Source organism: Ixodes scapularis, unplaced genomic scaffold (assembly GCF_016920785.2).
Source record: "Ixodes scapularis isolate PalLabHiFi unplaced genomic scaffold, ASM1692078v2 PGA_scaffold0__279_contigs__length_252992795, whole genome shotgun sequence".
NCBI classification, from domain to species: Eukaryota; Metazoa; Arthropoda; class Arachnida; order Ixodida; family Ixodidae; genus Ixodes; species Ixodes scapularis.
In genome coordinates this window covers 50,651,783-50,795,626 of record NW_024609835.1, presented here as the reverse complement: position 1 = coordinate 50,795,626, position 143,844 = coordinate 50,651,783, and the positions used below count along the sequence as shown (strand labels likewise).

General features: G+C 44.8%; 5 protein-coding genes across 7 annotated transcripts; 4 read left to right on the top strand and 1 right to left on the bottom strand.

The window, feature by feature from the left end:
* The first annotated feature begins 10,199 nt into the window (after positions 1–10,199).
* On the top strand, positions 10,200–14,299 carry LOC120842021. The gene is made up of 8 exons (XM_042291822.1): positions 10,200–10,244; positions 10,804–11,000; positions 11,807–11,884; positions 12,608–12,685; positions 12,742–12,816; positions 12,886–12,975; positions 13,858–14,132; positions 14,210–14,299. The coding sequence occupies exons 2-8, from the start codon at positions 10,973–10,975 to the stop codon at positions 14,297–14,299; spliced, it is 714 nt and encodes a 237-aa protein (XP_042147756.1). The 5' UTR covers positions 10,200–10,244; positions 10,804–10,972.
* Positions 14,300–30,568: 16,269 nt separating this feature from the next.
* On the top strand, positions 30,569–41,945 carry LOC121833027. The gene is made up of 3 exons (XM_042286091.1): positions 30,569–30,882; positions 37,745–37,906; positions 41,566–41,945. The coding sequence occupies exons 1-3, from the start codon at positions 30,789–30,791 to the stop codon at positions 41,787–41,789; spliced, it is 480 nt and encodes a 159-aa protein (XP_042142025.1). The 5' UTR covers positions 30,569–30,788; the 3' UTR covers positions 41,790–41,945.
* A 22,888-nt stretch (positions 41,946–64,833) lies between these two features.
* LOC8025889 (pterin-4-alpha-carbinolamine dehydratase) lies at positions 64,834–69,516 on the top strand. Its single transcript, XM_029978690.3, has 3 exons — positions 64,834–65,003; positions 68,598–68,729; positions 69,150–69,516. Exons 1-3 carry the CDS (start codon positions 64,923–64,925, stop codon positions 69,330–69,332), a joined length of 396 nt encoding a protein of 131 aa, XP_029834550.2. The 5' UTR covers positions 64,834–64,922; the 3' UTR covers positions 69,333–69,516.
* A 2,603-nt stretch (positions 69,517–72,119) lies between these two features.
* On the bottom strand, positions 72,120–84,479 carry LOC8025890 (protein BTG1). 3 transcript variants are annotated; one of them, XM_029978683.2, is made up of 4 exons: positions 84,429–84,479; positions 83,560–84,011; positions 75,250–75,373; positions 72,120–74,760 (listed from the first exon to the last, which is right to left on the bottom strand). In XM_029978683.2, exons 2-4 carry the CDS (start codon positions 83,862–83,864, stop codon positions 74,530–74,532), a joined length of 660 nt encoding a protein of 219 aa, XP_029834543.1. In that variant the 5' UTR covers positions 83,865–84,011; positions 84,429–84,479; the 3' UTR covers positions 72,120–74,529. The 3 variants fall into 3 exon arrangements, with proteins under 3 accessions (XP_029834543.1, XP_029834544.1, XP_002399840.1); XM_029978684.3 differs by having other exon boundaries at positions 84,336–84,452; XM_002399797.4 differs by lacking the exon at positions 84,429–84,479 and having other exon boundaries at positions 83,560–84,265.
* Positions 84,480–84,654: 175 nt separating this feature from the next.
* Positions 84,655–141,524, top strand: LOC8025891 (integrator complex subunit 10). The gene is made up of 20 exons (XM_029978682.3): positions 84,655–84,848; positions 85,600–85,667; positions 85,739–85,842; positions 90,081–90,137; positions 92,783–92,865; positions 97,174–97,255; positions 97,369–97,516; positions 98,749–98,992; positions 106,328–106,406; positions 108,700–108,766; positions 109,489–109,522; positions 110,487–110,613; positions 115,333–115,415; positions 115,817–115,885; positions 121,554–121,607; positions 124,020–124,131; positions 133,699–133,778; positions 135,405–135,570; positions 138,672–138,768; positions 141,226–141,524. Exons 1-20 carry the CDS (start codon positions 84,681–84,683, stop codon positions 141,377–141,379), a joined length of 2,076 nt encoding a protein of 691 aa, XP_029834542.2. The 5' UTR covers positions 84,655–84,680; the 3' UTR covers positions 141,380–141,524.
* Positions 141,525–143,844: the final 2,320 nt, after the last annotated feature.

The following is a 143,844-nucleotide window of genomic DNA, read 5'->3' as shown; positions in this document are numbered from 1 at the left end:
ATCTTTCCAAACAATTGTTCATCTGTGCACTTTCATTCTTCTCTGAATCAGGTATATTCGTGTTAGCATGGTGACGTACGTTTTTTTTCCCATAAACTTGGTCGTAGAACATGAAACTTGCGATGGAAAAAAGTGAAGCATTTAAAAACAGTACAAGGTAATAAAAATTAGATTATTTCCTAAATTAATCCAATTACCTGTGTGGTCACTGCAAAAAAAGAAAGACGTAATTAAGCGGATACAAAATTCCTCGTAAACGTAATTGATTACAAGTAATTTAATGGCGTGTTTGCCTACCAATCTGACACTGATCAATCCACTGACTTTTGATTTATCGATGCGTGTATCTGGACCAGGGGTCGACAGCAGGAGGCCCTAGGGCAGGATCACATCACGACCCCGTGGTGCACACTAAAGACCCAGGTCGAGCAGCGGTACAGCGCTGGCTAGAGTTCTCATCTACAGCAGTCACCAGACACAAGTGCTGCAAAACTATCGACTATTGATACTACCGATAGTTTTTCAAAAACTATCGATTTTGGCGTTAACTATCAATAATCGTCTATCGATAGTACTATCGATAGTCTTTTTTGGTATCAATAGTCAGATTTCTTGCGACCATCGATGCTCTTGATAGTACAATCGATAGATTTGCACCACTACCAGACACTCACTCGCGCTCACTAACTTCCCCTCTTTATAAACGTGCACACAACACACAACACAACGCACAAAACGACTGCTAATACACTTACATGTTTTCCTCTAAACCCCGCCCCCCCCCCCCCCCCTCGTCTTTTTCTCCTGTATATATATATTAATAATGCAGAAATTGCCTGAGGGCAGCCCGACGCGAACAATATATTGGCCAAAGATTTCATTTTTTCTTTTGTTGTTGTTGCAGTTGTTGTTGCTATCTACAGAAGCAAGTTTATGTACACGCCTTTACTCAAGGAGTAGCCAAATATGATGCTTCCTCGCGTTTAAGCCCGAAGGCACCGCCGACTTCCCTATCGTGTGCAGTTAATTAACGGCACCCTTCCCTACGAGTGCCGTTAATCGGCGAAGATGAGAGCGGTCCCCAAATGAGCTACGCGTGACCGTTAGAATTTCGTAGACCACGTTGTCACACGAAGCAAGGCAATCCGAATAAAAAAAAAAAAAAAAACGCTCAATGTTGCAACACGCGACTAGTGCGCCTTGATTTTAGAGGGTTTCCAACTACTTGATCGAGCTCACGTGATTGGTAGGCCCTGCTTTCGATAGGCAATAATCATTTCGGTGGCCGCCGTCAAGATAATTTAAAGCGTTAGTTTGACATATCCGTAACGCCACTTCCTAACGATGTGAAAATGTTTGTAAATAATTTTGACCTCCGGCTACCGTTAAAATATTTACTGCGTTATTTACACCTCTCCCATCAAAATATATTTCTTTCTTTTTTTTTTGGAGCGTAGCATTTAGGCGCCCGTTTCAGTGTTGAGCGGCGTCGCCGTCGGCGTCTGCGTAACCGCGCGTGTTGCATTATGAAAATTTTCCCGCTAAATATAGCGGGAAATATTTTCCGCTACATTTAGCGGGTAAATTTTTAAGCTAAACTTAGCCGAAAAATGTCCTCGCTAAATTTAGCGGGGATATTTTCCCGCTAGATTTAGCAAAGAAATTTTCGCTAAATATAAAAAATTCGCTAAATTTCCCATTAAATTTAACAGAAAAATTTTCACTAAATTTAGCGGGAAATTTAGCGGAAATTTTCCCTCTAAATGGTAGGGCAGCAGGCGAGGAGGACGGGAGGGTACCGACGGGGAGGAGGGGCACACCCTCCCCTCCTCCTTCTCAAGAGCTGCGCTCTGATTCCGCATGACAAAAAAATGTAAACGTCTTTAATTTTTGTTTTCTTCTTTGCATTTTTTATTAACTTTTGGATTTCGAAAGTTTCGGGCTTGCATGTGATCGCTAGTGGCGTTCTAAGAATAGTCACCCTCTTGTTGTCGGCGTCGCGGTTCAACGAAATACGTGGATTTTCCGACCGCGAATGTCGTGCAGTCGGCTGCAGTTTTTACGACCATACTTATTAAGCAATTGGGTATACAATAAAACTTCCCAAACTTCTCGGTCATCAGGCCGAGCGTAACGGGCTTAATACCACTGTACAGTACTACTTAATAGTACTGAACACCGTAAAACGCTGCACCGGTGCTGTTCATAATTCATTTCACTTTATAAATAACAATCGAAAGCCTGTTCTGCATCTTAAAAAACCTAGTCATAAAAACTGCGGCTGATTGCACGACATTTGCTGTGTCGGAAAATGCGTGTAGTCCGTTGCACCGCGACGCAAGTTGTAAGGTAACTTTTGGCTCTTTGCGTCGGAAGCTTCGTTGTTAGTTTGCACCGGTAAAAATGCATTATGAAGACAATGACTACACGCGCAAAACTTCATTTATCGTTCCGATCGTTCTAGTAGCCATCCCAGACTCCCAGATACACAAACAAATGAAAATCCAAAACAAGCGAAGAACCAGATGCAAAAACAAGACGTTGCAATTGTTCAGCCGCGGACATAATACACGATACAAAAAGTCACACTCTGAAGCGTATTCCTTCCTTGTGCGACTGATATTGTCGCATTCGTCATATATATATATATATATATATAAACACTTCTGCAGACATATGTTCGAAGCATGCACACAGTGCTCAACGACACTAGATGAACCAGAGGAGCGCTTTATAGGCCTCGCGTACTTGCTGCGACAACTGCCGCAAGAAGCCTTGCAATCTCGTGTCGCGACTTGCACATACGGGTAGCAGAGCCAATCAGCGCCAGTGGCTGTTTCATGGGGCGCAACCCCCCGCGATAGGTGTTTACTGCGAAGCGCGAATCTCAAGCTTCACCGCATTTCCAATTACCGCGTACACTCGCAATTCTGATATGTCCTTCAAATTGTGAAGTTATATTGCCCGAAATATGTATATAAAAGAAAAACGGCGAAAAGGGAAGACATTTTATTTATTCGGTCTCCCAAAAAGGACACACGTGCAATGACATAACACATTTATTTAGTATATGAACAGTAAGATCACTGCGAGTGCTGGTCACTTCTTTACAACTTTAACCTTTGAAAACAGACACCTCTGTTTACGCTATTGCAGAGAAAGAAAAACAAAAACGCTATCTCGTTGCAACTCGTGGCCAGCCTGGATCAGCCATCAGGGGTTGTGCACCGAGCGCAAACAGCCGCTGAGTGATCGGCTCAGCTGTGCGCATACGCAACTCGCGAAACCAGAGAGACCGCTTCTCCCGGCAGATGGCGCCTTTTTTAGGAACGCGTACGAACACTGTCCACGCGACTTCGTCGACGCAACTCCGACAACATCGAGACCGATAAGGTCAAAATATTAGGGACTTTTAGCGAACCGTTACCGGGTTCCGCGTACCATACTCCCAGAGCCTTTTAAGCACGCTTTTAAGCACGCGCCTGAGTGACATCATGACCGCAAACCATTACCGCGCAGAACACGGTAACGGTTTGCTAAAAGTCCCTAATAGGGAATTGTAGTAGACCGTTTTTCTCCTCCGCTACGGTATCCCCGAAGAAAACGCCGCAGCTGCGCATGCGCGCCGCCAGCCTTCTCTGCATAGTTCAAAATCTTGTGGCGGATTACGGAGCGCTATCCGGGTGCTTAGCGGGCTGCGGGAACGGTCTACTACAATTCCCCAATAAGGCTACTCTTCGGACGAAAGACATCACAATACCATAGTCAATAGGGAGTTTTCGTAGACCGCGCTGCCTCCTCCGCTAAGCATTCCGCAACGAAGAAGTTGCTACTGCGCCTGCGCGCCGATAGCCTTCACTGTGGAGTTCCCGCTATCGTAGCGGGTTGCGGAGGGCCTTGCGGGGCGGCGAAAACGATCTACGAAAACTCCCTATTATTATGGCGGGGGGACGTCAAAATAATCTAAAACCTATTTTCACGGCTTACGCAAGTGACGTCCCGGATGATAAAATAATTTCGAATTCATCTTGACAACGGACATTGAAATAGTCACTGCCTCTGGAAAACGAGGTGCGAGGAGGTGACGAAAACGTTGATCGTTTCCAAGCGCTTCCCGTTCCTCCGCCCCCTATCGGTCGCGCGACGACGTCACGCATGCGCACTAATGACCAATCTGCGCAGAAGGCGTTCACCATTAGATTGCAGACGCTCTTCGTGGTTCGGAGTCGCTCCTTCTCTTAATTCTAGGCTCTCCACGCACGACCCCTTACGATTAATGAACGAGCTGGAGTAATGAGCCGAATACCCGGCGTCTCCGGTACACGCTTCGTGGACAAACAATTAGGGAAACGGAGGCCTCTCTATAAACCAGTGTAAATGGTTCCTCCTCTACCGCTTAAAGAGGGCACCATTAAATGGACACGCCTTAAGCAAGATGAGTAACCATTTCCAACTGCCAGTTGACCCCTATCTCGATGAACTCGAATGGACAAGCAGATACCGCAAAGACGATGTCGAGCGGCATGCGGCTGGCTTCCACACACAGCTCTGTTCTAAGTAAACTGCCATCCTGATTTAAAAAAAAATAAAAAGAAAAAAAAGTATCGCCTTGCTTATACAGGCTGTCCCAGGAACAAAATTACAATTTTATTTACCGGATATATATATACATATAAAAATAAGAAACTACGCATTTCCGATCCTTCATTATCTCCCCGAAATATAGGCTAATGGTCCGAACAAGGTACCAAAGTTTCAGAACTAGCCGTTATCTTATTTAAAAGTTATGTGATTTTTGTTTTGTTAAATATTCGTGGGGAAATTGGCGATCGACGGAGCTTTCGAATACCTGTTGCTGAACGACGCCAGTTCTGGTTCATCTGGTTCGTACCAGACTTGTACGCAGTGGCGTCACTAGGGTCAGCGACACCCGGGGTGGTGACCCGTCGCGACACTTCCCCGTAGCGCTGCACCCGGGAGTGTCCGCTCCCCCCCCCCCCCCCCCCCCCCCGCACACCCCTTGTGACGACACTACTTGGAAGTAACGCTTTCCAAGTAATAGATTACTTGTAATCGATTACATTTTACTGTAATTTAGTAACGCTTCAATTACTTCCCTTAAGGAGTAACGATCCTTGTAATTTAGCTACTTTTTTGCTGTAATCGATTACAAAATTATTTTTTTCTCCTTTTTTTTTTGGGGGGGGGGGGGGGGGGGGCGGAGCGGTTACATGTGCTGGAGTCACTCAGCTCCGGGCAATGGTCTTTTCTCTCTCTCTCTCTCTCTCTTGAAACCACTAAGCGACCGCGAGGATTAGTAGACCACTTCACTATGCTTCACTTCCTGGGTACATTTTTTATTTTTTTTTTTCATTTTGGTGCACCGGAGACTACGTTTGGGCAGGAAAAATGACCTTATCCAGCCTCTCGGGAGTAATGTATTTAAACAGTGCTCTTTTTATTTATTTATTTATTCAGGAGAGGGATTGGGTGTGTTGGCGTCACTCACTCAGCTCTAAACAAATGCGGTCAAGGCTTTTTTTTTTTTTTTAATAACTGAGCGCGGGACCCCAAGGAATATGCTACGTAATAAAAAAAAATTAAAGATGTTTACAACTCCCTGTAATGCCGAATTAGAGCGCAGCTCTTGAGGAGAAGGAAGAGGGGAAGGTACGGAGGAAACGGTATGCCCCTCCTCCTCATCCGTACTCTCTCCTCCTCCCTCCGCATCTGCTCCTCCCGTGCTCCTTGCCTCCTCCCCATCTTTCTCCTCCTCCTCACCTCCCCCTCCTCCTTCCTCCCGCGCGGTGCATTATGAAAAACGTCCCATAATGCAACGCGCGCGTCGCCGCGGTGCATTATGGGACGTTTCCTATAACGCACCGCGCGGTTACGCCAACGGCGACGGCGACGCCACTCAAGCCGGAAACGGGCGCGTAAGAGCTGGGCTCTAAAAAAGTTGGAGGAAAAGTAACATGGGAAGTAATCGATTACTTTAGAGTAATTTTTCGATTACTTTTTGAAGGCTGTAATTGTAATTGTAATTGGTTACTTTTTACAGTGAAATAATTGTAATTGTAATCGGTTACTTTTTTTCAGTAACTTGTACAGGTCTGGTTCGGACCCCTAGTTCTACATTTGCGCAGAGAAGGAGCGTCCGCCAATGCATGCACCGGATTTTTTTTTTTTTTTTTTGCAGTAAAGAAAAACATATGTCACGGTATTTTGGTTTCTGCGGTGTGGGTCAACGCTCACTTGCTTGTAAACAGCGTCTCAGTCTATGCATTGCGATGAAGGGGGTGCGATAGCACTAGTACGCTGTTCCTACTCCCCTACACGGAACCCTTTCGTTGGACACAACTGTTGCGCCACCGTTCGGCTTGAACTCGTGTCCTCGGCCGAACTGTGCCGCGCAACACTCGTGACCAGTCTGCCTTGACCTTGCTTAGGTGACGCCGAAAATTCTGCTATTTAGAAAGTGTTGGAGCGCCGCTTACCCCCTCCTTCAACTCCGCGCGCGCCATTGGTGACGCGCGCGCTATTGACGTCGATGCAGCAGCTGTTCTGCGTTGACGACACTCTATCGCCGTAGCTTTTGCTACGCTACCAACATTGGTAAGTGAGGCTCGTCGGGCTTCCCATTAGGGGTGTTGCGAACTTTTCGCCGAAATTGATTTTCGATGTCGAGGTTCGACTCGTTCGGCGAACCTTCGACCTCCGAGCAGAATTCAGCGGAGTTCGACTTATGGACAGTGTTGCCCGACTTCCACGCAAACATTCCGGATATTGGGAGACAGATTATACATAAAGTAGCGCCCGATTAGTCTCCACCCTTTAATCGATGAATGAATAGATTAATTGAACTCGTTCATTTCCCTGCAAAATATTTTTTTAAAGGTTACTATACAATTTTGATTATGAATCAATCTCGATGCGTTATTGAACAGGTTCGAAGAAACTCACACTCAAAGATTATAACTTCCGCAGCATGAGACAAAGAGGTTCGTTTATGTTCGCCGACGAGAGCGATCGCCTTTGATTGTTCACAATAGTCTCTTCTGCGTTAGACGGACACTCGCACGGCGTCGAAGTGGCCAGGATACCTGTAACCTTCTGCACTTGCCTAGAGTTACATGTCTTGCGCCTACAGTTTACTTTAGGTTGAAATAACTTCTCCCCTGCAGACAGGTGTCCTCGTCCACGTCTGCGTGGTGAAAGCGGTTAAGTTTTGCTTGCTTTCGGTCCTCAATATTTTACCGACTAACCGGTTAACAAAAATTAATCGGGTTTAAAGCGTTAATCGATTAATCGGTCGGTTCATCGACCCATTGCCCGGCCCTCTTTTGATACATTTATTAGGTTCATAATGTATAAAAATGACGCAATACATACCCAACAAATATTGCACTTTTCCTACGCCAGGAGGCGGCAACTTGTTTTTTCAGTTTTCGTGCATGCGCACATAAGTCGAACCACATTTGTCGAACTTCGCGTTAGAAATCACGAAAAGTCGAACCTTGTCGAACTTCTCGAACCTCGGCAGGTTCGCACTGCGGTGAGGCTGCTGCCGGTCCGGTGAGTTCGCAGACGGTTCACCCCTCTGCAAATCTGGTTTTTGCGCTCGCGCGGTGCGCACAGGTGGTGGAGGAAAACGCGGTCTCTTTCACAAACAGAGCGCTAAATCCATAAAGCTGTCGCCTTAAAAAAAGAAAAACGGATTTTCTCGAGGGCCGTTGTGACGTCATGGCTCTCGTCACGGAGTCGGCCTCCTACATTTCAGACAACGGGCAATTGTGCGGGCAAATATGCGCCGTCTCCCCGCGAGGAACAATCGAATGGACAAAACGTTCTCGTAACAAAGCGCGCGCGTCCTTTCCATTGACTCGGACGGTGCTGGAGGAGGACTATCTCCTCGGTCACGGCGTTCCGTCAGCTGCGCTATTGTCTTCCTTTGCAGGGTCGGTGCGGCATCACATTGATGCCGCTGTCGTCATCTGCGGACGTACGGCTCCGCGAGGGGCAACGTTGTTAGTGTGCGAGAAAGGGCCGAAAGAGCAACGCGAAATTAGGAAAGAGAGATTAGTCTGATGCCGCTTTGTCTGAGGACTGGTTCATTTCCGAGACCCTGTGGCTACTCTGAGCGCGCTATGGAAAACAGAAAGCGTGTCCTCAAACTCACGGCCTGCGAGCGTTTGTTAGTGGGCCATCTAAGACAAGCAGACGATGCCTTGAACCGATTCGTGACAAAGTGCTGCTCTACGCGCTCTATTCGCAGAGAGAAGTTTGGGTATCGCCGCCTGGTGGAAGTTTTTACAACCCAGAGTGAGGATACTTCAACTTCATCTGCTGGTAGAAGCACGTGCAATGCAAGATTTTACGCACTATAAAAATGCAAACATAACCGCGTGGGTATAGCACCTGCACCACCCACAAAAACAATAAGGTAGAGGGGCTTTACAGTAAGGAAAGCAGAAGCGCCCCTAGCGAGCTTCTGATACTCCCAGACAACGTTCTCTGGCTATGCAGTTGGAGCATAGAGTAATATAGTAAACGTAAAGAGAGGACACTGAAGCCGATTCGCGGCCCAGATAGTAGGATTCATACCCTCCGCTACGTGGCGCTTTTCCGTAATTTGGTTAATATTAATTACAGCTTTCTCTCTGAAAAGTATTTATTTTCTAAATTTTTATGCTTTAGAGTTTTTTAAAGTACTTAAAACGACTAAATAGTGTTAATCAAATACGTCACAAAAACCACGTGATGAATGGCGCCTGCCATGGCCTGTCTGCTTGCACGCCGTCACCTCTGCTCGTCCGTGCGGTCCGTGCTTCGTTCGTCCGTGCCGTCCGTGCCGTTCTTCTCCGTTTTATGCTACAGCGTGTTCGGTCGACTTTGCTTGAAACAAAGTGACGAATGACCGCCGCGTGCTCTCATGCTCGGCGTGAGTTTGTAGAGCTGAGCGGCTTGATATGGCTTGAGCTTCTCGTGTTTCCGTCGGGCTGCCTGGACCTAGATTTTTAAACAAAAGGTAAGTCGTTTTGCTCATTTGTCTCTCGACTGTGTTGTAAAGCTGGCTTTTGAATTTGCTGAGTCTGGGTTGCCGTCCGACGCCCCTCGGGCAGAGCTTTGTTCATGCGTGTTCAAGTGCCATCAGACATCTGTGGATTGCTGTTGAGAGGACTTATGCCGTCATAGATTGAAGTTAATTCACTGACTAAAGCTGGGTCGACAGTCGTTCGCAGTGTGACGAATTCGGGGCAAGGTGTCCATTGAGTCATATTGATATTTTGACATGCATTCTTTCAATGGCGCGTCGCTGCTTTGATTTATCACATAAAGTACGTGCAAAAGAAGCGAACCAGCGAACGTCGCTCAAGCGAGCTACATAACTTGTGTGTACCGCCATACGAGCTGCAGTATGCTGCAGTTACGACGACAAACACATGCATAGAATTTCGGGGGAAAAAACTGCGAGACGCAGTATCAAATTTAGATATTTAATAAAGTTCCCAAGCAGCATATATATCCTATGGACGTCCACGGGACATCCAGGATAGGACATCCATGGAACTTTCGGACACTCTGAGAAAGTACGGAGGACTATTCAAACATGGTTCCCACTACATCGCTACATCACCAAATGGAGCTCGAAATTTAGGTCTATGGTTCGCTGACATTATTTTCTATGTAAGAAAGCAAAATTCAAAATATTGACGGCCAATTTACCAGAAACAGTAGAGGTAGATTAGTCTTACTTATTTTGGCCGTACCGCTGTACTATGCTTAAATTCCTGTTTTACTCTTAAGGATGACATTCGAACGTTGGGTAAAACCAGTCAGACGTAACTTGAACACTTGGTTGGAGTGCTGTGGCATGGCACTCTAGACACTGCGTTCGATTATGATGCATGAAGATTGCGTAAACTTCACAAACTTCACAATATTTCTTTCACCCGTCTGTGTTAATACGTGTCATGGGTTTATTGTAACATTGCGTCATGGCAATATCTTGTGACATTGTTTAAATCTCCATCAGTTTATTTTTTCACCAGCCGCTATTGTGCTACCTTCCGTTGAACTAAAGGAACGCGCCATTGGCTAGGCTTCAGTAGATGTTAAACTCTCCCTCCCCCGCTGGCCCAGATTATGTCCTACGGAAGTTACTGCTGCGTGGTCTGGTGTGCCAACAATGTGAAAACAAAGAAGCCACATGTCAAGTTTTTTCGAATTCCACGTGACCCAAGGTACGTATAGATTCTAAGGCAGTCCTTACAACATTTGATCGAAGCATAACATTTTGAAATGAGAACTATGGTCCGTTGCAACCTAAGAACGAAGGGCGAGGGTAAGACGGGCCGGGGAGGAGGAAGCAGACGGAACACGAAACGCTAAGGAGAGAAGGAGGTTTCCCCTTTCTTCTCCAGCGTTCCGTCTGCTCCCTCCTCCCCGGCCCGTCTTACCCTCGCCCTTCGGTCTTAGGTTGCAACAAACTATAGCAAAAACGATTTCTTCCATGTCACTTTGGTTTATGGACACCAATATCTTTCAGCATTTTAAGGTTATCTTGCCTCGGGCCTAAATTGATTGCATACCCTGGTGGGTATGCAATCTGTTTGTTTAGCTGTATTGCACTGTACAGTAGCATGAAGAAGAAAAACAAACTCTTCAGAACGTGAACACTTTGCTGAGAGGTGCCATACCAAACGGCAGTGAAACATTAAAAACAATTGAGGCTCATATATTTGGAGTTTATTTGACCCTTACAGTATGTGTAACCTTGGTGGTATATACAATGTTCTGCAGGTCAAAAGCATGGCTACAGTACGCCAGACGTCCTGAGCTCCTAGGAAAGACAGCCAAGGAGCTCTATGAGGGGTATCGCCTGTGTAGTGAGCATTTCACAGCCAAGGACTTTTTGGATCCTGGGAAGACAAGGCTGACCAAAACGGCTATCCCTACGGTTCGGCCGCAAATGCTTAGGCCATCTGTAACAGCCCAAGGTAACATAATCTTTATTTGCAGTCTGTACGGAGTTCTGTTATATTTTGCTTTTAGGCAGCACCAACTCTACGTCACTGATGCCAGCTGCCAGCATGCTGTCAACGATGCTTGACAGTCTCAAAAGTTTTAATCTGATTTAATTAGTTTTTATTATTAGTTTGTGCTTAAATATTTTATCTAATTCATTTAGCATTTTTGTACATTATCCCTGTAATGTCCCTGCGCATACTGTTGCCCATAACCAATATCCGTCCCAGTTTGTTGGAAAATTGTTTTAAAGCACAAGGTCAGCTGCATTGAAATACAGTAATTTGTGTCCTGCAATCAAGAAGGGCAGTTCTGCCAGTGCAGTGTGACTTCTTACAGGGCATCCTAGGTTTGTAGCATACAATAGTGATATAAATGAAAGATAAGGCAGGTCAACGTTCCCCTGTTCATATCCAATTCGACAAGAGGACTCATGCCGTCTGAGTCATCTTCCTGACACTCATGTTTACAAGGTTAGCTTTAGTTGCCCATGCTGTTATGTTCTCATACATTAGCATACCGGGCCGTTAAAATTTAAGATATTCCGAGATTCCTAAGTGCCTTTTCAAGACCCGCCGGATCCTGTGTTTCGCCATTGATTAATATTGCTCAACATTAATTTTCATCACTAAGGGATTTCAATGCCCTTTCAGAGTGCTGAATATTTTCTGTTCCTTTGAAAGGTAACACTACTAACCTATCATTCGCCTGTAGCAGGAATTCTCCATCAGAAGCTTTATAAGCAGGTATTCATATCTGAGAAGCCAAAATTTTTCAGAAGAACCGGTGGCAACAACATGCCCCTGTGACGTTCCATTGGAGGGAAACAGAATGTCGCATCCCACAGCAGCTTATGGTGAGATTATTTATTTTTAATTGGCGGCTCATATCTGACAAGGAAGCCCTTTTCAGAAAAGCCAATAGCGGAACCAAGCCCCGGGGATGTTCGATTGGAGGGCAGCAGAACGTCGCCTTCAACAGCTGCTCATGGTGAGATCATTTATTTTAAAACAGGGGCTCATACCTGACAAGCAAACATCTTTCAGAAGGACCGATGGTGGCACCAAGCCCCGGGAATGTTCCATTGGAGGGTAGTGGAACGTCACCTTTGGCAGCTGCTCATAGTGAGATCATTTCTTTTAAAACTGCTGCTCATATCTGACAAGCAACCGTTTTTCAGAACAACCGCTGGCGGCACCAAGCCCCGGTAATGTTCCCTTGGAGGGCAGTGGAATGTCACCTTCAACAGCTGCTCGTGGTGAGATCATTTATTTTAAAACAGGGGCTCATACCTGACAAGCAAATGTCGTTCAGAAGGGCCGATGGCGGCACCAAGCCCAGGGAATGTTCCAATGGAAAGCAGCGGAACGTCACCCTTGGCAGCTGTTCATGGTGAGATCATTTCTTTTAAAACAGCTGCTCATAGCTGACAACCAAACATTTGTCAGAAGAACCGGTGGCGACATGTCCCTGTGACGTTCCATTGGAGGGAAGCAGAACGTCGCATCCCACAGCAGCTTCTGGTGAGATTATTTATTTTAAATGAGCGGCTCATATCTGACAAGGAAGCCCTTTTTAGAAAAGCCGATGGCGGAACCAAGCCCCGGGGATGTTCGAATGGAAGGCAGTGGAACGTCACCTTCGGCAGCTGCTCATGGTGAGATCATTTCTTTTAAAACAGCTGCTCATATCTGACAAGCAACCGTTTTTCAGAACAACCGATGGCGACAAGCCCCTGTGGTATTTCACTGGAGGGTACCAGCGCGTCACATTCCATAGCGGCCTGTGGTAAAATAAATCTCCTACACAAATTGGGTTTATGCAAACATTCGTATTTAACAGTGACACATTTTTCAGAGCAAATGGGGATGGCCAGCTCTCCTGGCCAGCTTTTGGACCACAGCACTCCATCTTCGTCTGTTGGCTATTCTGAATCATCTGGAACCTGTGAGTATAAATTGACTTCTCTACAGATTTAAGCACTGCAAAATTGTGTTAAGTACCTCTGCATTTAGTATGCACATTGCTTCAAATTAGGTGACATTATTTGTCACTTCATTTTTGTGCTGGCCTTAATAACTTGGAACATCACTACAGGGCTCTAGGTGACGGGGAACATAAGCTTTGAAGTGTGGCACCGTGAAATGCTCTGAAAAGGGGTGGTTTCCTAGTAATCTGTGCTTACTGTAGTAATTTGCCAATCCTGTTACATACAGTTCTCATTTTGGATGACCCTGTTGAATGTAGTGATTGACTACGCGATTATTCAATATTTGAAAGATTCATCAATTTATGTTAATACAGTTTTTGTGGTGAAATTATTGCAGCTGAAAGACTAAAAGCTAGTTTAATTTTTTTTTTTCTGATAGCAGCCATTTGTGTATAAACAGTGGTAACAGAACATGCGGAGCAAATGCCCACTCACAATTTGGAGATAATCATGAAAAACGCAGAGATGTATGCTTCTTATGCCCGAAAGCAAAATTGCAGAACAGCCAAAGGTTGGGGGGAAGGGGGGTCACCACTTTGGAGGCCCGTGCACGTGTCGAGCTTCACCTTTTACATTGGTGTGCTTGGAGAAGCAGCTGAAGCGGATGAGCATTTATGTTAGGTGGGTGGGTTTTTAAGTCTGGAGTTGGACATTGATACGTGCTTTGTTTATTTCGCAAACGTTTCGAAAGTGGCGGGGGGGGGGGGGGGGGGGGGGGAAGGGGGCACATATTGCAGCATGGGTAAGTGGTCGGTATTTGGCGGTATCGTTTCTGTTGGGTTCTACTTTTATCATTTTTGTGTAGCCTGACTTATGTGCTTTCGGTATTGTTTTGGCAGGCTCTGGTCGTTCAACACCTGCTTCCGCCAAGCTCTCAAGGAGGCCCAGGGACGTCATAAAACGCCTACAAGCAAAGGTTTCCAGTTACAGAAAGACAATATCAAGACTGCGCAAGCAACAGAAGCAAATGCCTCAAACAGCTGCCGAAGCACTTGAAATGGTGCGTCCGTTTGTGACAGACGAGGTTTTCGGACTTATCTCGTCACATGTAAAATTAGGGCGCAAGGGACGAGGAAAACGGTTTCCACTGTGGCTCAAGAAGTTTGCTTTGCATGTGAACTTTCATGGCCCACAGGCATACCGTTTTCTATCGTTACATTTAACGCTTCCCACTCAGCGTCCACTGCGTAGGTGGCTGTCGAACGTAAAAATGACTCCTGGTATTATACCTGGTGTCATGTCCTCCATCGAATCTCAAACGCGGTCTTGGAATGCACGTGATCGTGTCTGCACCTTGATTTTTGATGAGCTTGTTTTGAAGAAGAACTTGACATACGACCCTGCACACGACATTATCCATGGATTTACAGATGACGGTGTTGAACGAACCTCGACCATTGCAGATAGAGCCCTGGTTGTTGTGCTCTCTGGAATTTCCAGGAGGTGGGTTCAGCCCCTCGCATACACTGTTGGGCACACTTCAACACCGTCTTCTGTTATCCAGAGCCTCCTGATTTCTCTCATTCGAGAGCTTAAGACTGTTGACTTCACTGTGAAGGCCGTGGTCTGTGATCAGGGGGCTTCAAACGTAAGCTTAGCCAACCAACTTGGTGTATCTGCTGATAAGCCATTTTTTGAAGTCGACAACGAACGTGTTTACTTTATCTTTGATGTTCCGCACCTCATCAAAACAACAAGAAACAATCTCCAAGCCCACAAACTTTGCATTGGGGATGAGGTCATTGAATGGTCCCATATTGTTGAACTTTATCGTTCTACTCATGAGATCAGGTTGCGATTGGCTCCAAAACTTACTGAGAGGCACATTTTTCAAAAACCTTTCAGTAACATGAAAGTAAAGCGTGCCACACAGGTCCTGAGTGCCTCAGTCTGTCTTGCCATTCTATCCCTTGTTTATGCCAAGGAGCTTCCTGAGGCAGCCATGGCTACAGCCTATTTTTGTGATAGAATGGACAGACTTTTTGATTGTTTAAATAGCTCGCAATTCAAGAAGACGGGGCAGAAGTTGCGTCATGCAATTTTGAAAGGAGAATCTGAGATACTCGATTTCCTTCACCAACAACTCGCATGGATTTCAACATGGAAGTTCCAAAGTAGGAGGCAGCCAGAAACCACCATAGGGTGGCAAGTTACAATAAGGAGTGTCCTCATGCTCTGGGATGAGCTTTCAAACAGCTATGACTTTAAATTCTTACTTACTCGACGCCTGCAGCAAGACCCACTGGAGAACATTTTTGGGGCAATAAGACAAATGCTGGGCTGCAATACAAACCCAAATGTGAATCAGTTCACCTCGGGACTGAAACACATCGGGATAAAAAAACTGTTCAGACTCTCTAACAATGGAAATGTAGAGAATGAAAAGGCTGACCTCCTCAAGGAGTTGCCAATATTTTCGCACCATGAAAGTTCCATTGCAGACAATGTGGAATGTTTTCCAGTTGATAACTTCCCGCCACTAGAAGATATTTCTGAGCTGGCATCAGACATCAGGTCTAATATAATTGACGACTCGTGCACTTACTACGTTGGAGGCTATTTGATCAAACTTTTCCTTGAACAGACAACCCGCAGCTGTGGCTGTTCTAAGCTGCTAAAGGATGAGTCTGACAACTTGACCAGGCCTCACCAGTATTTTCTTATGCTTAAAGCATACCACGTGCCTGGGAAACTCTTTGGAAACCTAGTAGTACCATCACAGGCTGCCTTTAACTTTATTCAGAAACTAGAAAATCACTTTCTTGCCGTAATAGAGAGTGTAGCGCATGTTCGAGGAGTGTGTGCTGCCTTGTATCACACACTCTCAGAGCTGGGTGGTTTCAGCCTTTGCTCAGAGGAGTGTCACAAAAGGTTTTTAAAAATGTTTTGCCGAATACGCTTGTGTTGGCATGTTCGGTTCCTTAACCGGAACTTGGACAAAGTTCGGTTACACTCTTCGGTTGCTAGTAAGCAACTTGATAAGTTTAACTGTTAATAGCTTAATAGCGTATTAACAGAGGCGGTTGCCAAATCAAAAACAGAAATTGCTTATTAATTGGGCAGTGTAGCTTGCACTCCAAACATGTGTTTTCTTTATTTCCAGGAAATGTGTATCACGGCCCCCTTACACAAATATTTATCCACTTTCTGCAGAATTTCTATAGAAAATAGTTTATAGAGGCATAGATGTTTGGAAGAAAATGTGTCCACTTCTGTACCCGTCTATATTTTTTGGACGTTTTTTTTTTCTGAAGTAATACTCCTGTCCTGAACAAATGTATTTCGGGGAATGTTTAGGGACGTTGAATCATGGTTGAATATCTACGGTTGAATCTTGTCAGATTCCGAATAGAGTTCTCATTGTTTTTTTGTTTTTTTTTTGTAATGGCTCACCCGCAGCGAGTTTCAGGCTATGCCATTTCGTGTGTTTTATATTAGCCGGTAATTTGGAATTTGTACTATCCGGTGTGTGCTTCGCCTGGTAATGATAGCGATGTCTTGTTTATTTCTGCACTTACTTACCGTGCCCGAGTCGGCGTGAAGGTGAATGGATCATTCAGCATGTTCCCTGTGGAAAGCTTTTGTAAACTTGACTCCGCTAAAAATCTATTACGAAGTGTACGATATGCCGAACTCCTTCATACTCATTTATTTTTGTGATTATCTATTTCTTATAAAACATATACAGAGCTTCTGAAGTAAATAATGTACATATGAATGTGGTCCAATAAAATGTTTTCAAACCACTTACTGTTGTTGACCCCAAAACCTCCCAAAATGCTCCACCAGCCAGGAGTCAATGTGGCGATTATGTACTTCAATGTGTTCAATAAGTTGAACTTTTATTCGACACATTACACATTTTGCAAAACGTATATCGTATATTGCAAAACTTGTAACATAAAAACAACAACAAAAAAAAGAATCATCGGCTCCGGAGCCAAGGAGCTCCCGAGAGCCTAGCGAGGAGGGAGGCGAGAAGGAAAGAAAGAGAGAAAAAGAGAAGGAGAAGGGTACCAAAAAACCGAAACAAAAATGCCCAAACCGAAACCGAAACTAACTTGACCGGAACCGGAACCAGATTGTGTTTCATACCGTCCGCTAAGAGCGCTAGTTGTCACTGCTCTATCTGGGCCGCTGGGGCCTATGGCAGTGTCCGCTCTTTGCCTTGTGTATATTACTCTATGGTTGGAGCTCACGGGCACTCGCCCGCCTTGAGCGCCGAGCAGAGCTGTGAAAGCGCATTCTTCACTTTGTCCCAAGGGTCACAGAAAGTCGTCCGCGAGTATAGACGCCGATTCTCACGTGCAGCGAAGTGCTCATGTTGCGCTGCTCACGTGTAGTCAGCTACTTATCGTCTGCCATGTGATGCTCACTTGCAAACAGGTCTTTGCATTTATATAGCATGCTTCAGTGGCTGTTCCGAGGCCGTCATAGTTGAGGCACTCACTTTGAGCATGCACTGGATGCAAGTGCCGCGTCATCGTTCCGCGCGTACTCGGGTACCAATTTATATTGGAGACGAGTGGAGCGTCAGCACTCGGCATGAGGTCAGATCCGATCACATCCTTGGCGCAGGAAACGATGTCCGTCAGTGATATCTTCCGAAAAGAGTCTGCAACTGTATTAAATGGGTCATGAAACAATAACGGGTTGGAATGTTCATGGCTTTGCAAAGGCGTATTGTTATCTACTCAGCCCAAGTATACTCGCACAGACCACCACTGATTCGAAAGCTTCTTTGTCGCTGCGAAATTGCGAGGATAAGAGGGAACTACTTTTTTTTAGTCTTGTCGTCGCAAAGCTCGATGACGTAATTGTGGGACCAAAACCACCCGCCTGACGACAGTCGAACGCGGCTCATGGATCGGACACAAGAACTGCGTGAGCACTTGACTTCGGCTCGTAACAGTCAATTCCCTTGCGGACACTCAAGTAGAGGCTCGTGTCCAACCACTGCGGTGATGAGAATAACCGAACTCTAACAATGCCTGGGGCTCAGCACGCGTTCTCTATCTTTGCCGACCCCAGCGCGTTGCTATGATTAACGTCGGCGGCATAGGATAGGCACCAGGCCAAGTGGTCGCATGTTCTGTCTCCGAGTTGAGGGGATGAACGATGCTCATATTTATTGAATTATGTTATTGGCGACTGCCATTGCCTAGGAAGATAATCCAAGGCAAGTTTGTTTTGGTTATTAACGTCAGGGAGCGATTCTAAGTAGTGTTAAGCGAAAGTAGAAAAATTGTTTCATTGCTCCTTTAAGATTTCTTTTTCCTTCCGAGAACGACTGGAATAAGCGTACTAATATTATACATAGTTTTGTAGCCCTCGTTGATGGGGAAGGGGGGGGGTCATTATTTGCATCCCGCATTACATAATCATTCCCTCTCCAGTACAGTTGTCTGTTTGACACACCACACCGCGAGTTCAGTGTGCCGCCAAAACAACGCGGTCGTGCGTGCAGCACTGCAGACACATATTCGCTCAGCTGTAAAAAAACAGCGCCGCCCTAGCGGAATAATAAACCCCTGGAACCGCCTTAATCGCGTCGTGCGCCGTTGATCCGCGCCTGGCATCTGGGCATACAATCGGCAAACGCTTGGCATGTGTGCCGTTTCATTCGTTTTATCGTCGAGCCTTCGGTGTTGAAACGACTCCTCGTGGCAGTAAACGGAACCGTAATGAAACACGGACGGAGGGGGATTTAGTTGCCCGGTCGTATAGCGCGGCGTTGGCAGAAATCGAGCCGGTGAATCATAAAAGAAACCATCCGGCGTGCGCTGAGCACGCGACACACTCGAGGTAGCGTATATCGTTCCGCAAGAGGGTTACTGGCAGCTACCATTTTCCCCTGGCGATGGACGGCAGCGGACTGATCGAGTCGCACATTCGGAAAAAAAAAAAAAACTGTGAAGTGAAGGCTGGTTCACACAATTCCTTGAGTTCGACCAAGTGCGACTGCAATGGCTTGCCACCTTAATCTTTTTACGTGCCGCCATAGCAACCCGTAAAAGGATTAGCGCCGCAAGCCGCTGCAGTCGCGCTCGGTCGGGCTCGCGCAACTGTGTGAAAACGCCCTTAAAAAAACACGGCAAAAAAAGATAACTTTTTTTTAAAGGGCATAGATGGGAAATTTATTTTTTTCACGATTTTTCCAAGCAAAAAAGAAGTTTGCGTGTAATATTTACGCCGTTAGACGCAATTTAGGTGGAGGTCACAACCCGCTCTAAGCCCCGCCTAGAGATCAGTGGCCCCGCCCATTACTACTGGACTGACTCGCTGCTCGACCAAACAGGCTAACAAGCGTAGTGTCTCCCTTTCGCGTCATCCGGTGCTTCTAGTCTGGAATTCTACCACCACCTGTCCGTCATGGTAGCAGACGAGCGGCAGCCTCCGGCATCGTCTGCTATTTCACCGCCGTCTGTCGTCGTCTGCAATGCCGTGATACACGGACACAAAATCTGCGCGTCGGCGTCCGTTTTCGCCTCCGTCCGTCTGCTATTCCATCTCCGTTTAAAAACTTCTGCGACGCTCAGAAGACGCGATCATGAAAGCGGCGCTCTAGCTTTCCATCATGCACGAGCCACGGTCCAGGAGAAGCGTCTGTCAGCGTCTATCGATATGCGTAATAAGCGACCGAGAGAACTAACAAAATCAACTAAATAAATATGCTGTCTTTCTAGCTTTACAGTTCTTGTTATATTTTTCACGTCGTATTCGCGAGCAAGGTGGGTAAGTGTCATGACGCACAATTAAAACGCGACGTAAAAATATTCGCTTTGGTAGGCCAGGTGCACTGTAAAACTTTAAAGCTTGCCTTTCGAGGCGCAATAACGGGAACATACCTAGACAAACCTGATGTGAGCCGAACGCCCGATGGCCTTCAACCGAATGGCTCGGAAATTCTTACCTCTGAGGTATCTTCTCGGTATTGAAACCATGGTCGAAATCAGGACGGTTGCAGAATTCACAAAGCAGCGGGCCCGCTTTTGCGAGAACCAGCACTTTTGTTAAGCATGAACACGCGCACCAAAAAAAAATCAAGTCAGATCGATCAGAATAGTGAATGTAGGACTCTAGGCTCAGGCCAGTCCGCTACAAAAACAAGCACAGCTCTTCAGAAGGCTCGTTCAGTACTCCGCAGATGCCGGCAGCTATGTTTGTTAACATTTCAAACCAAATTGCGGGGGACGCGATCTCAGAATACAATTGTAACCAACAACGACTGTATCTTGATTATTTACTTTTCAAACATAAAAAAATAGTCGGTTAAAATACTGCTTTACGGCACGGAGATACAAATTTATAACCAACCTTTCACGCGTCAATCATCTCTCCAGCTAATGAGATGTAAGCACCTTGTAAGCACTCGGCGGGGCTTAGCGGGCTGCGACCTCCACCTTCTGCACCTGGAAGCACGTGGAAGATCACTTTTTCGGTCGCGCACCAGTCACCTAGCTGGGTTTGGAGATTTGTGTTTGTCCTTTGTCCCTCTTGTTTCCCTTCTCCAGGGATTATTTTCGTCATCCTTGTCTAGCTGGCTTGCACCTTTGCATTTAATTCCATTATAATCATGAACATCATAAATATTTCGCCACTTTTTTTGTGCAAAAATTATTTTTAAAACTTCGTGTTGCCTTTATCCTTTTCGAATTATTTTTTTTTCCTTGCAGTGTCTTTTTAAGGCGGCGGTTCCACGGCCCCAACCATAATACCGGTGGCAGCTGTGCTTACGCTCCGGTTTGCGGTGCAATTGACGTCGCGTCTGTGCGCGTGCCACGTATTTCGTTATTTTTGAAAATAAAGGGTTAATTCATCATCAGTGTCTTAGTTCGGAACGTGACATGCGTTTGTTTAAACTTAACGCAACCCACAATTAAAAAGAAGGGTTGTGTGTATGTTTATACAGCCTAGAACTTGACCTGCCTCAACCGGCGACGAACCTCCCAGCTGCAGATGAGCACTTTAGCCAGTGCAGTACAACCGCTAGCCTAGGGTCTTTGACGTGCACCACGCAGTAGTGATACACGACCGCACGCCGGTACGATGCTCATCCAGATCGAAACGGGCAAGGGTAGGGATTGAACCCAGGGTCCTGGGTTCTGCAGCGCGAGCTTTCGCTCGACGTGCTCCGAGCTGGTGTGCGCTAGGCTAGACCACTCGGCCACCGATCCCCCTGGCTAGCTTGTTTCGCTGAGCAGCCGAGCAAATTAGGCAGCGCTGGCACCTCGTGACGCGGGCGAGAGCACGCGCTGAAAGTGCAACGTGCACAGTTGTGCACGTCCACCGCGTGTTGAACATCGGTGCCACGGGCGGTACTGTAGTTTCTCGGCCACACGGATCGGTGTCGCCATCTAGGGGTCACAGTTTAAGCTTCTTAAAATGGCCGCCGCGGGGTTCACACACTTGCATTGAGCCCGACCGAGTGCGACTGCAACGGCTTGCAACGTTAGTCCTTTTACAGGTTGCTATGACGACGGGCTTTTTAAGCCGCTTACAACCGCCCCGTTGCCATAGCAATCAGTAAAAAGATTAACGTCGCAAGCCCTTGCGTGGCGCAGTCGGTCGGACTCAAGAAAGTGTGTGAAGCAGCCTTCAGTCAACAGGCCAATTTCGGCACATATGATTCGCGCGTTTTCATGGATGTTGAACCACCTGGTTTACATGGGGGAGAGAGAGGATGGGGCGAGGCTTAGATGAACTCGCCTCTGTGACTCACGTGCTAGCCTTTAGCCGACTTCTAGATACGCTTATGGGGTAAGCAAATCTGAAAGCCGGCTAAACTCTAGCGCGTAAATCAGCAGGCCATGTGAAACCAAAGCCACCGGACTTTAGCCACATGACGGGCGCTATAACCGTTATACATTGCCGGATGTGACTGGGAATTGCCACATGCACAAAATCCGCAAATTCAACACCAAAACCAAAACTCGGCAGACACTTTTTTTTTTTTTAGAACAGTTAGGTATTGGATTCAGTTTAACGATGTGACGATTTGCGTGTGCCGCAAATTACGACAAATTATTTTTATTGCTGTTCACCTCCTGCGATAATGCCGTACCGGCGCTTGGGGAGAAAAAGGTATAAAAATAAAGAAAACATTGATTAGCAAAAAAAAAAAATACACACAGACGTGCGCGCGAAGGGTGTCTGTCAAGCGCTGAGGTCTTTCCCTGGGGGACCATCTTAAATGAAGCTCTTCTTCCGGTGATTACCGGGCACACACAGCCAATGGACCGATCTCATCAGCCAGTTTGACTACGCCACCGCTCCCGCAATGCATCGATGGAACTAGTGCCACTAAATAAGCTACGCTTCAGAGTAACGACACTTGGCCATATTGTGTCTTAAAATCGGGGTTGACAGTTATCTGAAGCCTTATCTGAAATCACAGGAAACGCTCCTCCGCCCTCCACAAATGTTTAAACAGTTCGCGACGGAGCAAAGCAATATTACATGAGCTTCCTAACACCGAATCTAATGCTGAGGAAGTCGCACTTTTGAATCATGACGATCGGCAGTTGCGTCTGCTCTGCATACGAGCCAAAATGGCGGCGCCCACAACAATGTCGGGGTACGGAGCGCCGATACTCTAAGCGCAGCTCATTTAGTGGCTCTAGATGGAACTTTCTCCTTCTGCACGTGCCACAAACTCGCTAGAGCTCTGCGCGCGCATAGCACGAGCCGGCACTAACTGTCTTGTAATCTGCTGCCTTTGTAATCTGCTGCCTCTCGGTTTTCTGCGGTGAAGACAATCCTCTTAGCGCTCTCCTCTCTCAAGCTGCGAGGTTAGCCAAGCATGAGCAGGACAAAAAGTAAAGAGGATATATACCATTCCAATATTTTTACACGTCCTCGATCAGCCTAGCGTGCGATCTCCTCTTACCGGTATGGCGCATGTTCCTCGCTTCGGAAAGCGAGCAAATCACGCGCCATACGCGCGAGCACTGAAAATGGAACCTGCCAGGAGCCCGTTTCCGGAGAGATCTATAGGAAAGGAGAAGTCGCGGGCAAAAGTGAAACGCGCGAACTGCACGTCGGCCTTTAACTAAAGCTAGGGCGGCCTCGCGAATGCGCCGAACGCTCGGTGAGATCGGTCAATTGGCTTTCAGCGGGTGGCTCTGAAAGATACACGCTTTCAAAACGCGCCCAGCTATCCGTTTCATTTCTTTGTTGTTGTTGTTGTTGTTCATCATCTTCGTCGAGACAAGGAGGCAGAAGCAGGAAGGGACGGGACCAGGCATCCACGCCCATCGGCCGCTTGGAAGACAAAGGCAACCCAACCACTCATTCAAGCAGAGAATGGAACGCGCCACCGCGCCCGAAAGCCTTCTATCCAAAACAAAGCAAAACAAAGACATTAGGACGGCTAGGCCCCGTTTCGCTTGACGATGGACCGCAATGGACGCTACGAGCCACCCCAGTCAATCCAGCTCGACGAAGAACGTTTCACGGGAGTACGCAACGCACCCCAAGCGTCGTGGCTGCCCCCCACCCCCCTTTTTTCTCCCCCTAAAGGTCACGTGACACAGATACGACGCGGGATTGGTTGGGATGGTTCATAGGGTACGTTGCTGTTCATCCTAAGGTGAAACGGAGGATCACTCGTGTGTATACGTTTCATTCTAAGGTCGTTACTCTTGACGGCTCTTTTATCGTTCGTTGCATTTTCCAGCACCTGCGGCTTCTTCTTCTTCTTTTTTTTTTTTAATGGAAGCATTTTAAACCTTCTTTTGCAGGTTTTGTTTCTTTTCTTATTTTGTATTATTGTTTTATTTTTTGCTCATATTTCGGTTCTTTTTTTATTTATTTTTTTCATCACCACTGCTTTTTAGTTTCGAAGCACGACCAGTTGTAGTCGAACCCGGATTTTCTTGCAAAGCTGAAGGGGGTGAAAACTACACCACCTCGTTGAACCAACCATACGTCGACCTTTTTCCACGTGATCACGCTCCCGTCCATACCGAAACGCGAAGGGAGAGTGGTCTTTCCCGTCAATTTACGCAAGAATAATAATAATAAAAAAAAAAGCAATACAATTAAAGTTTGGTAGAGCTTCGAGACAATGCTTTTCCCGAACGAAGGTACCATGAAACGGAAGACTGAAACGCAATCTGGTCGCGTGTACTGCGTGTTGCTGGCGCACGCGCGCACCAGAAAATCAAAGCGCACGACACACAAATCGTATAGCACAGTCCACAAACGCGCCGACGCATGTATTCGCGCAGAGCACGTCGTCTGCTTCCTGCGCAGGAGTTGCGATGACGTCAGAACGACGACGAATTCTGATTCGCTTTGACTAAAAGGATGATAGTGGGTAGGCCTTAATGCTAGATGCCTTCAGGTCTACCCACTATTTCTTCTTTCAATCAGCCAATAAGAAATCGCCGTTCTGACATCACCGTAACCCCTGTACAAGAAGCAGACGACTGGCTCTCCGCATTGGCAGCATGCGCAGAAGCTTCAGTTTACTCAAATTCGGTTTCTGCGCATGCGCAGTGCCCACACCTGGTGTGGGCAAACGCGGGCTTGTTTGTAAACAGCGTGTCGGTCTATAAGATACCATAACAAACATACGGTTGCAAAATATAAATATGTAAAGCCTAAGTCACACTGATAACACATCGTACAAAAGACAGTCTGCAAACACTGTCTGAGGCGTATTAGGCTAGGTGGCGCAAGCTACCGCCCGTTACAAAGGGTATAGCCATCAACATCCATCCATGTATGGCGGTTATTATTATAAATATGTAAAACCTTAGTCACACTGATAACACCATCGTACAAAAGACAGTCAGCAAACACTGTCTGAGACGTGTTAGGCTAGGTGGCGCAAGCTACTGCCCGTTACAAAGTTATAGCCATCAACATCCATCCATGTATGGCGGTTATTATTATAAATATGTAAAACCTTAGTCACACTGATAACACCATCGTACAAAAGACAGTCTGCAAACACTGTCTGAGACGTGTTAGGCTAGGTGGCGCAAGCTACCGCCCGTTACGAAGGGTATAGCCATCAACATCCATCCATGTATGGCGGTCCTGTCAGATTGGTCGTAGAAAACACTGCATGTTCGAAGCACACACATGTATGATGCAAACGTGCTTCGAATGTGCACGAGTCTTGTCCGCAGTAATTTCGTCATAGCGTCTGCAGCGAACAAAGTGTCCTTTGTATTACGTACTTTCTCGGTAACAAATGCTGTACTCAATAAGGACGCAACCCTTTTTTTGTGGCGTGACAAAATGATAGACCGCGAAACATATGCGTTTCTCTATCCGCCTTGAGTCACTTTAGATAGACACATATATATCTCACCAGCCAGTTTGGCTGCGCCATCGCTGCCGCAATGCATTGAGGGAACTTTGTTTTCCCCCGCAAGTTGGAAAACTTTGTTGGAGACCTATGCAAGTGCAGCGGAGCACGGCACTGCACAAGCCGTCTTGGGCCCTGCCGCGCCTCAACTCCCGTAAACTAAATTTACCACGGCTTCACGCATGATCCGAACGCTCGGTGAGATTGGTCTAAATAAAATGAAAATATGAATGTTGTTTGTACAAATATGATTTATTACACTCACTAATTACATAGCCGATATGGCGGCAGACGAATTTTGCGTCCCCTCCGGCCGCTGGTCTTAGATCGTCTCTTCTCTCTGGCTCTTCGGCGGGTGACATCTCGGGGGTTGTCGCCGGGTGTCCTCGGTGAGACCCGTCATACAAGCAAGAAAACACCTCGGACTGTGTTAGGAGACTGTCTTTTGTATGATGTATTAGCGGGGTGTTACAGCCGCTTAAAAAAAGCGCCGCCTCAACTTTTTTTTTTTTTTTTTTCAGATGCTGTATTTTATTAGTAAGAACTTGTACACTTTCTGGTCTGACAGAATGATAGGCCGCGAAACATGCGTTTCTGTAATAGTTGCTTTAAATCTAAACCATATATGATCTATGAAATAATCAGCCCGATTATATTTGGCATAGTTACTTGTCAGAAGACGGTCACTGGGAACTTTCTTCAATTGACTGAGCTTTTGCCCAGCAACCTTTTCTTCTTCTTCTTTTTTATGAGCGGAGCTTTATTTTGTTGTGGGTGGAGCTTCCTTAACAAATGTTATTCTGCAACGGACTACAGAATTACGAACTCCAACTTTCGATGCAGATGCCGCGCAGGATCTATAGTGCGAAAGATATACCTTCCAAGACTCTGACCTCGGGCCTCTGGATCTCACTCTGCTTTAGTTATATGGTGCCTTAGTAACAGTTTACTGAACGACATGTGTGACACAAATTTCAAGGCCTATCGTTTTTGGATTATATTATCAATCTAAGCAATAATATGAACGTGAAGTAGGTGCAGGACAAAGGGAGAAGATAAAAGGGGATAACACAGACACAGGTCTCTGTGTTGTCCCCTTTTTTCTTCTCCTTTTGTTCTACGTCTCGGGTTTTACAATGTTGAAAGTTCACCAGCTCGCTTGCATCTTCTCTGTAATTCTGTGAAGTAGGTGTTCTTTGTTTTCCTAAAGTTTAACAGATTCTTGTGAGTTGAGCGTAAACATTTGGCAGAAATCTGTCGCTTTCGGGGGAATAAGAATTAAAAGAAGACTCCCAACCGAGCCCTAATGTTCAGAGACCCCGAGATGTATAGATTTGGTTGGAGCGTTCTTTTAGTTATGCTTATGAGAGCTGGGAACATGACGGAAAACAGCGCTCTCAAAATACTTTATCACTCCAGCTGAAGCAAGCATTCGTGCCGCATGATTCCGCCGTAGTATGCAGTTATTATCAGTATTTTTACTAGTAATACTTATTATTAACAGTAGCAATTTCATCGCTCGTATTATCAACGATGCTGAAACAGTCTCCAACTGAGTCTGTCTGTCTAATATCACATTGTATGTAAAATAAGTGTGTTGATTGAGAGTTCGTGAAATTCAAACTTGCACTGCTCTTGCCATCAAGAAATTCAGCCCCCATTCTTCCGTATTTTTTGTTTTGTTTTTGTTTTGTTTTGTTGACATCTTTAAAACCATGCCATCGCAAGAAATGACTGCTCCAGACAGTAATTTCTTAACGAAAAAAAAAAAGGACAGAAAACGCTACGCTTGCCACGCGCATGATAGTGGAACAATGGCTCTTCGTGTGGTTTTCTTCTTACAAAACCACGTGGTCCAGTTATCCATTGTCTTCGACGGCCTGTTGTCGCAACCTTAAAGCTCTTCCGGCATATTCGTCAGTTTTTTGTTTTTTACACTAGAAATTGAATGTAATTACATATGGCGCCCTTTTTGTTTGTAGCTTTCTTTGTAAGTGCCAGTAACGAAACCAGCTTTTTAGAACGAGCGGTCCAAGAGCATTTGCGTTCTTTTCCCTTTCTCTTTTTGCCCTGGTCTCTGGTCACAGAGAATAAGGGAAAGGCTTCTTTGTGCAAATCTGAAGGCGTAAAGATAAGTCAGGTTGACCAATGTTTTAGTGGAAAGGGGGGCCTATGGCAGCTGAAGTCGACAGATATCTTTGTCTCGCCTGGTATCAGAGATCGCGCACAGCAAAACCCTTGCAACTTGGCTGTTCTGCACGCTTGCACTGTCCAACTTCATTAAATGACTGAAAAAAAAAAGTTGATCATGGGAAACCTGTGGGGGACTTATTTGTCCCGATATAAGTACTTCAAGAGGTGTCCGAGTTATGGGGGTTGGACACCTCTGAGGCTTGGACAGCTCTACAATAAAGTCGGACAGACTCAGCGAGGACTCAGAGGTCATTAGTTCTCATAATGGACACCTCTACGATTTGGAGATCTCCGAAAGTTGTACAAGCTTGATGAGTGTCTCATTATGTAGACGTTAGTCTGACGGCCCAGTCAATCACCGCAAATGTACCAGCTGGCGATATCTCATTGTACACCAATTCGTACAGGTAGATGAAACATCAATTGTGATTAAGCTGTTGTTGCACTTCCATTGTCATTGTGTAATGAAAAGTGCAATCCACGACTCGTTAGAATATAAACTTTTTTTTTTTGATAACTGCCAAACTAAGGTATTTTAAGCCTTAGTGTGCAGTTATGGACATAAAGAAAAACACGCAAACTTAAAGTCGCCATCAACCTATTCCTTCAATTTTATATTTACTCTGTGACCTCAAAATAAGGTCACTCTAAAAGTGGTGCGAGCGCTATATACTCTCCTCAAACTCAAGATATAACGAAGACAAGCTAACAAAATTTAGAACAAAGATCGGTTCCACAGGTAGACCGGGAAAATATACACACATTTCAATCGATCTATCCTTAGATAGGACTGTCGCGGCTAAGACAAGCCGAGTGGTGCATCTAGCAGCACGGGATGTTCAGGTGTTAAAAGCTAAAGTTGCGACGATACGCGCCACGAAGACGTTTGGAAACTGCCAAGAAACAAAGTTACATCTCTGCGTTGAGGAAAAGCTACGTCGCCTGCGGTCGCTCCGGACAGCGGCGACCTTCCTCGCTCCATCTCATCAACGTGCACGGCTAAAAATATCACAGAACAAAAATAATGCGCCCGCGCTTCCTACTTCCGACGGCGGGAAACCGTGGCTACTCAGCAATCCCCCGAAATGCTAAAGGCCGTTTAATGTAGTTCAAGATCCATGCACGTCGAGAACAATATAAATTCCAAGGCTTTGGCCTCACGGCTCAAGTAAGGTTTATGGCTCACTATAGAGTTCAGACGGCTCGTGATATAACTTCCTGTTCACGAGAGCTGCATATTATTTGTTTTCTTTCTCTTCCTGCATTTTCTTTATGAGGATTTTTTTTTTTTTTTTTTGTATGAAACATCGGTCAGCGTTTAGTGTTTTGGCGCTACTAGCGCGGACTCTCATCGGGTAGGAGAAAGAAATATTGGTATCACTGCCAAATTTCTTGTTGCCCTCAAAACAGAAGGTCAAACTGCCACACGTAACAAATGTTCTGAGCACTGTACGAAATAAGCCTTGGTTCTGAAATGCCTAAGAAGAAAAGCTAAAAATTGGCACTCACTTTTCTTCTTCGTATATAAAGCAATGCAGCAAAACGCGACGGTTTTTCTTCCTTTTTTTCTTTTTTCTCTCTCTCAGTTTTCCTGTTTGAGTGTCGTACGGGTTTGCTCCGGCATTTGTATCATTGTATTTATTGCTGCGTGACATTTTGCTTGATACGTTGCATTTTTTTCAGCAGTTTGGCCAACACGTCTGAGAAAATTGTGTAATCAAATTGTACTGTTTTTTTCTTGTTAAAGTGCGAGTTATCGTTGTTGTTTTCTTTATAAAAACGTGTGTACAATATGCCCTCTCCTATTGTAATCCCGGATGAAACTGATAGTATTTTAAATAAAATAAAATAAGGAAATTGTGAACATATACATGTTCACGTGCTGAACCAGCACGTGTTCAAAACGTGCTAGTAAGGATAATTTTATGTTCTTCCCATTATTTATATTATTTTGCTCCGCCCGTTAATATTAACGATTTTTGCTTTCATTTGCGCTTTTCTTTTTCCTCGCACATTTTATTTCTATACCCTGTTGGAGGTTAAGAAAAGCATGGACAAGTCCTGCCACAAAGCCTTCCACTCTTTCCACTCAAACGGAGCAAACGCTGGAGAGGAGGCGAGAGAAAGTGAGAAGGGACTCGCCTCCTCTCCACTGTTCGCACTGCTAAATTGGAAAGAGTGAAGAACTTCGTGGGGGGAGCATCTCCTACTCTTCTTAACCTGTAACAAAGAATAGCAAAATGACCATTATCCACGTTGCCAGGTAAAAACAAGTTATAGCTGGAGTATCCGAATAAATAAATTCATTCATCATTCATGAATGACGTAAATTCTGCTGTTTCTCAACCAGCTGGCCTACACTCTTATCTCTTCACGAAGCTTAAATTTTCCACAGCGACAAGTGGCCTACTCTACCGAAAGCACGTAAACATTTTTTTCTCTTGACCCTACGTAGGGCCCAACGGATTACTAGTCGAACAGCTTGGGGACACAAACGTCTCTAGTGGTACCCAAAGTCCACGAGCGCTAAGCCTAGCCCCGGGAAGAGCGAAAGTAAAACCTCCGGGTACCTCTTTGTAAAACCTCCCCTGTCCACCTGCTCCCTGTGTCCTGCTCAAAAGACCAGGAAGACCTCAAGGACAAGGGTAGATACTTTCGCGAGCCGGGTTCATCGAGAAGCAACCTCCATTTACCCATAAACTGACAGGGCGCTGGAAGCTAAGGTGATCCTCGGACCAATCACACGACTATCTTTAACCCCGTGATCAGTCTCCCGCCCGTACCCACGCTTAGAGAGCGGAGTCCAGGTGACGAAAAGGGAGGCGGGTTGATTGTACCGGCGAGAGCGCGTAGCTCCCACCGCACTGCCAGCTTGCAGGTGAAAGGAGTGGAAGACCCGTGCAGGAACCAGCTGAGGAAAGAGGTCAACCACAGTCCGCTCGGACGGCCTCCTTGCCCGAAACCGGTCTCCAGCAGTCGACGACGTGGAGGCGCGCCTGCTCGAAGCAGACACCTCCTTGCCGCATTCCTGCTTAGGCCTAACGACCGCCACCGGGACCATCGGCAAGCCGGACTTTCGCTCGAAGTCGGCGCTCTACACCAGCGGATATTGGGCGACAACCATGACTTGAGATCTCTCGTTCCGAGTGTTCACTTTGTTGCTTCGGGAGGGAAGAGACGACAGCGAGGCCCGTGAGCAGGGCTCGAGGAGTTTTCCGTCGACGTGAACGAACGGGTCGCAGAACCACAACAAACATGTTTCAGCCGTCGACCCAGAGGCTAGGCCTACCGGCCCTGCTGTCAGTATTGATGCTTGCGGTCATCCTTCTTCCGACGATTGTACACGGACGTAAGTGGCCTTCCTTCCTCTTTATTTCTTTTTAGCGGGAAAGCATGTTTATTTGGTCGAACGATACCGCGAATATCTAGCTGGTTGTGTTATATGTTTATTTTCTTAATCCCATTTTAATTCTCATATTCATATATATTTCCCGCACCGTCTTGAACATTGACACTAAAGGTCTGTGGTTTTCGTTCTCCTATTATTGTTAGACTGCACTGAGCAAAGAGGGACGCTGTTTGCATATTCCAGCATGCCTAAAGAAACCGTTACGCGTTCGTATATCCTCGTGAGAATGACCTTCGGTAAAAAGTCCCGTTATCCGTTCACCGTGCGTCGCCGGAAGTAGGTCCTGTTGTGATTAGTCGTCATACCGGCGGAAGTACGAAGCTATAGCACTGATACGTCAATCGGTTAGTAACACTTTGTTATCTGTCCGCGTTAGAGTATCCCGCTAAATGTGTTTTATTAAATTTGCCCAGAGCAACTGAAGCATTTGTTTATAGTAAACATTCTTCGGGATTCGAATTTAACCCACTGGCGTAGTTAAAATTATCTTTGTAATTTTTTTTTTTTATTTTTTTTTTTTAATTAGAGACAGCTGTTAGTAAATGTTGTATGGTAGGCGAACTCGAATTTGTGTGACCAAGTTTTTTGCAATCTTTCTTTTTTATTTTGTAGTTCGGAAAGTCTCTTGATTCCTGAAGAAGTGGAAACGTGCAGTTCATGCGTCACAAGAGCGATAGAAATCCCAGCAGTTGTGTTCCTCAACATATAAAGTTATATTTACAACTTCGTACTTCTTTTATCAGACCCATTTGGATCAACATCAGACCAATTTATCGATTAATTTATCGACTACCTGTCACCAATTTTTAGTCGGCGCGTCCGGGACATACTTGTTTTGTATGAAGCGACGAACCGCAGACGTCAAGCTAACTCGCAATCGTATCTCAATGCAAGGCTTTGCAATGTATAGTAAACTTCTCCGTTTTCAAACGCTATTGCGTGAGCGGGCCTCTTCTTCGGTGGGAGATCGCGTCTACGATGTCAAGGTTCCACTTGCGTCTCCCTGCACCGCCGAACCTCGGATCTCCGGGCTTCGAACCGAAAGTGCGATGTACACGCTCACCCTACCAACCAAACGCCTGTTTTTATCGCCTGACCCCTCTCTCTCTCTCTCTCTTTGTCTCTCTGCGCGTGGTTGTGGGAGGGAGCGTGGTCATGTGACAAAAGATAGACGTGTGATTGGTCCAACGAATACGTAGCTTCCACCACACTGTCAGCTTAGGAGGGAACAGAGCATTGGCGCCCGCTCCATAACCAGTTATGCCAAAATGAATATCCGCGCGCGGAAGTTTTCGGCTGCTTTCGAAGGTTGTCGTGCACGCATGAAGCGGCTAGCGTCCGCTGGTCAACGCTATCAACTGTTTTTTAGGGGAAGACGACGTGTAGCCTAGGGCACCGAACTTTAACCTCTTGATGGCAATTCAGCACCTTTTGAATGTAAATGCAGCGTCACTTACCACCACTGATTCGCCGTTTACATTTCGCATACAACGTTTAGCATGTTTGTGTGTACAACCCTCGAGGAACGCGCTCCTAAAACCAATTCCTATTTATATAAAAAAAATATTTTGGAATCTACACGGACAGTTTGCCGTGTAGATTCCAAAACCGGCCGTTCATGTAGCGTATATTCTGCAAGCGTTCCCTCTGCCATGTTACTTTCGCAATGTAGGAGTGATATTAAGAAGCAAGCAATAACTCATTACTCGCTTACAAATTACTGTCGATTATTATAAATCTTTCCAGAAAGTTGCAACCACTGTCTCTAGCCTAAATGAAATTCATAACAGTCAATGGTGTTAAAAAAAAAAGGCACTCCTAAAGGCTGTGCCCTATATTGTGATTAAACATCTCCAGGAAAATATGTAGTATACTCATTTGGGCAGAACTTCTGGCGGAAAGTAGCGTGAACTAGCCACGAGTGTAAGGGTGAAACAGAAGCGTATGCACTAAAAACGCGGTAACGCCGGCACCTCAAAGGAATTCATATCACGCACTCCGCTATTCAATCATTCCCATGTACCAATGCATCCATGGCATGGATGCATTGAAATATGGCTGCTTCACCTACCCGGGTATGGTCACAAGCTCATGAAGGTGCCCGTGTTTGTTCGCGGTAGTTTCTCTGCAGCGACGTGAGAAACCGGCGGTGGCATCATCCTCGAAGTGCTCAATGTGCGTGGCTGCTCAAAGGCTTAGCGCGGCCGCCGCGCTCGACTCAACGCTGTTCGTTTCTCTTCGTCCGTTTTCGGCTAGCCCCTGCTTCATGTTACGTTAAAAAGCCGTGGTTGCGTCATCGTCGCAGTGTATTCCCCAAGGTCACGTAAAGATCAGAAACTCAACCGAAAAACAAAAACAAAAACAAAAGGTTTATAACTATAACGGCTATAGTTATGAAATCGCTTTTGTTTCGGTTTTTCTTGGGTTCCGGTTTTCGAATATCGGTTACCAATTTAGCGTTCCCCCAAAACCGGTTCATTTTCATTCGTGTGAAATGCGTAAAAAAAGGCCTTTCGAAAGTTGTCCAGCAGCAATCAAAGTTGTTCCTAAAAAAAAAAAAAAAAAAAATCAAAGCTGCATTTTTTTTTTTTTTTTGCACTTTCTATTTAGAGGTTAATGGCGTGTCTGAAATTGTAGCAAGACACTTCATTCTATCAATTCGCCGAAGGCCGAATGTTTCAATTCCCGCCTATGTTTATTCGTTTTTCCGTGGTCTATGGGGAGATTCCTTCCATCGTCCTGCCACAACACTGTAAAGGCTACACGCGCTACCCACCGCACGAGTTAAAACGAGGATTCAGACTCTTCCTGTGGGCCAAGGGTCTCGCGCTCTTGAGCTTCCCTGTAACCCCAAGCTAAGGTGTACTAGATCGGGGAGGTGTGCCGTCCGGCGGCCGTGAGAGTGTCGCAATGTGCAAACACGCCGCTGAGGGCGCTGGAGGGCAGAGCGCGGCCATCCGACAGCAGACAGAGGCCTGGCCGCCGCAGCAGCGACGCTTCCTTCAGCCTGAAAATAGTCGCATTCTTCGTTTGTTTTTGCCTGCTTGTGTGCGAGAAAGATTAAGTGCAACCCTATATCACACCCCCATGAAACAGCATGATTTGAGCGAGCGGCAGGACCATTCCAAAGCGTAAACGCCGTTTGGGAGAGGTTAGCGCCACTAAATAAGCTACGCTTCAGAGTAACGACACTTGGCCATATTGTGTCTTATAATCATGGTTGCCAGTTATCTGAACCTTTATCTGAAATCACAGTAAATGTTTTCCCGCCCTCCACAAATGTTTAAACCGTTCGCGACAGAGCAAAGCAATATTACACGAGCTTTCTACCACCGAATCTAATGCTGAGGAAGTCGCACTTTTGAATCATGACAATCGGCAGTTGCGTCTGCTCTGCATACGAGCCAAAATGGCGGCGCCCACAACAATGTCAGGGAACGAAGTGCCGATACTCTAAGCGCAGCTTATTTAGTGGCTCTAGGAGAGGTGTATAGTTACAATCTCGATTCTCTAATATTCTTTTTCTTCTTTTTTTCGTTTCGCTGTTAAAGGAGCTATGCAACAATTTTTGTACTTTGCGCAAATACCGCTTAAAACGGATCCCTAACGTTAATGACCTACGAAACACGCGTCCGTTTTTCAACCCACGCAATAGAAGTCCCAGAAAAAAATTTAAGAAAAACGAGCAGCGTTCACCCCCTCAACTCGCAGCCAGAACAAGTGGCCACGTGATCTGGAGCCGATTATATGCCGCCAGTGTTGATCATAGCCACGCGCTGGGGTTGGCAAAGCGCAGGACACGCGCTGAGTTCCAGACATTGTTATGGCTCGGCTGTTGTCGTCGTTGCAGCGATTGGACACGGGTCACAACCCGAATGCTTCTCGAGCTAGCAATTGTCACGAGCCCAAGTCGAGTGCTCACGCAATGCTCGGGTCCAATCTATGAACCGCATTCAAATATCGTCACTTGGGTGTACTGCGATCCCCGAGTTACGTCATCAAATTTTGCAAAGGAGAGATTGAATGAAAATGATCGCTTTTGTCCTTGAAATTACACCGCAACAAAGGAGTTTCTTGGCCAATGGCGTTGCGTGTGAGTATCCTTGAGTCCCAGCTGTGCCAGTAAGCTCGTGTAGAGAGAAAAACATTCCAATTGAATATCGTTGCACAGCTCCTTTAAAGAAGAAGAATCGTCTATCTCATCTTGCGTGAGCATTAAGAAAGCGAAGTTTAAGTATATGATATAATGTGCAATGCTTTCCTCTCGCTTTAGTATCAAGGCTTTTTTAATTCTATTTTCGGAAGCTGTACCTTTTGCAGACCTTTAAATACCTAGTTTTTTGTTCTGGTGTTAATACATATTTTTACATAGCATGAAATAATGAGAGCGATGTTTTCTTGACTTCTGCATTCTCAGTCCAACATTATAGGCCAGGATATGTCTGAATTCATTTTATCTATAGTCAGCATGCATCATATAAAAATAAACACGAAGACTGGCCAGATAAACGGAGCAACTACAACTGTTGTCTTTATTGAAGAGCAATCTGAAGAAATTTGCTCTCTCCGAGATGTCACACAGGTCACAGATTCTTCTTGGACGTTTTTTTGTTTTTTTTTCTCTTCATCCATTTTTGTTTTCTTCTTTTCTTGGAATCAGGCGACCCCACTCCTCAAACAGAAAGGCGTTGCTCGGCGTTCTAAACAAGGAGTGTTTCTCTTTGCATGTATTGAAACCCACCTTGCCCCCCGGCCACGGTGTAAGGTACACTCTTTAGGTGAGGACACGGCGGGGCTGAACGCGCGGCGCGAGGAATCAGATAGCGTTCGTTCGAAGGGCATCCGAAAGGCTGCATCATTCCGCGGCCACCGTGCCCGCGGCTGACAGTGTCGCCGGCGGCCAAACAGCGAAACTGTGTGAGAACGAAAAAAATTAGCTCGTTGCCCTGACACCCCGGTACACCGTGGTCTTTCTGCACGAGCGACAACCTCGCTGGAGCTCTGCGCGTGTGGAACATGAGGCGGCACGAGCCGTCTTTGCCGTGCCCACGGATCGACGAGTCATCTGCCGGCGCCGCTTGAAACCATAGTGAGAGAGAGAAAGAGAGAGAGGGAAAAACGAACTTTACCTGCACTGCGCGAGGTGCGCACTGTCCTCACCTGAAGAGTATTATCCTACACCGTGTCCCCGGCGCCAAACAGCGCCGCTCCGTCTTCCTCTTCACCGTATTTAACATCTTTGTGATCGAGTCCCTTGCCTCTTCGGCACAGAAAGCAGCCACAAAATATTGTACACCGCTTCATACACAACGCAAAACAAGAAGAAAGAGTCACACCAACACGCCCTACGCCAGCCTCGCTAAATGCTGCCTGACCGGGCTCCCGTCCCCGCTGTGACTGGCAACGCCACCCCAGGCCCCTGCGGCCAGGATTGGGCGACTCGACTCCCAGTTCCTATCGAGATGCCGATGCAGTTGGCACAGCTCCCAGTTCTAGTAGACCCTACCCAAGCTACGCTGAGACCTTGTAGAGTTAAGCCAATGTCACACTGCAGGTCATACGTACCTCATACAAAAGACAGTCTACAAACACGAGTCACCTCAATATCCGTGGTTCGAAGGCCGTGTGTCAAGTTTCTCCCCGAACTCATTGCCTTACGGCACTCGAAGCATGGATCTCGCGGTGACTCGCGTTCGAATCTGTATGCATGCCGCCTTTTGTCTGATGTATAGATGCTTTAAACACGCGCCAGATTGAGCCGTCATTGCCAACTTCCTCTTGACTCACCGAGGTGCCGAGCCACTGAACCGGGCGTTGACGAGTTTCACAAAGGCCTATGCTGGGGAGAGGGACAGAGTAACGCCTGAATTGGCAATAGCCTGTCCTGCTGTGGACATGATGAAGTGAAGCGAAAGCAATAAGAGCAAACAAAAAATTAAAATCAGTTATCACAGCTGCCTGAAAGCGTCTATATAACCGGTGTGACCTCGGCTTTACGCTCTCCACTGCAACACATCTAATCCTTGAGGCGAAGAGGTGATATTCACCTTACACCATAGACGAGGTCGTCGTTCACAGCGTATGCTCAGAGAAAACTCACACTTTCTGCCTGCCAAGAATGGGGATCTATAGCATAGCATGCACGATGCACCTTTGCGGAAGCTCGCGCTGTCAGCACACATTCATTATACCCTGTTTTACCCCTTAGGTTGTACTTATAGCGGACTGCTAGCCACCGCGGAGCCTATTCATAGCCCGGAGCGCGTCACGTGACCTTCCGGTTGGGTGGAGCCAACCAGAATATCACGTCCCTCCCCGATTGGCTCTACAAACCTTCATCTTCAAAAAAAAGTCCGCGACAGAGCAAAACGATATCCCCTCTGCTTGCCGAACAACGTGTCTATAGGGAGTATTCACTGGCGGCCATAGACGTATGCGCTGCTGCTGAGCGCGTGCTGACGGCGAGCTTCCGCAGTCCTTTTGGAGCGTGCATTTAGCACCATGAAGGTTGCCGGTCTTAGCAGGCTATTAATGTGTGCTCGTTCTGAGCATGCGCTCTAAACATCGCCCTCAAATATGGCGTCCAGTGAATACCTCCTATACTTCGTTCCAGCTTGAGTGCAGACGTAGCCGACACTACGAGCTAATGGGACCAATCAAGCAGCGCTAACAGCGCAAGTCACTAGGCCTCCCGATTCAATCACACAATATGGCAACCGCCAATGTTGTTTCGTGGCATTTTGAAAATAGACTTTGTATTGTGATCGGCATAGACCCGATGGTAAAGCTCTCCTTGTCGCAGGTCGGACATCGCACTGCTACACGTGTCGTTCGAGGGGCCAGCTGGGAGACTGTCGGGACCCGTTCCCCTACAACGAGACCACGGCCGACGGCGTCCGAGGTGTCGACGCCACGCCGTGCGCGTCCAAGTGGTGCGGCAAGCTCATCGAGGGAAGGGACGACGGTGAGGCATTCACTCGTGGGCCATATCGCTTTCCCAAAAGCTGCTCTCGGGGCAGCAGACCAATACCGCTTATTGCCACAGACAAAATGAGAACGGCAAGGAGGTCATCTAGCGCGAGCTTCGGCCTTCGATGACGCTTCGCCGTCTCGTGAGCCTCGATCGTGCACGCGCAGCTAAAGCTCGAAGGAAGTGAACGAGCGCGTGCTGGAGGTCGGGCATCGGTATAAAACGTCCTGCCGCTTTCCTTTTTTTCTTTTTTTGTCGAAGACTGCAAAAGACGATGAAGAGTTCTAGGGAACCGTTTTTGCACGTCCTTTACGGTACGATGGGCCCACGAAATGCGCATATACGAGTCTTCTGCGGTAGCAGATGCGCAGTCTGTACTGTGCATTCCGTCAACGTTCGTAAATCCTCGACCCGCCCTAAGTGGCAAACACAGCGAATTTCTACAAAAGTACGCACAATAAAGCGGCGGAGGCGCGCATCTTGGCGTCGCCCCGCGCTAACATTGAGCCCGTTGTGAGACGCTGCAAAGACGTGAACTAGGCGGTGTTGCGTGGATCTAGTAACGACTTTACAAGAAGAAAGTCAGCCGGTTCCGTTTTCGGCGTGGAACTTCAGAGACTCACCTTGTATGTCCCGCTACTGCAGTGCCACCAACAGGCGCCTGACGTCCTGCGATGGCGGTGGCGCTTTGCGGGGAGCAAGTCGTCTGCTTTTCGCGCAGGAGTTGCGGTGACGTCAGCAAGATGCCGAGCTCGATTGGCTCTAATTGAAGGATAAGTTGGTAGACCTCAAAGCAAGCTGCCTCGAGGTCTACCCGCTATCCTTCATTCAGAACCAATCAGAGCTCGGCGTTGACATCACCGCAGCTCCAACAAAAGAAGCAGACGAACTCTTGCACCGCATAGGAAGCTCGCGAGCCAACAGCGTCGTGCCGGTCGCCTATTGTTGCCTCCCCTAGCGGTAGCCGGCGCAGAATCATCGGGAAGCAATTGCGACGAACAGCACAGCGGACAGTGTCCCCGTCGTCATTACGACGGGGTGGCAGTACGAATCCAAAGCTCCTTCCGTGGTGTCAATATGACGAAGGGAAAACTCCTTCACGAATCTGGCCACGTGTACGACGTGAAGGAGGTCCGTTTCGACGGACGGACCCGTTTGCCGTTAGGTGCCCCCTGGTCGGGGCTCGAATTGGATCTACCCGGTTTCTATAGCTGTCCATGCATCGCAGAGGCTTTCTTTCTGGGAAACGGGTTTCGCCGCATACGCAATGCCCACAGCTTCAGAGGACAAACGTTCCTCTTCATAAACAACGACTCGATGTTGTTTGGACCGTCAGGCACCGGGACCCTGTTTACTGCCGTCGATAGAGGGGAAGGGATTGTTGTCAACTGTCGATCGGTTGCCCAGACCATGCCTGTCAGTCGGATTGGTTTGGACAAAGATCTTCCTCGAAAGAAATAATATAAATAAACCGTCACTCAATGAACCATCACCCGAATGCGGCTACGTAAAAGACTAAACGATTAGCTCCCTATACTCGCGACGATACACCACAAAGAGAAATTACATCACCGAGCTATTTGCAGAGCGATTTGATTCAATAAAGAGTATTGTACCGGAAAATAGAAACAATATTAATTTAAGTTTCAATATTCAAAAGCCACCACAATGCTTCACAACCAAAAAGCTTTTTAAAACAAAACGTATAGCCACCGAGAGAAAGAGAACAGCACTCTGAAGTTTCAGTTGTCCCGCTTCGGCGTCTCGCGCTCCACGCCTCGGCGTCTCGCGCTCCTCGTGGAGCGCATGCTCAAGGCCGGGTCTTCAAAAGACGCGCCCTGTCGTTCTGATTCTGCCAGTGACTATAGCATTTTCATATCATGACCACGGTGCACGGCCCAGCTATCACACCACACGCTATTGCCAACGTGTTTATTTTTTCTCTCTCTTCTTTTTTGCCAGCATAATTATTATGGTTACTGGGATGGACACGGCAGGGCGTCTCTTAGTCGCCCGGGCTCTCACCCCGCACTTGTTGCCTTTTATCGTACTTTGTCTGTGCGTGCACGGTCGAAGCTCACGAGACGTTCAAAAGTTATCGAAGCTAGGAAGATCGCGCTGGAGGTGAGACAACTGAAACCCCTCCCCGTCGTTCTCATCCTGCCAGTGAATATAGTACGAGGAAATGTGGTCACGCGAGTCACCAGCTCAAGGGGTCAACTCCGTGCTTCAATATGGCCTTGATGATAACAATGCCAAGAAGCCCACCTCTCGTGTCCGCGCTAACTGTATGGCGCAATTTACGTCGAAGAGATTTTTTTTCCTGCTCTGCACGAGGTCTGTTTACACGTACACCACAGCGCTATCTCTGCGCTATTAAGCCAGGGTCACACTATTCGTAGATCATACAAAAAGCAGCTTGTAAACACGAGTCACCGCAATGCCCGTGGTTCGAATGCCCGGTGCCAAGTTTCTCCGACAACCCACTGCCTCGCAGCATTCGAAGCACGGATCTCGCAGTGACTGGCGTTCGAATCTGTATGCAGATTGTCTCTTTTGTATGATGTATAAGCAGTGTGACCACGGCCTTAGACAATACTGGATATAGCGCTGACCTTGCCGATACAGCGTCACATCAGCGCTGAGTTACGTTGAAGTCAGCGCTGTACCAGCGTTGTTTCCATCGTTCGTTTCTTAGTCCAGACGCGGCCTACGTTACGAGCTGATGAGATCAATCGGACAGAATAAAAACTGCGCCATCATGGTGTTCGCCATATTTATGTAGGTGTTCCCAGCGTTATTAGAACCAACTCGGTTCTAGAACTCCGCTCCGGAGGGGGGGTCCCTTTGTGTGGCGCCTGTTAGAGGGTGCGCGCTCCGCATTAATACTCGCTATCATCACCATTTACGGCGCGCTTGTGGCCGTTGCATGCGGCCTACTGAGCTTACGGATGTTCGTGGCGCTTTTTCTAACAGTGACAGACGACTTTCAAATTGTGTCTGCTGCAGTTGGTAGTCATCGGCACATCTACTATTACAGTATGTAGAAACTTGCCCTGATTGTAGCGCCGACGAATTTGGGTTGTTCGAAACGCTTCGCGCTGTCAGCACAGCTAAGGCAGCAGCATTTTACAATAATGCAAAGCGTATGCCAAAACGGTCGTAGCGCTTTTCATGCTCAAATTGTAATTTTTACTGGCGAAAGGGCAAAAATTAACCAAAAACCATGCTAAACCTCGAGAGGAGTCAGGACTCGCAAGCAGCCGCGGAGCAGTAGCAGACGAAAACGCGTGGAATAATGCGCCGGCAGCGCCACCTAGCTGCAAAAAAATCGGACATGGTTTCGGACCACCTCCAATGTACAGCATCTATGGAAAGTTCCATAACTGAGTTGATCTAGTAATGGTGGGTGTTCCATCATCGCTGTACCAATCACGTACAGGGAAAGGCTTAATGACTTTCGCTTTTGACGCTGTTTGATCGGTCCCTTAACTCGTATACCGTCGGTTGCGTCTGGACTTAAGCTGAAACAAAGTATAGTGTTGGTCTATAGCACTACACTGTATGTTTGAACTGGCCCTTAAAGTGTTCAAGCTCCCTGGATCACGGACCCAACCAACACGCTTTTTTCGAAACTTTTTCGATCCTCGCAGACTTCGACCTGGCCACCGAGCGGATGTGCTTGCAGAGGCCTCCGGACGACCAGGAGGAACGCTGCGCCGAAACGCTCTACCAAAACAGACGAGTCTACATGTGCTTCTGTCGTGGCGACCTGTGCAACACCGCTCACACCACAACCGCCTCGGGACTCCTTACAACAGCCCTGACGGCTCTTCTATGCATCGCCTTCCACGCTGCCAAACTTCTCCAAGCTTAACGCCTGCAGGCACGATACAAAACGTTAGCGTCTCTTTCTGAAACAAGTTCGCCACGCTTACATGTCTATATACCCCGTTTGACACCAAGTTTGAGCGCAGCTGCGGTCGAACTATAGAGTGAAACGGAGTATATGCGCAAACGCGTCGCCACGACGAACCTCAAAAATCAGTCCGGCCCAGGGTGTAAGATAGGCAGGTGGGGAAACGGCCCATAGAAGCCTACCGCAGCGCCGTGACCGGATTGTGTACTCGTCTGCTTGCGGGTACCCTCGATTTGCGACAGATGGCGCTGCGGCGAGAGGAAAAAAATCGAAATCGGATTTGCATGGAACTTTGTGGGAGAGTGCGCAAAATAAACCGAGAGCACGACAGTCCTCTATTAAAAATCCACGAGAAACCATCTCCGCCAGGAGTCGTAGAAAGAATAAAAACACTTAGGGACAAGGACAGACAGCACAGTTCTTTCAACTAGCAACACACATTTACTGGTGTCTCCTTCAATAGTGCTATCTCCTTCCTAACGTTTGAGACTAAAGAGGAAGATGCGGAAATATATATATATATATATATATATATATATATATATATATATATTTCCGCATCTTCCTCTTTAGTCTCAAACGTTAGGAAGGAGATAGCACTATTGAAGGAGACACCAGTAAATGTGTGTTGCTAGTTGAAAGAACTGTGCTGTCTGTCCTTGTCCCTAAGTGTTTTTATTCTTTCTCTACTCCTGTATTTTCACCAACACGCTCTTTCATCTTCATCTCCGCCAGTTTAGCCGGTCGCCACCGGTCGCCCACCTGGAGTGAGTTCGCGGTACTCCACACAGATGGCGCCACAGAAAAAGAGAAAACCGAGGGGTACACAATCTGGTCGCTCATTTGGCTCTCGTTTCCCCACCCGTCTATCTTACACCCTGGTCCGGCCACTGTGCCCGGTTTCAACCCCTACGAGTTGAAGGAGCCAATTCATAGCGAAGCATGTGACCTTCCGATCGGACGGAGCGTGAAGTCACCTTGAACGCGTGGATGTGCCGGATTGGCGAACATATTTCCCGTGGCGTCCGTTGCGGCACGTCGGAATCCGAAACGGAGTAATAGAGACCATGCTCGATTGTTCTACCTCTCAATGTTGGTGTCTTTAGTAAATTATGTGTTTAGGCTGAGAGCTGTCACACTGCCACAGCAATAATTGGAAGCAATTGCGGTCATCTGGCATCATACAGACACGCGTACCTTCGAAAGCAACGCTGTGCAATATGCTTGGCTAGTCACAGCCAAGTTGGCGGAACGTGTACAAAACGACACTGAACAGAAAGTAAAATATATTGTTAGTTTACCAAGAATTGGTGTCATAGGTTTATTTAGAGACGAAGTGTTTTTCCTCCATTAAACTTCTACTGCGGCTCCACGAACGCTATTACGTCGAGAAAAAGCCATCGCATAATTTATAAACAAGCCCATGAACGGAGGCAAACAAAATATCTTTATAAAGTTGTCTTCATCCGGTGCCTCTGTCTTTATACTCAAGCTCTGTGGATGTAGGGTACAGGATGCAATAATAACGAGTTACTCCCATGCACAGGGCGAAAAAACACGCAAGTTTGAAGCCGACATTCAAAGTTGGCGCCATAGATGCTCGGATCTGCTTTGGAGGGTTCATCTCCAAGTTTTTGTATCAAACAGTCACACCTTTAGAACAGTTTCAGAAAGTTGCGCATTGTAAGTACTTCAAGTAAAATCAATAGTGATCTCTTTTCTTGAGGACACGGAAAGGAAATGTTTCGGGGATGACATTTGACAGGCATATGCAATGACATTTATTGCACACACACACACACAAAAGAAAAAGAAAAAAAAAAGAATCGATGTATGCGGAAACAATGTTCTACTCAAAATCAGACAGAAGCAAAATATCAATTCTTTCCACAAATATTTTATAAGGCACTGGGTAAGACCATCTACTGAATAGATGGTGTCATGAAAGATGGGAATATGTATTATCACGAGCCATTTTGGTGTAAAGAATGGTCTCACACAACTTCCTCGCACTAGAAACCCTACCTAGGACGAAGCAGTGAAATAAGCTGGCAAATAATAATTTGCATCAAATTTCGATGCAAATAATAATTTACATCGAATTTCGAATGATTGAATTTGTAGGTTTTCTCGAAAATTGCATAAATATAACCATTGTATGAGTTGAGATAGTCCCAGAAAGGGAAGGACTTTCTGCATCAATGCCGCAGAACTCCTCTTCAGTCATGATGTAATTAAGATAGAATAGCAAATACTCTCGACTAAATGTATTTGAAAGATACCAAAATACTATCAAAGGTATTTTAAATATAGTATCTTGAGTAGAGTATTTAAGATAGGCACAAGTCTGGTATATAGGTCACGCGACACCGAGATGGCTGACTGTCAGTTGGTGAGTTTCGTTAGAGGCATTCATTGTGTCGTGGAAAAATATTTTAACGTTCATCTTTCATAGACTGTAGCGCCACCTATCATTCCGTTCCGGACAGATAAAAACGCTTATATTAGAACCAGCCGTCTACATGCTCTCAGCCATCACTACATTTGGTGACATAAAACTTTAACTGCACTACGTTCACTCAGCATACCGATCCCCCCCCCCCCCCCCCTTCCCCCTTCTCAATCTTTCGTTTCCTTTTCCTTAAAAACAATTGCCAAATCTGGTTTCGTTTCGACTTCTTAATTAACATATAAAGGTAAAATAGAACGCTTCTTCTACCTTTCACCTTGGGAAAGACATCCACGGGCTACGTATAAGTTGAAAACCTCGGCCGAGTCCAACGGGGAAATAACTGGGTTCACCCTAGGTTCACCTCATCCACACCATCCGCCAGTTCTGCTTTCACGTCTCGTGCGCACGCAGGTAAGTGGTCTCAGACATGAAGGGTGACTTGCGGAAGATGGGCTCGTCGTCCATGTGCTCCACGAGAACGTCGGCCTTCACTTCCAGTGTCACCTTGTGGAACTCGCGAACGAAGGTGAAGAAGAAGAACACCAGGCACAGGCCGAGCAACCACTCGAACGTCGCTGACGCCACCAGCAGCGGGAATCCCTGCGCATGAGAAGGAAGAACCTCTAACAATCGACAAATCCCTTTCGAAAGTCGCGTGTCCATTGATGAAAGGTCCGAAGCACTGCACAATGCCGGAACAAGCGACAGCACAAAACGTGAGATACTAAAACTACGTAAGCTAGATGAAGCGGCAGTAGTAGAATTTCCAGGGTTCCAACATTGTCGGTGTCTTTCTGTGTCCGCAATTAGCCACTAAATGAACTGCGCTCAGAGTATCGGCACTCCGTTCCCCGACATTGTTGTGGGCGCCGCCATTTTGGTGCTTGTGCAGAGCAGACGCAACTGCCGATCGTCATGGATCAAAAGTGCAACTTCCACAGCATTAGATTCGGTGTTAGGAAGCTCATGTAATATTGCTTTGCTTTGTCGTGAACTGTTTAAACATTTGTGGAGGACAAAAAAGCGTTTCCTGTGATTTTAGACAAAGCTTCAGGTAACTGGCAACCATGATTTTAAGCCACGATATGGCCAAGTGTCGTTACTCTGAAGCGTAGCTTATTTAGCGGTTCTAGTTTATTGCACCCTCGACCCGGTGCTTTATTTAATTGCCCATTGACACTGGGTATGCAACCGCCAAGGGTATGAGAAAAAAGGCTTAGAAACGGACGTCGTGCGCGAGTTAGTTCCGAGCGTTACTTTATACCGTGTTACAATTTTTAAATATCTACGGTTGTCTCGCTGTCAGTGCGTCGTCGGAAAGTGCACACATTTCAATGAGCATAAGAACAATCGCGGAAAGTGTGCAAGGAACACAAGAAGCTGCTGCGCGAGTGTGGCTGCATGGAATGCTGTTGAACTTTGCATGTTCCCCAAGAATCTTCATTCATGAAGTCAGTCGATTGGGAGCGTGAATCGCGAGGGCTTTGTGTCAAACGCATGGTCACGTTTATGCTCAAGACGACTTCGTCTACGGCAAGCGGACCGATTCCAACCCAGTGCCGGTGCTTCGATGAATTACCACTGGAAGGTAATGGTATGCTATTACTCCATGGCGTGTTGAGGATATAATAAAGTCTACGTGCCACGGTCCACCACCCAAAAAGGTAGTTATCAAATGCCGAGAGCTTATCTGCATATAGACTACATTAAGCTGTTCATATATTCCTCAATTGTGGAAACTCGATTAAACCACCCCACCGTCTTCGTCCCCGTTCTTTCAAGGAGGCATGGTTGGCAAGGTGATGGCCTGTCATTAGCCCGCTGGATTCAACCGGCCAAGTTTTAGCCAAGTTATGTAGCCCACCAAAGCCAAGTTCCCTTCATATCCACACATAGAGTCACTAAATGTGCTACGCTTAAAGCATCGGCACTCTGTTCCCCGACATTGTTGTGGGCGCCGCCATCCTGGTGCTTGTGCAGAGCAGACGCAACTGCCGATCGTCATGATTCAAAAGTTCGACTTCTTCAGCATTACATTCAGTGTTAGGAAGCTCATGCAATCTTGCTTTGCTCTGTTGCAAACTGTGTAAACATTTCTGGAGGACGGAAAAGAGTTTCTGGTGATTTCAGTTAAAGCTTCAGATAATTGGCAACCATGATTTTAGGACACAAGATTGGCAAGTGTCGTTACTCTGAAGCGTAGCTTATTTAGTGGCACTAGTGGCACCCCTATACTGGGCTTAACGAGACATGTTGTTGGGCTAACTGGTGCATAATACGGAGGAAACGTGTATAAGCAAAACGGAGACGAGTACGAAAGAAGGGAGCACAAACAAGAGAAATTATTTTTTTTTTAACTTCACGTAACTAAGGTATTAACAAAGCATTTCGCTAGCAGGCCGTCCTGTGAGATTTATTTAAATCTGGCGCGCTTTCTTGAAAGCTCGAAAGACTAGACACACAAAGGCTACCTTGGCTGAAATGACACGACGGGATGTTTTTTTAACATGTCCTACAACTTTTGTATTGAATGTTTCGTACACAAATATTATTTAAAAAGTTAACTAATTAATTTTTTATTTACCCAGTTTCGTACATCGCAAAAAAAATAATATATTGACTTACTCAATAGGACTGAACCGCGTTAGATCCACATGCGTAGCGTGCCCCAGCATTTTGTTTTTTTAATACTGGCACAAGTTAGCTAAACACCCTGTATGACTCATGAATAGGAAACGGTAAATTTATTTAAAAGGAGAGTCATTGAAGTCACTCTGATAGAGTGACATTACTACGGTACAAATAAAATAACTTAAAGAGCAAATAAGACAGTTCTGGCAGCTGTCTCCCTGTCCTGCCCCAACAAGGTACTTTACCGACAGCATTTTTGTTACCGCGATGTCTCGGGCTGCTTAATTTGGCTAGAAAAAAATAAACATGCACAATCGAATTTGTGTATTTATTCGCAAGATCAGCATTGTGAAATGAAGTTAACCAGTGTCAATCTTTAACAATTCTAGCTAGAGTCATAACGGTGTCTTGCAACAAGAAATAAAGTCGTGCAAGTGTGCTTCTATTCACACAATCGGACCTCGACCGAGTAGCTATACTTCGTCTCACCTTAGCATGGACTAACCGCGAATGCTGTGCTAGCGCGAGCGACTGCCTTGACTGGAGCACTCACTGCATGAGCGCTCGTGCAGCCGCCGAGGCTTCATTAAAAAGCAACAATCTCGCGCTTTTAGCACGCGCGGCTAACAATAGTCCATACTAATGTGAGACGAAGTATAGGCATCACGCAGGTTAGGTCTGATATATCAATTCTCGACATGAACTACACATACCTCATCTGAAGGCTGCTTCTGCTTCAGGGGATGCGTGTAATTCTGGCTGTACCACTGTTGTTTTCCGATGGAAGAAAGAATAGCCACTGCAAAAGATAAATAATATGGCTAGATATAGCTTACTTATATTTCAAGAGCATGTATCACGCCTGCAAACAGGGGGATTGCCTTTATGCTAGCAACAACGTAACACTTGAAACAGTGTGAAAATATATATGTAAATATTTTTGTCAAAGCAGTAAATATTTAAAAAAAAACATTTGTAACACTATACACGGATGGATGGATGTTGGATGGGCGTTAATGACTATAACCCTTTGTAACGAGTGGTAGCTTGCGCCACCTAGCCTAAGTTTAAAAAAACAAACATCATTTTTCCCGCCTAAGCCAACTTTCTCCCCCTAACTATGGCCATGCAGGCATTCCACAAAATATTTATTCGATTTTCAACTCTGTTTAATATTCCATGTATTTTGATTAATAATTCTATTTGTAGTCACAACAAAATGTGAAAGGTGGTGTCACAAATATATAAAACAAATCATTTACCAGATTTGAAACCAATGAGTTTTAAACCACAATTTAATGGACCAACGCTGTTACATTATGCACAATTATATAAACACAGATTTACTGTGTATATGGCACTTCGTTGTAATTAAAGTACACGTATGAGTCCACCTCTTTTTCTGCAAGCTTATCGCAGTGCACATGCTTCCTAAATTCCCTTGGCAAGCCCATCAGAATTGCTTACACAAAATGTTAAAAATAAAATACGACTAAAATCATACATACTGATCAGAACAGCAAGACCAGACAAGGTTGTGATTGTCAATCGCACGAAAAAAATTCGCCTTCCATTGAAGGAGGGAAACATCCAAAATGTGATCACCGTTTGCATCACCTGCGGAAAAAAAAAAAAAAAGAAAACTTTCAGCCTTTCCACTCTGGTGAACGTGGAAGAGCAGCGGAGCTGTACTATGTGCCGCCATCTATAAGCAACGGCGGCAACCAGAAAACCAGAAAGCCGGTTATCTGGTTGCCACCGTCGCTCATAGATGCCGCTAGCTGTCCAGAGGGTTGTGTCGAGGTTTATTTGTCCACGGACACGAAACTGAAAAAAAACTAATCCTCACAGCTCCGCTAAAAAAAAAAACGCGAGTGAAGAAAAGATGCAATTAGATCCAATCTGTTGAAACAGTTCAGATATTCTTACCTGATAGGCGAACATCCCAAAGAAGAGCACATTAGCTGACACAGCATGCGCGGTTGGGACGGTGCCCAACTGAAAGAGATGTGGGAAAAGCAGCTCTAGTACATTATTTGGTCCGAACGTAACTAAAACAGTAACACTGGATCGAAAGGTACAGTGTTGTAAAGACATAATCAAGAGCAACTGTACTTTCGGATATAGACATCATAAATTTACCGAAAGATCAAAATAAAGCAAGATTATACTGTCATGCAAAATGACAGACAGAGTGGCGACCCATATCAGATGTTGATGGTGACGTACCAGGTGTTCATTCATTGATCCAGATTGCACTGACAGCTGAGGATATTATTGGGCGTCTGGCCTGTCACAGCACATCACCCATTCTCATTTCAGTGTGATGCGCGAACCTAACGTAGTAACCACATTAATATCAGTCCGCGTTGTTCGGGGTGCTTTTATCTGCACCATATCACGAATATTTGATTGTGTTTGTACGCAAAAGCGGTACACGCATGAAGATAATTTGTGGGCTTAGAATTTTAAAAGCACAAATATCGAGATATTTATAAAATGTCAACGTGCCCAAAACCCATTAGTGTACATATAATGACTACAAAAAAAACAAATTTTTAAAAAAGGTCTACTCGGCGTCTACATTCCAATATTATCTGCTGAAGACAAAAAGTGAAGTTATCCGAAATGAGGGGAGGGGGGCTGAAGACACCTACAGGAAAAGCCGCCACGGACGCCATGCCGAGACAGGAGACGACAGCGGTGAGTGCCGAAGCTCCGTTGAGAGCATCCAGCCGCTTGCTGTAGGCGGCGTTCAAGGCCTGCACAGTCTGGAACCTCACCAGGACACTCATGAGACCTGGAGAAGGTTCGGCAACAAGGATAGCGTCGTGAAAAGCCTGCCCCCGTCGAAAGGTAATGGCTTTCCGGAAACCCTTAAAAACCTATATCCGCATGTAAGCGCATTAAAACTATTAAACCATTAACTCGACACACAAATGCGTAATAAAAAAGATAAGTCATGATATACTTCTTCTTCTTCTTCTTTTTGTGAGGTCCAGAGAAGGAAAGGGAAAGCCGGGAGAGATGTTGGCCTCCTGTACGGGGCGAGTCGCTACCCGGCTTGGGGAAGGGGGAGGAGCCGTAGGTGGCTAAAAGAGATAGTGTGGAAATTTGGAAACCAGTCCAATAATGTGATGGGGCTTTGGCACAAGTGTGGGTTTCAATTTAACAACCTTGCTGTTTGCGGTGTGTGGTATTAGGTCATAGACGGTCTGCCAAACCAGTCTCACTCAAGAAATCCAAGAGGTCTTTGTAAGCCCTCTGGACTAGCCGACGTGGGGCTTCTGGGATGAGTTCCCGAGTGGTGGAGGAAGGAAGTCCATTGAAAGTGTAGCGTTGAAACAAGGTTTTACGCTCTTCTTCGTACTCTGTGCACACTAGTAGCACGTGTTCAATGTCCTCTAGGGCTCCACAGTGTAGACAATCAGGACTATTGACTAGTTGAAGTTTGTGCAGAGTTGATCTTGTGTTTGCGCAGTTTGCCCTCAGCCGATGTAACATTGACGCTTGTTCTCTTGACAGCTTGCGGGGGATTGCTGGAGGGGGCCGTCCTTCAGCCGTCTCTCGGTGTGGGTGGCGCTTTTGGTAGAAATTTCGTATAAATCGCCATGCTTCGTTGTACCGGCGAAGGGAAATGGTTGGGGTCTCAAGTCCATGGGCTTCAGTAGCGAGAGCATCCGCTTTCTCATTTCCCGCAATTCCAGTATGTGCAGGACACCACTGAAAAGCAAGTTGCCAACCCTTTCTTTCAGCTGACCTGGCAGATGCTACAGTTGTTGCAGTCAATGGAGTGCCAGTTTCGGGGTTCCGGAGAAGTTGAAGAATAGATTTCGAATCTGTGAGAATGACTGCTCTCCCTGGTGTTCCACTTCGCACTAGCAGCTCCAAAGCCCGCCAAATGGCCACCAGCTCCGCAGTAGTGGATGTTGTGGCGATGTTCAGTCTGTCTGCAATGCAGACGTTGTGAGTTGGGATGAAGACTGCTGTCGTAGTAGTTCCTGTCGCCGGACTAGTGGAGCCGTCGGTGTATACTTGCAGCCATTCAATATACTCTGTGTAGAGTAGTTCCTGAGTCAAAAGGCGAGAAATTGTCCCAGAAACACTCGCCTTGCTATGCATGTAAGGGAGGGTTTCACTTATCGTCAGTGGTACTTCTAGATGAGGCTGTGGGGGTGGAGGGATATGTCCGGGTGGTCCTATAAGATCTGCGAACTGTCTCGCCAAGTAGCCAAAGCGGGAGTTCGGGCGATCAAGGACGTGTGAGAGTAGTAAACTCCCAGAGGACACACCATGAATTCGTGCAAGGTGACGGCAGGCGCGCTCATCAGCCCGGAGAAAAACAGGCCATTCTTCAGCAGCAATGAGTGTGGCAACGTTTCCCGCGTATCGCGGCAGCCCAACGCACATCCTTTGTGCTACACGGTGAAATGTTTCAACATCACGTTGTTGTGCTGGTCCGATGTTGGGTAGTGGTAGAGTATAATGTAGGCGGGAAAGGATTAAACCTTTATATAACTGAAGGAGGGCGTGCTGTGGTGTTCGCCAGGTATGGCCGCGGAGGCACCGCAGAACTCCGAGAAGGCTGCGGCACTTGGAGAGAACTTTGCGGACTTCTGGTCTCCAGGTTACTTGATCATCTAACAACAATCCAAGATATCTGTGTGTCCTCACCCTCTTGACTGGCATCCCAGCCATCTTGAGTTGCAGCGCTCGTTCGGGGGGGCGTCCTCTCGGACGGTAAAGCAGCGCTGCTGTTTTCTCATGGGAAAGTGTCAGTCCGAGTTTTTCGATGGCGTTGCAGATTGTATAGAGTGCCTCTTGGAGTTGACAACGAATCTTCCTTGCCCTTCGAGTTGGGCCAGCGCACCAAAGAGCCACATCATCTGCATAGATGGATATCTGCACATGGAACGGTCCCTGCTGGCGAAATGAGCTTGGAAGCGTTGCCATGGCCACATTGAAAAGTAAAGGACTAAGGACAGTTCCCTGAGGAACGCCCTGAGTCACAGTACGTGGACTGCTAAGTGCTCCCGGGACCTTGGCCCGAATCGTTCTACCAGAGAGAAATGCCTTAATATATTCGAGCATTTTCCCTTTTACTCCGAGCTGTCTGAGGCGCTGGAGGATAACATTATGCGGAAGTGTATTAAATGCTCGTTTTATGTCTAAAAACACACAGTGAAGCATGTTGCGGCGTGCTTTTGCCTCTTCGAGTGCAGATGCCAAGTCGCCCATTGCGTCTGCTGTACACCTCTTCGCACGAAATCCTGACAGCTGGTGTGGCATCGCATGTGATTGCTCTAGGTGCCATGTCAGGCGTCTCAAGACCAGGCGCTCAAGTAGTTTTCCCAGGCAGCTTGTCAGGGGACACAGGTCTATAGGATGAGGGGGAGTGACTCGGCTTACCGCATTTCAAAACTGGAATTACGATAGATTCTAGCCAGGTCATAGGCAGAATGCCTGTTCTCCATATTGAGTTGAGTGTCTCTAAAAGTCGTGGATAATGAGCTTGGTCTACGTTTTTCAATGCTTGATACGTGATTCCGTCTGGCCCTGGTGCACTTCGGCGTTTGCAATGTCGGAGCACATACTGCAGTTCAAAGATGGTGAAGTCGTCATCTGCTGTGAATGCTTCAGAAATGGAAGTGCCTATCAGCTCTTGGGGTAAAACCACGGCTGGTGTAGGAAGGGGGCACGCAAATTCATCAGCTAGCAGTTCTGCCGTTTCAGTCATGGTTTTGTCGTTCCTAATGGCGAGTGCTGCAATTGGGTGACGAGGGACCTTCGCAGCTGCCAACGCGCCAACTAACCGCCAAGCTTGCGCGGCTCCCCTCGGATTCCCGAAGGAAATACATTTTTGAGCCCACTGATAGCGCTGCTATTTTTTCGTGTGCCTCCTGAACGCCGCATCTATTTTTTTTGTAACGTGCCCAGTCGTATTCTGTATCTGTGTGCATAGCCCGTCGTTGGGCTTGTCTCCGTGCCGCTCGGAGGTTCAGAAACTCTAGGTCCGGGACGGGTCGCGTGATGGGAACCTTTACCAGTCGGGTCGCTCGTCGAATGCAGTTTTCAATGATGGCAGGTAGGTCTGTAGCGTTAGCGTCAGCCGCAGTTACCGATGCTGCCATGTATTCACGGTAAAGGTCCCAGTTGACTACTTTGCATGTTCTGGTGGCGACTGCACTTGCGTTCGGCGAGGCTATAATGATAGGAACATGGTCGCTACCCCATGTGTCTGGTTGTATTGCCCACGACACTTTGATCGCAGGCGATGCAAATGTGAGATCAAGGACGCTTTTTCTGACCCCTTTACGGATAAATGTGGGTGCTCCGCTGTTTAGAGTTGTGAGGTTCAGGGCCGCAATGGTATCTTCCAGGCATCTTCCCCTTCTGTTGGTTCGGCTATCACCCCAGTTGATGTTGTGTGCGTTGAAATCTCCAGCTAATAAAAGTTCACCTTTAGCTCTCTGTTGAATTTGGTGCAACACATCAGGGTCCCATGTGCCCCCAGGGGCTACGTAAATGGAAACTATTGTGGTGTCTTGCGTGCCGAGCCTTACTGTCACTCCCGCATACTCTGCCGTTAATGAGCAGAGATCTGAAAGGTCCAGGACGCTTTGATGGAGGCTTGATCTCACCAAAAGTGAAACTCTAGACCTAGTCTTTGAGTCAATTGTGGTGGAATTGTAGAAAACATATGGAGAGAGTCGTACCTCACCGTGCAGGATGTTGGTTTCTTGAAGTGCAACTACACCTATGGTTCTCTGCTGCAGAATTTGCCGAAGTTCAGGAATGCGTGTACGAAGGCCGTTCACGTTCCATTGGAGAATTGATGGGAATTTGGGGTTCCGGATTCGTTGACACGGCCTGTTGGCTTTCCCTCCCTTTACTATGACTCCATAAGTGGAAGAATCATGTTAAGGAATGAGAGGAGAAGTCGTGCCCACTGCGAATCCACAGTAGATAGAAAAGCGCAAGCCATGCGGGTTGCCTTCTGAAGAAGTGGAATCCAGCATTCCCAAGCAGATTTAGCTGTGGGTTCAGCAGTCGGGCTCGGAGGAGGCTGCGGCTTCAGTGCAGGCGTCACATTCAATGCTGGTCTGACAGTGTCGGCTTTTGATTCCACAGTGCAGGTGTGGTGGTTGTTCAACTGAGATTCTCCCTTCGTCGTTTTGCCTTTTTGCTGAAGTACTGCAGCGTAATCCACAGCACTGACATTACGCTCCTTCATAGGATCATTCCTTCTTTTCGGTGGGCTTGGAGGGGGCTGACCATGTTGATTTGCGTTGGCTGTCTTAGACTGTTGAACAGCTGTCCTTGCAGCGCGAAAATCAACGGCATTTTGACGTGCGTAATTGCGAGTCTCGCTTTCTTTCTTCCATTTAGGGCAGGATGAAGAAGTGGCACCGTGAGGTTGACCACAGTTGACACACTTTTCTTGCGCCAAACACTCGGTGTTGCTCTGATGTAAGTCTCCGCAGCGGCTACAAATAGAAGGTCGCTTGCAAGTCGCTTCTCGATGTCCACACGCGCAACACTTTCGGCACTGTATGGGGCTTTCCTTGAATAGAGAGACTCCCATACAAAAATGATCTATGGACGTCTATGGAAAATCCTATGGTGAGCTATCACCTTCTATGGCCCTCTATGGTCAGCCATTAGAAACCATAAAACACGCTATAGCCACCTATAGGAAAATGTATGTCTTCAAAGCTTTAGAATCTCGACCATTCCGATTTCTATACCTGGCTATAGAATAATTTATGACTACGCAGCTATAGACTCGCGACTATTCAATATTCTTTAGCGAGCTATAGAAATATGTATGTCCTTGATGCTATAGATTCGCGACTATTGAATCTGCTTTAGCTGGCTATAGAGTGGTGTATGTCCCTAAATCTATAGAATTGCGACCATTGAATTTTCTTTAGCCTACTCTATAGCGTTTTATGTCACCAAAGCTATAGGCCTTTGACCTTTCAATGTTCTTTAGCCGGCTATAGAGTGGTGTATGTCCTTAAATCTATAGAGTCGCGACCATCGAACTTTCTTTAGCCGTCTTTATAGCGTTTTATGTCACCAAAGCTATAGGCCTCCGACCATTCAATGTGCTTTAGCCGACTATAAAGTGGTGTATGTCCCTAAATCTATAGAATCGCGACCATTGAATTTTCTTTAGCCGACTCAAAAGTGTTCTATGTCACCAATGCTATAGCCTCCGACCTTACAATGTACTTTAGCCGGCTATAGAGGGATGTATGTCTCCCGAGCTATAGACTCGCGACCATCCAATTTTTTCAGTCGGCTCACTGGTTTGCTTAGGCTATAAGCCCGCGACCCTTTTTTTTTTTTTTTTTTTTTTTTTTTTTTTTTTACTGCAGATGTACGAAAGTGGAAGAGAGTCATTCATGCGCTCGATCGGGGCGAGAATTTTCTTCAGCCAGGTTAACAGGTTATACGCCCGCGATTACAAAAGCGTCCATAGCTGCCTATAGGGCTATTGCAGTTTTGCCGGCTGCTTTCCCTGCGCATTGCCTTATTTCGGCGTTGACGTCATCTCAATCTTCCGTTTTTTAGCTCCAATTATCTGTCGTTTCCAGTGTATTTTGTAAGTATATGTATTTCGTAGCGCGCCTTCTACGTTGTCCGTGTCCCTGCCATGTTTGTATTTCTTTCTGCCTGCTGTGTTAAATATATTTAATGTTTTTTTTTTTTTGTGTATATTTCGTCGTTCTCGACGCGGCGTCAAGAACGCTGCTTACGCCACTACAGAGGTGAGCTTTACTCTTGTCACGACGGTTTATCGCGCTATAAAGCCGTCTATTGGACTCGTATAAAGTCTCGAGAGGGCGGTTTCGAATGCCGGTGCACATGTCATCGGTGTAGGCAGAGCAACGACGTAGCAATCGCGACGCGAGTGCTGACTGCGCCTCGATCTGGCCGGCCGCGCTCGCTCTGTGGAAATGTAAGCTTGGGACTCTCGAGCCCCTTTAGCTTACTGAAGATGCAAGACACTACTTGGTCGTCGCGAATCCTTTGCCCTTCGAATGGCTTCGAAGCCGTTCCAGCGCCCGGCGTATACCCTACGCAGCGTCCTCCAACAACCGTTCGCACAGCATCGGAACCCTCCGTCTGCGAGCGCCGGCGGCTCGCCGTCGCGGGGATTATGTTCGCGGGAGTTCATATTCGCGGTGTTTCATGTTCACCGCAGGAGTTCATAAAATGCTTCCATTCAAGTCGCAACGATAAATCGTCGGCGCTCGCAGACTGCCAGTAGGCTCCAGAAAGGTTGCGATGCTGCGCGGGCGGTCGCTGACAGGCGCTGCTGCCTAGGGTACGCCGAGCACTGGAACGTTTTCGCCGGCGTTCGCAGGACAAAGAATCTCAACGACAAAGCAGCGCCCTGCATCATCAGCAAGTTAACGATGCTCGAGAATCCCACGCTCGAGAGTCCCACGCAGTCGTCTCTCATTTCGCGATTGCTGCGTCGTCGCTCTGACTAAACAATTCACAGTTCTCTCGAGACTTCATGAGCGTTAAATCGACGCGCCTATAGCGCGATAGAGTGTCGTGACAACCAAAAAGCGTACCCCGGCAGGGGCGTAAGCAGCGGTGCAATGTCTGTCAACGCCCATGTCGAGAACGGCGAAATATACAAAAATAACAGCCGAAAAAAAAATTAATATCATTAGGCACGCGCTACCCTAGGTGCGTCCAATTATCTTTCTGTTCTGCGAATTCAACAAATCAGCAAGCGCTGTGGCTAATTTTTCTTCTTTTTCTTTAAATTATGAGACATTAAACTCATTGGAGCTTCTTGGAGCACACATCCCCACCATGAGTCATCATGGTGCTCAGAGATTGTAATTGATGGCAGTGATATAGACTGAACTCACGGATGAAAAACGTATTACGGCACAAATTTCTTAAACCACTCAATCATGGATGCCACAACGATGCAAAGATTCCCAAAATTGACGTTTAAAAATGCGAACCTAACAGTGTACACATAATTCAAAAGTGCTTGGTAAAAAAAAAATATATATATATATATATATATATATATATATATATATATATATATATATATATATATATATATTTATTTATTTATTTATTTGTTTGTGGACATCCTGCGCAAAAAGAAAGTATTCGCCATTAATTATTCATTATGAATTAGAATGTGGGCTAAAAGGCGTAAAATATGATATCTTCAAACATGCCTCGTTTTGGGTCACTTCTGGGAAGTGCAGCTTTAGAAAGAAGTCCAAAAGCTGGGGGGCCTTCACGGAGCTGTCCTGTTCACTCGGTAGTGACAGCAGAGTAGACGCTATGCGTGTTTAAGGCCAATCATGTCTCCGGTTAGGGTCCCGTGACAACTGTCTCGAAGCTGGTGATAACGCTGGACACGGCACCTGCCTTAAGCCCAAGGCCACACATAGCATCCACTGCACTATCAACCTTGGCTCGAACGGTCAACAGGATATAAGTGACACATTCTCTCGCTGTGTTCATTGTTGGTATGCCCCTGAGGATTAGTCTTTGTGATCGCAGCCCCGTTCTGGCCTTGAAGGAGCTCTGCTTTTCAATTTTTCTGTTTTCTCTCTCTCCCTAAGCTAAAAGCATTGCAGAAGGTGCGTACTCGGCAAACCAATCAACCGTAGACTTTCTATTGCTTCACTCCGCTCTCTGTGCGCATGTAACGGAAGGAGCGTGATCACGTGGTTTGACGGATGACGTAATGGCCGCTGCCAATCCCGGAATGAGGCTGCTTGCGGACCTAGTTTCGCGTGTCGTGCGGTCCGCGGGGCTGCTGTGGATTTCGCTTCTATGTTAAAAGGTATCCCGATCGAAAAGTCCTACCCGTATGTCGGCAACAACCGATTTCTTCAAAGAAGCCCAAGACATTCTTGTGATGCGTTCAGTGTTCGGTTCGGCAAATGACAGCTTGTGCTACATCGTGGTGAATCTTCACGGATCCCTTCCTTCTCGGTTTTGTGTTTGAGTGGTTGGTCTGCAGTGCCCGTGTCGACGTATATTTCGGATTACATCTTTCAAGTCCGGTATTTTGAACGTAAGTGCGCTGCAACCTACTCGGCGACAATTGACCGTTCTGTAGTGTCTATCTCCTGGCAGTGCCTATCTTCTGACAGCTGGGAGAATAATTTCCCCGTAATTCTACCGCAGTCGCCTGCCATTAGCTCTCTGAAATCATGTGAAAATTGTAGTTAGAATACTGACATTCTTATTCTCTCTGCGTTTTGTGAAAAGACGTTTCATGGACACCTTTTCGTGGATAGACGCTTCATGGACACACGTTTAGTCGGCACTCGTTACGCGAATTGCACGCTGCAGGGACATTTCGTCGCGCCTGTATTCCTGAGGCGCGTGCTCACCGACTCAGCCCACCCGTTCACGCCACTTCTTGGCAAATCATTACAAAAAAAAAAAAAAAAAACATATTTTGAGTTGTTTATAAACGTCACGTGATGATGAAACGATCTCGATGAAACGTCTTTTGATAAACTGATTGCATCGCCAATGAGTGGCGACTGGCATTAGAATTTCGGGGGGAAAGGGGGGGGGGGGGAATTCGGCCGGCTGCCGGGGGACTAGACATTACCCAGGAATTGCCTTTGGTTCTCAGTTGTATAACAGCTCAGTAGTACCTCTTCACATAGTAGAGATTGCTTAGTGTGTGCTTGTCTACAGAATGGGCTGTGTGTAATAAACTTCTAGGAGATTTGAAAACAATACCTTGTGTCTGTTTACCTGTGCTTTTTCAAACACCTGAGTGAGTGCATTTGTTTTTTGTTGTTGTTTTGTTGAAATGTTAGCTCTTTGTTTTAGATGGGGCTACGAAGTTCGGCACGTCTCACAAGGTTTTTTTTAAAGATGTCCAGTGACAACAAATAATTTGTTTCACATTTCTTACGATTGCGGTAAAAAGAAAAACTACAGGCAGCTATGGCACGATGGTAAAGAGACTCATACGACGAGATATAGAAGAAGCTATAGCAAACCATACAAAGAGCAATAGGCAGCTAAAGAAATCATAGAAAAAGCCATAGGCAGCTATTGCACGGTGTCTAAAAAGATCCATAGAGTAAGGCATAGAGATTTCTACAGCACACCATACAAGATGCTATAGGCGGCTAAAGGAACCATAGAAAATTCTATAGGCAGCTGTAGCACGGTGGGTATAGAGAACCATAAGGCGAACTTTAGAATGAGCTATAGCGGACCATACAAGGAGCAATAGGCGGCTAAAGAAACCATAGGAAAAGCCATAGGCAGCTATAGCACGGTGTCTAAAAAGATCCATAGAGTAAGCCATAGAGATCTCTATAGCAAACCATACAATATGCTATAGGCGGTTAAAGGGACCATATAAAATGCTATAGAAAGCTGTAGCACGATGGGTATAGAGAACCATAAGGCGAGCTATAGAATGAGCTATAGCGGACCATACAAAGGGCAATAGACGGCTAAAGAAACCGTAGGTAAAGCCATAGGCAGCTATAGCACGGTGTCTAAAAAGATCCATAGAGTAAGCCATAGAGATCTCTATAGCAAACCATACAATATGCTATAGGCGGCTAAAGGAACCATAGAAAATTCTATAGGCAGCTGTAGCACGATGGGTATAGAGAACCATAAGACGAGCTATAGAATGAGCTATAGCGGACCATACAAAGGGCAATAGACGGCTAAAGAAACCGTAGGAAAAGCCATAGGCAGCTATAGCACGGTGTCTAAAAAGATCCATAGAGTAAGCCGTAGAGATCTCTATAGCAGACCATACAAAATGCTGTAGGCGGCAAAAGGAACCAAAAGAAAAGCCATAGGCGGCTATAGCATCCTTTCTAAAGAGACCCATAGACTAAACCATACAGAATTCGATAGCGAAATTTCCATTGAGAAAGCTATAGACAACTATAGGGGAGACCATAGGGAAAGCTATAGACAGCCATAGAAACGGCTATAGCTAATTGGGCCAATTTGCTATAGCCGGCCATACAAAGGATTTTCTATAGCCGACTATAGACCATTTTTGTATGGGCTGGGTGACGGACATGGCCTAGGTAAACATAACTTGGCAGTGTTGTTGTAGAGAAGGACAGCTTCACTGCTGTGCTCTTGCCAAGTCGTCGCAATCTTGCCACTCGACCTTCCGGAGATCTCACGTTCTGTTCGATCTCTACTTCAGAGAGCGCAGGATCAACGTCTGTGATCACTCCGACGGCGTAGTGTCGCGGAACTGGCTCATATGCTCTGACCTTCATTCCGCAAAGCTCGGAGCAGGCAAGGAGCGTTCGAGTCGTCTGGCCACTGCGTGTGGCTACTGCAATAAGGTTGAGTCTTTTGTTGGGACGGACTTCAAGAATGCACTCCGGGCACATTTGTTCCAAAGCAATTGACAGTTTAAGGCTGCTGAGTGTTGCGATGAGCTGATTTTCAACCGTTGATACAAAGATGACAGTCAGCCCTTCTGTCACTTTCGGCGAGCGGGTAACTGTATCCGTGCTTTTGCTTGAGTTTGAGTCAGTCTTCTTGCGTTTTTTAGCTCCTTTGGTCTGCCAGCCTTCTTCGTCGTCGTTGAGCTCCATGTCACAGAGTTGTGACTCTTCGGCATTCAATACGTTGGTATTTGAATGTTGACCAGCTGCGAGGTCTTCTGCCAAGTCAGCAGCGGAAGCTTCGTACTCCGATTTTGCGAGAGATGTACCGCATATCGAGGAACTCACACTGTATCGATCGGTTGCAGCTCTTTGACTTGCCGTTAGTGAGGGAGTTCTGGTGGACATAGCGGAGTCGTTTCAGGAAAGCCGAGGAATAATCCCCAGCCGACCGGCACACCTGCCCGCATACAGTTGGAGGCAGGCTTCGCACTTGTATGGGCTCAAAGAAAAACGTGTAGAGGGTTGATACTATTAAAATATAGCCACAAATAAGAGAGACGAAAAGAGCGCAGACCTATTCGAAGTACGTCTTCTTCCTTTTTCGAGTGTTGCCAAAAATCACCTAACTTGGCAACTTTTTTTTTTTTTTTTTTTTTTTTTTTTAATTAACACGTTTGCAGCTCTTAGAAGCTACAAAAAATAGGTATCATATTCTTTTTTTATTTATAACATTGAATGTGTGCCTTCGATGATTCACAACTTTGATTATCTTTGGTGGTTGTGTCTAAACCATAGAAAACGGCACGTGACCATGGAAAAGAGAGTGAGCGCTACTCAAACTGGCCAGTTCTCGATAGTTGGTTTTCGGGCAGAAAGAAACGAATTTCGAGCCGCAAATTGTGTTCTGGGTAGTTGGGCTCGTATATATCATTTACAAATAGGATCATAAATGCGTGATCATAAATATACCTCTTGCTTCTTATTGCGCCCCTCAAAAAAAAAAAAAAAAAAAAAAATTAGCAGTTTGGGGTAGCACGCGTGTCAAGACATTAATTTTACTCGTAAAATAAATTTTTCTAGATCAATATTGACGGCGCGAGACGCGATTTAGTCGGCTGTCACTTGGGCGTCTGGTGGAAGGTGTTGGTGGAGGAGAGGTGGATCGGCTTCGCCTTCACGACCGAGGTGGTCCGCATCATTAGTCACCTGCGCAGTGGACTTCCTAAGTTACGGGTCGATCTTCTGTTTTTGAGGCAGAATATATTGAAGAGAACCACACTCACGAAAACACAGTTTCCGTGTTGCCTACTCCCCACCTCGCCGTAACCGTTGGTTGTACTACACTGTACGACGGCAACCGCACGACTGCACGGCGTTCATTTGCAATCCATGGCCCCGTCGCGTTCTCGCGTGTGCGCAGACATTTGCCAAATCTTTGCCGAACTTGCGCAATCTTTGCCGAATCTGAAGTTCTGCAGTTTCGGTCCATCACCAGCCATAATACAACGCCTTCGCCAGGGCGCGGAGGGGAGAAAGGAGCGACAATTTGAAGTGTTTGAAGCCACCTTATGGCGGCCGCGTCACGTGAAATAGCATACGCAGCCCATAAATCACGTGACCTCGATCGTGCAGTTAAAGAGCTTTGCGACAATTCCAGTGCCCTGCTTAAATAATTTGGGATTTGGTGCCTCGACTCTCGACCTTTCTGAAGTACAGAACAAACAAAAAAACGCTTTTGCCTGCATCGCCTAGTTTTTATTTTAAAAACGTACAAAGATTGAGGTTTTCGGTACCTACGGAAACAAAAATTGAAATATTCACATTTCGTTCGGAAATGAGTCAAGCATGACGTATAATAACCGTAAATGATAATCGCGCGTTTGTATTTTGAACGATTGGCCATATTTTTCGTTCCAAACGGTGCACTCCAGCAAGCGCTCGAAGAGAAGCGAACGGAGAGCGCGATGCGTCATGGGATATGCGGCGCAAACAAAAACAGAAAGAAAAGATTTCCCGCGTTCGTGGAGTAGCAAGGCAGGCGTGGTTATGAGCTTTGCCTTTGGTGGCGTTGTCAGCGTTGTGATGGTGTCAATAGCCTCAGCGCATTACAACCGAGCCGCTCGAAGTGCCCGTGGGGTGACGAGCGTGTGGCTGGCCCAAGGAGCACGTAGCTTCCACAACACTGTCAGCTTAGGGCTGAACGAGGTGGGGAAAGCAACTTTTGTTCGAGTTTTGAGCGACGTGCTAATCTTCTAGGGGGAGAATTATGTCCGGTTGCACGAACGAGGGTCCGAGAAAGAGGGGAGTCCTTCCTTTCCGTCTTCTTGAACCGTTTGGTACAATGCGCGACTTGTGAGTTGAGGAGGAAAGCTAAAAGGAAAACGTTGAAATGCCAAAGAGCGGCGCTGCTCCGAAGGAAACTGCTACGTCGCGACTACGTAGCAGTTTCCACAACGTTGCTAGACTACCTCCCAAATAGGCTCCGCATGCATCCACCAGGTGCACATTGAAGGTCGTTTATTTAGCTTTAAAATTAGTTTTCTTGTGCTTTTCAACGGAAGACTGGTGTTTTTGAGGTTAGGGTGCAACATGCAACACATTAAAGCCAGAAAATGAGCGCTGAAATTTCGTTTCCCTACCCCTTTAAAGGGCAACTCCGCTCAATTCCGAAAAATTTAGGCTTCCATGTGATTTACATTCACAAAGCACTACTAAACAACTCTACGTCTTCGGATTCGCGAAATGTGGAATATTATTTGTGTAATCCTAATTTAAACATCAGCAGACACCGAAACCGAAACTTCGGTTGCGTCAGGCAACATCGTTCTCGGGTCGTCAGAGGCATGGCACGTCACGTCGAACCACGTGGTCTTGTGACGCTCGGGAGGGAGCGAAAAACAGGACACGCGACGCGGGCAGGTTTTTTTTTTTTATTTTTTTTTTTTTTTATTGGACGTGGGCAGGTCGCTTCGCGTGGCGTGGACGGTGATGGCCTGGGGAGAGGGGGAAGAGGAGAAGACGAAAGAGAAGGGGAGCGGAGAAACAGACCGATAAGCGCGCAGGGCAGCGCAAAGTAGCGCATCCGTGTTACGGTGATCACGTGAACGCCCGGTCAGCCAACACCGGAAGGAGAAACTCATGACGTCATCGTTCAATTTCGCTCTGAGAAGTAAAAACAAGCAAAACGTGAGAATGACGTATCATGCCTCTGACGTAGTGGCTCAACGTTGGCCGCTCCAACTCCGTGGCATTGACTGCTCTGATGATTGCGCCTCGCGCCGCACGCTAGAGTTGGCAGATTTCGGCGACTTGGCTCGCTTGAAGGTTTGCTGGCCAGTTTATTAAATAAACAAACGGAATTAGATCGTAATATTTGACATGGGGTCTTCCTATATGATACTGAAGAGGGCTACATAGTTTTCTAAATATCAAAAATGAAGCGGAGTTGCCCTTTAACTCCTTCACCATCTTCCGAGTCACGTGCGCTGTGACGTGAATGGGGGACACGCGGGGTTCCGGTGAAGCTCTCTCTCTCTCTCTCTCTAGAGCCATCAGTGAGCAGCGAGAACTCACCCGCTCGCGACCACGTGACCACGTGACCATAGCGACAGGAGGAAAGTCTCGTCCGGGTCCAACCAGCCCCGTGACCCCGTCCGGCTCCGGCTCTGCCTCCGTCCCCCTCCGGCTCCTGGCGGCTGTTCGCGGTAGCAGATAGAGCCGATGGTTTTGTTGACCTCGGATAGATGGCGCCGCTAAACTCCATATAATAAAAGTTTTATCGATGATACCAGGTTTTTAACGCATTTATATTTGGAACGACGCGATTTATAGAAAAATTACCTTTTTATTATCGAGCAGGTATTTGCACAACTTCCTATCTTTTTACAAGTCCCCCATTGACGTCATGCCGCGTGGTTCCGCCGCTCGCGGCTGCAGGTCGGGAAATATTCCAACTTTTGCCTCGCGATTACACAGCAGCAGAATCGCAACATTTCGAACGAAGGAGACGTGTTCTCCGTCCTTTGTAACAAGATAAACAATGTCAAAAATAGAAGATGCAAATTCTTTCAACGTTAAAATCGTTACACAGCTCCTTTAGACACTTTCCGTAAAACAGGCTCTCCACTCAAAACTTGAGAACTACAGAAAAAAGCACTACAGATCTTGCTCGATAATAAAAAGAAGAGCCATATTGACAGAGCGCTGTCCACGTGTCGTCAGATGCTTATCGCCTCCCATGAGCAACAGTTTTGACGTTGCGATACAAATCTGGTGAACGCTCCCGTCAGCACACGCGTAGCGCAAAGTCAGCGCTATGGTTATAGCGTCCCGCTGTATGTGTGAACAGGCCCTTAATCCAGAGCTCTGCTTTATTCTTCACGAACGCGCTCAATGCACATGCTCGTAGTTCCGCTGGTTCTGCCTTGTACGTCGGAGAGAAACGCGCATGCAACGAAATCGAAACTAGAAGCACTAGAAGCCCGGATGGGAAATTGTCGCCTGGCAACAGTGTGTCGATTTCGCCGCTTCGGCCGCTCCTCTTTTTTGAGAGAAGGTCGTGCCTCTTTTCGTCTAGACATTTTTATCGTATTTTTATCTGTAATGACTGGGGGAGGATGGACAGTTTTTCGGAGCACCATTTCCCTCAAGGCTGCACGGTCGTCACGTCTGCTGTCCAAAATGGTACGTGGCCAGCTCCTTCTGAACTCACAAGCGGCGTGCAATTTTTGCCTTCCATAGTAGCTCGTATACGAAGCTCGTGGGGAAGCGTGGTGGCTTTTTTAAAGATTCACTCGTCTCACTGGATCAACAAGTGGCCGGAGAGGGTCCGACATTCCTTCAACGTCATTCAGGGCGCCATTTTCGGGCAGCTATTGCAGTTTTTTTTTGGGTTTCGTTTGCGTAGCTCCTTTCGAGGCCTCTGAAGCGAAATAGGCGGGAAAAGTTTCCAAATTTTAAATTAGACCTTTGTGTGTGTATATATATATATGTATGTATGTATGTATGTATATATATATATATATATATATATATATATATATATATATATATATATATATATATATATATATATATATATATATATATATATATATATATCAGTGTGTCGAACCGAAAAAAAATACGGGTTCGGTTACGGTTCAGGTTCAGGTAAATTTATTTTGTTCCGGTTCAGTTCCGGTTCGATTAATTCGATCCGCGAACCGGTTCGGGGCGCTGAACCGGTTCGAAAATTATAAATGACAAATTGCATCATGAAAATAAATTACAAATAAAACATCTGAAATCAGCACATACGAGACGGGATACATCGTAGTGTAAGGCTCAGGAATTTCTACCAGGAATGGTTTCTTTATGTGCACTCAAAGGTTACCTCACCGATGTTTACGCATTCGGACTTCATCTAATTGGGTCCGACGCAGTGGCTGTAAAATTCGCGACCTCCTTACAAACCCACTTACAAGTAGAACTCGCTAACTATCCCGCCACCTCGGCGTGTAAGCAATTGAAGGAACAGTGGGGAGAAAATACAGCTTTCTTTATTTGAACTAGCCTTCGGTAACTCAAATTAGACCCTTAAAGAAGTTTTCATTAAACAAGATACGGAATATGAAAAACACTTCACCGAACGCAACGCCAGAAGGACGTAACAGGATAAATATTAAAATAGACGAGTTTGCTGTCTCACAAATATGTTAGCTTCTAAGTGCCTATACGAAACCGGATGCATTATTATCAAACTCCACAGCCTTTTCTTTTCTCATTGCGATGGAAGCAAGCTTCAAGAACTCGCGCGTTCTAGAAACGTGTTATGAAATGAGCACACAGCAGCATTTAGGATTTACGAGATTGTAGAAAAATGAAATCCCGTGACGCGATTTTTTTTTTTTGCACAGCCTTTTAATTTTTTTTTTTCCGTGCAAGCCGTGACCAGCGCAATACTGGTTCCTATGTCAAGATTCATGGACGCAGCGTTTATATTCCTAAGACTGAGTGGAGAAGAAAAATATGTAAGCGAGGTGTGTGTCAGTTGACGGCACTTAAAAAACTAATGGCATTGATAGCACATTCATTGTCAACAGCGCGTGGCCGAACCGTTTTGACATGAGCCGGTAACCGTTATTTTTTTTTCCAATTCGGGTTCATTGCGATAACAATATAACGGTTCGGGTTCGGGTTCAGTTCCGGAAAAAATACCGGTTCGGTTCCGGTTTGGTTCGGTTCCGGTTCGACACCCTGATATATATATATATATATATATATATATATATATATATATATATATATATATATGTATATATGAAAAAAAAATTTAAAACGTTGTGTTGCTGTTTGCAGGTAATTTCGGTTGCCCCCCCCCCACACACACACACTCACGCACACACACACACACACACACACACACACACACTCACGCGCACACACACACACACACACACACACACACACACACACACACACACCCTTATGCAAAATCGCTAATGTGAACAGAATTGAATGTGATGCGGTAGTTTACCACTAGTCACACTGTTTATTCAGGTGAATTCCTAGGGGATTATGTTCGACAAATGTTTCGTTTCTCCTAGAAAGAAACGGGAAGTGCCAATATCGTGTCTGATTGGTTGGAGGCTCAAATGAGGAAAGTTCCCTCTTTCGTCATTTGAGCCTTTAACCAATGGGATGTGATATCGTCACTTCCGTTTCTTTTTAGGAGAAACAAAACATTTGTCGAACATAGCCCACCACGTTCGCCCAGAGCCTCAGGTGAACAAATTCAACTCATGCGCGAGATTATTCGGCAGTCTTCGTCACACACTTGCATTCCTGAGCAACGCCAAACATACGTCCCAGCTAAGAAGGAACAGGGTGCAAAATTAATTTTCCCAATGCTTCGCCCTATTAACAAATCCGCCGTACTGCGAGCTTAGTGCCCGGACAACTAAGATTTCGGCTTACACAGGAATTTGAGAAGACACCCAAAAAGGCAAAGTTGTTTTTATGCGTGCAGCTTTAGCCAATCTTGAATATGATATAACTATTGTATGTATATATTGCACCAAAAGTGCAAGATCATATATCAAGTTCGACCCTATAGTCCGTTGCAACTCGAGAAGGTAGGGAGAGGGTGAGACGGCGGGCTGGGGAGGAGGAACCAGACAGAACGCTAAAGAGAGGAGGAGGTTTCCCCCTCTCTTCTCCAGCATTCCTTCTGCTTCCTCCTCCCCAACCTGTCTTACCCTCGCCCTACCTTCGTGAGTTGCAACGGACTATAGTAACTGCTACAGAGCCCTAGAAGGCACTCACCAAGCTTGCACGTAAATATGTACACAATTTTCTTCTTCAGTTCCACATTATTTAAAGGTATCTTGAGCAGAAAATGGATTTCCAGTTGAAATCACAACTTATGGCAGCTCGATCTGTTGTGAAGACATACCAAGCCCTTTTATCGTTTTTTATGTCATTCATGTATGACACTATACTCTGTGTGACTAGTTGCGTGCAGTACAGGCGAGGGCAATGTCAGACGAGGGGAGAAAGGGCAGGCACTAGGAAGGCTGGGGAGGAGGAGGGAAACCCACTTTCCTCTCTAACCTTCCTAGTACTCTCTTTCTCCCCTCGCCCTCCGCTGCCTTTCTTTCCTGCCTGCCTTCCTAGTGGTCGCCCTTTTTCTCTTTGCCTGGCGTTGCCTTCGCCTACACTGCACAGAACTAGTGACACGGAGTGTAGGGTTATCTGAGAGATGTCTCCCAATGCTCAATACTTAAAGGGACACTGACAAAGTATTTATACTTGCCAATGTTTTTATTTGTACATGACATGTGAGAGCCCAACTACCCAGAACATAATTTGTGACTCGAAATTCGTTTTCTTTTCGCCCCGAAAACCGCCGTTTGAGAACTGGTCGGTTTGAGTTGCGCTCACTCTCCTCTCCGTGGTCACATGCCATCTTTTAAGGTTTGGATATAGCCACCAAATATAATCAAAGTCGTGGGCCGTCAGAGGCACACTCAATATAAGAAAGAGAAAAGAAATATTGTACCCATTTTTTGTGGCTTCTACAAAACTGCAAATACGTTGATAAAAAAAAAACAAAAAAAAACGTTGCACAGCCACATGATTTTTGTTAACTCTCTCCTCCTCTATATTTCTTCTTTGTTCCCAGTCCAGTTTCGGTTTCAAGCAGTTGCATCTTTTGACTTATTAAATATATATGTGATGCTGTAGCAAAATATTGATTAGCAACAAAACAATGATGCATCTCATATCTCCTTGCAGTCCTCCAAGAGAGCAAAGTTGACTGAAGAGGAGAGGAAGACAAAGCTGGCTCCTCTGCTGAGTGCAGGATGGACAACTGTCAAGGATCGGGATGCCATTTACAAGGAGTTTCTGTTCAAGAATTTTAACCAGGTAATACAATAAACCCTGAATCTCCGCTGTTGGGAGATCCCCACATCTCTGAATTCTTGACCAGAAGAGCTGGACCTATGTGAATCGCCGCCCATGGTTGTAAGATGTAAATTTAACTACACAAATTGTTTGTTCCTTTGAAGGCACATGTGCATCAAAGCTACATAGTCTAAGCAATGTCATATGCTGGTATTACCAACTATTTGTGCTTTTAAAGGCTTAGTGTCTTTTTGGCGAACTGTGGTGCCACTGAGCTAAGGCAGTTTTCACCTGATGACTGTCAGCAGTGGCATGTGCATATATTTAAGTGCATACAATATGATCAAGCAAGAATTGCTCCGCAACCTCTATTTTCACATTGTGCTACAACTGGGGTACGACTAAACCTTCCTTAACAGATTGCTTTATGTCTACTTGCAGTCATTTGGGTTCATGACTCGCATTGCGATGCAAGCTGAGAAGATGGACCACCACCCTGAATGGTTCAATGTGTACAACAAAGTCCAAGTTACCTTGAGCACCCACGATGTGGGAGGTCTCTCTGAAAATGATGTAAAGCTGGCCAACTTCATTGAAACTGCAGCCAAGAGTATGTCTGCATGAGATATTCAATGCTAACTCCTTCCATGCTGCCCACAGTTGGCAAAGAAATCTTGGCCTTGCTATATTTTCCGCCGCAAGATTGCTTGGACCAAGAAAGTTGACTGCTTATGTTCAGTGGCTATTATTGTGTACTGCCACTGAATATGCTGTGCCATATTTCTTAAAATAAAAATGTGCTAAATGACTGGTGTTTATTGGAACCTTGGTTTGCTACTGAGATTTGAAATCAATGGAAGTAACCAGTGCTAACTACAGTGCATAATTCCAATAACTTGACTAGTAAGGTTCATTGGGACTAAAAAAATAAAAAAAATGCCTGCTCTTTTATGACCATAAACCTAACAAGCATGGTATTGTTTTCCTCCCTTTAGGCTATCATTCAATATCTTACTGCAAATCCTCATTCAATATCTCAATGCAAGTTGTCATCCAATAGTGGAATGCAGGTTCCCATTAAGGATTTAATATCCAAAATATTTCGCACTTGGGAAACACATTCTGGGGCACTACAGCAGGAAGTATGCACATGCATGCCTTTGGCTAACACTAAGGACTTTCTCATGCAATTGTTTGCACAACACTCATATCCTTCAGTACAGTGGTATAGGCAGTGGTGGGGGGAGGGGAGGAAAGAGAGAGAAAGAGACTTTCAAGGTTGTAACCTTAGCTGAAGCCCGATTTCAAGGCTGAAGAGTATGTACCACTGATTTTTGTCTCGCAAAACAAACATGAAGCCTTTATTCAAGTCTTCATTGGACAACATAACAGGAAAAATATTTTTCTATCGGAATGGCACAGGCAGGTTAATCACCCATTGACAAGACGAAAAAAGAAAATTTCGCCTGACTCCGAAATTGTGGGGCTGTGTGAATGCGTCTTTATGCAGCATGTATTCCGAGTGATTAAACAAAGCTCCACTAAGAAGCCAGAAACAAACCAAAAACAAGCTGAGCCAGGTGCAGAAACTTTCGTAACAAGGAGCCCATTCACAAAATATACAAGATAGATGATGATGTTGCATTGAATTGACCAGGTCTTGCCTGGCTATCTGGCGCTTTTGCAGATGGCACCACTGCCTGGCTCCTGTAGAGCCGACAATGCGTTGTGCACCCCACACTTACGACTCTCACCTAGAAAACAAAAAGCATAGCCTTCAAAGTAATCTAAGGCCACAAGCAGCGATTTGAAAACTGCTCCCTTGTGCTGCTTTATCCTTCAGACAAAAGCATGTGCAAAAAGGCAAGATCCTGAAGCTGGGACAGTTAGTTTCTTTCGATCATGTCGCTTTCACCATGGCCCAAGATTTGACTTGTTTTTATCCTTTCAGCAGTTTGTTTATACTGTGAGTTCATTTGCAAACCATCCCCACACACAACAGAAAAAAAAAAAAAAAATGCTGCTTCAAATTTAGAGGTGCACTTCTGGAAGTATTGATATATATTCAAGATATCTCATGCTTTCAAAATGTGTCTTTGACTCTGATACATAATTTTCCAGCAAGTGATAGCAGGTAGTACAAGATATCTAACTGTATCCACAGATGCCATTGAAAATGTGTGCCTTCGATACTGCCCAGCCCTGGTCTGCGGACACGCTACGAGCTACTATGCTCCGTTCACACTTGCAGTCAAATCCACAAGCAAGAGCTAGCCCGCACTCGTGGTTGTGGGACGTGCCTTTATAGCGAGTGGGCTCGCTCTGCTGAAGTATGTTTCAAAGCAGTGATCTCATGCTGTAGAGCTTGCGGCATCGGCTGCAGTCTCAACCTAAAGGGGCAGTACAACGATTTTCGGACATTGGCCAATTAACTGGAGGAATCAACCTGTGTTACTTGTAAAACGGAGAACAGAAAACCATCTTTTTTTCTGCATGCCAGTTTTTATTTTTATCAAAAATTAAACAAATTGAAGGTCAAAGGGCCCCTAAACTCTCGCGCTCTTTCGAATGACGTCTCTGGGGGACCACCTGGTTTCCTATTGGGTTAAGTCTTCAGAGCCCCCAGCCGCTCCCTCCGCAAATGTGGACTTTTCAAGGATTAGCATCGCAGGAGGTCACGACGACACAAGAGACTGCTTGCCACGGGGCTGCCGGCGGGTGTACCAGCGGATGGGGACAGGTTTCATTGACTTCCGCGGTACCCCAGTCACACGCCACTGTAGTTTTCCGTAACCGCCACACGCGGCTGCAGATCAGGAAATAGTTTGTATTTTTACTTTGCAATTATGCAGCAGAATAGCAATTTTTCTGGGGGGAGGGGGCATGTTCTTTTCTCACTCGTGCCTGGATAGGCTATAGAATGTAGCAACTACAAATTCTTTCAGCGTTAAAATCGTCGCATTGCACCTTTAAAGGGATGCTGAACCGAAATCTGGATTCCACAAAACACTGAGGCAAAAGCGTGCAGCGGGATGCTAGAAACACCAAAACATCACTTATAGAGCGATATCAAACGGATGACCGTATTTTTCAAAAAAAGGAGGCGCATCTGACAGATTTCTTTACGTCTTGTTTCTCCGAGAAAAAGAGGGAACGGCCTCACGTCTTCTCCGCCTCGCCCCCTTGAGGGGGCGAAGTAAAGAGAGGAGGAAACGAGATATATCTTTACGTCGCACGCCTCAATCAATCTCAACCACTTTTTCCAAAAATACGGCCGTCCATTCGAGATATCGCCTTTCGAGTAGCGTTGTAGGGATTGCAGCGTCTTGCTTACATCTCCTGCATTGTTTTTTTTAAATCGAAATTTCGGTTCACCAAGGGTGAAAGGAGGAGTATAAGAAATGCAGTGGCAAAGGCTTAACAAGATTTTTATTACTAATGAAAACAAAAGTAAGTAGACATTGGTACATCACAGAATACTAGTCAATACATCACCAAGAAATTGAAAGGCATTAATTAAAACAGAGGGCGAGCATATGTTATTTGGCATGGCAATTAAATATACATGAATGCAACACTGGTGGCACAAGAAGCCTTCTAGTATGATTTAGAACATACCCTTCGTATGAATGCTTCACTGGTACACTGAATGTAAACACAGTTGGTGATCAGACAGGTCATGCTATTGTTTGAACTTCTGGAGTTTTTGGATGGTGTAAAGGCCTGCTAGGCTCTACCGAACTGGTGATGCCCTGATTACTACATCGGAGGCACTACCAAATGCATCATATTTCAGTTTTCATGGGCATTTGTCTCACCAGATGGCAACCTCAAAAGGTGACAACTCGAGCACCTCTTTAGCATGAGACACTTTTCACCATAAAAATACTACTTTTTGTGCAACTCCAAGGGAATTTTACACCAGGTTCATTTTACTAAGAGCAAATGGCCATCTTTGAGAAGATCAGTGCATTATATTTGTCTACTAGACTGATAATTTACCAAGGTGGAGATTAACAAATATGAAGAGGCCAGTTTATGCTGAGTTGTAAACTTTCTCCTCATTTGTTTTGGACATTGTTTAGATGCAGTAGAATTCTGTAGAAAAAGTGATACGTATAACTTTTAAGAATTGATGCTACTACCTTTTTTAGCACGAAAAGTACTTGTTTTGCACTAGAAAACTCATGCAACTACAAAGGTTGGTTCAAGATGCATAAAGATGACTAGCGAAAAAACTGAAATGTAGCTTGTTGTTCTTTTGAAAACAAAAGCTATGAATTTGCAAGGTAGGTTCATAACAAGTCGATTGGCCCAGCACAACAACCATCGCCCAACCGAGGCTTTAGCTTCGGCAGTTGAGAGAAACAGGGAAATATAACCACAAATAAGACAGATAAGAAATTTCGAGGGAACTATAGTAAAATAATTCCCTCAATTGCATCTACGATACAAGAGGTGTCATGCAAGCAACTGTGCATCTATCGTCTCCGCACTCATTTCCAAGTGTCTCTACTTTCTCATTCACCTTCAGCCTAATTCCTAGACACACTTTGGGATTTATTTGGCATGCCTTCATTTAACATTGATTGATATTTGCAAAATGTAGGCTCGTGGAGTCTTTGTATATTCACCACTATCCTGTGCCTGAGACGACTTGGTGCAAAAAGCATACAAGTCTTGTATATGAGGGACTGCATTCAGTGAGTCAACAGAATTGATCAGGTCACTTGTGCTCTGTATTAGGTTGAATGTCAGGACCATGGAAAACAGAAACCTCGAGGGTAGTTTAAAACAAGCCATTGTGGCAGTTTGCGAGTCCTGTATGTATGCTTCTAACTCCCTAAACATTTGAGAAACGGAGATTAGCACAGTAAATAACCAGCAAACTTCAAGGACACTAAACTTTTCTTAGAAGACCACTACATTATAGCTGCAGATTTCTGAACTTTTCCCTTAGTAATGATCTGCAATTTAGAGACAAACATTGAAAAATCACATAAAACACCACTTGCAACGAATAATCTTTAAGCAGAATGAAGTGGGGCACACCCACAAAATTCACAAGACTTTGGTACTGTTTTGTGTAAAATATCATCCAGAAAGAAACTAGTAAAAGCTTCAAAGTGGTCCTCCAAAGTACAGCTCCCTCCCACTAAGGCAGAAATAAAACTTGGAATTGGACCACAAACTAAAATTTTTTTACACAATGTAAATATTCGCCAATGCTTGTAAAATAAAAGCCGTGGACCCATATATTTTTTTCTTTCAAAGCATACATGAGCACCTTTTGTTCCCAAAAGAGAGCAGTGAGAAGCAAGGAGTGGTTTTCTAAAAAAAATGGAATTACACTTCATTTGTTTTTTGATAAACTTGTTCCCACATACGATTTTAAATGTAGCACCAGAGCCAACACGAGTGTGGTAAAGAGTTGTGTGAGAATGCATCCATCATGTTAACTGTGCAATGCACCCATTTGAAAAAAAAAAAAAATAGAAAAAGAGGAGGATCTTGTTTGACCAGAAAACTGGACTCGCATACACCACACTTTTGCAAAAGATATATGGGTCAAAGAATGCATAAAAGAAACATGTTTGTTTCATTAAATACTTTAAAATACCCACGTCCGCACGCAACATGCACTGAACTACATGCAGGAGGTGTGGCCCCTCTAAATAAAATGTAAGTGATGAGAATGGTACCTTGCCACTAATGGAGAGGAAGAGAGAGGGATGAGGTGTTTGTTGATCGTCGTTCTATGGTTTCTACGTTGAAGATGGGGCAGCACAAGAGAGGGAAGGGTGAGGTGCTTGTGCAAGGGTTACGCCTTGACCACAGACTTGTTCACCCAGTGGTACTTGTCGGGCTTCTGGCCGGGAGGAAGGGCGGCCGAGAGGTTCCACAGGGTACCCCCCCTCGAGAGGAACTTGGGCTGCGAGAAGACGCCAGGAGGGCTGCCACTCAGGCACGGGGAGTATGACGGGAACTTCATGCCCCAGCCACGCTGGGACCCCACCGCCCGCTTCCTGCCGCTCATCATGTCCATGGAGGCCTGCGCCACGGGATAAAAGTAAGCTTCTGAGACGGAGCAACAAATGAAAACAAAAAGCTGGACTAGCATTCCCAAAGCCCTAAGCACTGCTTGCAGTGCTGAAGCATTTCACAATTTTCTTACGGCTTACTCTGCATTTGCTGCACATATTCAAATCCAGTATGGAGAGCCACTGGCAAATGGTCACTGCATGCTGCATCATGCTGATTACATTTTTGCACTTGGTTTTTGTAAAAGACATTATAATATGTCTATTTCACATTTCTTCCTTTGTGGCCTCAATTTAGTTGCCTGCTCTGGCAATTTACTGGAAAAGGAGCCAGCAAGTGCACCAAGAGAACTTGGTGCTGAGCATTCTAAGAGACAATGGGAATCCCGCAGATCTTCCCACAGGAAGCTGCAACTGCTACCCTTGTTTCGGCCCATCTTTTATTACAAGTTCAGCATGTAATGCAAACAGTCTCTTTACAATGGCAACAATTGGCTGACCTGCTTTGATCGCTCCATAGACCGCTGCTCCAAGTCATCAATGTTGATCTGGTCCACATAGTTTTCCTTTTTCCCTCCCTTGAACGAGGCCAAGATGCAGTATGAGCTCTGCCGCTCTCCAAACCTGTGCAAAGAACGCAGACTGCAGAAAACCATCCGCTATTGCCGTAACTCAACAAGGTCGAGGGACTGGCTTGAATAGATAATCCACAATGTAGACACTGTCTTGGCCTACAGGGAATGTTGGTCAATGATCCACATTGGTGAATCATTTGCCCTTGTCTTGAAATAACTGGCTTCTACACCACAATTATGCAGGCATTTTCAAGTAGGTTTGAGTCAACTGCACATAGCAACTAGCTAATGAGTGGGCACTTCAGGCCAATTGTGTGGCAAAGAGCATTTGCCCATTTCGAAGTGTGGTAAACCATGGTCGAACAGTCCCACATAACTGGGCTGTGCACTTTTTGGTTATAACCGAAAAACACCGATAAACATCCGCTGGTAACGAAAATACAAAATCGGTTAAAACTGAAAAACACCGGTCACTGAATGTTTTCGATCTATAGCCGGCCATTTTCTTCAAAACTCCTCCCCCATAGAGGTTTGTCAAACATGTTATTTTTTGGATCCTCCATACTTTCAGTGTCTATTTAGAGGTTGATTTGGTTCTTGGAAGACACTGGCACCATCAGTGCAGTCCAGGGCCCCAACCTTGGATAACGCATCTCCTCGCCTGGGGAATGGAGATGCGGTCATTGTTAGAGCCCTGCATATCTGCGGATTATCCGCAGCGAACTGGCGGATGCGGATAAAAATTAGATGGATTTTGGCGGATTGCGGATCGGATGCGGATGTCAGGGGCTGTGGATGCGGATATTCGCGGATCCGGATCTAAATTTTTGCCCGGTGGCATTCAGTCCGTCGACTGATGTTTCATCTACAGATCGTTTCGCCGACATGCGACGTTTCATTGAAAGGCTTCCCGTGTTCATTCCATCGAAAAACCTGAAACGTTTCGTTGCACACAATTCTGCTATTTTCGTCACAAACTTTTTGCGTCTCGCCTGGATTACAGGGGGTTGGGGGACATGGTTTGGGGTTAAGCACATCTTAGTGAATTGTGCGCTAGCTTTTAGCGGCTTGGTGAAGAAATACATTGTCGACAAAACATCGCAGGGGCATGTGCCCACAAAATGTACAGCGTCGACGAACCGTGTGTCTGTGAAATGTATGTCCGTGAAAAGTAGTCCACGAAACGTATTTCCACAAAACGCGTTTCGAAGAAACGATAGGGACCATAAGAAAGATCTGATTCTTACTGAAGATCCCTTCAGTTAGTGCATTTCATCTCGCCAAAAATGCTATGCATAGAAAAAGTAAAAGTAAAGAATGCAGGGCATCAATCATGCCGAGAAAGCTAGTTCTTTGTCAGGGAAAGAGCGGAAAACTTTCTCGGGCAAAGAAAATCTCAAACGAACAAGTCACAAGAAAGTAGAAGAAACCTCCCCCTCTCCGCAGGGAGTGGTGTGGTCATGATACCAAAAACAAAAGAATGCTTCGACAGCGAGCGCGACCCTGTGGCGCCACGGCTTGCAAAGTTTCAGAATCAGCGGCGCACGCCCACAGGCAGCCCTTACCCTTAAATTGCCTGTTTCCTTTTTCTATGCTTAGAGTTCTAGCCAAAAAAAGTATGGTAATTCATATTCATCCGGTTACGACGCCAGAGCACCAGCAATGCCAGCGGCTTCCGCGCGAAACCTACGTAGCCGCCCCAAGCAAAAAAAAAAAAAAATGTTCCATTTTATATATATATATATATATAATATATATATATAAGATCGCGCCTGCAGGCCGCGATCTTTCTCTAACAACACGTTAGTCGATTCGATCAGGCCTTGGACTCTGACTTAGCGGCGCATCTGCCTGCTCGCTGACACGAACAACTGTGAGACTCGAGGCGGCCGCATACGCTCGGTAACATCACAGTAAGGATTTTGTCTTCCTACCACTGCTTCTCCTCCTCTCTTTGCGAAACTTTTTTTCTTAGGCGTTCAGACTTCAGGGGAGAGTTAAGGGGCCACAGGTGAAAGTTTCCGATTCCGCGTGCGGCGGGGAAGAACGCGGTCGGCGTGATTTCCACTGATTTTGCTAGTCTAAATGGAATCGTAACCTCTGGTGGTTAGCAAGAACATAGACATGGTTCCACATTTTGTGGATGCGGTTCGGATACGGATACAAAGTATGCGGATGCGGATCGGATACAATAATGAGAAAAGTTTGCGGATGCGGTTCGGATGCAGATACTCAAACTATTATCCGTGCAGGGCTCTAGTCATTGTTATCTGTTTAGTTTTCAAGGGTTTCCGGGGCTATGGGTTCGGTTTGACGTCCCCGTCCTGCGTTTGCTGGAACTGTTCCGCTTATTTAATAGGGGGATGACGGGTGTAGGTTTTGTCCACTTCGCAGCCGTAGCAGGTGCTCTTGAAAATCCTTCCACTTCCACAGTAAAATGCGGATTCTGTGCATCTTTTCTCAAATTTCAATAACAAAAACGAGCTAAGAAACAAAATGAAGCTGTGCATCTTTTTGACGATTCTGAGACTAAGGTTAGTGTTGCGGCTCCAAAAAACAATCTTCAACCTTTGACGTGCCCGTCAAGCTCCTTTAAAATAATTAACCTTAATTACTCTCCATGTGACAGCATTTATTCGCGTTGAATAAGGGTGTACAGAGCCTAATTTCTTTCACCGATAATCACAGTTTTTAGCCTTGTCACGAGTCGTTCAACCGAATTACGCTGGTGTTTAAAAAATAAATAAACACTAAAACATCCACCGATTTTTCGGTGGAAAATACACACCCTACATATAGCTAGGAAATTAGTGTCCTAGTGTCTGTAATGCCCTCCAGCTGTGCCCAACAGAACTATTTTTGTGTCGTGTAACGGTGCAGCACCGTAATATAAACATCTACCTTTGGTACTGCGGGCTGAACAACTAATTCCTGAAAAACATAGGTGGCTCGCGTTTTGCTTGTCTCATTCGGTGAATTGAGGAATATGGTTCCTCAGTAGGGTATGTAGCTCGTACATTCTTCTCTATGTCTAGAGCATAGCCTCCTTTATATTGATAATGCCTGCACAACGTCTGGCTTCCCCACGCTTTGGCTTCATTGCGCCGGCTTCACGCAGTCACAGCCGAGGCGAACACCTTCCTATATAATGAAGACGAGAAGAGAGAGAGTAAACTTTATTGTGGAAATGGAGTTTTCTATATCCCAGCCCTGGTCCGGGCCTATGAGGTCGATGCTTGTCCGCTGCGCACTGGCTCCTAGAGCAACATACAGGATTCCAATACTTTTGTGACCCATATTTCATAGCGGGTGAGAGCAAACGTATATGTAGTTTCCAAAAGTAAGTGAATCTAGTGGACGGTAGACATGACCCATCACAAATTACAGACCAGACAGACGAGTCAGTAAACTTTCTTGATGTCCAAACAGTAAACACTGAAACTTTTTATTTTTTAAGAACCAAGCGAAGAGCAGAAAGTGAAGAAAAATTGCGACAGCGAGGGTCCTCCGGGGTTGCAACCACCACAAAGCCACCTAAGCAGTGTCAAAGGTGTTAACCGTGGCGGGGCTCACATTAGATAAAGACGCACTGTGCCTGTCACTACCTCAGAGTGTGCCAAAAAGATGTGGGCAGGTAAGCACAGAAAGAGTCAAGCTGCGCCGAAAGAGGACCTGGAAGGGTACATGGGCTGATCTAGCCTTGACGCCGGGGAGGCCCGAGCTAAGCTGGGCTTAGACCGAAGCCTCGGTAGGATGCACGAAGCGGGACCAGAGAAGCCTAATGTCCATCGCGGAGAGGTGCCTACCGCATACTGTTGAGTAGCAGGATATAGAATTTGGGACGCAGTTTTCCTTGAAATGAGCTTCAGTCACTTTCCATGGTCCGGGGTGTTGCTTGGGGCCTCATGAAATGACAGCCCCAGCACCTTCTTGCCCACAGCTACCACGACAAAAGCCAAAAAACACTGCCAAGAATGCAACAATGCACAAGAGGGGCTTATTCACGTCGTTCAGATTTTCTGTCTGCATGGATGGTGGCTATTCCCTTTGAATCGCAAGGTGACTTGCACCACGTAGCCAAGTAGTGTTTTTAGTTCAACGTTGAATTTTGACTACGTCAATTTAATCTAATTTATTCTATCGGTCCCTTGATATTCGCCACCATTCCTGTAATCTTTTACCAATTTCTACCTCTTGAAGACAGTTTGTTTCACCATTCTCCTCAAATCCCAGAGCCCCAAAAAAGTCAGCCTCAATGCGTAATGTCCTTGGGTAGACAAGCCCCCCACATTCCATATGATATGCTCCGACTTTTTGACATGTTTCCCATATACCGTGCATGTTGTATCCAGCTCATGAAATTTAGCCCTGTACATCCGGGTTCTCAAAACTTCCGTCCTAGCCTCAAACAATAATGCACTACCTGTAGAATTGTAGAATATTCCTTCCTTTCTAATATCAGTTTTCCTTCTCTGGACATTTCCGAAGCTGGCTTCTTCTGCATTCTTGTCTCCTGTCCCCAATATTTCTCTCTCCCTCTCCCTTACAATATTCTTCACTGTTCCTGCCCGCCCATCTTCCTCGGTGTTACACCAGTGCCTTGACACGAGCCGTCGGGTTCGTTTTCTCCACCTTGTGTCCACGCTGCTCATATATATAGGTACCTAAATGTTCTGCCCGCCCATCTCTCCTCATCCATTTCCCGCAAACATTCCTTGAATTCCAGTTTGCTATTTGCATCCCTTGCCTCGAACAACAACCAACCCATAACTCCCTGTACGCCTTCAATAGGGGTTTTTCTACAGGCTTCTAGTGCCATCCTGCCTACGCCACGCTGTTTGACCTCCAGTCTTGACTGCACCTCCAGCATCATGCACAAGACAGCATTTCCAAATGTTAAAACCAGACACCATAACCACCCTCCAGATACTTCTCGCTACCTCATATCTTAAAATTCCATAATGCTTGTTTCTTCATTACTAATGCATCCCTGTTGCCTTTAGTTTTCAAATATTTTTCATGTTCTTGGATGTACTGTGTGCTCTCATTCAATCACATTCCCAAATACTTGCATTGCTCTACTATCGGGATTTTAAATCACTGTATATCTAATGGGTTGTCCTGTATGGGGAAGCGGTGACCCTTGTGGCAATAGCTGGCAACTGGCGATTGGTCAGGCGTTTTCAGTATACAGAAGGCTATGTCTAGGGTGATTAGACGTCCCATTTTGGCCGGGGCAGACCTGTTTAAGGGAGCCATTTCTGCCGTCCCGTCACCCTGTCTCAATAAAGCCCCATGTCCCGTTTCCGTGGAAACATGCATAATTATGAGGACGAAACAAATTTTTTTTACTTGTTATTGACATTATAAATATGATAACTGCCATAAGATATAAAATTTTCAGTTCTCTGTGATTACATCTGAAAATATGTTTTGTTTGCATAGATTTCTAGGGAAGACGTTTTCTATATGACCGAATGTGGCATCCTTTGGTTGACATTACTTCCTTGCTGTTTAAAAAGGGGGAAGAAAGGCAGTTGTATTCCTAATAAAGAAATCTGGAAAAATGTGCTTTTACATTGAACTAAACAGTATAGGGCAAAGCCTTTTACCGTGTGCCATTTTCTACTGCGAGGTTTATGGTCATCCTCTCTATGTCTCATCTGGTGAAATGAACAATAAGTTTCCTCAGCAAAATATGAAGCTCACATTTTGCCTATGTCTCATTTGGTGAATGGAACAATAGACCCTTTACAAAAAGCCCGTGCGCGCCGCGCAACGAATAATGGGAGTCCTCGGTACGCCCCTCTGCCCGCTACAACATGGCATACGCGAACAGGCACAGGTTACCACAGCAACAACTTTTTAGCAGCCCATACAGACGAGCGACAAGCCAATGGCTGCACCTTTCTCATCCCTCTCCTTTGTACTGGCTCTGTCGTCTGCTGCACCAATGCTTTGTCGAACCTGGTCAAAACCTGCCACGATTGCGGTGCAAACTAAATGTATTCGGCGACACTTCAATACGTGAAGGTAAGTTACGACGAATAACGTATTCAAATAAGTTCACCTGTCGTAATGCCTTTACGCTGCCACAGATACGATACGCCGCCAACGACGTAATACTCAGCGGATGGGCGGATGGCTGCAACAGCTGCTGACGGTAGCTGTCGGGACGCACGCGCAGTCGCAACGAGAAAGCGTGTGATCTGTACCGAGGGTTCCCAAAATTCCCTGCCGTCGTGGCGCTGTACATTTTGCAACAGGTCTATTGGATTCCATAGCAGGGTAGGTAGCTCATGTTTGCCTATGTCACATCTGGTGAACTGAGCAATAAGATTCCTCAGCAGGGTAGGCAGCTCACATTTTGCCTGTCTCTTCTGCTGAATTGAGCAATAGAGTTCCTCAGCAGGGTAGGTAGCATATGGTTTTGTCTCTCTTATCTGGTGAATTGAGCAAGTGGTTTCCTCAGCAGGGTAGGTAGCTAACATGTTGCCTCTCTTCTGGTGAATTGAATGGCAAATTAAGCAATAGGGTTCTTGAGCAGGGTAGGCAGCTGATGTTTATGTATGTGTCTCATCTGTTGAATTGAACAATTGGGTTCCTCAGCAGGGTAGGTACCTTATGTTTTGTCTACGTCTCATCTGGTGAATTTAACAAATTGGTTCCTCAGCAAGGTAGGTAGCTCACATTTTGCCTATCTCGTCTGATGGATTAAGCAGTAGGGTTCCTCAACAGAGTAGGTAGCACATGTTTTTGCCTGGCTCAACTGGTGAATTGAACAATTGGGTTTCTCAGCAGGGTAGATAGCCCATGTTTTGCCAATGTCTTATGTGGTGAATTGAAAAGTTGGGTTCCTCAGCAGGGTAGGTAGCTTATGTTTTGCCAATGTCTCATCTCGTGAATTTAACAATTGGGTTCCTCAGCCAAGAGGTAGCTTATGTATTGCCAACGTCTCATCTCGTGAATTTAACAATTGGGTTCCTCAGCCAAGAGGTAGCTTATGTTTTGCCTATGTCTCATTTGGTGAATTTAACAATTAAGTTCCTCAGCAGGGTAAGTAGCCTATGCTTTGTCTACGTCTCATCTGGTGAATTGAGCAATTGCGTTTTTCAGCAGAGTAAAGGCTTATTCACACGATGCATCTTTTCAACGCGCCACAGTTTAGCGAAACCAAGATTTCGCGAAATCGGCCTGTTCAGACGTAAAGTTTGACGCGCGAAACCTGTGACGTATTGACTCACGAGAGTTTCGCCAAACCTTGCCATCTGCACCGGGAATACCAAGCGTTTCTCATCAAAATGATATGAAGTACGCACAGTGTGAAGAGACAGTCTGTTTTATTAATACCACTCAATGAACTTCGTCAGATTCGGCTCACTGGGTTTACTAGTCCTGCCAAACCCGGGAAAGACCGCGAACGTCAAAGAACAGGCAGATGATCTCGAAGCATTTCGGACATTTTCGCACCGCTAATAAAGAAAGTTATTCCCAGTCACTAGGTTTATATCCGGTGCTTGCACTCGTCGCGACTATCGATGAATCTGTACCGCGCCACCAACCCGTACTGTAGGCGCCGTTCACACACCTGATACCGAGTAGGACGTCGCCCGTACGCACCGCAACTCCGCTTGTCGCTCGCCATGTTTGTTTACTTTCTCTCGGCTTTGGCTCGGATACGGAATCGGCCGAAAATCAGACTCCTCCAAAAGCTCGCTCCTCCTCGAAAGTCAGACGTCATAGCAAAGTCGAGCGGCCATTGGCAGCGCCCGCGTTTCTTCGTCGGGTGATTGACAGGCCTCGGTGAGGTTTCAGCGAAAAATTGCTCCAGAAGCGAGGAAGACGCGCCACTTTTTTCGGAGGCGCGCCACTCTTTCGGTCGCGTTCAGACGGGGAATCTGTTTCCCGAAACCTAGTTTCGCGACACAAGATTCGCCAACAAGATGCATCGTGTGAATAGACCTTAAGTAGCTCATGTTTTGTCTACATGTCATCTGGAGAATTGAACAACTGTGTACCTCAGCAGGGTAGGTAGCCCATGTCTAGCCTATGTCTCATCTGGTGATTTGAGCACTAGGGCACCTCAGCAGGGTCGGTAGCTTACGTCTTGCCCATGTATTGTCGGTGAACTAAGCAGTAGGGTTCCTCAACCGAGGAGGTAGTTCGTATGTTCTGCCTATGTCTCCACTGGCACATCTTTGTGTGTGGTCTAGCATGAGGTGCGGTTTCCCTTACCTGCAGCACACTTCGTCCGGGTCGACCCAGAGCGTGAGTTCCGCCGGAAGGCACAGTTCCTCGTAGCTGAGGCCGCACTGGCGCGACGCCTGCTCGAGCACGGGCTCCCTCGCCTCGTTGATTCGGATGCACCGGTAGGCCTGGCCCCGAGACGGCCGCTCCGGGAACCAGTGCTCCCGGAACCGATCCGTGAGGACGGCTTCGAGACGCGCTCGCAGGGCATCCAGCTGGCCGGGCTCAAGCCGGGAGTTCTTACCGACGACACGGATGAGAAACGCCACCGCTGCTTCCACCTCGTCCTTCATGGTACGCTGCCAACTTCTCGCTCGGCAGGAATGCAAAATACATTAATACCCGGAGGTGGGCTCCCAGAGGTTTTGTTCCAACGCTGGACAGTACCGGTCGCTATCAGCTCAAGGAGAGGCCGGTCACGATTTCCCACGCTGAAGACACTGCGAGGCGAGACGGTGGTGCAAGCGTCGGTGTCTGCCACTCAATCGTAATACAACGATCTCCAGTAGACACAACACTATGATTCGCCCTGCACACTGATAACGCGGTCGCGGTTAGTCGCGGGCAGGGTCAGCCAACAGTTCAATGCGCTAAAGTTAAGCATGATAGGTCTTGTGCTGTTGTACTGCGGAAGACCGTAGTATCAGGGAGTACAAACGCTCGACACAATCGCTATCTGCGTCGTGTGCATTATAACTTGTTATCAGTATAGCTACGACCATCAGCAACATAATGTAGAGGTAGCGTAAAATATAAATGCTTACGGTATATGATTTAAAATAAATTGGCACCTCTAGTGCCTAGTTAGACCCTTAAAAATAACGTTGAACTGACGACAAACTGCAAACCAATCTTACCGACGGCCATTGACTTCCTCATTCAGTTTCTTGCACAATTTGTTATCCGTAGTTCCGTATTTTAATTCCGGCGTTTTTTTTCTTTTTACTTTTATAATGTGGCAAATGGACAATAACATTTGAATTAAATTTATATAGTGCTTACTTATTCATAAACATGTACACATTTTAATAAATATGTTGTTTTAGTTTGATGAGTATTTCTCTTGTTTGGCGAAACATTGCCACTTTGATGCTAACCTGTTGCTAACCATGACTGCCCGAGCTGTCATGGCTCCCGGCAACGCGATGAAGGAAAGCGAAACAGACGAAGAATATCTCATATCTATGGCAAGAAATTGTCAGAAGCATGATCCGTATTTTACAAAGTCTTGGATTTTAACGGCAAAGATGTTGTTTCCAGACAATTTCGGAATCCAAGTATGTCTTCTCCCGTATATCATCGGCCGGTCGGCCCCTGTTGCGCTCAATTTGATTGAACTTTGCGAGCAAATCTTTGATTTCTCTCACCGTAAGCTAGGACCCGAACATCAGAGAAGGTGCTGTTTCGCGATCAGTTTTATAATTTTCATACAAATTTTGATGTATGCCCTTAAGTCATTTGTAGTTGATACTGCTGCGGTGCGATCGAATCAAATTTGGGGGTTTTACGTTCCAAACCAACGGCGGGCATCTGGCACGCCTCAGCGGAGGACTGAGGATTAATTTGGACCACCTGGGGATCTTTGGACGTGCAACTTAAAGCTCGGTTGCACGTCCGTAAGCCGGCGCTTTGCCTCGGAGCATATCGGAGCCACCGAGGCGGCGGTGCGATGTTCGCTCAAAACACAAACTTCCCAGAGTTCACGATTGAGCTACTCAGTGCACTAACAGCAAAAAGGTAACAGAAAACCTGCTTAAATAGAAACCATACGGGTCCCAATCATTACTTCTAAGGCCTTTCCCGAATATGCAGGCAGTGCGCAGGCGAACTGATGCCGGAGAAAAAAATATATTACGGTGGTATTACACTTTTAGAGCCCTGTTTCTTTTTCTACCGTTGTAAAACGTTTTTCTCCTCCTCCAGTTTCGAGTTAAATTCATAATGGAAAGGCCTTTAACTTGTTTATCTGTTTTCAAAACTAACTTCGACTGCGTAATGAACTGGCTCGTGTATTTTGTATCCCTGCAGTATGAAGCATATTGCTTGGCCAAGGACAATTCGAACATTAAGGAGGCTTCGAGCTACCTTGAGGATATGTAAGTCTCTGGGGTTCTTCAAGACTTGCTCTCTAGCTGTCAACATCACCTGGCGTTTTTCGGTCTTCCAGGTTCAGAAAGTTCCTCACTGAACATCGCCTCTGGGAAGAAGTCTACAAGATTGCTAACGCTCTTCGAGCAGACTCGCTCGATGCAGAAGGTGTTTTCTTGAGAGGTCTGTCTGAAATGCCTTTTTGAGATACAAACAGAAAAGCGTTTAGTTATATTTAACTACCTTTTTACCATTTTAATCAACCAAATTAATCTAAAAAAAGCCATGAAAGCAGTCAAATTTGATAAGAAAAGCCCTAAAATAGATCCCTTGAAGAGCATCAGAATGATTGCCAATCTATTTCTACATTGAAGTTATCAAAAGCTCAACTCTTACTGTTTAATGGGATAATGTTAGGTTCTGAAACCTTTTCACCTTACCCTAGCCCCTAGCATTACATTTAAATAGGGTTGCCTCTCTGCTGTATGTTTATTTATGTAGTACAAGATGCTGCTCACTTCTCTTGCAAACTCTTTTAGTATTAACTCTTAAACAAATGGAAGCAAATTGTGTAAAGAGCAGACTGGTGCTGTCAGCAACTTTTTTCTATATTCTGTAGATGCAAGAAATGTAAGATAATTATGAACGTAAAGTCATAAGGCAGACACGGTACTCATGTACCGTGTCTTATCACGGTACATGAGAAGACGAGGAAAGGGAACGTTTGTCATCTGTGAATGATGGGTATACTTTAAATCCCGTAGAATGCCCACCCAAAATGAGTTAAGTGGTAAAAAGTATGGGATGGGCAATTTTTGGAAATGCAACAGCAAAATTTTATTAAAAATGAGTTATAAATAGGGTGTGTACTTTCCGGTGTTTATTTGTGAGAAAAATCGGCGGATGTTTTTCGGTGTTTATTTATTTTCAAAACACCGGTGTATTTCGGTGGAACGTCTCACGACGAGGCTAAAATCGGTGAATATCGGCGAAAAAAAGCGATTGATCACAGACAGAGAGTTCCAATTTTATTCACATAGTTCATACACTTCTTCTCTAAGAAGCAACTATTTCTCACACTTGGTTATTATAGTAGATGCAAGCATACTTTTATGCTTGCATCTACACGCAAGCAACGTGCTGCCGTCATGGCAGCACGTTCCTTGCGGTTCGCAACCCGCAATTATGAAAACGCACGCTCCTGTACGACACGGACGTTGGCAGTGTCTTCCAGGAACCACAGCAACCTCTTAATACATGGCTTGCACCGACATCACTTGGCCAGACACAATGAGGAAAAGGCACGTGAGAGCCTACCCTCCACTGTGCTAATTTTTCCACAAAAGGGGGCCATGGGAGACACTATGGGGAAAAGCGTATGAGAGCTTAGCTTCCACTGCGTTCACTAGACGCTTTTGACCCCCCGAAAGGAGGGCGGACTGACGCCATCTGAAAGCCATATACACCAACTCAACTCTCCTACGTCACGCCGCGGTGGTGGCGCGCCGGACACACTTCCGGTCTGGGGCGGTGGGCAGAAGTCGCCGTGCCAGACATGCATTCCTGTGTTCCTTTGGAAGAAACGAGACAAAAATCCTGCCTTTTTGTAAAAATACTGCGATGGGGGCTGTACCAAGAGAGTCTGGAAAGGTTTGAAGATCAGTTTTCATGTGTTTTTGCCCCCTCCGTTCGTCCGAGAACGTGGATAGTAGCCTTGAAAAGGGCAAACCAGACGCTGTCGAACTACGATTGCGTGTGCGGGCAACACTTTGTGGTCGCCAGATGTATTTGCTTTGTTCCAACATGAACGAGATAAAACCCCCAAGTTGTCCGGACCACCCACGGGTTCAGTGCGTCTTCAAATTCACACAGCCGCCTAATCGTTCGAACTTTCGTTTGCTCTTTCAAACTTGTCTGCTTTTGTCGTCTGCTCGTTCAAATAAAAGCGGCCCGTAGACCAAACTTTGACTCGGTGATTGCAATAAGAAGTAATTGCAGGCCTCCAAAGAGTTAAGTAGGCTCGGTATAAACAGTAGACACAAGATGTTGATCATTGGTACCGGTGGCATCACCGACTTGTTACGCTTGGTCTGTTCCCGCTTACAATTTTCAGTATCGACGTCGATCCTCGCCGCTACCTTCTACACTTTTGCAGCACGAGCGACGTTGCGATCGAAAATAGCTAGAAGAATCTCATCATGGTTTTGGCGTCCATTCTGCGGCTTTCATGCGAATGAATCGCCGCACATCAAATTATTTACGGAAAGTGTAGCGGCGTAACGAGCCTTGATAATTTCGCTCAGGCGATTAAAGTGACAAGACATTGCGATGAGGACGTAGAATCGACAATTCCAACGCGAAAAAGAGTATGCAGACTCACACAGACGCCGACAACATGACATTCGAATGGTTTGTTGACGCGAGACGCGGTGCTTCGTGCCCGTACTCCATTGCGCATGCGTTCGAACTGTCGTCTGCTCTTTCAAACTTGGCTGCTTTCTGTCGTCAGCTCGTTCAAACGACAGCGGCCCGTAAACCAGACGTTGACCCGGTAATTGCGATAAGAATTAAGTGCAGGCCTCAAAACACTTTTGAAGGTTGGTTGGAGTAAGTAGTCTAAACAGATACAAGAAGATGTTGATCATTATTGTTACCAGTGGCCATCTCCGACTTGTAATGCCCGATTCTACTTGCGGTTTTCAGTATCGACGTCCACCATCTCAGCTACGGTCCACGCTTTTGCAGTCCGAGTGACTTCGCGACTGAAAATAGCGAGCAGAATCTCATCATGGGAGTCAGGCTTTAGCGCCCATTCTGCGGCGTCCACGTGAAATGAATCGCCGCACGTCACATTATTGACGCAAAGTTTTGCCTCGTTAGTTTTGCTGAAGCCGCTCAAGTAGTCAGACATTGTTAGGAGGACGTAGAATTAACAATTCCAACGCGAAAAAGAGCACGGGGTCTCCCACCGACGCCGACAACAACGCAATTCAATGGTTTGTTTATGGGCGACGGCGGGCTTCTTGCCCACCATCCACCGCGCATGCGCGGCGCCGGTGGCGTCCGCTAGGGGCGCTCCGGTTTGTTTGTAAACATGAGTTGGTGTATATAAACACTGGAAGAATGGAGGATCCACGAGATAACACGTTTGACGAACCTCTACGGGGAAAGGGTTTCGCTAGGTCAGAAACTAGCAACGACCGGTGTTTTTCGATTTTAACCAGGGCGAAAATATTCAACCACCGGTGTTTTTCGGTTTTAACCGATTTTATATTTTCGTCACCGACGGATGTTTATCGGTGTCTTTCAATTAAAACCGGAAAATGCACACCCTAGTTATAAACACTAGGGAACCTGCTACAAACCACATGACACAGGAACTGATACTTCAGATCACGGAAGCAGCAGATTCACGTTTCATGCTGTCCCATACCCGCTACAAGCCTGCATGTCACGAAAACGGATATCATAGATCACAAGCACAGCAGATTTGTGGGTCACAGGGTGATAAACATATGGGAACCTGCTACGCAGTTGCTTGTTGCATGTACAGGTACCACAGATCATGCAGTTGATATGATTGCTGTCAGACATCGCATGAAGTCCAGCAGGAAGGGGGGAGGGGGATGTATTTGAATTTTTATGTTAAGTATATTTAACCAAAAAGATTGGATCGGCGATCTCTTGGGGGAGAGCATCATACATAGGGTGACCATAATCCTTGAAGTAGAAAACAGAGCACTCAAGTTTAAGGGGTTGCTAAAAAGAAAAAAGAAACTGCTACTAGTCGTTTGAGCATAGAATATTGTTCCGATTTCTGACAAGTGATGTTCATCACTGTTTCATTGTTGCCAAACTAAGATGTCAAATCCAGTAGGACTACAAGAAAAATCTTGCAGATTTATTGGCAGATGTAACGAGGGAAACTGCTCAAAATTGTGGGTGTATGGGAGGTAACATTTTAATAGCACTTTTCGTTTTATAAAATTACATCTCTAGGGAATAAGCATTCTTTTGGTTTTCTTCTATTGCTTAGTACTGATTTCTCAACTGCACGCTCGCAGGAAAACAGCACATGAGGCCTTTTCGAGTCAGAACGACGTGGCAATGAAAAATGAACCTCTAAAACAGAATGTCTGGTCAACCTAGTCATACAGGATATTACAGTATGTCATGCTCATAGTATAACTACCTGTCAGAGAGGGCTAAGAGCAGTGGTGTAGCCAGTGATTATATTCAAAGGGGGGGTGTTGTCCCACTTTCGCATGTTGTAGTCGATGTACTGTACAATCATGGGTACAGACAAAAAAAAAGTAATGATTTTTGGGGGGGGTTGACTTTTCAACCCACCCCCTTGCATATGCCACTGGTTCAAGGGCTGAATAAAATTATAAATGACTTTTTTATCTTTTGTTTTTCAGACATGTTTTCCCATCTACCAACAGCCTCACAGCATGACATCTTACTTTCAGTAGCAGGTACATATTCCCTCTTTGTTTAGCATAAAACAAGAGAAAAACTATTTTCTTTTTCTTACTACATATACCTGATTGTTCCTGCATGTCTCTTTTTGTTTCATACTCAGATTTTTTTTTTTTAGACAGTTTATATTTTGACAGTGATAAGGAAAGGGACATTTTAAAGAAATAAATGGTATAAGTGTGCAAACATGTTATATGATGCAAAAACTATTCTGATCATTTCCTATTCATTATGGTGTAACAATGAAAATCTGAATTGTACTCAGTACTGGGAGATATCTTGGACTGGCATTTGTCACATATCTGAGGATGATCGTGAAGCAGTTTCATTTGTGGTTAGCTCCTTTCATGCTGACTGTTCTGGTTCCTGTATTGTCAACATCATGCAGTGTCATATAAAAGTACATTGGCATTTTGTCCGAGTTCCAGACCCATATAGGGGGACAGAAATAGATATTCTGCAGGATGTTAATGATGAGCTTTTAAAAAAATACAGTTCTATAGGCTCTAGTCAGAAAAGTAAGCAAGTATGTTTTCTGTTGCACGTTCTGAGCGAGCATTAGCCATGAAATATTAGTGAAAGTATTGAGAAATTGTTTTTATAAAACAGATTTAAGAGATGTTGTTTGTGCTGCAGATGTTGCTGAGAAAGAAATACAGAGTATGCCTTAAAGGGGAGCTGGCAGTCATTTTTGGCTGCTGCAGAATTTTCATGGGAACTGTTTTTTTGCACCATACTAGCAACACATCATAAAGATGGTTGTAAGAGCCACCCCAGAGTTATAATAAAGGAAGAAAATTCTTGTGGCTGATGTAGTTGCAAAGCAGGTGAGCAAGAAGTACAGGACGCAACTAGCCAATTACCTGTGTCCTAGATCTGTTTGTTTGTGAGCAGTTGAAGCTTGTTGAACAATGCTACTGGTGAGCACGTTAACTAAATGCAGAATGAACAAGGAACCAGCCCAGGTGGCACATTGTTTCATTATGCTTTTAATTGCTTCTGGTTTTTGTTGTCTACATGGCAGCCATTAGTGCCATCAGCTACATTCTTTTACCACTATTTGTCATGTCTGTGTTGCAAAATGCTTCTTTCTCATGAGCATAATACAGTCGAATCTTGTTAATTCAAACTCTTTTAATTCAAACTTGGGGATAATTGAAACTAACATGCAGGTCTCATTCTATGTGTCTCTATGTGAGGAAACTCCCGGTAATTCAAACTTTGCTTTATTCAAACAAATTTTCGGTCCCCCTCTAGTATGAATTAACGAGATTTAACTGTATATCTTGTACCGGAGTTGCGTGGCTCAAACTTTACTTCACAACTTGCCTGCTGCAGGTGCAGCGTGCATCATTGCAGAAAAGAAGTAGTAAAAGATTTTAGCAGGACTCTTTTGAAAGTGAAATATAGTTTCCAAACAGTACTGAACCTTTTTTTACAAATGCCATTATTTAAGATACTCCTTCCAAGAAAGACAAGCTTATGTCAGCACTGCATGGTCTGAGGCATTATGAAGAACTTTCACGAGGCATGCTGCCAGAGGTGTGCTGGTGTCCTATGAGTAGGATTCCATATTTTCTAAGTTTATTTTTTGGAGTTTATTTTTTTCCGAAAATTTGGAGTTTATTGGAGTTCTTGTCTAATTCCAAAATCTCTGTAATTTGGAGCTTAATTTTGCAGTGTTTCCTATAAAAGAATTAATATATAACATCCGGGTCTAAACATAGGCTAGAGAAAGAAAAATGAAACGCGCTTATATTAATTAATATTTCTTTGGCTGGATTTGGTGTTGGTGCCATTGCCATTGGCAATACTAATTTGTCCCACGGCAAATTAGTATTGCCTCTACGTATGGCTTCGATAAACGTCGATATCTTAAAAATAAACTCCTGGAGGTATTCACTGGGAAGCACGTATTCATCCCGTCCTAATCCATGCTACCCCGCAGTCGTGCGAGGGGGAGTGGTAAATGATATAATAGGGAAGTTTCAACCCAGTTTTATGCAATCAGTAGGGTTCATAGCTTTCACTGTCACAAAAACACTACCCCTCATTACCCTTAAACACAAAGAGTATGGCCCATACTGGAAACTAATACAGAGGCTTTTGTCGTGACCCCAAAGTACGACGACATCTCGTCTTGAACCTTGACGAGATAAGGGCTAAGAACCTTTTTGTCAATGACCCGAGATTTGAAAAATGACTGTGGTGGTATTTTCCCGGGACCATTGACCCTGTGTGCTGAACAAACTTAATTGTAAAATAATACCGTCTCTATTTAGGTTCTTTTTTTTTTTTTGTCATTGGGGGCGGGGGCGGGGCGGGGCGGGCATGGCACATCAAAATTCGTAGTTTGTCGGAGAAATTTGAATTGACCAAAATTTTACCGGCGGGTGTTTTTCAAAGTTTTTCTGAGTTTTTCGGATTTATCTGAAAACACGGAACCCCGCCTATGAGACACTGCCCTTTATGCGGCACATTGGCAAAGGTGGTAAACATCCAGCTCAAGTATAGACCGGTCCCTTTTGATTTACTGCTATGGCACCGAAGTGAGTGCTCCACCCTATGGGGCCCTCTCAAACTGGCTGCTTGGGCCATTGAAGCGTTTTGTGTTTCCTCTGACTGCACAATATTCTTACAGAGCATTGCATGGACACTGCTGAGCATTGCCGTCTGATGCTTCTGCTCCTGCGGAAATTCCCGGAGAAAGTTGTGGAACATGGTGTGAGTAACGATAGTGGCTCTACAGTTCAATTCAATTCAATTCATTTACTCCCATAATACAAAATGGGCGATGGAGGCAGGAGAAAAAGCTGCAGAATTGCAGCTTTGTGCGGATGTTGAGGCAGTATCACAGCTGTACTTGTCTCGTGAATTTGGCAATTGCAATATTCGAAGCACAGGTCTTTGACTGAATCCAAATGAAAAATGAGAGTATGAGTTTTTACCATGTAAGCATTATCCTGGCGGCAACGGAGCTAGTTGTCTTGTGCTGATTACGTGGGTAACTTTTTGATGGGCAACTGATATAAGCAAGTTAGATGTGCTGCAATCATGATGAAGGCTGTTTCGCATGCTTGCTACAACTTATGAGCGTCTGCCCTCAAACCCCCTAAAGATAAGCCGAAAGAGCATACTGGCATTATTTATCAGGTGGAACACTCAGTTTCTGTATATTGCCCATTTTTGTTGAGTATCATTCTTTCTTTCTTGGCTCGAAAAACTCTTGACAATGCTATAAACAACCGTTTCTCATACACGGTACATACATTTGATCTCGCGAATATTGCAGAACCTTCGTTGTAGTGAAATGCAGTTTCAGGTTTACCTCATAGATGGCGCCGGCATGCCAGTGTTTTTTTCTCATCGTAAGACATTGCTAGAGCTTGGTCCAAAGGTGTCCTAAGCAAACCAAAGTGTGTGAACGGGCCTTGACACTCGCGTGACGCACAACATAAATTGATGCTCATGTGTTCCGCCTAAATCGAAGAAATTGCTGCTGTAAGTGCTTTTAGGCACTTGGACATTGATGTCACTATAACTGCCCCTACGCTTTGTTTCATTTAATTTTGGTCACTACTCCTGTCTGTGGTCACGTAGGGGTTTACCTCCTCTCTATCGCTGTATGCTCGTCGCTTGTGCAATCTTTGTGTAAATTTGTCATTGCCACTTCCAGTGGCTTGGCTTCTTGGTGAGATATGGAAGGGGCAACAGCAGACATTGAAGTTTATGTATAGGTGGTGTTTGTAACTTGCATCTTAAGAGTGCCAGGCTCTTCACGCGCCATTTTACGGTGGTTGTCCACTTGTGCCAGTTGTGTAATCTTAACAAATTTCCAGACACCTGTCCCTTGCTGCATTTGAAGGCTAAATTCTTTATACACTGCGACGAAGAGAGCTTGTGAATCTGCAGACGAATTGTTTTACGAAGGAATTGGCTATCTGGACTGGCAACCCAGTCGAGAGGGAGCCTGTCTGGTTGACGACAATGGCAACTGGTCTACCCAGTCACTCAATTGACCCAGCAACCCGGTGACAAATTTGTACTGTAAACTAAACTCTGCCCTAACCAGGTCCAGTTCAGTGGCCTTCCATTGTGCACACTAAACATATTGTGGCAGCACTAAATATAAATTGGTGCAAGCCATTTTTTTGTTCTGTGCGCGTGTAGTAAGAAGGTAGGCACGACTTAGTAGAAAAGTGGCGTTCGCACATGGTTTTTGTTTTCTGAGTGCACTCTCTGTGGGATTGCTTTGTCAGCAACAGTTGTGTTTTTATATTTTTGTGAAACGGTGTGCATGTTTGATCATCCTACCAAGCACTGTTTTGTTGATAAAGCTTAAAGCTGTATGTTTACTAGATCCCTATTGCTTTGGATTATATCGGGCGTCTAGCGTAAATCAAGTGCGATCGAAGAGCCAACTAATTTACCGTAGCTTCTTTAAACTTTGCGTATCACGGTGATATTGCCTTAGCTCAGAGCTAACTTCTTTCGCCAGCTTTCTCTGTATTCCATTTTTTCTTGTCTCTGTTATGGTTTGCATGCTTTCCAAGATTGACAAGCTTATTATGATAGTTTTTAGTCAGAGCAGAGGCACAGTTTTATCCGTAAAGAAGTTCCAGTGTTCTCGGGACTTTTCATTGATAGTTTCCACTGTCCTGCAACGCTCGTTGCAACGAGGATGCTGCTAATGTGCATGCACTCTGCTAGCCTGGTCTGCAGAGTTCCGGATGTCTCTGTGGGTTGTGAAGAGCATTGCGGGATGACAGAAGCGATCTATGAAAAGTCTAATCAAATTTTTTTTTTCAAAGTGCGCTGTATCATTTCAAGAAAATACTAATTTTTGTGTTTTGCGAGAAATAGATGTAGTTCAAATTGGTGCTACAGACTGATTTCTTGCTGACACAAAAGAGTCTCTGTAGGTTGTTTCCACCGTTGTGTTGCACTCTGTAACCTGCGACAAGATCCTTAACTTTGCAGACAAAGCTAGTGGCGTGCATGCACAGTAGTGGTGCCTTCCATACCTCGGCAAACCTCACTCATGAGGGCCCTCACTCACCCTCACTCACCCTCATCTTCACAGGTGAGGTGAGGGTGAGTGAGTTTCTGAACCAGGAAAATTCATGAGTGTGAGGGTGAGTGAGGGCCGTGAGGGCTGTGAGGGCGGTGAGGGCCGTGAGGGCTGTGAGGGCGGTGAGGGCCGTGAGGGCTGTGAGGGCGGTGAGGGCTGTGAGGGCCGTGAGGGCGGTGAGGGCGGTGAGGGCGGTGAGGGCCGTGAGTGCTGTGAGGGCGGTGAGGGCCGTGAGGGCTGTGAGGGCCGTGAGGGCCGTGAGGGCCGTGAGGGCGGTGAGGGCGGTGAGGGGTATGAGGGCCATGAGTGCGTGAGAGGCGTGAAGGCGGAGAGTGGCGCGAGGGCCATGAGTGCGTGAGTGGTGTGAGGGCGGTGAGTGCGTGACGGGTGTGAGGGCCATGAGTGCGTTAGGGCGGTGAGTGCGTGAGGCGCCCTTCAGATCGAGCATCTTTCTCAGCAATTTTGGTGTTAATGGCGGGTTGTTCTCTAGCTTTCCCTAGATCGACACGAATTACTGAGATCGGGTTAGGCTCGAAATAAGCAAGCAACTCGGAGCAATTTGAATACGTTTGAAGCGGCTGCATCCAATCAGGGACGCAAAATTTTCACGTGATACCTCGTGCCGGTGATGATGACACCGAAAGAATTGGTTCTGGTTTTAAATCGATCGTTTTTTTTGTGGAAATAAACTGTTTCAGAAAGGTGCATTAGTATTCTTAACGAGATTTAAATGCATAAAAACACGTTTATAACGCGTAATTGTGTCTAAATAGTGCAAGAAAAATAAAATTTTATGATGACGATGGCAAATTGCAGCAATTGGTTGCTGCGTGTGATCGCGGACGGCCCGTGTTGCTGGTGTTGCGACGTAAAGTTTCTGGGTGAAATTGCCCCGTCTGAAGCTGGCCTGAGTGGCGTGAGGGCCATGAGTGCGTGAAGGGTGTGAAGGCCGCAAGGGCGGTGAGGGGCGTGAGGGCGGTGAGTGGCGTGAGGGCGGTGAGTGGCGTGAGGGCCGTGAGGGCGGTGAGTGGCGTGAGGGCTATGAGTGCGTGAGGGCCGTGAGGGCGGTGAGGGCCGTGAGGGCTATGAGTGCGTGAGGGCCGTGAGGGCGGTGAGGGCCGTGAGGGCGGTGAGGGCCGTGAGGGCGGTGAGTGGCGTGAGGGCGGTGAGTGGCGTGAGGGCCATGAGTGAGTGAGGGGCGTGAGGGCCGTGAGGTTCAGTGAGGGTGAGTGAAGGGCTGAAGGTGAGTGTGACTGTGAGGGTGAGGATGAGTGAGGGGCTGAAGGTGAGTGTAGCTGTGAGGGTGAGGGTGAGTGAGGGGCTTAGGTGAGTGTGGCTGTGAGGGTGAGGGTGAGTGAGGGCGACCTAAAATGCCGACCTCTGGTGCCTTCATTGTGACGAGCTCGGTGGAAGATAGAAATCGGTCGGTGAAACTTCTCTAATATTGGGATTACTGGTAGCTTGGCAACTTTTATCCACTAAAATTAGGGAAAACAGACAAAAAATTTGACAATAAGTTTTTACACCCTTTGTGAGACTAGTGTGCAATTTATTGTGTCATTTTTTCACAGCTGTAGACATTGCAGCACAACTGCAAATATGCAATGTTATTGTTAATCCTAGTGATTAAACATCCTCCCACCACTATCATTAATAAGCAACTGCTCCAGAGCTTCTTTAAAAAAGGAATTTTTCTGATACAAAATTGCTTCAAATAAGGTCTTCTCTGCTTTAAGAAATGCTCCAAACCTTGAACTGGCTGGGCCACCAGTGGTTCTAGTCCTTTCTTTTCCCAAATCTTATATGTTCTATGCATAAAATTTTTCTTACAACTACTTTTTTTATTTGCCAGCTGGGAGTGGTCTTAGTGAGAAAGATTATGTAATCTGACAAAATTTATTTTATCTACATTGAACATTTGGAAGAATGGTAACCTAATCAAGTCCATACCTTTTAAACAGGTGAAGCTGATTGACACATTGCAGATGGCTGAAAAACATGGTCACTGTCAAACTCCACTAAACCAGTTCAGGAAATTGTTGGGTAAGTTTACTCAGTAGTGCGCTTCATTTTCATGTAATATTGCTGAGGGATCTACAAGTGTGCAACTGCAGTGCTAATTAATATGCCACTTTATTTTTATTTTTTTTTTCCAGTTTGTGATGTGGCACCACTTGTTTTGAAGCTTGGTGTAGACCTTCCCATCAAACAAATGTACAGACTTATCCACAAGTGTATAGAGTTCTATACCGTGTACATACATGCACCGAACAAAGCCAAGCTCGACCTCTCTATGAAGCTGAGGTAAGCATTGTTGGAAGACTGTCTCGATTGACCCTGAGCTTTGAGTTGTGGACTTTATCAGCTAAAGAAAAATGTGGAAAAGTGAAGCCTCAGATGCCTCTCAATGTGTACATCATAAGTGTCTGACCTGACAGATTTCACTGAATGAGATGAACGTGGGTTGAGGCTTCCTCGCACTGCTCATTATAATTCCTGATATTGTGTTTCTGTACTGTATAAACAGCTTTAGCATTTGCAACAGATCCCTCTGTCCATCAATTCTACACTAAAAAAAAACATTATTTTAGAATGGGGACAAAGGTATACATACTTTGCTTGCATAGCTCGGAGCAGGTTTCTCAGTGTCTACAACTTATACCTAATAGGTAGTATGAAAATGAAACTCAAAGCAATATTTTTAAAAGCTTTGTGGCTGGAGGAGGTGAAATCTGATCAAGGAGTATTTCTTGTGAGATTTCTTTTTTGAGAAGAGCACTCAAGAATAAAATCTTGTGGGGACCCTACTTTTACTGAAAGACTTAGCTCAAAAGAGATGTCTCCTGAAAAAGTGTCTGAACTGTCTATCCTGAGACTCACTGCAATATTATTTTTCGAGTTTTTTCTAGCATCTCCTGCTACATACACTGTACGACACCGCCAGCGTTAATACGACGTTGGCACTTTCTTGCACCAATTTTTACTACTTCAGTTAAGGTGTTCACCCATTTGCGTCGACTGCATTGTGCTGCGTCGCGTCAGGCAGTGCAGTGCCTCCCCATTGGCTCGTCGTAAGGGTCGTTATAGCAACAGCTCAACGCAAGCAGTCTTAACGAAGTAAAACGCAGTCAAGCAAGCCTCTAGACCCCGAATGAGGACTTTCTATCATAGTTTTTTTTTTTTGGCAGCCATTTAATTCTAAGAAAAATAGGGGAAAAAAAAAACGGCAATCGCTTGTTTGTGCTAACAGTGTTGACAGTGCACCTTCATGGGAAGCATATGATGCAAGAAGGGTAAACGTTCATTTCCCCTACAGCTGTATGCCAGCTTTTGCTAGGAACATGCTGTCACCAATATAAGTTGACAGTCTAGTTAGTTGAACATCACAAAAGCAGAGCGAAAGACAGAGCGCACGTGGAAGACTGGAGAGGATAAGTGCTTCGACTTGTTTTTGAACTGTTTTTGAGCTGTTGTTTCCAAGCTCGGTGCGATGCAGACCAGAAGCTTCTTGCCCCACTGTCCACCTAAATTCCCAGCCCAGAGGCCGAGGCCGGCAGCCCCGAGGCCGACCTGTGGCGGCAGCTGCTGTCTTTCGTGGGCCTGGCCAGCCACAGGCTCCACTGGGAGCTGGCAGACCTGGTGTCGGAGCCCGGGTCGGCCGGCGTGTCAGACTCCCAGTGGCAGAGACTCCATTCTTTGGTGCTGAGCAGGCCCAACCCTGGAGTGGACTACCCAGGTCCCCAGGAGGCAGAGGAGGCGCTGGCCAGCCGCCAAAAGCAGGCACGTGACTGCCTTGTTCACGAGACGAGGAGCAAGACCAATATTTATTGCTCTTCTTTACCGATCGCGAAGTTACCATTCGCGCATTGCAGTTTCAGAGCTGCCAGTCCTCATGCTCCTTAAACAGTGGTCTGCAATGAGGAGTCGTAAATCTCTCCAGGGGTTGTACGGCGGTCTCCCGGACCTTGAAGGTTTTATGTCAGAAACTGAGTGTTGAACCGGAACCGAATCAAACCGAAATCTTTGCCGCCATCTTTGAACTGAACCAGAAAAAAATTTAACAGTAACCGGTTCACGGTAATTTTTATTCTTTTTTTTTATTATTATCATAAAAAAAATATTTGAGAATAAAAATTGGCAGCTGTATTTCTATGTATTCATCAAATCATCATATATGGAATTGCAATGTATGAGCATTATTGCTTTTCGTGGCGCTTTTGTATTGGCACTATGATTAATCGTGTGTCAAATGGCCACGTGGCGTCATGGTGTCAATAGATGCTGTCGAGTAATGTCACATTACAAGGCCCCGTGACGTCACAAGACTCACTGCGTCAAGTCAATTTAAATATAGAACGTCAATTGATTTATTAGCGTTGTTGACACCGTGACGTCACATGACATCACGACTTCGAACCGCGAGTCGTGACACTGTGATGTACTCGATTGTCATGAGCCCGAGTCGAGTTCCTAGGTTTGTGACAATTGGCATGGCCAAACATTCGGGCAATAGCTCTCGTTAAATCAAAGATTGAATAGCCAAACTCTAACTATGTCGAAGCTCAGCCCATGCCAACACGGCACATGACTATGGTGAACACTGACAGAATATAATTAGCGTCATATCACGTGGCCGCTTGTTCTAATTGCGAGTTGAAAAGGGGAAGGCTGTTTTCTTTTTCCTTTATTTTTTTTTTTGTGCCTGCCTTTCCGCAAAGTTATCGAGTTATTTTGCAAGTTATTAATGTCACGGATTAGTTCTTAGCGGTATTTACTGAAAGTACAAAAATTGTTGCGCAACTCATTTTACATGTAAAGTCGCTGACTGATTTTTTGGACTTGGAGGGCGCCACGAAATTGTCCAAATAATGATCATTATTTGGACAATTTCGGAGCGGTCCGAAAAATTGTGTTCAGCCAAAATATCAAATTTTCACCCATATTCCATTGCGTTTCGTCCAGTTCTCGTGCAACTTCTGCTTTATATTGGTCTCTTTTCACTTGTTTGTTGATCTGTTTGATCACGGTGCTGCACTTTGTCGGTGCCTTCGTTGGCACAAACAACGAAGTTGAAGTTGGTGCCATTTGGCACTATTTGGAGATAATGTTTAGTCCACCAAGCTCGCTTCACTACTAAGCCCATAGGCAAAAAACCTTTGCGCTTCAAGACCACAAGAATTGCAGACAGCCGCTCTTCTGGCGGTCGCACTCAAAAAACGGGGGCCACGAGAAGAACTAGAAGAACCATAAGTATGGGCAGACGGCAACCATGTTGGCTATAGGGGAACCGGAAAACTCGACTGTAGCCTCAGCTCAATTTGTTTATTGCTTAAGACGTGGTATCGAGGCTACAGGGCAAAATCAAAACAACCAAATTGGCGTCAACATAATCACACAAATTGTGTCTGAAACATTAAGCAATGAGCTTTAAGGCATCCGAAATTTCGGTCAATGTTATACATTAATTCTATGGGGTGAGTGACGGTTCGGCGAAACTCCCGAATAATCGGATGTGTCCGGAAATATCGGCGTCCGAAAAATCAGTCGACGACTGTACACACTATTGAAGCACCCAAACATGTTTTCGTTTTTGCTGAACTGCCTCAGAACACTGTCCCCGAGAATAAAAGCATTGAAAGGACTAAATGTGACTACAAGTGCGTATGGGAGGGATACCTGAAAAAAAAAATCCCCTCACAGGAACAGCTGAAAGTTGGCATCCACTCTAAGCCTCGCAAGAGCGTCATTCTCGAGGTCTTCCCCTAACCTCGACCAACCCCGTATTTTGTTTAAACTTAACAGTTTTTGGATGCAAAATAAAAGCAATGGAGGATTGCTGTTAACAAGTGGCACAAATATAATCGTTGAATTCACACCCCCAAATGGAGGAGGGAGTCCCTCAGGAATGAAGCATATTTTCTGGAGGAGCAACAAAAAAATAAAAAGGGAGGTTGCTTTAAAAACATACTTGTGTAAAAGTTCTTCTGCCCCTCATTTTGGGCACATACCAGAAAGCTTGGCCCAGGAAACTACTTTGTTTGCAAAAGTGCTCCTGCCAGAAAGCTCGCTTTCGTGGTGTCAGACGCTCGCGCCATTCCTCATGACGCTGCTCCAAGCAAAAATAGTTTGTTTCTCGAATACACGACTTGCACTGAGCGCAAGCTTTCTGCGGCGTGCATTTTGCACCACTGGATCTGACTTTTTCAGCAAGAACAAATCGCAGTGACCACCAGCATGTAGTGCGATGACAACACGTGCAAACAGATCAGTGTCCTGGTGAAATGTGATGTTCGCAACACTAGCAAAAGTAGGTAGATGTCCAAAGTGTCAAACTGTTCATTATATATACTAGTGTTGCGATGATATACGGCAGCCTATTAAAAAGGTTGGAGCGCATGATTGATAAAGCATAGAGTTGTGAAGAGATGGTCCTAAACAAGTGCACATAAAACCAAGTATATCATTAGCCTCCCGAGGCAGTATTTCGCGAAGTTTCGAACTCGTGCAAGCCGATGCTCAAATGTGATTTACGTTGGGATTATAATAATATTTGTCTGTCCTTCGTGCTACTTATGTGTAATTAGGAACATCACTGCATGCATCTCTATGTATTTCTTTTTTGCAATACGGCACTGTGTGTGGGATGGTTTAGACGAACACCATTTATTATCTCTATCTTTCTGCACATTTCGTGTATTTGCCTTCAGGTCTATAATGTGAGCACAAAGTCTTTTTTGGTATACCCCGCGAACCGGTGTTTCACACTGGCAAGCAGCGAACAGAAAACCTTGTTTCCGCAGGCTCAAGAGCTGGCATATTTTCGAGTGTTGTCCTCCTGTGGCGGTCTCAAGTGGCTATGTGAACTTCGTACAGTCAAATTTATGGATAAGAAAATATATATTTAATTACTGACTGAAGGTTTTACAACAAAAATTAAGGGCCAATCACCTTAAAGATATACACTAAAATCTCGTTATAACGAAATGGGATATAACAAACTAATGGATATAACAAAGCAATCATAATTCCCCTTGTTTGCTAAAAGTGGGAAGAAATGGACAGTGGCTATAACAAACTAACGGTTATAACGAAATAATTACGACCGCTCCTTCAACTTTGTTATAACGAGGTCTTACTGTACATCATAAGTAAATGCACCCCAAACTATCTGAAATATGATCTGCAAATCTTTTCCAGCGTTTTTATCCTCTGTAGGCACGCATATAATGTATTTTTGAAAGTCCTAAACAAATTTTCGATTTTGAAACTGATTTAAATAACTGTTCCTGGCACGCATATAAGTTTTCAAACATATAGATGTCTGTTATTGCCTCTTTTATGTGATGAACAGCAACTTTATGTTTTTGTGGATTAGGTAAAAAAAAGTACACAGGGGCACAACTATGACCGTAAGAAAGTGATAAATTAGGTAGCTGCCATGTCAAAACACTACTTTGTTCTGTTTAACAATAAATCACCAATTAGCAAGGGTGATGCTTATTTACAAATTAGATTGACTGGCATCTTGTCAAGAACAAACCTCAAGAGCCAGGTTATGCCAGTTTATCCTGTATAAAAAATGCACACTTGTATACATACTATTTTAGGTCAAATTCGATCTGGGTATGAAGGTGCGTATAGATTAGACTGAACAATTCAGATCACTTCTTTCTGCATGATTCTTCGCGGTGCTGAGTGTCAACAATGTTGGTTAGAAAAACAAGAATTGTGATTGCTGCTCAGTGTTTCTATAAAGGGTAGATTGAATGGGCTTGTCCTAAAAGTTTTGTGACATCTTGAAAATTGTCCTAAAAGTTTTGTGACATCTTGAAAATAATATTGCGTTTAGCTCAGTTGTGTTGTCCTCATATATATTGTGAGACATATTTTGAAAACTATGTTCAAAATATATATGGCGATGAGGTGTCCATTGCATGATTTTATGCCTTGTTATTCATTCCTTAGTTCAAGAGCACGACTACGATTCAGTTTTTAATACTGCAATGTAAAATTCTTCCAATCGTGGGTATTTTAGGCCACCTGCCTCACTTCATGACAACCTTTCGATTTAGGTCAAATGGGTGTAGGAACAAATGGTCCCGGAACTAATGGTACCGGAAAAAATGGTCCCGGAACAAATGGTCCCGGAACTAATGGTTCCGGAACTAATGGTCCCAACTCGAAGGTAGGAAAAAATGGTCCCGTAAGAGGATTGTTTTGAAACTAAAATATAGCATGCAATAAACTTCATCTGTCATGCAATCAGTGATTTCCTGGTGGAATGAAGTATTTCGTCTATATTTTGAGGCCGGTTACTTTTAAGAAAGTGGTCGGGTACTGAACTTAATTTCATTCAAAATCGTCAGAATATTCTCGAAACGAATACTGTCCAACAGCTAAACGTTAATTTTGTGACCTTAAACGATATTATAGGAGTTATTATGGGTCCATGTCACATTTGTGAATGTCGTTTTATCAAACAGCGACGTTTGAGCGAATCGACGTTTTAGTGAATAACAGGGGCGCGTGTTAACCCCCCCCCCCCCCCGCTGCGCTTACGCCGTTTGCGGCGACAGTCTGCGGCGGCTCATTACAAAAATGCGAACCCATTTGGCGCACCCATAAACGCCGATTCGCGGCGGCCGACTATTTGCTAAAGTGTCATTCGGTGAAACGTGGGCGTTCGCTAAGACGTCAGTCGATCAAGTGCCTCCCCCCCTCCCCCCCCCCCGCTCCCCCAGTCATACTGCTGAAGCCATGAAACTCGAATTACTTCCAGCTCGTCATGACGCGTAGTGTTAGTACACATATCGAGCCGAGCTCGATGCCTTTATACATGCATTATGTTTCCAAAGCGCAAAACGTTTCTGAGCTTCCTAGAAATATATAAAAACCGGTCGAGTTCGTGCAACCGGCAGCCTCGAAATTCGGCGAGTGTTATTGGATTTTATTGGATTTATCCAAAAAAAGCAGAAAACACATTGGCGATATTAATCTGGGACCACTTTTTCCTAGTTTGTACTTGGGACCATTAGTACCGGGACCATTTGTTCTGGGACCATTTGTTCTGGGACCATTTGTTCCGGGACCATTTGTTCTGGGACCATTTGTTCCGTTTCCCAGGTCAAATATATGTGACGACGTTTTGAATGTTAATGTAGATTCTTTTTCTTTTTTTTTTGCTGTTGCTTTGAAATTAAATAATGCAATGTCTTCTTTTTGGTACCAGAAAATAAAAGTGGATTGTATGAACGATAAAAAAAACTATATAGTTACTCATTTTACGGCGGAAATTGTGCCTGTTGCCCAAAACAATGCGGAAAATATAGTCTCAGTTTAGCGGTTCAAGCCAGTTCGAACCTATTTGAACCTATTCAAACCTTTTTGAACCATTATTTTTGCTTTCTGGAAATGAACCGGAACTGAACCGAAAGCCATGAACCCAAACCTGAACCGAACCAATAAAACTTTCGGTTCGACACTCTGGTCAGGAATGTATTTAATGTAGTGGGAGTTTGTGTAGCTTTTCAACCACACGGCTAATGTCGCATTCTAAAGGTTTCAATGCATGTATGTTTCTGCTGGGCGTTGCTCGTTGATGAGCTTCCTGATGTCCAACACCTCTGCACATACTTACCTGCAACTTCGCTGGCAGACTTCCAGACTATACAGTCGTTTGGGATGATAGGAATGATTTTAATAAAGTGAATACAGACAAGAAAATAAAGTAACAAAACTTTAGTAAGTTACAGAGCGTGAGGTATGGGCACTCTTGTCCCCGAACCCTAGATGGAGGGTCTTCCTGAAAAGTTGGTCTCTTTTGGCTTCTTGGTCTAGACCAGGGGGTTCCAAGCTTTTTGGCTATGGGGTCGGATTAGCAATTCGTCGCAGCCTCAAGGGCCTAGGAAAGAAAGAGTAATCATAAACAAAGAAAATCTTAATAAATGAACTTAGATAAGCATTTAAATGCAGAAATAGATGTTAGAGTAAGTGGTATTAAGGAATCCCTAAATGGGTTAATACAAATGCTTGAATTTGAAATTTAATATTTAGCGAATGATGATATTACACAACATGTGCTGCCAAATAACTCACCGGTCATTAATTAAAGCATGTAGGAACTTTGGCACATTCACGCATTGCAAAAGACTTATGAGAATGATAAAACTAATCTGACAATATGTAATAGTTGCAACGGAGGTAACTGAGCACAATGGACATGAGAGCACAATGGAATTTTAACATAGTTACACAGACACAAAGGGACTAAAAAGATTAGGGCTGGTATTGATGAAGTTTAATTAATAATATGGCAAGAGGACACATGTTACGATACAGTTTCTCTCATCTTTCTGGTATTTTAGCTTGCGCATTTGGAGCGCGTCGTGGTGCCATTTCTTTATGCGCACTTCTTTTTGTACTGATGGCAGAGGGTGTGCTGGAAGCGGGCCGCGGGCCGGGCTTCATCGGAGAAAACCACAGCCAGCCGCAGGCCGGTCAAAAGACTTCTGGCCCGCAATTTGGGGTTTGGAGACTCCTGGTCTAAACTGATGAACGCTGCGTAGATCTATATTTGGCTTTCAGCGAAGCCCCTTTCCTCGTAAATGTAAATGAAGTCTAGATCTTTTAATATTTTGCTATTTCCAGTTTTTTTATAAGGGGGTTCGACTGTGTATGGGCACAATAAAGAACTGGACAGACTTTGGTTAGGTTACTCTTCTAGTACTTCTCCCTTGAATTGCACATACTTTCAGAGCACTGTAACAGTTTGGGTTCAGATAAAAACTAAGATTATGTTGTTAGGCATGTGGGCCCCATGTTTAGAAATCATACAATCAATGTAATGGATTAGAAACTAGTATGTAATATTGCAAGGGTGGGAATTGTGGGCTGCAGAATATTTCTCATATGGTGGATGAATCTGTCACATGAATCTCTTGTACAAGTGGCAAAGGGGCAATAATGCTGTGTGGGCTACCACTTTTTTCTATCCACCATTTTCAACCACTCTAGTTTTAGATTTACGGATATTCAATTTTGGATGTTTCAAAAGTCTTGCAATCATTATTAGTGCTATGTGTGCCTGGTATAATATGGGACTCTTTCACTTTGCAGGTCTTCTACTGCACAGTTGTGCTCTTTCTTCATGCACTCTACAACTACGGAAGGCACATAAATCCTTCATGGTTCCCAGGTGCTAAATCATTTCATCTTCTGTGCCATTGTGTTAATATTCAGTCATTGCCTCGTAGCATTGATTGGTAGAATCACTTGTACCTGCACAATATAATTTATTGTTCAAGGAATGTAGTTGAGTTTGAGGAAAACAAAAGCTACTTGTTTTGGGCAATTTTTTAGCTGAAACAAAAGATAAAATCATATTTTTTTTTAATTTGGTTTTGATCTGGCCTTTGAGATATCTGGCCTGAAAGTAGCGGCAGAAAGTTATGCCTATTGTCATGGGTCTTTTGAGTTTATTTACGGACAGAGATGCCTCTTCCCCAGTTAATACATTTCTCTGTAGGTATTTATATATCAGGTGCCGTGCTTTCATGGCTAGTATGCCACTTTTACTTTATATATTGATAAATTGGTCGGCAAAAAAATCACAGACTTTGGTATCTGCAGCTTTTACTGGATATGCTCATTAGTAATAGCATATCACCCGAAGGCTATAAATAAAACAAATAAGTTGAATTACCTACAGTTTATTATTACAGCGAAGCTATATACAGTGCAACCCACATATAACGATGTACCGCTTATAATGATCAGTTTCTAGACCGGAAATGATCAGTTTCTAGCCCAGATACAACGATAATCGTTTCTAACTATTGAAATTTCGGGTTTTCTCTTTATCGTTATAAGTGGGTTGAACTGTATGACTCATTGGTCGCATTTTTTCGTGTTGGCGTCCTCACAAAAAAAATATCTTCAGCGATTCAAGCGGAAGGTGCATATCCCGCAAACAACATGCAGCGCAGCATTCGTTTCAATAAAGAACAAGCACAAAACAAGCATTCGAACCATATAATTTATGATAGGGCGCTCCTGATAAAAATGCGGAGCACGTAGCGCTCACCGCATACATTTCCTGGTAAAGGTTACTGTTGCGCAAGCTGCCGCGGCGACGGCAGCTTGTGACATGGGAAGTGGCATCACTAGCCTTTCCTATATAAAACGCTTCTCTACGATGTATTTACTTCTCTTTCGTCAGTCATTTGGTATTGACCCGTTTGTTGTTTGCAAACATGAACTGCCGCTTGTGTCCCAAGCGACTTCCGGTCACACAGTCTGCAAGCCTATTGAGCTTGCTTATGTTCCCAGTGCCAGAAAGCGTAAATGTGACGCAGACAACAAAGTTTGAGATTTAATGAGGGCCTTTGGCTGTACAACGTTACATCTTGGAGGAGGCAAGTTGGTTTACAAGAATACTCAAAACATTTTTACAGATCTCGCACTCCTTTGTTCTTTTGGCGTTCACTTGGAGACTTGGTGGTTAAACGTTTCATCTGCATTTCAAGCAGGGGTGTTAAGGTGGCCTTTGTTCATCCTTTTTATAAACCAGAAGTTCTCTGGGATGTCAAAGGCTGGAGCACCACCTGGTGGCATTTGCCATAGAAAGGGTCTATAGTGCAGTGGGCAATCGTTGCAGGTGATACTACAGCTTCGCTGTCCAACCACCTTTGCAGCATGGATTGAAGCCCCAATTTTTTGTCTTTAAGCATTATGTTAATGAGGTGGGGGCCCCCAATAAAACAAGAATATAAAAACACATAGTACAGTAAAGTCGTGAATGATTGCCCACCCATGTGAAGAGATAACGGTAAAAGATATGTGGTGGGCAATTTCTCGGGATGAGATAGCAAGCTTTTATACCAATGTAAGCAATAAATATGCGGCCATGTACTGCCAACCTGCACGGTATGTGAGCCGATCTGGCGGACACGGCAAGCTTGAGTTACGCCGCGTTAAATTCATCAATCTAACATAGAATACCGCGCATCCGCCCATTCCACATTAAGCGCCCATTTCCAAATCTGCAAGATCTGAGAAAATACGCACGGTACATTTATATGTAAAATTGATGACGGGACAAGCGCCCATCCCCCATTTTTTTGCGATTATCTTCAAAGTTCAAGTGGGCGCTTGCCCAATATTTTACGGTATGCAGGAAATCATTTTTTAGGTGTCTAACAGCACTCGTGACCTACATATGGGTGACCCGAGTTGACACTTGCAACAGCAGTTCGCACTCATGGCAGCAATCATTAACAACAGAAAGAGAATACCTAGTGGCTCGTGCAAATGAGCATGTGCATTGGGCGGCAGCTTTCAGCATCACGGCGTGAGCGGCAGTGCAAGAAATGTGGGCCACATGCTACAGTCACTGTGGGCTAGGTGGCTCTATATATTGTGAAGTTGTGTAAGAACTACTTTTGCTCTTGGGTATTTATCATTCATCTTTATTTCTCGTCTCCTTTTAGGATCTTCGAGTGAAGTTCAGTGTATTCTTTTGGAAGGAGCCAGGTGGACCAACGTGCCAACAGATCAGTAAGGCTTCCTTCCTTTTTTCGCAGCAAATGCTATATCTACATGATTGTCAGTTCACTAAATTATAAGGTTGACCTTTCCACTATTGCATGTCAGTAAAATGAAAATTCTGCATAGAAAGTTTATTAATGGCAGTATGACGATTCACCCTCAATGATGCTGCCCACGGCACATTTCTGCTCAAATAAGTTCCCTGCCTCACTAATAGTTCCATCATTGCCTCGTGTGAAACAGCCGTAGTGGCCCATGCCCAGAGTTCCCACTGGCAAACTGTAGTCGGAGAAACGTTTTTCATATGCCAAGAAGGCGTGAATTTATAGCTACTCTGCCATGGTTCACATATTTCTCCCCCGGATACTGCCAGGTTCTTTTCTAAATTAGGGAAATGCCCCGACTATGGCATACAGAGAGCTCCTTGCTTCCCATAGCTGTTGAGAAGTCTTTGCCATTGCAGCAGTCACCATAAACTGCACCACCTGTTTGGACACGTTGGACTAGCATCCGGCAGCAGAATTGTTTGTTTCCTCAGCTGATGGGATCACTGTCATCTTTAACAATGGCATGAACAAGCATCAAAAGAAATCAATGCAAATCTGATGCAGGAGCATTAAGCTCTTGCATTGAACTTGGCTTGCCAATCATCTTTGGGCACATTTTTTAAAAATAAGTTTTATCCTGGTACTTTTAAGCTGGGCTTCATCAAGCAATATTTTTTTCCCTAGGCCAAAGCACAAGAAAAGAAAGCTGGATGCTGATGTACGTACCTCTTAAAATCATTTGCTGACTGTATCTGATACTATGAAAAATATCCCATGTACCGTATTTACTCGTGTAATGAACACACTTTTTTTACGGAAAAATTGACAGGGTAAAATTTTTGCATTTACACACTTTGCACAAATGTCATTTTAGGTGCCAGTATGACAAGGCAGTGTATTGTGACACGTCTCCACTGACGAAGGTGCACCTGCAACTGATTGTGAGCACGCCAAAGTAACCATGCTCTCTAAATTGCGAGCCTTTTTAGAGTGCTTCCGCGTGCTTTTTATCGGAGGAAAAGCGCCCTATGAAGCTCACTCAGCGTGAAAAGCGACACAACCGTTTTTAGGCCTAACCACTTTCACAATTTCACTGTCCGAAGGCAGACTAGAGACGATGGCGTGTTTGTTGACATCAATGCATCCGATGGGCGAAGCATGTCCAGGGCTGGGAAATTCCTTAACCCCAGCTTCGTTAGGCGTGTGTGCCGCTTGGTTTCATGGTTGATCACTTCCGCAAATATGCACTTGCAGCCATTATGAAAGCGGCTTGGCTTGGCTTGGTCTGGCCGCTTGGTAGAAAAAGAAAATTGGCGCGGTGGCTAGCCACATTGAATGCAGTTTGAGACTCGTGGAGCCGAAAATTGGAGATGCATTCATTACGCGAAAGGAAAAAACAAAGTCCAAATATTGATGCTCGCTGTGGCGGTGTGTTCATTATGCGAGTAAATATGGTATATGGAAAAAAACAATTCAAATAACTGCTAAAATTGTTTGATAATTCTAGAAAGTCTAAAATTTAGAGAGAGTAATTTATTTACGATCACGAAGGAGGTCAACATGCTTAGCAGCTGATTTGATACTTAGCATTTGGATATGGAGAGTCCACATCTGTTAGAAACTATGCAAACAGTTAGAATGTTTTGTTCTGATGCAGTGCATACTTCTTTGTATTCTCTCAGGGGAAAGACATGGAGCCTCCAACATTGACAGTGAGCAAGTGCATTCCTACAGAGGCAGCGGTAGTTCTCACCCAAAGCTTTCTAACTGCCATCAGGTGCTGGTCGATCCTGCAGTTTCTAAAGAAAGGCAAGTCTCTATGTTTGCGTTTCACATTGGAAGATGCTGAAGGCTCGCATCATTTCAATAGGACACAGGTTTTAAGTTGTGAAAGTTTCTAGGAAGGATTGTACCTTGGCTGTATGGGCTCATGACCAGTGATTGAGGGACCATATGTAGGGATGAATATATGTGTAAGAACGGCAGCAGTGGGGCGAGGTGGGAAGACCATTGATAAGAGTAAGTGCTTATGAAATGAGAAGATATGAATTGTGGGATTTAGCTAGCTACCAAGAGAGATACCAGAGTAAGGACATAGTCCAAGAGCCTGAGCGTTCGGACCTGCGGCTGTTATCGAGGCCATCGGGGAAGGGAGATCACAGGAATCCCCACAAAATACGATAGGTTACAGAAGAAAATTTTATTGAAGTGAGAAGCTGCTTGCAACTGGTGCTTGCAAAGGTTTGATCCAATGTTCATACTCATTGCAAGTCCCCATATTTTTTTACTTTTTGCAAATAGAAAAGTTGGTAATGAAACATAAGTTACACAGAACTTTTACTCTTATAGTCATCCATATGCTCAAGTTTGTTGCAATTTTCTCATGATTGGGAGTGCGGTGTTGCTCAATGTTTTATGGTAGGTAGTTACAGAGCATGTTTGTTGTACAAGAAGCATGAATAATCAATCGATTGTGGGCTTTTTTGTTTTTCTTTTAGAATTGTAAAGTTTTACCAAAACTATTATGGTGTGGAAAGTGTTCATTCGGGGGATTAACTTGAGTGGTCAGCTTTGGTGCTCGGCAATGATCGCAACATACAGGCTGTTTTTGTTTAGGCTCCACATATTTGTTTCAAAAAGTCCAGGAGAGCTACGGTACACTAATGCGGTCTGTGCAGGTGAGTTGCATGGCTAGGGGGACCAACTTTTTAACTAGTGTAAATAAACATGTTATTCCAATTAGAAACTTCCTCAAAATCATCAAAAACCACTAAATCAGTAAATGTTAGAAATATTTAGAGTGCATGGGAAGTGCAGTAATGTGCTAAACTTACCGTATTTACTTGATTACTTGATGCCGCACCACTGTCTGCTTCTGGCAGACAGTGGTACGGCGTCTCAAAGAGAAGCTGTTCCTCTCCATCATGCACTCCACCTAGCCTCGGTTTGCGCGGAATGCTGAATGGGGAATTTGCATCCGTGTGGCAGTTTTCATAGCCTTCTTTTTTATGGAATCGGCCGTGACTGCAAAGCCGCCGCATCGTACGCTGTGGACAAACTCCCAGACCTCCTTCTCGAGCTCCGGGTGCCGGCCCTTGCGCGCTCCCGTAATCTTTTTGCAGGTCGCGGCGCCCTTGAAGGTCTGACCCCGCTGTCTCCTCCACCGAATCACACATGCTCTGTCCACTCCAAATTGTTCAGCAGCGCCATGATTTCTGTTGTCCTCCGCGTAAGAGATAACTGTTCTCTTAAACTTCATAGTGTATGAAATTCTCTTCACACTCATGCTGAATGACTTCTGCAAACCACATGCACACAGCGAACAAAGTATGAATGCGAGACCAACGTGGACGAATAGGCTTAACCAACAGACTGAACCGACTACAGCAAGCATGAAGAGACCGAACAGACAAAACATCTTTCATAGAGGATATGGCAACGCACCACGGCTCTGCAACGCACCTGCACGGTTGCGAAAGTGGAAAGTGGCGTTATGTGCTGCCATCTATTAACTGATGTTGAAACCAAGCGCCAGTGACTGTTTGCGGCTCTGGTGCTCGACGATACCGGCGTTCCAATCTCAGATTTCTTGTATGGGAGGTGGGTGCTCAGCATTGCGAAAATACGGTATTCCTCATGAAACAGGGGCAAGACTGGCAGTACGAAAACATAGATAATAAACAAAAAACATGTGCGGGCACATTTGCACACCTCCAGGTGTGCACCTGTTGCACGATTGGCAACTTTGGTGCACCACTGTGCTTCCCACGTGCTCCAAGCCTTTCCAAAATTTACTGATTTAGTGGTTTTAATGATGCTCAGCAAGTTTGTAATTGTAACCGTATGTATGCCTTCACTAATTCAACATTTAATTAAGAAGTATTATATAATTATCTCACTTATCGTGACGATTAGCCCCATATAATATGTCCCCCTGGCTTTATAACTTACCAGGAGAGACTGAATTTGCGTAGCTTTCAGAGCTTTTCTAAAACAAATCTGTAAAGCCTATAAATAAGCTCTTCTTATGAGTTGTGAATTTGAAAGCATGAATTTCGTTCTTCTGCTCCCGTAGTTTGTCTGTGGCATTGTGGCGTGGACAACCATGTTTTCCCTGCCGACGGCTGAGCGCATGCTCTCGTGAAGTGGCCACACTGCACTGAGCTCAGTCATGCACCCTCCCCAAAGCTTTCACGAGCGAGGTCTCCTCTGTCGCTATGCCCGCACCGCTGCTCTGCTCTTACTGGTTGCAGGACCGCTGTGTGCGCTGCGCCACCATGGAGAGGGCTTCACTGGTGGCTTTTTTTGGAACTATGCCTCACGAGAGCCAATGGGAGCCTCATTCCTTGATGACGCACGCCAGCCAATGGGAGCGTAATCCATCAGAAATCGGCTTCACTTCGCTCCATTGAGAAAGGGGATTTTAGGTGCCATTTGGCCACCGTTTGGCGTAGTTTGAAAGCTGATGACGTCAGTTTGCGCCATGGGACCAGTTAATGCTTTCGCATTAAAACACCCTGTATAGCATCTGGTATTTTATCACTCCTGATACTAATGTGCGAGTGAGCAGAGTTGCCATCTAGGGTCGCTAAACTCGTGAAACACAAAGTTCGGGCTGAAGTTCGCAGAGCGTGCTGAGTGGACTCTTGCAACGATGCCGTCGTGCGGGACGAGGTGTCAATCATCCAAACATTCTCTGTGCTCAAATTCCAGAGATTGTGAATCACAAAGTCGTAGCGAGCTTCGTTGGAGCACGCGCAAACAATGTTGTAGGGCCAGGCAATTGAACGGCTGCACTGAAGACGTCGTGACCGCTTGTCCCTACATCCCTACGCCGTGTTAGAGTCATTGCTGCCTAGATTGTCCCTAGGCGGACTTTGAATACTCTGAACTTTCTCGTTGCAAGATCGTTGTTTCACAATTTTGGGACGGAGTTACTTAAGACCGAAATCTTCGCTTCGGAATCGAGGCGAAGATTGAACTTTGTGATATTGTGGAGCCATGCGCGGTGTACGCGGCATTAGAGCTCATCTTCCGCCACTGTCAACAACGCCACCGGGGTTATCCACAGGCAGTGTGTTTAGTGACGTCGGTATTGTTTGAGAGATGAGGGAGCAATAGGGATGGCGATGAAAAACTGGGGAAGAAAAATAAGAAGGGTTACAATCAACACAAACACACGACAAAATAGGGGTTAGAAAGTGCCATACAAAATGTTCAGGATAGAGGGGGGGGGGGGGGGGGGGGGGGCAGAGGGGGGGGGGAGGCGAGGGCAAGGATGGTGAATAAGGGAAATATCCCTCCCCCTGAATTTTTATTATACCTTTCTGGAATGTCTGCACACTATATGGGAGGCTATGGCCTGGGGTGGTTGCCTCCCCCCATTACCTCTTTATGACGAGGAACAGCACAACGTGCAATTTTTGAAATAATTGTTCTAAAGGTTTTGGAATTAAAATGGTTCGCGTTCCATGAACTCGTGAGCGGCCATGACAGACTTCCAAGCGAGAGGCTCATGCTACGGCTCGTTGTATGCAGGCGCGTTCAGTGACTTCCTTTTATAGTTCCAACCCTTGACGTTAAGGTGAGGATTGTCAGTTGTGAACTACAAATTGATGGTACGTGTTTGAATCGATGGTGACAAGTTTGATTGTGTACGATGGATGCTTGGAGTCATCGCATTCTTAAAACATCACCGTCAGTATTGACAACCTGGCCTTACTCATATTTTCATTGATGAAAACAGAATTAATCCCAGTTTGGCTAATCTTGGAAAGCCAACCAGACCAACTTTTTTTGGCGGCCTACATGACCAATAGCCACTACTTAGAAAAAGCAGTAAAATTTATTTTTCCCGCCAATGAGGGGACAATTGTTGGAAGGTGAAATCCTCTTGAAGGCGGTCAACGCTATTCGGCTGGTTCTGACCTAGCCATGTCGGGCTATGCTTTGATCATATCCAAAAGGCCAAGAGAAAGGAAAGGAATGGGAGGGACATTTAATGCTGCTTTATTGGCAGCAATAAGAACGATATCGGACTGTCAACTTTGACGGTGTTGATTTTAGAATGCAATTATCCCAAGCCTCTGCCGTGTTTTTTAGAGACCATTAAACATGTTGGTCGCAGCTGATAATATTTTTGGTGACGTCACATGTACGAACCACCGTTGTCCCTGCACACTGCTGCTCTTGTTCGGCGCCTAGGGAGTGCTGGGGATTTTTCGTCATTTCAATGAAAAACGTCACAAAGAGAAACGGATCTGCGGGTTTGTGAGAGAAGGAAACTTTGTGGCTATCTTTGAGCTCCTCCCCCGCCATGTCATAACACAAATAATCTTTGTGTTTGACGAGTTTTGCGACCTAGGACAGATCATAGTAAGGTGTGAAAAAGTCCTGATGTCATATTCGCACTAACAGTGTGAATCGGTGTGCATCAGAATATGAGCTTTTAGCGTTCTGTATTTTAGGCACCGAGCTTAATGGCCTTTGCTTTTTCTCTCACATGTGCCATGTTCCATTTCAACGCAGACCTGTCCCGGCTGTCACAACAGATCCGCATGGAAGAGTGGCCTTGGTTTCAGTCCTTTCTTGTAGAGTCTCTCATCTACCAGGTGTGGCCCCCTCTTTGTCATTGGCTACAGTCTTTGCACTCTAAGTGGCAGGGCTTTGACTCACTATACAGCTTCGAGCATGCTAACATTTTTTCCGCTTATGAGGATGAAACAGGGTATAAAGCAAATATTCAGTTCTATTTTTTTCACTCTGTAGAGATGAGAGCCTTCTATACAATTGCAGTCTTAATTCTTGTTCCTTTACAAGGTAATTGGGGGTATCTTTATTCTCTTGTCTTTACACCAGTTGAAATGATAACATTAAGAAACAACATCTACTAGAAGTGCAGCCAAAACACTAGTCAGATCTGTGAGGGGGGAACTGGGGCATGCCAAGTTCTGAGCTTTATTTAATTTTTGTCAGAACCAATTGACTAGAGGTTTGTCATCTTTTATGTTAGGACCTTCACAAGGAAGCAATTGCAAAACTGTACCAAGCTGCTGAAGTCACAAAGGATCCAACAGTAAAGGTAACAATTCTTTGTTCACTTTTTTTTTTTTTTTTCAGGTATTGTTAAAGTGGGGGTGCAATGACTTCTGGACTTCGGTCAAAAATTTGTGAAAGTTGCCCTCTGACACTTCTGAACTAAAGAACAGAAAACCGATTTTGCCTGCGTGTCCTAATTGTTGTAAAAAAAAAAAAAAAAAAAAAAAGATAAAGATTGGCATTTCTGGCACCCCTCAACTCACTCCCAGCCTTCAGGGTCACACCTGGTCCCCCTCCTAGTGATGTCGTACGGAGTGCCGTGTAGGTTCCCGTGTGCTATCTCGGAGGACGCTTCCTCTCCCTCTCTCTGCTGAGATTAGCGGGCGTTATGCTGCAGCTTAGAGCCGAGCGAGGTCACGTAATTTCTCGCCGTAGTTCCTTTGGCTGCCACTGGCGGCTGCAGGTGGAGGAAAAAGCTCAATTTTTGCTTTGCAATTATGCAGTGAAATTGCGACATTTTTTAATGAAGGTGTTTTCTCTATCCTCTGGGACATGATAAACGACGTAAAAATGACAAGATGCAAATTCTTTTAATCTTAAAATCGTTGCACCCTCCCCTTTAAGGTTAAAAATAAGGATTCTAAAAATTTGGATAAAATTATATATAAAATAAATCTTCAGTGAAAGGGTTTGCTTCCATTTTGTTTTGACTATAGGGTGTTTCTATGTCAGATCGTACAATGATTGTCCGGGTCTCATCTTTTTCTATTTATGTAAAAAAAATATATGAAAGCCATGTTCTTCGGAGGAGCATTCAGCTGTATGTGTACGCTGTGGCTATTTGTTTTCCTGAGATAAAATTTTGAAGCTCAAGGTGTGGAGATTGCCAAGGTTTCACTATGGTAGTTTGCACAAATTTTACACCGAAGCATGCACATAGAAATAATTTCTTCTATTTATTTTATGAAAGGTTTACAGCATGTAGTATTGTGCTTTCTTATCGTTCTGGAGAAGCTGGACTTTGGTCTGTTTGTTGGTAACGTTGCTAAATGATGACGAGAATGTTGTGTAAGGTGCCTCAAGTGCAACCGCAGTGTCTCTTGTATCATGTATGCTTTAATTGGAAACCTGCGAACCTCCGCAATGGTCCCGGGCGTCGAAGCAGAGCGGGGTAGCCTTAAACAGGTTCGTAGAGCTTGCGCCTGGATGCTTTGGAGGGCTCGTATATTGGTAATGCAGGTGTTGTTGATAACCGGTAAGGTGTACCTCAGAAGTCTGAGGAAGAAGGCTTCGAAAAGTCGCTGTAGGCAACCAACAGTTGCGCCCCATGTTGTGCCACTGATGAATCGCATAAAATCCACTATGGATGTCAGCTTCATTTTAAGTCGGGATACATGAGGCGTCCACGTTAAGCCTCGATCCAAAGTTATTCCTAGAAACGTATGCTTCCGGACGTACGGAATTTTTTCTCCACAGATAGTAATAGGGTATCTGTCCATTAACTTGCGGGAAAACGTAGTCGCAGCTGATTTGGAAGTTGATATTTGAAGTCCACGTTCGATGAGATACTTATGGGTAACTTTCAGAGCGCTTTGGAGTCTCGCCCGTATCTGAGAACGTGTGACACCGGTCGCCCAGATACAAATGTCATCAGCATAAATAGATGCATGTACTGTGGTTGGTAATTCGCGGATTAGATTTATCAAAACCATATTAAACAAAATTGGGCTTAATACCCCGCCTTGTGGTACGCCTTTTGTGAGGATGTGAGAACTTGTATTTCCGTCGTACGTTGACATATATATAGATCTTCCTGTGAGGTAGCTCTCTAACCAGGAGAACATGCGACCACCAATTCCAAGTTCCTCTACCGCATTTAGAACGGCCTCATGGGTCACATTGTCGTATGCGCCCATGACATCAAGGAAGACGGCTGTAGTTATTCGTCGTTCCATCTTGTTTTGTTCTACAAAGGTGACGAGGTCTATGACGTTGTCCAAAGAACTTCGTCCACGTCCTGTACTTAAACAACTGGCATTAAGGGTCATAAATGAAACATATGGCTCGACGACACATGTATACACCGACGGGTCCTCTTCTGAAGAACGAGCTGGAGCTGGGATTGTAATACCCGCCCACAGAAATTCCTCCAGTTTTGAAATAGGACACAAAACGACATCAACGGCATCTGAGCTAGCGGCCATACGAGAGGCAGTAAGGTACATCCTATGTCAGGTACCCCAGAACTGGACCATCTTCAGTGACTGAAGACCAGCGCTACAAGTAATCCAGTCTTCTATGAAAAATAATGCGTACGACTTTCTGGCATACCAAATCTTCTGCACCTGCCACCGGGCTTTCCAGCAGGGTCATCACATAACTCTTCAGTGGATACCGGGTCATTGTGGTGTCGCCGGCTATGAGGCAGCAGATAGTGCAGCAAAATCAACCAGTAACGGCAAGAAAATTTGCATACCCTACTTCAGATGGGATACGAAAATTCTGGTTCAAGACATGGCGAAAGAAATTTCACAAAACTACTGGATGAATCCACATTACTACCATCTCAGGCTATACTCCCTTGATCCCCAACTTGCATTCCGCGTTCCATCTGGACTTTCAAGACAGCTAGAGGCGGTCCTGCACCGACTAAGGCTTAGTGTGGCATATACACCGCAGTTCCTTTATCGGATTCAAAGGAGAGATTCCGCGAACTGTCCAAGCTGCGAAGTTGAAGGGACAATTCAGCACATCCTGTGTGAATGTGATAAATTCAGCGAGGATCGACAAGTGCTGGAACAGACATTAATGGCGTTGGACTCGCGGCCTTTCTGCTCATCAAAAGTGCTTGGTGCCTGGGACACAACTCATCAATTCATGAAGGCCACGAAGGCCTTGGTAATGTTCCTCACGAACACAGAATTATCAGACACTTTGTAGGGTGCTTAAAAATGCCTGTGAGATTTTAATCAATTGTACCATTGCTCACCCTCATTGACAACTTCACCTCATCTTTCTTCCTCATTGTCATACCTTTTCTTCCCCCTCCCCCTTCTCCCCAGTACAGAGTAGCCAACCAGAACCTACGTTCAGGTTAACCTCTCTGTCCTTCCTTAATAAACCCTTCTCTCTCTCTACAGCATGTACACAGAATGTTAAAAATTACAATAAACAATTTTTATGCAGAACAAGTTATGAAACAAGTCAAATAGACATGTTTTAGAGACACATTCATAAATTATTTACTAACCAGCTATCTACTTTCTATAAAACAATGCAAAATATATCAAAATCGTCATCTTTACATGCATTTTACAAATAAACTATGCTTAGCCACTTTTGTATATTTGTTATTGTTTCAGAAATGCAGCTCATTTCTCTAAATGTGGAAAAAATGGCACGTCAATATTTACAAAAACTACATCTTTTCTTTCCTTTAAACTCTCCTTAACCGTTCACAGTGACTTGATCTAGCTTGTGATGACAAAACATTGAGTAACATATAACCTCCCAAAGAAAGAAACGACAACAAACCTTGACTCATTTTGAGCTAGCTTATCTTCTTTACATGGGCTTTGCCGCAGGACTTCAGCTCTAAGGAGACATTTTTGACAACCGACAAAGGCTGTATAGCAGTTTTGCTTTATCGTAGGGCATAGAGAGTTGTGCTGTTCCTATCTGTTTTATATTTGTGTGTCCTTGCACTGTCTCGTAAGGCCTCCCCTCCCTCCCCTTCATGGTCCATTTGCTTACGAAGGTCTGTCGGCGGACACCACTCTTGCTGGCATTCAAGGATTGTACGCATAGCACATTACCGTGGTGCCCAAATCCCTCACACGAGGAAGGTCTATCGCTGCGAAAACAATGCAAGGGAAATATAGTATCTGGTGGTTTGGTACCTTGATGTTCAACAATGTGTGACGGCATTCCACCATACGATGGAATACAGATAAAAGTTGATATCCACTAGTGCGGGGGGTTCTCAAACTTCTTCGTCCCAGGGAATCACAGCAAGCCTCAAAAAGTAGCAAGGAACCGTTCCCCCATTCCTTCCCACTTGTATCCAACCGACAATACTGGCCAATAAAGGTGTTTAGATAGTGAACAAGAGTTTATTGCACTGACAGAATAAGACAAAAGGGAGGACTACAGACAGAATAAGGAGGCAAAGGGGGGTTAACCTGGGCACAATGTAAAATATATATGCCTATTAGTGCGAAGGGTGATATTGCTTTGCCCGTAACACCAACTCGATCCACGGCTCAGTCTGTAGAAGGTTAAATTAGGTGAGAGGGGGGGGGGGGGGGGGGGGGTACTACGATTTGGGTGCTTGCAGAACCCAGTTTGAGAACCCCTGCACTAGTGTTTTGTTGTTGGGTGTTTTTGTGCCAGTAGATATAAGGATGGTCTGGGTGATATTTTGTATATTTCTGTAAAATATATACGATATATGAAAGGCATGTCCATGGGAGAAGCATTCAGCTATGCATACAGTGTGTTTCACGAAACACGGGTCAAATCGTTCCAGTGAAAAGTATGCATCACACAGAAAAAGGGTTGATGTAATATCGGTCCCTGCCAAAGGACAAATTTAAGAAAAAATATGTGTGTGATATAGTTGGGTTAAAGGGAAGCCGAAACAATTTTTGAAGAAAAGAAATAATTGCTTCTTTTTGGCTTAGTTTTTCCTGAGAAAGCTATATGTCACATGCATCATTTGTCCTCAAAATGACCAAAAGATAGAAAAACATGCAGGCGGGGCAGGACGGGGCAGGGCGGGGCGGGGTGCGAAGCGGCGGGCAGTTGGTTGGGCAGTTGGTCGGTGGTCGGTCTTGGGAGGCAACGTGGGGAAACACGAATATGAAGCTAACTTAGGGACAGCATAACTTTCTGCACCTTACGATAGAGCAGCACCTTTGTACAGCCTTTGGCAGTTCGAGAAAATGTCTTTGGAGCCGATGTCTTGTAGCAAAGCCCCTATAATGAAGACAAGCAAGCTGAATTTAAGCGAAGGTTTTGTGTCATTTTTCTATTAGGGAGGTCATATGTTACTCAATGTTTTGCCATCACAAGTTAGTTCAAGTCACTGTAAACAGTTATGGAGAGTTTAAAGGAAATAAGAGATGGAGTTCTTTTCTAAATATTGACATGCAATTTTGCCACATTTAGAGAAATGAGCTGTGTTTCTGCATTAATAACAAAACTTCAGTAATTGATAGGCATATATTTCTTATATATTCATAAAACACATTTAAGGATGATAATTTTGTTATACATCATGTGTCGTTTTATATGAAATGATTTGTTATTAAGTTGGCATGTTTCATACATTTTTTGCATAGAAAGATTTTACTGTAACTTTTAATATATGTGTACATGTTGTGAACCCCTCATAAATTAAATAGAAGAAATGATTATTACGTGCATGTTTCAGTGTGAAATTGACGGCTGTGCATAGTACGATAGTGAAAGCTTGGCAATTTCCATGCCTCGAGCTTCAAAATTTTATATCTCGAAAATAAAATTAGCTACGGTGTTCACATGTAGTTGAATGCTCCTCCCAAGAACATGGCTTTCACATACATTTTTTTACATGAACATGGTCCTATTATCTTAAAAAGATAGTTTTCTTTAAAAACTGTCACTATGGACTGATAATTTTAAATGAGAATAGTTTTGTTTGCATGTAATTTCCTAATCTCCTATTTCAGATCAAGGTGAACCTACAGTTGGCAAGCTGCTTTCATTCTCTGGGTGAATTTTCAGTGAGTCCTCCACTTTTCTCATCTGCAGCCAGCAGCTAGGGCATAGCTTTACTGAAACTATCTGGGACTGTAAACAAATTGCATTTTGGCATTAATCTTTGTGACTTTTGGCAACTGGAAGCAGCCATGAAAAAATTCCCACATGAGTAAATCTTTCAAAATGATGTATATCCTCGATAGACCTTGCATGCATTATATTGCACACTTGGTCTCGCCGAGATTATTACGCTCGAAAGTCCAAAGGAGCAGAGTCCTGCCGTGCAATCAATTATATGGCCACGTGCTGCTATCTGGTGTAGTGGGAAAGAACTCAGCACAACGGAACTTCCGCTAGGGGAGTTTGAATATATGTGGGATACATCAACCAGTTTGCCCACAATTGCAAAATTTCAGTTGCACAAGATACTGCAGCATCTCTGGAGAATAAACACATATTCGGTATGAATAGTGAGTATGAATAGTACTATATACCACTGTTTACACAGAAACTAGTGATAGGACGGAACGTAAAATAAGAGCTCTCACATTGCGAGTAATTACTGTCAGTGTGGCATTTAATTGTAATTTTATCAGGCATTTAATTGTAATTTCAAACATTTTCATTTGTTGGAACTTCATTGTGCATTCTTAAAGGAGCAAATTTCTAGTAAAGTAGCTGGATTTAGTGTTTATTCAAAAATATGCTTTTAGTAGCAACCTGTTACAGTAATACAATAGGTTGCTGTATTTAGTCAAACTTCCTTGGGGTCGAAGACGAGGAAGTTTGAATAAATTCAGATTATAAGTTGATAGTTCAGCACTGTGTGAGTGTATTTCTTTGTGTGTTAGTGTTCTTGAGCGACTGTCTACTTGTTCGCTGCTTCATAATTTGCACCAGTGCTAGGAGCAGTGGCTAACTAACATGGGGGAGTGCCTGGGTTGACACGATGGGCTCAGAAATTATGCTCGATACAATTACAGGTCGGCCTCCTTTGGTCATGATTGTAGACTGGTATCTAATTTTGAAAAGCTGTGCCAAGGAAGGAAGAAACAAAATTCAGATGTATATTTGAATAAGTATGGTTGTCGAAGTGAAAAGGCAACAAACTCAGACTCTACTCTGACCCCAAAGCCGCTAAAGTGCAGTGTCCCTTTTAAAGCACAACTGTAGGTCTCAAAAAATATTCTAAGGTGGTGGTTCTTGCAGTAATGAATTTAGAATATTGAGTTTGGTTGGTCATAAAACTTGGGGGACGTGTATTCAATTACCAACATTTTAGTGGGTATGATGGTTTTTGCCGAAATTTTACTGAAATTATATTTACAGGCTAAATAAACTATGATTGTGAAAGGGGGAGGAGGAGAGGGGCTTTACCCTAATTGAAGTGCTGCACTATGATTAATTTTTCTACCATTTTGTTTTTCTCAGCACCCATTGTAAAGGGAACCTACTCTGATCTGAGACTTATTACTAAAAATAAAGTAGTGTGCTCCTTTTGCATCTTATGAATTTGTATTACTCAAGGTAACTAGTATGCTTCAGTACCAAAGGTGAACCCTCAACCATGATCAGAGATATACTAATTTAGCAATGCAATCTTCTCTTCTTTTTTCTTTAAGTGATATGTTGACAGATGTTGGGACCTGCTCTAAAACTGTCAGTGGCTGCTCCAAACTAATACTTTGCCTGCTACGAGAACTGTTATAAAAGCTCAAATGCCACTTCCATCACTGTAATGGGCATTTCTAACTGATTTCTCACTGAAGCTGAGATAGTTGACTCTAGCAGCAATTCATCGCTTTAAATTCAAATTTGGAGGTTTTTTATGTGCCAAACCAACGACGGGCATCTGGCACGCCCCAGCGAAGAACTGAGGATTAGTTTGGACCACCTGGGGATCTTTTGACGTGCAACCGAAAGCTCAGTTACACGGCGCCTCCTCCGCAAGAAGCCTCCGTCAGATTACGGGCACCTCGGCTGGGATTGAACCCGCCACATGGGGATCCGTAGGCCAGCGCTCTCGCCTCGGAGCCACCGAGGCGGCTCAGCAATTCATCGCTTTACCACAGTGCTGTCCAGCTGGCAGGGCACTAGACAGTACTCGTCCTCCAAAACCAGGACCTCCTCCAAGTGGAAAATACGAGACCCCATTTTCTTCATCTCTTCCTCCACTTGTTTACTTCCCTCGAAGTTGTGGAGAGAAGGAATAATCCAAGTAGTATTTTGACTTCCTAGCAAGATTGATGTTTCGATAGTCTCAAAGCTCAAGACATTCGTGTCATTCCTTAATACTTTTCTTTTTGTTTGCTTGTTTTTAGATATGTTTGTAGGCATGAGCACAAGCCCTCAAAGTGTTTGAAAGGCTGTTTGTGACGTTAAGTTTGCGAGCCAGGAGAACAGCCAGGGTGGTCTTTGCCCAACTTGTCTTGCAGGCTGCCTGCTCCAAGCTCCTTGATGTGGTCTGTTCGCTCCCTGAGACTTCTGTTGCTCCTCCCCCCGCCGCCTCTGCTTACCACCCAGCCGAAGCCCTACACAGGAAGTCCGGTGAGCAACACACACAGATACATTCATCATTGATTTATCATCTTTGGATCTGGCAAAAAGGAAATGCAGAAACAGAGAAGCTGCCTTAAGTCCCACACTCAGACAGGCTGCTCCCATCCTCCACATACTATAAACGGGGACATAAACCTAGATCTCAGATTTAAAAAAAAAAATTAATTTTTCTATTTTGAGGTTTTCAGTTTTAGAAACTAATTATGCACTTTTACTCTAAATTTGATAATTATATGCCAAATAGTTACGTTGATATAAAATATTTTCAACACAATGTGAGGCAGTAACAAAGTAAAGGAGTTCAATGTTTGAATAGATTTTTTTAAGTTCCACTTCTTGCTGCAAATATAATACGATGGAATCTTTTGTTCGAAGGTAAAAGTGTTCTGATACCACAATCAAAATGTATCTGAACTGAAATTTAGTGGGAATGGGGCTATCTACTTTACTTTATTTTAAGTCGAACTCCTCATTGAGAAAAAACTGTTTTAAAAAATTGACATAGGACAGACTTGCACCTGATATTTTGAGGTAATAACTTTTCCTAAAAGATTTACATTTGAGTTATAAAAACTAGATAGCCCGATGTCCCACATCCCCCGCTCAGGGTCCTCCCCTGGAATTTCTGAGGGGTGGACATTGCCCGGGGGAGGGGCACGCTCGCGTTCGTTCTTCTTTTGGGGGGAGGGGGAGGGGGGGGGTTAGTCGCGTTTGTTTATTGCCATCCCCCCCCCCCCCCCGGGCGCTGCGGGCGGCGTGCCGCTGAGATGGAGAAAGAAAAAAAAAGAAAAAGAAACACGTCGAGCGCTTGCGCTTTTTGTTTGAAGCAGTGTGGCAGTGGCGGCAGTCAGCGATGCAATAGCGAACGATAACATGGCGGTGCGCGGACCTGCTGACTGCGACGGCGACAGTCTGCAGCCATGTTTGCAGGCAAAATCGCATCGTCATCCCGCGGCAAAAAAAAAAAAAAATTAGTGGTGGGCGGTCAGTTAAAGCGGTGGGCGGTCAGTCGGAGCGATGGGCGGTCAGTCGGAGCAGTGGGCGGCAAAGCCACTGCCACCCACCGTGGGAAGAACCATACCCCCCTTTATATTTAAACAGTTAAAATGATGCTTAATAGCAAAGTAGAAATTTGGGCTAGTTGGTTCATGATCAGTATTTACAGCGCCAAAAAACGACAGGACAAAGACGAGAGTAAACAGGACGAGGCGCACTCGCAAATAAAGTTTATTTAGGAAAAAAACACATAATATATAGGCCGTTAAAAATGCCTACTCATCCCATCAATCCAGAAGACCTCTTGATAAAATCAAACTCTTTCCCTGAGAGGGCAAGGGAAGGCTCGCTAACGCATTCATCTCCCTTTGCTCTAATCTCAAACGCCTCGTGCACTTCTCGGCATATTTTACCTTTGTATTTCGCCAGAACCTTCACATCATGCAGAACTGGTGAGCATGGGCAGCGACTACAATGAACAGCTAGGTTACCAGACGGGCTTGCTCTCATAGCTGACGCATGTTCCCGTGCACTGGCAGATGTGTCAATGATCGTGCACGGGAACATGCGTCAGCTATGAGAGCAAGCCCGTCTGGTAACCTAGCTGTTCATTGTAGTCGCTGCCTGTGCTCACCAGTTCTGCATGATGTGAAGGTTCTGGCGAAATACAAAGATAAAATATGCCGAGAAGTGCACGAGGCGTTTGAGATTAGAGCAAAGGGAGATGAATGCGTTAGCGAGCCTTCCCTTGCCCTCTCAGGGAAAGAGTTTGATTTTATCAAGAGGTCTTCTGGATTGATAGGATGAGTAGGCATTTTTAACGGCCTATATATTATGTGTTTTTTTCCTAAATAAACTTTAGTTGCGAGTGCGCCTCGTCCTGTTTACTCTCGTCTTTGTCCTGTCGTTTTTTGGCGCTGAAAATACTGATGCTTAATAGCTTCATTTGCATATCATAGATTTCTTAACGAAGATTGGCAAATCTTCTTATACAGGTATGTAAAGTTGTCCTGGAGATCCGAAAGTTTGCACAGTACACCTACATCTGAAGTTAAATCTCCCATGCAAATTTCATTCCAATCACTTGAGTAGTTCAGAATAGAGCCACTAAATGAGCTGCGCTTAAAGTATCAACACTCCGTTCCCCAACATTGTTGTGGGCGCCGCCATTTTGGTGCTTGTGCAGAGCTGACGCAACTGCCGATCGTCATGATTCAAAAGTGTGACTTCCTCAGCATTAGATTCGGTGTTAGGAAGCTCTTATACTATTGCTTTGCTTTGTCACAAACTGTTCAAACATTTGTGGAGGATGGAAAAGTGCTTCCTCTGAGTTCAGATAAAGCTTCAGGTAACTGGCAACCATGATTTTAAGCCACATTATGGCCAAGTGTCGTTACTCTGAAGCGTAGCTTATTTAGTGGCACTAGTTCAGAAGTTCAATCTCTAGCCAGTGTCCCCGATAAGGCAGAACTTTGTATCAGACTGCAAACACGAAAGTTAAGAATTTGTTGAGCTCCTTTCGGTACCCATACCTGCTAACTCCCAATTTTTTAAGAAAGTGTTCAGATTTGGGCCTTGGTTTCATGATCTTTAAAACATACTCCGGGAGTTTGCAAAAATGATTTTACATGGCCATTGTGTAGGAAATTGCAGCCAAATGAAGAGGTGTAGGAACGGTCACTTTAAACGCACCACTTGTGATTGCAGTGATGTGATTGCTGCTGCAATTGCACCAAACCATGCCAAAGTGCTTACCCTGCTACGTTCTGCTCCATTTGACCAAATGTGACGAATTTCTACGAAAATTGCTGCACAACTTATATTCGCTTTAAGAATGCTAAAAATATAATAGCTCAGGCCTCGCCATCCAGTCAGATCGTTACGATGTACCTAAGTGAGTTTTAAGAAATTTTGATTATAGCCTCAAATAACATACATTCTATGCATTTCAGTCAGAGATTGACAGTACCCGGAAGTTTCGCAATAATCCTCATGTTCGTGGTCTGTTCTATACGTGTCTTTAGGGATGCCGCGAACTTTTTTCGAACCGAAGGTTCGATGATCGAATCAAGTAGGTAGTTAGAAAGATTTCGAATTTTCTAACTGTCCATATTGAGAAATTCGACGGAAGTCCAATTTTTTTGAACTGGTTAAACTAAGAAGTTTGACGCTTTTCAAAATTTCTAACTCATTACACCGCAAAAATCGATGCTTGTCTAACTTTCGAACTTGATAGACTAAAAAATTTGATGATTTTCGAAGTGAAGCTTTTCAAACTTTCAAACTTCCTACACTAAGAAAATCGATAATTTTCGAACTTCTGAATCTAAAGAATTCGAAAATTGTCAAACTTTTGATTCCTGAAAAGTCAAAAGTTCGACAAACTTTCAACCTTTAGTGACTTCGAAAGACCGGCAGGCGGTTTCATTTGGGTTGAAGCAGTGCGGTACATTTGTCATTTCTTTTTCTTGCATTTTTTCTTGCATTTTTACATGCGGTGCTGCATTCCTTGCTAAAGACAACGCCGTTTATTTCAATCATCTGGCATGGTTGGTTTTAAAGAAATAGATTCCTGAAGGAGCGAGGAAGGACAACGGGTTTTTGAAAATTGCCGTTTGTGCCATATTTGAAGCGCGCTATAGCCGAAGCTATTTATGGTAGAGATGTTAAATTTTTAAGAATTATCTATGTATAGCCTAGGTAAGTGTCGTCTTAAGCAGGGTGTCGAACCGGAACCGAACCGAACCGAAAACCGGAACCGAACCGGTATTTTTTCCGGAACTGAACCCGAACCCGAACCGTTATATTGTTATCGCGATGAACCCGAATTGGAACTGAACCGGAAAAAAATAACTGTTACCGGCTCCTGTCAAAACGGTTCGGCCACGCGCTGTTGACAATGAATGTGCTATCAATGCCATTTGTTTTTTAAGTGCCGTCAACTGACACACACCTCGCTTACATATTTTTCTTCTCCACTCAGTCTTAGGAATATAAACGCTGCATCCATGAATCTTGACAAACGCTGCATCCATGAATCTTGACATAGGAACCAGTATTGCGCTGGTCGCGGCTTGCGCAGAAAAAAGAAAATTGGAATGCTGTGCAAAAAAAAAAAAAAAAATTGCGTCACGGGATTTTATTTTCCTACAATCTCGTAAATCCTAAATGCTGCTGTGTGCTCATTTCATAACACGTTTCTAGAACGCGCGAGTTCTTGAAGCTTGCTTCCATCGGAATGAGAAAAGAAAAGGCTGTGGAGTTTGATAATAATGCATCCGGTTTCGTGTAGGCACTTAGAAACTAACATATTTGTGAGACAGCGAACTCTTCTATTTTAATATTTATCCTTTTACGTCCTTCTGGCGTTGCGTTCGGTGAAGTGTTTTTCATATTCCGTATCTTGTTTAATGAAAACTTCTTTAAGGATCTAATTTGAGTTACCGAAGGCTAGTTCAAATAAAGAAAGCTGTATTTTCTCCCCACTGTTCCTTCAATTGCTTACATGCCGAGGTGGCGGGATAGGTAGCGAGTTCTACTTGTAAGTGGGTTTGTAAGGAGGTCGCGGATTTTACAGCTACTGCGTCGGACCCAATTAGATGAAGTCCGAATGCGTAAACGTCGGTGAGGTAACCTTTGAGTGCACATAAAGAAACCATTCCTGGTAGAAATCCCTGAGCCTTACACTACGATGTATCCCGTTTCGTATGTGCTGATTTTAGATGTTTTATTTTTAATTTATTTTGATGTTGCAATTTGTCATTTATAATTTCCGAACCGGTTCGCGAACCGGTTCAGCGCCCTGAACCGGTTCGCAAACCGGTTCGCGGATCGAATTAATCGAACCGAAACTGAACCGGAACAAAATAAATTTACCTGAACCTGAACTGTAACCGAACCCGTATTTTTTTCGGTTCGACACACTGGTCTTAAGATATGAATATTGTGGTTCAAGGCGAGTTTCGAAGAAATATTCAAACATGTATCTACGGGCAATTACGCCCCAAACTTGGTAATTTTTTTCGTCTATATTGTTTGAGGTATTGCATTTAAATTAACAGCGCAGACAGTACATATCATTACGATATGCAGAATACAAATGAATGTATTTATTGTTTTTTTCACGTTGAGGAACAAATTAACTCATGGGGAAAGATTTCTAAAATAATTCAAACTCCGCACATCATAAAAAATTTTTTTTTTTTTTTTTTCACGTTTTTGGGATTGTTTTTTTTAGCCTGTACGCATTTCGATAGGAGAAACTTGTTTCGTAGTTCTGGGCCTTTGAATACGCAAGAATGCAACGCTTCTGGCGGGTTCTTGATAGTTTTTTGTTTTTGTTTTCTCTCCTGCTTTTCATTTTTGCATTTATTGTTATGTTTATTTATTTATTATTTTTTACCATTGGCACAGTTATTTAGGTCGAAAGGACATAGCTTTAAACTTCCGAACCAATAACCAGGTACAAATAGTGCCTTCTGACAATGAGTTTCTGACAATGACTATTTTGCACGATCTTTTATGCAGTGAAGAGCGACAGTAGCTATACATATGCATAAATAATTTCAGATCAAAATAAGCTTGACCACGCTCTTTTTCCCCGTATTGTTTTCTTTCACAGTCCAAAATAGCTGGGGGGAAGAGGGGAGGGGAGGGGAGGGGGGAAGGGGGCTGGAGCACCCCCCCCTCCCGTTTTTCCTCTTCCGACACCACTGGTATGGTAGAACGCTCCTTGACCTCGATTTATGTCGGCTTCTGTGTTTTTTGCTCGCCGCTTCCTCCATCCCGGAAAATAAGCCTCCAGAACAATTACAAACTAAACTTACTACATGGCGGTGTCACTCGGGTGGCGTTCGATCAGATTACTGCCAACGTACCAGCGTGCGAGGGGGTGGGGAGCTAGTTTCCCAGATCGCTTCGAGGTTTTTCTGAGCCTCAACCTCCTGCCCGTCCCTGACCGTTTCGAACTGGATGAGTATCGTAAAACAGCGCGTTTGTGTGATTGCTACTGCGTGATGCACGTTAAAGACCCCCCCCGGCTGGCGGTCACAATTACTGATCTATGGTCACACGTTACTCTGCACTGACAAATATTTTAGCACATCCGGGACACTCGTCGTCTCATTTAATTGCTGAACCAACTTTGCGCAGTCTAAATATCACACCCAAACTTTTCTAAACCTGATTTTGTGAAAACCAGTGGGGCGTGAACACGTTATTTGAAACTGTGGCGGGACATAAAAACCGGACTTCGAACTTTGCGCACTTGGACTTGAAAGAAATTTGAAACTTTCGAAGTTTTTTTTAGGATTTAGCCCTAAAAGAGAATCGAAACCTTCGAACTTTTTGAACTTTATGTAGAAAAAAATTCGAAATCCTCGAATTTATAGAATTTTATGTCCATAAGAATTCGAAACGTTCGAATTTTTCGAATTTCAGATCCCATTGAAACATTTGTATCTCTCGAATTTCAAGTTAGGAAAGTTCAGAATCTTCGAATTTCTCGAACCTCAAGTAAAAGAAAGTTCGAAATAATCAAATGCAAACTTCTAGAAATTGTGAAAGCTTCAAACTTTTTGAATTCGAAACTCCACGTTTTGTGAAAGTTGCGAATTTTTCGAATTCGAACCTCCGCACGGTCGAAAACATCGAAATCTTTCAAATTCGAACCTCAGTTCGCTTTGAAAATATCCAAACCTTTTGAATTCAAACCTAGGGTGGTTCGTGGCATCCCTACTCAGTTTCACCTCAAGAAAAAAGGAAGTTTTGCACACTGCTCATACGCCGCATAAAGTAGTTCTTACGAGATTTGGTTTCAGAAAAAAAGAAGCAATGGTTTTTGACTTTTGAAACATGTACTTCATGATAAGATAACCTATATCTGATCTAAAATGCAGCTACATATATCTTAATTCTCCACAAAAAGGGGGAAACTAGTAATGCTCCACGAGAAGCCGGACTTTTTTTTACTATGATTCTTGAGGTGAAAACGAGTATAGAAAGTTAGTTTCGTTGAGTGCACTTCTCACCGCGCACTGGTGTTTTGCGGAGAAGCGACAACCGCAGAGTAGACATTGTGATTTTGCGCATCTTGCTTTGCTGCAGCGCACCCACGTGCAAAGGGGAAAGCACTCCTACAGTGCGAGCTGCAGCACAATTTCTTAACACAACTTCGGCTTTTATGATAGACTGGGATATCCTTGCGGTACATCTTTCCAATCCAAGATTTAGCAATGGTACTTTGGTATTGCAATAATATTTATATGCACTCTTTTGTAGGTTTATTTTGTTTGCTGACTCCTTTGTTTAGTTATTACTTTTATATAGATGTTGTAAACTAGAACTAAATTGGCAGGAGCACTGGATGGAAGCTTGGGAAGAACCTTACTGAATTCGGCGGGATTGTTTTTTTAGAAGGCATACTGATAGTTTGCGTGCCCCCTTTGTTATGAAGTTCTACATATAAAACATAATTGACAATCATAATCAAATGACAAGTGGTTTTGCTTTTATCTCAATTAGGCATTGCAGTTTTATTACAACTTCTAAAACTTAATGAAAACATTATTTTAAGTGCTCAAAATTATTTTATTCCAACATTATTTCAGTGGGATTCCAATACCTAAAATCACCATTTAGAGCAGTTTGTGCTGTCCTTCATTAGTTATCTTGTTACTGTGTCTTGTGCTCAAACACAAAATCCTAGTTTTGTGTTTGAGGGAATCGCTCCTGCTGTGCAATCTATGCTAAAAAAGGGTTGAACATAAGTGAGAAGGGGAACTATACATATCCTTTTTAATTGGCAGGCCGACACATTAATCTTGACATAATATTTGCAGTGCTATGAATGAAAATGAAATGTGCTCTCATGCTCAAAAACCTTTTTTTACTGCTCTAAAATTTACTTTTGGCTGCTCCGAGAGCTGCCCCAAATGACTCAGACCGATTACATCACTGTGATTGGCATGCATAAGCCTGTTTTCACAGTTGTTTCACAGACGAGGAGAAATAAAGGACGGCAAAATCTGGTGAACCATTAGATGTTTTAGATTTCTATCGCTCACTGGTGGGTGAGTGAGTGAGTTTATTGAGAAGAAACTATAAAATAACACAGAAAAGAGGGGAAATGCAAAACGAGAACTTAGTCTCCCAATAATGGAGCCACCTTTCATACCCCGTTCACACGGTCAACATAAAGGTACCTTTAACATAGGTCCCTTTGCTATCAGCGAATCAGTCCGTGCTCTTGGGTCGCGAGCACACGCCTCGCGCGGGAGATCGTGAGTTGATTGGCCACAAAGAATAAAGGTCCCTTAACTAAAGGTACCTTTACAGTCATGTGAATGGGGTATTATTCTGCTTAGGGAAAGGGAAAGCAAGACGAAAATGTTAGGATTGATAGAGTGTGGGAGAGAGAATTAAAGAAAGTTAAAAACCCAGAGGTTATTGGCATTTGCTAAAATGAGATGAACCTGGCAGTGCAGGCTACTTACAGTAAAATACCGGGGGAGCACCCTCCCGCTTTCACCGAAAACTGGATTAATCTAGACATGGGCGCTTGTCCGGTCAGATCGGGCGCTTAGCGTATTATTTGCAGAATTCCAAATTTCGGAACACCTTAATAGTGGGCGCTTGAACGAAGTGGGCACTTCCGCGGTATTTAACGGTATACCTGTAACATTCTCTTCTGTCGTTATTTCTATGCAATGGTTGGCAGGTCTGCATTGCATGTTTGGATCACAAGTTTGAAACAGACATATACCATAGCTGCAATCCACAGGTTGACAATGGTGCAGACTGTCAGACTGGAAGTGATAAAAAATTCATGCATTTTACAAACTAAGAACTTAAATTTCTCGAGCTCTAAGGGCTTGAAGAAATATAAAACTTGATGTGTATGTCAAGCAACCAGTAGGGTAGGGATCTGGATTTTCTGAATTCATCTTTGGTAAAAATCGAATGGTATTTTTTTGGCATATATATTTTATTGCTGACTTCTTTAAATTCCCATTTCTCCAAAATTTGCTGTTCTTTGGAGTTTAATTGTGTTACAGTATGTCGAATTCTCCAAGGTTATGCGTAAACAGGAATAAGATTTTTAAACAAATACATGAAAAGACAAAACTATTTCTCTAGAAATAGTTTCACAAGCCACTCTACAAGAAATCAGCCAATAGAATTAACATAAAATCTGTTACAAAGAAGCTCCCTTTTTTTTTTTTTTAAGTAGCCTTATGTTAGAAAGGACACTGGAGTGGCCTCTCCTCGGGACAGGCGATGCTGTATTCCACCTAGACTGATGTAAAGTGGCCTGACGTTTTTGCTTTTCACCACTGTAATTTTAATTATTGTAATTTTTTTTTTTTTTATAGATTTAAGTTGCCAAAACATTTACCAGCTGTTGTGTTTCCAACTTCCAGGTATTAGTCGAGAACCCAGAACCCTATCTATAAACCTTCTGATTATGAACAGTCTAAATTAATCAGTTTTGTCTCATGACTTTTTTAAAACGCCATTTTGTTCATGAATTTTGCAGTGGTTTCATTTTATCCATTTCAGATCGCAAGCTTGTGTTTGCTTGCTACGACAGAGGAGAAATTCTGCGTTTCTGCATGAAGTCGCTAATCACATGCTTCAAGGTAACCGAAAGATGAAAGCTACTCTTCTTTTTTTATGTATTTCCGTCTTATGTGTTTAGAGTTTTTACTTTTTTTAGTGCCTTTTTTCTGGAAAGTGGTTTTTACTCACATGAGCTTTTTTATGAATGGGATTTGCATATTTTTCACATTATGTCAATTTTATTTATAAGAATTATTGTTAAAAAAATAGACGTGTACAATTCTCTGTATTGCGAAATTGGAGCACAGCTCTTGAGGAGGAGGAGGAGAGAAGGGTACGAGGGGAGGGTATGCCTCTCCTCCCCCTCTGTACTCTCCCCTCCTCTCCTCCTCGGGTCCTATTTAGTGGGAAATTGTGAAAATTTTCCCGCTAAATTGAGCGGGAAAATTAACCCCGGGAAAATTAACCCCGCTAAATTTAGCGGGTTAAGTTTCCCTGCTAAATTTAGCGGGGAAATTGTGATGTCCCATAATGCAACGCGTGCAGTTACGTTGACGCCGCTCAACCCGGAAACTAGTGCCTAAGAGCTGCGCTTTAGAATTTCAGTAATTTTTAGGAGTAGGCTTCTGAGATTCATTAATTTTTGTTATAGTTGTATTTATTATATAATTAAACTCATCAGAAATACATTAGGCTCACGATAATTCAAACTTGGGTATTTCATGCTTGTTAATTCAAATTTCAAATTTCGGTCATGCACCAGTCACCTAGCCGTGTTTAGAGATTTGTGTTTATCCTTTGTCCCCCTTGTTTTCTTTCTCCAGGGATGATATCCGTCGTCATTGTCCTGCTATGTTTTCAATATATTTATAAGTCGCTTAGTTCGAATGGCGTTTTCATGTAATTCATACTTTCTATTCTCGTGTTCCCGTTGAGCACGCTTCTTACCGAGCACTGGTGCACTGCAGAAAAGCAGCATCCGCAGAGCTTGCTTCTACGGGTGCTGCTTCTCCACATTGCACTGGTGCTCGGTGAGAAGCGCGCTGAAGGGGGCTAATAGTCCACAATAGACAACTTTTTTGCTGGATGAACAAACATTTTGTATAGAAGTGTCATGTGCTGTTTAAAGAGTCCACAATAGAGAACATCTTTGTGGGATGAATAAACTTATCTCATACATTCACCAATGTTTCATATGTTGCATACCTGCTTATGATTGTTGGGCCTGTGTAGAAGAAATCATCAAATATGTGCTTTTATATGTAGCCATCCATATTACCAATAATAGTTTTATATTTCACCATATTTAGATAAATTTCTGATAATTCAAACTTTTGATAGTTCAAACAGAACGTGTGGCTTTCTGGAGTTTGAATTAATGAGTCTGCTGTAACCTGAATGGTGTAAACCTTCATTTGGAAAGTATTAAAAAAAAAAAAAAAAAAGACAGTCAATTATTTGGTTTGTGAAATACTACTAGATAGTTAACTGAGAGCTGTTTTTGATTTCAGATTGGGATTACATTTTTGTACTAATAAGGCCTTTACCTTTCACAAATTTTTATCTTCAAAATCAGTCAAGTCAGAACTTTCTAAATGGAGGCCCTATCTACTTACCCTAGTTTTCAACCAGTTTGATCTCAAAAATCGCTTTCAAAAGTCACTTCTAGAAGTCGCTCTGCTTATGACTAATAACATTTGTTTCAGGAAAAGGTGTTGATGCAGTTCACTAAAGACGACCTAGCCCTGGGGCACCTCATCGTAATGACCCAGTATGACTGGCCCGAGGAAGAGCAGCTTTTCTTGAAACTCCTCGAGATCATCAAGAAGCAGGGCAGCTTTTGCTATGGGCTGTTCTTTAACTACATCATCAGTATCCTTTTGAAAAGAAGACATCTCTTTTCTAATTTTAGGGCAGAGGCATTGCTGTCACTTGGTTCACCCTGCTGGTGGACCTTTCTTGTCACTGCTGGTCCATTGCATTCTCTTTCCATGGGATGTGGTTGAGGTGTGGCCACATGAGGGTAGTTTGGAAGTTGTACTTTCTCGACCAAGGCATCTTTCAAGGATGTGCACTTATGGTCAAAAGAACACCAGCAAGACAGTCGTTTTACATAAGTAGTCAAGGTTTCGCAAGTGAGCAGTGGTTAACAAAGTCTGCCATGATGTCACATGCTGACCCCTTTATTTACCAGAGACAGCATGAATAGAGAGGTCGATGGTCTCTGTTTGAGCTGCACCCACCTCCACAGATTAGGAAAGACACTAGACGTCCAGCCCGAAATGGACCTGTCAACCTCGGTTCACTTCTGTAGCAATCGTGAGCCGTGGACCTTTTCAAAATTGAAGCAGCTCTGATTACGAGGCTTGGCACAGCATGTCCTGGCAACCCACTGGCCACTGAGAGTTATGGTTTAAATGGTCTCGTTTATTAGTTCCCACGTCCGTCACAATTGTTCACTGGTTGAATGCAGTGACATTTGGCATGCATGGGGAGAATGGTGGGGGTGGAAACGTCTTTATTAGTATTGAGGTATTGAGACCTCTGGCCCTATGGTTGTCTTGTCGGGCCAGCATACGTTTAACGGCCCTCCGACGCCTTCAAGTATAATCGGAGCATTGTTGTCGTATACATGTCGCCAAATGTCATATTAAACCAGCAGGAAGAACTTATGTTCCTGATGCATTACATTACATATCTGAACACATAGCTTTCCACATGTCCCATGCTAAAATCTACTCACTGGATTTGCAGTAAATTAATTGCGTTAATAAACGGTACTGCTCGACTTTATAGTAATAATATGAGCTGCTCTCTTTTGTCAAGTTGTACAGCTCTAATCAGCTAATTACTTTCAATTTTTTTTTTTTTTTCTGGTCTGCATTATTTACAAAACATGACTTAGTATTAACAGAGGTTTTCCAAGATGGGTTACTGACCTCAAGGAGGCCATTTTGACCGATAATGAAGAGAGAGAGAAAGCTTGAATCCAAGTAAATCGCGGCCTGGTTTATGGTGCAAGAATATAGATCACTAATCTGCTCAAACTGTTAGGGCTCAAGTAAGGTAGAAGGTGTCTTTTAAAGTTTATCCACTGAATTTGCAGCGCAGCAAGCCAAGCTGTAATTTGTATACCTTACTTCATGATGAATCCCAGAGAAAAGCTCACCGTAGAAAAGCTCACCGGAGATAAGCTCACCGGAGAAAAGCTCACCGCAAAACCGGCGGATGCGGAGAAAAACTCACCGGCGATTGAGCGTACGCGGAGGAAAGCTCACCGATATTTTTTTCTTTTTTTTATATGGAGGCTGCGTGATTATGCTTAACATATATCAATTTATTGTCATCAAAATTCGTCAGCTTTGTAAAAAAGAAAATGTCATTTTCTATAATATTTGTTAAACTTTTTGGGTATATTGCTCCCAAATTAATAATTGCGGGCGAGTGTTTTCTGTGGCTTACTTTCTTGGCAACAAAAGCCTAACTGAAAGCTTTATAAACTTGAAGAACAGGAAAAAGTTTGAAAATTTAATAATGTCTGCTTAAGATCTAAAAATCAAAACTGTAAATGCCCAAAATTTGAAAGTGAAGGCGCAACAACGCTGTGCCTGAAATTCTCTTTGAAGCTTTTGTTAACCTTTGAAAAGAGGATAAACCAGTCAGTAGGACATCGAGGCTTCTCTCTTCCACGGACATGAACATTTTCTAGTTGTTCGTGCTGGTGTTTCTACACGTTGCCTTTGTGTGATAGCGCCCTTCTACAGCGAACCACCCATGACCTTCAGAGCTGCACACTGGCGCCGTTGTTACTCATGACCTATATAAAATGTATTCTTCTGTAAGCTAGCGAATAAGGCGAGTTGGTAAGCGTTATACATGATGAAAACCACTCAAACAACGACGACGGAATGAAGACAGCAAACACGACAGGACGAAGCTGTTCTCGAAACTAAAGGTTTGTTAGTCAAATTAACAGAAAGAGAACAGCGCCAGCCGTCACTGATTACATCAACAAACACCTACTTGTTTATCAGGCATCACACAATCTTTGGAGCTGAAACGGTTCACACACCGCTATTCCCATAAGAAGCTCGCAAAAAACGAACCTCTTTATCTGACAGAGCTACCGACGGCGCACTGTCAGCTGTCAATAAGTGTTGTCTCTTTTACCGGTGTACGATGTTCTGATTATATACCTTGCGGCTTTATCAATATACAGAATCGGAGATTACTAATTTTTGAGGAATTAGTAAATATGCACAATGAACTTCAAGAGTATTAAAAAAAGATGATTTATTTTTAATGAAGTGATGAATACGAATTGTGTTAAATTGCCACGTCTGACGCAAAATCCGCTAAGCCAAAAAAAAAAAAAAAAATTGGTGAGCTTTTTTTTGCATCTGTTCAAAGGCCGGTGAGCTTTTCTCCCCATCTGCAGGTTTTGCGGTGAGCTTTTCTCTGGTGGGCTTATCTCCGGTGAGCTTTTCTCTGGTGAGCTTTTCTCCGCTGCCCCTTCATGATGTGCCCTTAGCACTTGCATCTTGGAATAGTTTGAGTTTCTATCAAATTCATTCATAATCCTTGGTAATCTCTAAGTAAATTTATCAATCCCTTGCCTACACCAGGGTAGCTGGTCTAGCTGCGTTTAGACCTTCCCCCTATTGATCACTAACAGGGCTAATATGTTTTCTTTGTGACAACTTTTAGCAGATACGGAGATGGTCGCATTATGAGTAGTCGACTATATATCATGTTGTATAATAAACACCAATAGATTGTGCACAAATTCTGCCTATTTTCCTTTTGTCTTACGTGCCTTTTGTGGAACAACAGAGATAAAAATGAAGAAACCTGCAAATCTAGTTCAACAGCTAGGTACTGCCTAAAGCAGAGTAAAAATTTCCTTGTGGTTGGTCGCGTGCTCAGCCTTGAAGTGCCTTGGAAAGGCCAGTTCCTCAACAGGATTGACACAGATGCGGACATGCTTGAAGAATTCATGTACATTACCACGAGCAACGGGGGTGGGGTCACTTTGGATCTGTTGCCTACCTCCACCAGTCAGGTTGGGAGGTGGGCTGCTTTTGGCTTATCTTGGTCTACCCACTTTCTAGCATGTGTTATCAGAAATGTGCACCTTCTAGCAAAACTTGGGCACAAAAAATCAAAATAAATGTTGGTTGTAATTTTTTTTTTATGTTGGAATGTGTAAAGGCAGTGAGGTTTTTTCCACGCTCAGGTACACATTTCTCATGTTTTCCATTTATAGGGGAGAATTAATCAACTTTGGAAATAAAAATTGTTTTTGCGAATTTTGTACAGAATATCACAAATTTATGCAGTGTCTAAAAAGAGAGTAACTGAAAATGTAGACAGGTATCTTTCTATTCATTATATGCAAATTTCGAAAAAGATATATTTCACACTAATTATTTGCCTTAATTTTTGTGTCATTGTGTGGGAATGCAATGCTGGCTGCTTCTAAATTACATGCAATCTAACAAGTTTTGTAGTGTTCTTGTTTCTTTTTAATTACAACACTTTGCAGATTTTAAGTTCAACTTTGCAAAATCAAAAACAATAACTACCGTAAAGTTCCGAGAGAACGCCTGCCCCCGAGAGATCGCCCATCCCGTTTTTCTGGCTAAATGTCTGTAATATAAAAATCCCGAAAATCGCCCAACCCCCACGATTTCCGTCGGACGTCACACGATATCCGACGGGAATCGCATCAACCGCGCAACTTGCTGTACCTGCACGTCTGACAAGCGAGTTCATAGCGGGTTCCCGCATTTTTGTTCGTGGCAACACGCGAGCTGTTCCCGCGTGTATGTTACACCGTGAAATGCGAATCTGCTGCATCCGCAGTCTGCGGCATCTGTTCCCGTGACATAAAGTTTGTAGCGGATTCCCGTGTTTTTCTCTGCGATCTGCACGCGCAATCTCGATTCCACGCGATTGGTCCCGCATGTTTACTGCCTTCGCGATCTGCGGTATTTGTTCCCGTAACATAGGAGTTTGTAGCGGATTTCCGCGTTTTCGTCCGCGATCTGTGGCGCGCGATATCGGTTCCTGTGACAGGCAAGTTTGTGGCGGGTTTTTTTTTTTTTTTTATTATTACATTATAAAACTTGAACCTGCCGCATTCGCGGTCTGTAGTATTCGTTCCCGTAAGATACGAGCTCCTGGCGGGTTTCCGCCAGGAGCTCGCATCTTAACCATCCTGTGACACAGGAATTCGTAGTGGATTCCCACGTGTTTATCGCATCGTGAAACGCTAATTTGCGGTGTCCGAGATCTGCGGCACCAGTTCCCGCGTCACATGGTTTGTAGCAGGGGTCAGTGTTTTTATCATTAATTTTTAATAAAAATTTGCTGTGGCATCCCTAAAGACAGCCAACCCTATGTTTTTCACCGTTTATCTCCATTTTGGGTGGGCATTTTTTCGGAACTTTTTGGTATTCAATGCTCCACCTTAAGCTAGGTCCCTTAAAAATCTTAATTTCTGATTAGTGCATTGTTTAGCCTTCCCAGGAGCATTATTTTCCCCTTACCTCAAACTGAGTTGCGGTTGGTAGAAATGTATTTTTTCTAACAAAATTATATCAAATAGCTTAGCACAATTGTCTACGCCTCTTTTAGATGCTGAGCTGCACAATCGTCCAGTAACAAAATCGGAACGCAATTGGCGCACACCTTATCTGTCCAACGTTTGGAAGCTTTTTACTTCCGCAACTTCAAAACGTGCAGTCCCCTCTGCGGTGCCAAAAGGACTGCTGGGAACACCCTGTTCAGTTCCGGTTGTATACTCCGTTCACCCTAAGCTGAGACGCCGGCGGAAGCTGCGTCTTCGTAGGACCAGTCGTACTTCTCTCTGTTGCCACGTGATCAGGCTCCCACCTATGCCCACGCACAGAGTGCCGTGTCAGGCGACGGAAAAAACGGCTGATCAGTCCGGCAGGCACCACGTAGCTCCCGCCGCAGTCTCAGCTTACGGGTGAACAGAGTATAGCAGATGGGGAGACAACGGTCCACGGATTATACGCAGGCGAGCGGGCGAGGGCAGGCGATCACCTGCAAACTGCGTTACCACCTCTCTCTATCTCTCCAGTGTTACGTGATTGATGCAGCGAGTGCGCGTGGCCTTTTGGGATTTTTGCGAAAGGTATATGCAGGCACAAACCAAAAGAGAGAAGGGGACAAAAGCGCACGCAGATGTCAGAATGCCGGGCTCCCGTTTGCTTTGCATCTGCCCACTAAATAAACTGACTCTGATCATTCCAACCAGAGCTCAGCGTTCTGACGTTCCCGCACGCTCTCTTCTCCTCTCCCTCCAATTCTGCCCGCATTCATAGCTGCCAGTGGAGGTCTGTTGAAGGAACCGATTAAAATTGGTCTGTTTAGCCATGCCCGAGCGAAACACTGGTGGTTGAAGCCATCTACTTGTAGAGCTGCCTTTATCTCAAGGGCAGCTGTCCGTGACATAGGAGCCCCACATGAGCGAGACAGAACGGCCACGGCTTTGTGCAGGCAGAGAGCAGTTACTCGAGGAGTGAACAAGGGTGCCAAGGAGGACCTGAAGCTGGCCATGGAGAAGCAGATGATGCGCTGCGAGGACGACATGGAACAGCTCGTGGTGCACTTCTTCAAGCAGGAGCGGGACTTGCTCCAGCAGCAGCTGTAGCACCTACCACCTCGGCAGGCCCTCTCGTCTCGTGCTGCACCCTTCGCTGCACCGCGACAGGTTGGAAACGCGGGCCATGTGCAGCGTGCAGGTGCAGCACCCGCGCTCTGGGTGCTGTTCGAATAAAAGCGGAAGGTAAACCAAAGAAGTCGTTTCTTGTGAAGTGATTCACCCCTTGCGAGTTTGCGATTCTGTGGCAGTACAACAAAGGTAGAGGCACGCGTGCCCTCTCCCAGACTGCTTGCGCTTTCCTCTTTTCCTCGGGTGCCTCCTGCACATACTGTCGTGCAGCGAGTGCGGCGAGAATGATGCCTCCACTGCCCTGTCAGCTTTGCGGTAAAAGAAACAGCAACAAAAGAACTATTGTAGATTGTGTTTCGTGCCACAAATGTCACGTTCGAGTAACAAAAAGCCGTTACACGCAGGCTAAGGCAGGGGGAAGCCTTTAAAGTAACTGTATAAATCGCCTTGGTAACCTATCGTGCTACGATTTACCTCAGAGGTGCCTGAAAGTGGTGGAAGCATTGCATCAGAATTGCTAAGACCGAACATAACTGCGTAAAAAGTAAAAAAAAAACAAAAGAAAAAAAATACTGTAACTGATTTTATCTACCTGCATCCTCTTACTGGCTCAACAAGCGACAGATGGCAGAGCAGCCCCATCTAGCTTAAGTAACTGTATGCGGATGGCAAATTCGTCTGCTTGCGCAGGGAATAGCGGTGACGTCAGGACGCCGAGCCCTGATTGGCTGATCGCGACCCCCTATCTGAGCGTCTTCTGCTCCTTTGCAACGTCGTCTGCTCGCAACGTCGTCTGCGTTTGTCTCACCTTTCCTGCGACTTTCGAAAGTGCAGAGGTCAGGTTCACGAAACGATGTTACGCCAAAAATGTGCGTAAAACAAAACGTAAGAACAAATTCGTATTCACGAAACGAAATTATCGTAAGTTTTGCGCAGGTTCCGACGGAATCCTACGGCAGCTCCGAAGCTGTCTTACGCACTTCTTACGATCAAATCAGCATGGCCGACAGCGTCGCTCAGTTACTTGGTCGCGACGACCAACGAACGTTTATTTTTGAACGTGCTCTTCTCACGCGTCCCGACCACAAGTAGCAAGAAAAAAAGTAAAAAGTATTTCAAATAAACCACGACGAACACGAACGCTGGATCCACAAACACCCGGGAAATGCTCAACGGCCACGATTCCACTGACCCCGACCAAGCGCCTAGCAGGCACTCCGACTCGGCGCAGCGGTGCTCCGACGGTCCTTGGCCAAGACCGTCTGCCCACGACCGGCTGGCGTGCTGAATGGAATATGCCCGCGCGACCCTTGTGAACCCTTCCCGTATTATACTTTGATCGCTGACCTCAATTTTAGATTAAGAGGTCAATCTCTTGCTCTTGTCATCTCCTTGTTTATCGAGGCAGCGTTGACTCTCGCCGGTGAAAAAGCGGTGAATCTCCGACAGACGCAGGAAAGGTAAAGCAGATATCGCTTTGACTAGCAGACGTAAAGCAGGCGAAGTTAACTGCGCCAACCCGCCGACGCCCTTAAAGTGTGAGGAGTCTCGCCGCGCACGAAAGGAAGGAAAAAGTATTTGGGAGGGAACTTGCGGACACTAACCACCCTCACCCTCGGTTCTTAAAGGGCAACTCCGCTTAATTTCAAAAATTTTGAGATAGTGGCCGATTTTGCTTTTTGAAGCACTCAAAAACAATCCCCAATCCTTTGTTTCGCGAAAAATAAAATATTTTTCGTGTAATTTTACTCTAGCCATGATTACAAACCGAAACCGAAACGGTGTCAAAGCCGGACAACATTGTATATTCGGCATCACTAAGGCATGTACACCCACGTGATATAAAAGGGGAAGAAGGAGCTCCCCTCTTATCAGGATCCTCCTTTGTGCCTCCTGGATTAGCACAGGTGTCGCTATTCTCCTCCCAGAAGATTATAGAAGATTAACCTGTCACTCAAAATTCTTACAAAAGCAGGTTCCCTCTCCTCATTTTACTTGGTGTTCAAAAGTATGGGATGTAACACAAGCCGCGCTCAACGAGGCGATCGGCTTATCAGTAGTATCAACAGTCGAGCGCCGGGCCGGCTGAGCGCGTCACTCACGTCTTTCACGGCGCTGGCTACACCCGTGCCCTCCCCCCCCCCCCCCCCCCCCCCCCCCAAAAAAAAAAAAAAAAAATTGAAAAAAAAAGAAAAAAAAAGAAAGAAGCTGTACATGCTTGATGACGTCGCGGACGTGCCGGGAGAAGGAATTTGGAGGAAGCGGAAATGCAGCCGGGCAGTGTTGTCTGGCCCGCACGTCTCATCCAAAACCAGCGGATTCGTGCTTGTCAAACTTTGACAGCGATTTTAATAAACTTCTAGGCGGGATTCCGTCGTAATATTTGCCATGGGGGTTTTGTAGATGATAACAAAGAGAACTGTATAGTTTTGCGCTTCTGGAAA

Bases quoted from the DNA above. Each gene is read 5' to 3' on its own strand.
- LOC120842021 (XM_042291822.1), top strand. From the start codon at position 10,973: ATGCTTAGGCCATCTGTAACAGCCCAAG. The intron at 12,817-12,885 runs GTAAAATAAATC...CACATTTTTCAG, and splicing joins ACATTCCATAGCGGCCTGTG to AGCAAATGGGGATGGCCAGC. The intron at 14,133-14,209 runs GTGAACTTTCAT...TCCACTGCGTAG, and splicing joins TCAAGAAGTTTGCTTTGCAT to GTGGCTGTCGAACGTAAAAA.
- LOC121833027 (XM_042286091.1), top strand. From the start codon at position 30,789: ATGTTTCAGCCGTCGACCCAGAGGCTAGGCCTACCGGCCCTGCTGTCA. The intron at 30,883-37,744 runs GTAAGTGGCCTT...TCCTTGTCGCAG, and splicing joins TCCGACGATTGTACACGGAC to GTCGGACATCGCACTGCTAC. The intron at 37,907-41,565 runs GTGAGGCATTCA...CGATCCTCGCAG, and splicing joins CATCGAGGGAAGGGACGACG to ACTTCGACCTGGCCACCGAG.
- LOC8025889 (XM_029978690.3), top strand. From the start codon at position 64,923: ATGACTGGGGGAGGATGGACAGTTTTTCGGAGCACCATTTCCCTCAAG. The intron at 65,004-68,597 runs GTACGTGGCCAG...ATCTCCTTGCAG, and splicing joins CACGTCTGCTGTCCAAAATG to TCCTCCAAGAGAGCAAAGTT. The intron at 68,730-69,149 runs GTAATACAATAA...GTCTACTTGCAG, and splicing joins TGTTCAAGAATTTTAACCAG to TCATTTGGGTTCATGACTCG.
- LOC8025890 (XM_029978683.2), bottom strand. From the start codon at position 83,864: ATGAAGGACGAGGTGGAAGCAGCGGTGGCGTTTCTCATCCGTGTCGTC. The intron at 75,374-83,559 runs GTAAGGGAAACC...TTCTTTGCACAG, and splicing joins CCGGACGAAGTGTGCTGCAG to GTTTGGAGAGCGGCAGAGCT. The intron at 74,761-75,249 runs GTCAGCCAATTG...CCCGTGGCGCAG, and splicing joins CTATGGAGCGATCAAAGCAG to GCCTCCATGGACATGATGAG.
- LOC8025891 (XM_029978682.3), top strand. From the start codon at position 84,681: ATGACTGCCCGAGCTGTCATGGCTCCCGGCAACGCGATGAAGGAAAGC. The intron at 97,517-98,748 runs GTAAGCATTGTT...CTAAATTCCCAG, and splicing joins GACCTCTCTATGAAGCTGAG to CCCAGAGGCCGAGGCCGGCA. The intron at 98,993-106,327 runs GCACGTGACTGC...TTCACTTTGCAG, and splicing joins TGGCCAGCCGCCAAAAGCAG to GTCTTCTACTGCACAGTTGT.